The following is a 144,179-nucleotide window of genomic DNA, read 5'->3' as shown; positions in this document are numbered from 1 at the left end:
TCAGGTGAATATTGATTGTGGTGTATGATGTCTATAAATAAGAAAGGTACAAGAAACACTAGAATCAAAGTAAAGACCTTTTATGTAGCTGCCTTCAAATCTTCAATTAGCTACCAATAGTATTCATAGGTGCTCATTTTGGCAGCACATATACTAAAATTGGAACAAATAATACTCATGGCAACAACAACAAAAACTCACATAAATTGTAAGGTTAACTTTTAAAATTTTAAGGTGTTGTAGGCTCACTGATTGGAAGGTTATAACATGCATAGACATGGTAAATTAAGGTCTATGAAGTTTTTGTGCTTTGTGTATCATTAAAAAACACACACAAATTAAGAAGTGATTCAAATTTGTATGTAAATGTATATATTTAAATGTTCACTGACTTAATCATTCAAATTTTTATAACTAGTATTTATCTTCACAGGTTTCAAATGTTCTTTTTAGTCTCAGTAGACAAAACATTTACTGTACAATATAAAGTCTGCAAAATGTCAAAAAAGAAAAAGGAGAATCAGTGAATTAAGATCAGATTTAAACAGCCAGTTACAAAAAGCGAATACTGTCCTGCTGGGTAATGAATTGATTTCCTTATTTATACTTTACCCAATCAAGAAGATAGCAAAATAGTGTTTTGAAATTCAGGGAAATAAAATCAATCTCTGAACCATCCTCAGAAATATAAGCAATTCTATTGTAAGTACATTTTAAACTGTGAAAATGAGATTTGGTTGCTGGCACCATGTGCATGGTTAATTTGCCTTCCGGCTCATCCTTGCTCTCACAGACTTCACCTACCGGCCAAATTGTAAGAAATATTGAGAAAAATATTAAATGAGTTTCAAAATTATTCAGTGGTACATCTGAGATAAGGTACATTAGTGCTATAGAATATTGTCTTTAAAAGAGTCACAAGCCATTATGGTTTGGGTATGAAATGTCTTCCATGTGTGTTGAATACGTGGTCTCCAGCAGGTGGCTCTATCGTGGGAGGTGGTGGAAACTTCAAGAGGTGGAACCTATTGGAGGAAGTAGTAGATTATACTTGGTTCCAGTCCTTTTTCTCTCTCTGCTCCCTGTCCATCATGAGGGGAAGAACATCCTTCATCACGCTCCTGCCGCCCTGATGTTCTGCTTCCCCGTGTGCATAAAATCGATGGATCCAAGTACTACAAATGGAAATCTCTCAAACCTTGGGCTAAAATAAATCCTCTTTTCAGTTGTTTTGTAGGTATTTTGTCACAGTGACACCAAAGTCTAACTAATATGTAGGCTCGAAGAGAAACAGAGTATTTGGAGCTCTAAGGCTCTTCCTGAGGCAGGAGCTTCCACTTCATGGAAGGATCAAGTTCCTCATCCAAATCATCCAGCTCCTGCTCCTTGGAGAGCTCCAGGAAGACCTGTAACAGTAGAAAAATAACAAGAGGAACAAAAGAATGCTTCTATAGATAGAAAGAGGAAATGGTATGTGTATTGTACACCTATATTCCACAGGTGGTATAACAATCACTGACCCACCTGCTCCAGGGTGGACTGTGAAAGGCTGTACTCCTCCAAGTTGAAGCTCTGTTTAACTGTGTAAGGATGAATATACAGAATATAAATTAAAAGTTCATATACTTTTTACTTAGGTAATGTTACCAAGTAATGTACAAAAAGTATATATGAGTAGATTTTAAATATAAGGTAACAAATATTCTTGGATTAAATATTGGAAAATAAATATACCATATTGCCACATAATAGCATAGAAATACTGTCCAATTTCCTCAGAGTTTTGTTAGAGGCACCAGAAGACAATATAAGAAAACAGTATAAGAGGTTCCAGAACACCAACGCAGGATAAACTAAGACAGAGTTCTGTCTGTACTGCAAAATGACCTGTGCCCCCTACATCTGCCCTCATTCCTTTCTATCTACAGAGGCTGATATTAAAAGATGTCTCCTGGTGAATTCTAACAATGAAAATACCAGCAGGGAGGACAGAGGAGAGGGACGGTCACAGCACTTACTCTTTTTCTTCTTCTCTGACATCAAATGTGTCCCTTCATTGAAGGCCATTATTTCTCTCAAGGTGATAAATTCTACATGACTTCCTATATCTGTCTTTTTGGACCTAATGGTGATGATAGTTTTGTTGGTTTTAACCTCAGGATATTGCACTGCAACTGTACTCTGTCAGGAGGCCCTGATGCTACATTATATTGCTAAAGATGAAACCAACCTTGCTGCCATGTTATTTCTTCTCCCTTTACCTTTCACTCCACCCAGAGAGTTCCAGGAAATCAGCATAGGAGGGAAGTAGAATAAGAGGTAAAACTGACCATCCCATGTTTCTAGCTGTAGATCTCCATATTGGAGGCAAGTCTGACCAGGGAGAGGCCTGTGATGCCAGAGTTTTGCTGAGTATGCATTACCCAAATGTGATCTTGTGGTATGAAAGAATGAATCTATATAACAGGACAAAAGATCAGTCATGGAACGTGTGTATTGTTTGCACAGTACTGGGGCTAGCTCATTTGAGGAATGTATTGCAGCTGAGAATATAATAGTACCTAGTGACACTTGGAGAAAATGAATGCTATCTACGTTTTCACATTTTGTACTTTGTGTTGTCTTCACATAATGGGGTAGGAAATTGTCATAAAAAGTGTTTTTTCCCTCCTAAATGAGCATGACAATTTTAGTAAATTAAGCAGAATGGAAGGAATTTGGGGTAAAGAACATTGTTGAAAGCAGAAACATTAGAAGGCTTTTAAATAAAGGTTCTTTTGTACTCTAGGAAGGCAACCTTCCAGGAACATCAGTCTCTCTGCTACTAACCCATTACAAAATACTTCTTGTTTATCACAGCCCACTGTGGGAATACTTCCCAATGAAATGATGCAATTCTGGCCAAAATGATCAGTATAGAAAATAGATCAAGATGAATAAAGAAAACTTATCTGGGTGGTTCTTAATGCAATGAAGGCAGGTGGCAAGTTAGAAGGTGCAACTCAAGAGTACTCATGGGAGAGTGTGCAACACATGGTGTTTTTCACACTAACATGACAGGTAAAAACCAACTCCATATGTTAGATCAATGGCATATGCCAAAACCAAAATCCAAGGGCCTACAAAAGAGTCATGGATTAGCTCAGCAGAACAGAAAGAGGAACTCCCTCATCGGCAGCTAATGCTATCCAAGAATACCTCAAGACAAAACAAGTTTGTATGTTTTTCTTTCTATAAATGTGTGGTTACTCCAGTTTCAAGACTCAGTAATCTCTTTCCTCCAGAGTCTTGTTCAGTTAGGGCAAGTTTCTCTACCTCAGCACACATGATATTTTGGTCAAATCACTTGTTCTTGTGGGGAATGGGCTTTGCATTATAAGATATTTAGAATCATCCATGGCCTTGACTCTCAAAATGTCAGTTGTTCCCTGTTGTCCTACCTCTATTTGTCAAAGCCAAATATATCCCCACACATTGCCAAATCACCCCTTATTAAAACAACTGGATTATAAATCTTAGTGACTTATTTATGATGAAATATCACAATTCTATGTTTGTATATTTTTTAATGCTATTTTGACTTTGTCTCAGAGACTTCCTCTAAACAGTCACTTACCTATCTCCAGTTTGAAGAAAGCCTGTGATAAAGGTCATACATCTTCAACAGACAACTTATTGGCCATCAGGGAGGAGTACCTGTGAAGAAGTGAGAGTGAGACTCATCTCGAGGTTTCAAGGTCACAACCTGGGATGGGTGCTGGTCTGAAAAGGAGCAACAGTCTTGTCCACAATTTGTTTAAATAGTCACATCTATATGGTCTTGGAAATAACCCCAGCATAAATGCTCTTTGATCAATAAGAAGTCAATCCACTAAGAGAAGGCCTGGGAGACAAGGAAGGAAATAGACAGCACCTATGCCTTAAGAAGGCAGCAAACAAAATTACATATCTTTCTCCTCACTGAGAAGAGAAAAACTTTTAAGCAAAAGAGAACTAGGTTCAACTCCAGGCTCCACCACTAGTTATTTGGTATTACTTAACCTACTTACACTTAAAATGCTGTTACCTATACTAATGAAAATGTTGGAACACCATTCACCGAACTTTAATGGATGCCTGGTACTGAGGCATGGGCTTTATTCAGGGTTCTCCTTTAGTAGGAGATGGTTTAATGCCCTAGACAGGGCTACTGAGGTTATCTAAGCACATGTGTAGAATAGAACCTGGTACATTATATGGTCCTTATAAATGGTAATTCCTTTAACAGTCAGCCTCCAGGCTGGGCACAGTGGCTCATGCCTGCAATCCCAGCTACTTGAGAGGCAGAGATCAGGATTGTGGTTTGAGGCAGCTCAAGCAAAAAAGCAAGTGAGACCCTATCTCAACAAAAACAACAAAAGAAAAACAAACAACAGAAACACACCTGGATGTAGTGGCACACACTTGCAAACTCCAGCTATGCAGGAAGCATAGCCCAAGATGACTCCGGCATAAATATGAGCCCCTATCCCAAAAACACCTAAATCAAAAAAGGGCTGGGGTGTGGCTCAAGTGGTGGAGCACCCGCACAGGCTCTGGTTCAAACCTAGTACCACCAAAAACAAAAGTGTCAGCCTCCAGATCAGCACTTTGTTGTCTTATTTTTCTTCTGTGGTGGTTCTTGGAACTCTTTTTCTAGTAATTAAAATACTGGCAATTAGCACAAAGCTAAAAAATAAATGAAAGAATAAAGCTTTTATTTCTCATGCTTTTTTTTAATAGAAAAGCCAACCGGAGACCAAGATAAAACAAAACACTCATGTTTACCTTTCCTGCCGAGCAGCCTGGGGGAAAAGTCTCAGAATTTCCTCATGGAGGGGCTCTACCTGTGCGAGGGTCTTCACCTTCATTTCCAGCAGGTATTCTTTGCCGAATTTGCTTTTTAGATGTTGGATAGAGCCGATACACCTGGAGGCAGGAGGAGGATGAAGTAAAGCAAGGCAAGCAGGGAAATCTATTGCCTTTGCTGTCATCTGGAGGCCAAGAGCAGGGCTGAGAAGGGCTGGGAGCAGCCTCTCCGGCTCTTCAGAGTGGTAATAACAGAGCAGGTAACCTGGGGGCCAAGTGCAGGCCTGGATGGGGACTCACCTCAGCCTTCCAGACACCATGATGGCCACCCGATTGCACACGGCCTCAGACTCTGCCATGTAGTGGGTGGTCAGGAGGGCGCCCCGCTCTGTGTTTCTGATGGTGGCCTGGATTGCCTGTCTAGAGATACATCAAAGGGACATGATAACTAAAGGGAACACTCAAGGTATTGTGGAATTTTTTGTAAAAAAGAAATTTCCTTTATCACACATATGAAACAAAAAGTGGACTCACACTAGAGCAAAGATGGGATTTTTGTAGGAATGACAGGTGTGGAAATAAGTGTTAGAGCATGTAATTTAGAAAATGGCTTGCGATGAACATAGAGGATGTTAGTGGGCAAAAAGGCTGTTTTTATAAAAATGCTCTTACCAGAGCATTTATGAGAAGACAGAGGGAAGAAAGACAGAAAATGAGAATCATTAAAATATGTGATAATTATAACATATATTATAAAGGTACAAAATGACAGATTGTAAAATTTCCAAAAATAATTAAGTATTATATTAAGGACTTGGGATGCTTACTTTACCCTCAATAAGAATTGTGTGCTAAGTGATGTTGCAGAAAGATTTAAAGCTCCAACAATTAATTTGATAACATATGCCCCATGCATACCCAGAAGACCTAAGTCGAAAACAAAATTCTTAGAATGTACATTAGGTTGGAAGAATACAGCTTTTTCTCTTTAATGAGAACTGTTGGTTGAGATATGAAATTGGTATTTTTTCTTAGTGTTGCTTTTCTTGATGATGGATAAATATCTTTCTGTTTTTAAGCCAAAACCAAAATGATTTTGAAGGTCAGTTGCTACAGGATTCAAAAATCCCCATAGGGTTTGCCCTTGATATCTCCTCACCACATTTGCTGCTGCCCTTCAGGGTCCATCCTGGTGGATGGCTCATCCAGAAGCACCACTGACGGGTTCCCCAGGATGCTCAGCATGAAGCACAGCTGGAATGAGAGGGACAGACTGTGGGGCACCGGTCTGAGGGGTGCACAGAGCCACATGGAGCCCTGGCCGTACCTTTCTCTTTACTCCCTCAGACAGGGTCTTCACGGGGGCCTTCAGCTGGTCCTGCAGCTTGAGCACGTCCACCAGCCTGGAGGAAACACAGTGAGTCAATCTTTATTATGTAAGAGCAGTGGGGAATGCATGTGGGAGAATAATCAAGTCAAAACACATGCTATCATGGAGAGTTTTTTAAGTCGAGTGGCCATAACTTTGAAACCACCTAGGATACTCCTATGGTGTAGCTGTGGTTCTAGATGATGAAGCCTTCCCCACAAGCAAGGGTCATGAGTTAGAAGCGCTATTCTTTAACGGTCTGTGAACATCATTAGTATTACACACACCCAGCAGGGAGTGGTGTGACATCTTCAGTTACCGTGTAATGGTGACTGAGGCATCCTTTTTCTTCAGCCCTTTCAGAGCAGCATAAGCTTCCAGGTGTTCCCTCACAGTCAGGATGGGCCACAGCACATTTTCCTGAGGGCAGTACCCCAGGAACCCAAGTGTGCCCCCCTTGCTGCTCCCTTTCAAAATCACCTACACAAAAAGAAGTTCCTTCTCAGATTCTGTTCAAAATTGTATGTATGTGCGTGAGTTTATACTTCAGTGATGATCTCTTTATGCCATGGGTGCTAAGGCTATAAGAGCAAGGAAGTAACCACTTAGCTCTAGGAAAAAGATGATAAGATACTCAATAACTTAAAAGACAAATATGGCACATAGATATTTCCCCCACAAAATAGTTTACAAGTTCTTACTAATTGTACCATCATGGTTAAATTTAAGGCTGCTTATTTGGTTGTGCATCACTTGACTTCAGTCATTGACCCAAAAAGAAATACTTGCCACAGGTTCTATTTCCCCAGTGACAAACAGTTACATAGGAGTTATCTCACAAGAAGGCACTGGTTCTCAGTCAGAGGCCCATCTCCTCCTAGCATATACTTAGCAATGTCTAGAGATATATTTGGTTGTCACAAGTTGTGTGTGTATCTGTGGTAGGAAGGGCATGAGACTGGCAGGTAGTGGGTGGACAGCAAGGATGCTAATAAGGAAAATTGTCTGACCCAAAACATCACTAGTTACAAAGTTGAGGAATCCTACACTGAAGAATAAATATAAGGCACTTTAGCACTATGTCTGGTACATAGGAAACAATAAATTTATGATAGCATTTATTATTATTGTGAGCTAGGCACCATGCTGTATAAGAACTTTAATTGCTAATGTGTACTCAGTGCTTGATCCTTACAGAAACCCTGTGTGTTAGTTATATCATTCTTGTTTTTACCTGTGTGAAAACAAACACATGCATGGATTAAGAAACGTGCACAAAGTCACAGAAGGTAAACCTGAGACCTGAAACTGGGATCTAGCTTTAGGATTTAAGACCTTGACTTTCATGCTATCTTGTTTCTCTCCAGCACAAAAAAAGAGAGAGTCTCCAATAGATTTCATTTTAGAAACAGAAAATGCACAAGTAAACACATAAGTGCACCAATTAAGCCTCTGTTCAATGCTTTTAAGGAAAGAAGTTTGCCTAAGAACAATATGGAGGATTTAATAAAGGAAACAGCATAGTCAGGAAGAGGCCTTTGGGAGAGGTATGCTTTAAAGCGAGGGTAAGGAGGTAACCAAGCAGATGACATGTACTCTATCCACAGGGTGATCAAACCCAAAGGTCCTACAGTAACTCTGGTCCATCTTGTGAGGGATGGAGGGTGTGAAAAACAGTCAACAGAGCACACATCATGTCCTTTGCAGCCATGGTAAAAAGATTTTGATCAAATATAAGTGAGAATTTATAATCAAGAGAGTGACACAACTTCAGCTACATCTTTTAATGGTTGCTCTAACTGCTGTGTGAAGCAATAGTGCAAAAGCAAACACAATTTAGGAGACATCTGTAGCCGTCAACACCACCCTGTGAGCTTTCTTGCTCAAAACTCCTCTGACTTTATTTAACCTCATGTCAAATGTCAATGGTATTTTCCCTCCAGAGTTGTAACCTTTGGTAGACCACCTTTCACCCAATTGAGCCTAGAAAAGTGTAATTGATATATTATTCTGGCTTTTTCCTTGCGATTAAGGTAATTGTTAATTTTTTTCTTATCTGTGATGCCTGTTGCCTTAATAAATCCTAGATCTTTTGCCACTAGCCCAGCCTCACTGTTGAGCTTCAAGAACTTCACTGTATCCACAGTTACATCTTCTCCTGCTAATTTTAATGGTGCCAGTCATATGTTATGTCCATTGGATTAGGTTGTGTGTCAATAACGATAAGAAATTTTATCTATTGTGCACGATCTCGGTGAAGACCTATGCAGTTCTGCTGGCTAATGGATTCTTATTCCATAAATCACACATACTCTTTTGGAGGTACTAGGGATTGAACTCAGGGGCTCTCATTTGTTAGGCAGTAACTCTGCCACTCGAGCCACACCCCTCGTCCTTTGGCTTTTCATCTTGTTTTTGTGATAATGGCTCATGCTTTTGCTCTGGTCAGATTTAAACTGTGATCCTTTTCCCCGGCAATCACACATACTCTTTAATTGCAGCGTGAAAGTAGAGAATAGTTGTTCAATATACAGATTCATGACTTCAACCACATTAGTGGAACTTGTCATTCTGACAGGTTCCTAGTGTGATGCTGGATGAGACAATTCATTTTAACCATCTTTGGGGATAAACAAGGCAAAAAAAAAAAAAAAACCAAAGATCTCTCATCTCAAGGAATATATATTTCCATTCATGTCCCTAGTCATTATTCAAGAAAGGGCATAGAGTAGATAGGACAAGTCCTTCTCAATAACTGTTTGTGGAATTAAGAAGAAAAAAATTAACTAATCCTCTTCATTCAATGCGTAAGTCACACTGACTGATTAGGGTCATCTAGATATTTTAAGGTTACCATCAATATTCATTATAAAATGTTCATTCAAGGCAGTGCTAATGGCCTTATCTCTGGGTGTTTTACTGACCTGCCCTGCAGTGGGTTTTGTCTCTCCAGTTATCATCTTAATTGTTGTGCTTTTACCAGCTCCATTGTGTCCTAACAGCCCTATAACTTCACCTGAAAGAAATAGAAATGGGCAGAAATATGCAAGTAATGACAACAAAAACAAAAGGAATACCATTTAAGGACTTTGTATCGAGCACTATATGTAGTGTGCTACATACATTGTTTCACTTATTCTACACACACACACACACACACACACACACACACACCACACACACACACCACACAGTGTTGTTACTAGCGGTGAGGAAGCTGAGAGTTAATAAGCATAATTAACTTGCTAAGGTAAATTTTCTAGGGTAAATCAATAAGAGACTGAGCTGGAATTTGAAATAAATTTCAATTCTTTTCTTTGTTTGATAGTCCTAGGACTTCAAGGTAGGGTCTTGTACTTGCTAGGCAGGAGCTCTTACACATGAGTCATCCTCCTCATTCTTTTCACTTTATTTTTAATAAGGTCTTGCATTTATGCCTGGGGCAGCCTGAACCATGACTCGCCTATTTATATTTCTCACTTAGTTAGGATGACTACACACAGCTTTCTGTTGATTGAGATGGGGGTCTCACTAACTTTTTTCCATGTTGGCTTCAAATTGTGATTCTTCAGATCTTTGCCTCCCCAGTAGCTGGGATTACAGGTGTGAGTCCCTGCAGTCAGCCTAAATTTTAATTCTGAAGCTTGTTGCATTTAACCAACACTCAAATAGCATGCACTGCTTGCTAGACAACACCACTCTACCTCAGTCAGCTCCCATTCATCATGAAATTATGTTGCTGTAAAATCTGCACCAGAACTGAGGGTGTAGCTCAGTGGTGGGTTGTTTGCCTACCATGCATGAGGTAGATAGATGGAAAGATGTAGGTATATTTGAAAATAAAGTAAAATAAAATCTGTACCATCCTTTTTAACACAAAGACTGTCTCTTTTGTTGTTGCTGTTCTGTTTGTTTTAACAGAACAGATGTCATTGTTTTCCCATGCAAATAAAAACTGCTATAATTATAACTGAGGCTTGGACACAGGAAGGAGCAGCTTTTGCCTGGCCGCCTTTCATGTTCACCAATAGACAACACCAGATGCAGATACTCTAAATCCCTTAAAAAAAAAAAACCAATCTTCAGAGGTCAAGCTCACTCTACTAACACAACTGTTGTTTCCAACCTTTTTTAACACAGAAAGAGATGTTTCTTGTGGCAATTTTTTTCTTCCTTTTGGAAAAGCAATTTTTCTTCTTGCCAGCATATTCCTTCCGTAGACAGTTGACAGTGATGATTGGTTTCTGTAAAACCAAGTAAATAGATGCATGCCTTATTTCCACCTCTGACTGAGTGAGTGATCCTCAGTCTTTCCACAGAATCTTTCCCTATATAGAATCATGAACCAAACCACTCCCCTGCCCCTCCAGAAACTGATGTTTTCAAGAAAATTCTCTCAAACCTGTATTTCTGCAGGAAAAGATATTTGCATCATTGTATGGTTTGTGCTTTCACTTCCTCAGACAGACAATGAAGGTATTCATTGAATCAATAGATTTGTTAAGACACACACATACACATATGCACACAAGCACATAGATGCTTAAATGAGCTCTTTCTTCTGAATTACTTGGACTGAGGTTTACTTGGGTTTTGAAACTCACAAAATTTTACTTAGCTTTTCTAATGTTGACCTATATTTATCAAAATTATGAACCTGAAAAAGAAGTTAACAAGTTAATACATGTGTGTGCAAGAATATGTGTGTATCACAAGGGAGGGGTGAGGATAGGTAAGACACCTAAAAAATTAGCTCGCATTTGTTGCCCTTAACGCAGAGAAACTAAAGCAGATACCTTAAAAGCAACTGAGGCCAATAGGAGAAGGGAACCAGGAACTAGAGAAAAGGTTAGATCAAAAAGAATTAACCTAGAAGGTAACACACACGCACAGGAAATTAATGTGCGTCAACTCCCTGTATAGCTATCCTTATCTCAACCAGCAAAAACCCTTGTTCCTTCCTATTATAGCTTATACTCTCCTTCAACAAAATTAGAGATAAGGGCAAAATAGTTTCTGCTGGGTATGGAAGGGGTTGGGGGGAGAGGGAGGGGGTGGAGTGGGTGGTAAGGGAGGGGGTGGGGGCAGGGGGGAGAAATGACCCAAGCCTTGTATACACATATGAGTAATAAAACAATAAAAAAAAGAATGTGTGTGTATGAGTGTGTGTGGATGTGAATATATGTGAGTGTATGAGTGTGTGTGTTTCCTTTGTTCTCTTAGCTTTGAGGGCATTGCATCCCTACTGAAGTCAAGTAATGAACTACATGTGTAAGGATGAAAAAATCTCAAGTGTTTTACAAAAATTAAGATTAAGGTGTTGCTTATTTTATCTAATAGGCAAAATTATTTGATGAAGAATATTTTTGCAAGTTCTACCTCATCCATTTCTAAGACATTCACAGCATTTGCTGTTTGCATTCTTTCCCTCTGAATGTCTTCATCCTCTCCTTCAGGTTCTTCTGGGTTTGGAAAAACATCACTCTTTCTTGGAGAAATTCTAAAATCAAAACAGCATGATAATGACAGGCTTCCATTTGAAAGCTTGCAACAGAAAATGAATTCTATCTACACCGCTACCAATGTGGGGAACAATTAACTAGGACCATAGGGCAATCACCATTCTTCTATGACCTACCATCTGCCTTTCAGTTAGCCTAGTTTCTTTCCATCAGTGAGTCAAATAACACCACCTTTGCTCTTAACCCAAGTGTAATTCTTCTGTTGGTGATGTCTTTATTCAAATGAAGCAGAAGGACACACCCTCTGACAAAGGATTTTGAGGCAGGTGGCATGAGAAAAAGAATCTAGAAACTAATTTTGACTCATGTATTTTGTAAATTCTGAAGGTTTTATCAACAATATGCCTCAAAAATCCAGGACATTTGATGACGATCTTAATGTCTACTCAGTTACTAAACACTGTCACCTTTTGGAAGTCGTGTCAGAATCACTCTTTCCTCACTGCCAACAATCTTTCTTTCATCTCGCCACCATCAACTCCTGATGATTCATGTATGTTTCACTTGGTAGCCCCAAATTACTGTGATTAATTGCTTCCCTAAAATATGGCGTCATCTTGCCATTCTTTTAGCCTACCAACAATTTTAGAGTTGAGTCCACACAAAATATAAGACACCCCTGAGTCTTATTTCCCTCTTAAGTAATTTGTCAAACTTTCCCTATGCTTCCCTACTTCAAGATCCTTGGATATCTGACTTCAGTTTCATCTTCTGTTATCATCCAACACAAACCTTTAAGTTCTTTCCAACTGTTGTTTCACATCTACAAGAAAAGACTATGTATGTATCTCAACCTTTCTCTTATTTTTAACACTGTATTTAATTCCTGGATTGGCCACACTTATCCAATTGTTTACCTATACCCGCCCATCTTTTTTTGAAGATTCTACATGTTGCATATAATTAATTTTCCTCAAGTATGCTAGTGAAATTGCAGCCTGACCTAATTTTCCAGTGTCTCATGTGTGCCAATGTGGTCTCACTCACTAGACTGTAAAACCATGAGTTATACCACTTTGTATACAATAAAAAACTATTATAATTTTGTATAAAGTATTTTTTGAATATGAATTATAATAATTTTGTATATTATAATAATTTTGTATGATAATTTTGAAATATAGTAATTTTATTTCATGCTCTGAGAACAATCCTGGAAAGCCCTTTTTACCTACTTGGTATACATTAAAATGTTTCCCAAGAATGAAGATTAAAACATGACATGACATTGTATTTGAATTTTCTTAACCTGAACACAGGATCCTTTCTCAGCAATTTCTTCCCAAAGTACTTCTCCAGACATCTCAGAACAAACAGGAAAATGAAAAAATGGAGGTAAGGCTGGGGAAAAAGAAAGATAATCAAAATTGGTATCATCACAAAGACAATGTCTTACATATTGGACTTGATTTCAGAAGGTTGATCATGTATAAAATTACATTTAATAACATTTTCAGTAGGCTACAAGAAAATCTGGCAGTGTTTCTACAAGAAACACTGTTATCCGTGTTTCTATTCTTTAGAGAGAGCATATCATACAGCTAGGAGTAGTAAGTTGACACCAGTACTCTACTAATGCCATTTAGAGTCTCAGCTTTGTGCTTTGCATTGGGTGATCACTACCATACAGCATGATAGTGTATTATGAGCAAACATGAATGTGGCTTTAAATTGAAAATGGTGAAAGATGGAGTGAAATTCTATGAAACACAGACTTATATATCCACACTGGAACATTGTGCATAGTGTCAGTGGTTCAGATTGAAAATCCATTGTATGTGACTGTGTGAGTGTGTGTTGCTTCAGATGCCCAAAATGGCCAAACATTTTTTCAATTTGTTGCAATTCAAAGAAACCCAAACCATACAAAGCTTCTATCCCCTCAAGTGAGTTGTTAAAAAAAAACTTACTATAAGCAAAGCCAGAAATACTACTTGAGATTCTGAAGCTCCTAAGTAATCCATGGCATCAGGAGAAATCTGTAAAATGAGAAAGTATGTTTAAGTGAACCATCTTCTGAATGTGAACTTACCTCACTTAAGATACATTCATGCCTCCCTTCCCCCAGGGGGTTGAACTCAGGGCTTCCCTTGTGAGGCAGGACTCTACTGCTTGACCCACATCTCTATCTCCAATTCATGTCCCTTAAATGGTTTTATCATTCTTCCTGATTCTCCCTTTGTTTGGGAAAAAGTCAATTTCTAATTGTGACTATGACCTCATTTCCAATGTGTCTCAGTGAACTGTCAACTTGGAATTGTCTACAGGCCAAGGCCCTTTAGATATCGTATCGCTGTGCATTAGAGGTGCTGGAAGGACCCACTGAAACCGAGCTAGTCTGTCTCCCCTCTCCTCACTTGTCTTTCTCTTCTCATTCGTGTGCCTTCCTTCTATTCTATCCCTAAGAACCCTAAAAGCATGATATTCTCCTTGTTCTCTCAATCCACTTTTAAGAACCAAAGACAAATTCTTCACCTGGACTTTACATGTACACATATAAATTTATTTTTCCAACAGCCCCCAATAAAGGTATTTCATTTCATTATGAATAAAAGGAAAAGAGGTTAATTTCATTTCCTCAGGTATGTTTATCAACTCTTTTTTCTAAGTAATTTTAAGTCCTTTGTGTAAATTTTTAACCTTCATAGTCATCCACCTTCTAACAAAGGTGATATATGATTTACTACAACCATGACTGATACTGTTTTCCTAAGTGTCTCAGCTGCCCACTTCTGATAATTGCATCCCATATAAAATGAACTTCGTGCTCCTTGATTTCTGCCCTTTCTACAATCAAAATTTTTAGCTTCCTTACTCTACTGTCTTTTCTCCACAATTTGGAGTCAGTGAAACTCCAACCCACCAATGTCTTTTCCCTCTCATGTCCTTACTTTTTTGTTCCCAGTTTAGAATCCTTAGTCATTGACAGAACTGATGCTCCCCTATCTTTTCTTTGTCACACAAATTGGGCAAATTTCCAACCCTGATTGAATTTCATTCTCTACGTGCCACAAACTGCATCTGAAAAGCAGACCATACAAGAAAAACTCTAAATTGCTGATTTCACTTGAAAAAAGGGGGTAGAGTGTCTTTTAGTAGATCTATCAATCCCATGACCCACTTCCTAAAATATTTTTTTGTATCTTCTGTTCTCAAAATCTCAACACCCCCCACACTCTTGGCCACCTCATTCTCAGTTGGTGACTTTGCTTATTATTTCCCTAAGAAAATATAGTTCTTCAAAGAATGAAATGTTATCATTCGCTGGTAAATGGATGGAATTGGAGAACATCATTCTGAGTGAGGTTAGCCTGGCCCAAAAGACCAAAAATCGTATGTTCTCTCTCATATGTGGACATTAGATCAAGGGCAAACACAACAAGGGGATTGGACTATGAGCACATGATAAAAGCGAGAGCACACAAGGGAGGGGTGAGGATAGGTAAGACACCTAAAAAACTAGCTAGCATTTGTTGCCCTTAACGCAGAGAAACTAAAGCAGATACCTTAAAGCAACTGAGGCCAATAGGAAAAGGGGAACAGGTACTAGAGAAAAGGTGAGATCAAAAAGAATTAACCTAGAAGGTAACACCCACGCACAGGAAATCAATGTGAGTCAATGCCCTGTATAGCTATCCTTATCTCAGCCAGCAAAAACCCTTGTTCCTTCCTATTATTGCTTATACTCTCTCTACAACAAAATTAGAAATAAGGGCAAAATAGTTTCTGCTGGGTATTGAGGGCGGGGAGAGGGAGGGGGCGGAGTGGGTGGTAAGGGAGGGGGTGGGGGCAGGGGGGAGAAATGAACCAAGCCTTGTATGCACATATGAATAATAAAAGAAAAATGAAAAAAAAAAAGAGGAAATTAAAAAGTTCCTGGAAGTCAATGAAAATGAAAACACAACCTACAAAAAAAAAAAAAAAAGAAAAGAAAATACAGTTCTTCAAAAGATGCATCTTGTACCACGAAAGTCACCAAAGTCATTGAACTACTTTCTTCTATCTTCATACACACTGGCATTATCTTATTGAACACATGGAAGGTTCCTGCTTTTATGGGCAACAACCCTCCACTTGTGCACTGCTTGTTGTTGGCTTTCTTTCAGCTGCTCAGGAGCTTTACTCCTTAGGTCGCCCTTATCTATCTTTTCTATCACAGATTTCTCTTGTGTAGCTCATATAAGCACAGTATCATCCTTAGAACAAACAAAAATATCTACCCTCTGCTTTCATCTACTTTTCCATCTTTCTGCTATCCTAAAGCAAAACTCCTAGAAATACTGGCCTATATTCATTGTAACTACTCTCCACTTCACATTCTCTACTAAGGTCACTAGACATTTGTGTTGACACTTTCATTGAAATTAACCTTGCTAATTTCACCCATGCCCTTCATGTCCCTAAATCCAATAGTCTCTTTTTTAGTTAGCATCATTTCTGGACCTCTCAGCAGCATTTGATGATTTCATCACCCTCCTTCCTTCTTGAAACATTCTTTGGTGCCATCTGGCACACACGTTTATAAGCTGATATTTAATATTTAGAAGAGTTTCTGCAGAGATTATGATGCACAAAAAAGCCACAATCTTTATATCTTTCTGACTTGTTCAAGCTGATTTGTTGACTCCTCGTCTTCCCAATCTCTAAATTTTGGAGTTCTAGGTCAAGGCCTTGACCCTGTTTTCATTTCTATGTATTCTTATAATCTTGGTTATATTATCCAATTTTATGGATTTTAATACCATCAATAAACTGATTAATCTTAAGTATTTATAATTGTCTCAATCTCTTCCATACAATGACACATTGAGTATATATCCAACTGGCTGCTTAACATTTCTCTTCATGTAGCTATTAGGAACTTTAAATCTAATATGTCAAAAATATATCAGAAGATGGGATCTAGTCAGCCTCACAGCAGGGTTCCAGGAAGAGAGAATTATCATGAGAACTATAAAATGCTACTACCATGCAGTTGCCTTTAACTTTCATGAATGAAGGCAGAGCTTCCTTTTCCACAAGAACACATCCCTTCCCTATAGTAAGAGAATAATTTTCTGGAAACAAATACTTCAAACTTTGCACAGCTACAGGTTGACTCCACCTACACTTTTTGCAATATTCAAAGCTTTCTCTAATGGGCACACATTTGATCATACTCAAACCAGACTGAAATGACTTACCTCAGAAAAAATTAATAGTGAGCCAATCAGTGTGAAGGGCGGTATTAATATAGTACACAAAAAGAGCCCTAGAAATCTATATTCATTTAAATCTGTAGCAACTATTGAGAAGATGGTAACCTAAAATAAAAGCAGAGATTAGTGTCACTAAAGCTTAACAACCTGAATTGTAGGATGTTTTCTGAGAGCTTAGGAATTTATTTCATTATTGTTCTTAGGTTCAATTTTTATCTGCTATTGCCACCATATTTTTTTGTGACATAGGGTTATGTTAAAATTCTATTGCACTGAATATGAATGCTTTAATAGACAGAGTAGTGCTTCTCAAAGTTGATGTGCATACAAATCAGGTGGGGTTTTTGCTAAAATCCAGAGTTTGATGAAAGAGCCCTTTGTTATGTGTTTCTCTACGTTTTTCTTTCTTTTCATTTCAACATAGGTTATGGATATCTTTTTAGGTGTTAATGTACTAGTTATTCATTGTCATAATGGAATTATATGTCTTTGAATAGATATGCAAGAGTTCACATTTTTGCCTTCAGAATACATTTTGTTTTCAATTTTTCTGGTCCTATTAATTATGGTCTACATTAATTCTTTGTTGACACTTTTAGTTTCAAAGGAGATATTCTAAAATAATGTGATTGCAGATTGAAATTTATACACATTTAAAGTTTCTACTGCTACTAGCATTATTTTTTAAAAAGATTTCAACTGTCTGTTCCCTTAATAGCCATAAATCAGAGTGCACATTATATCATAACTCATGTAGGATGCTATGATTAATTATGGTAGGGAAGCCTGCCCTATTTCTGATGCTAGGTAAATAATGTATCTTCCTATCATCTAGTATGATATTTGCCATTGGTTTTTAGTAATCAGTTTTGGAAAATGTATGTTTTCTTACCCTGTGGGGTTTTGTTTAGTTTGATAGCTGCTAATATTGGGCCACATCCTGGAATCAATCATTGTTGATGGCTTATTATTGTCATTATTATTTTAATACACCTTTGTGCTTGTTTTTCTTTTCATTAGAGAATTATCCTTTATTTTTCTAAGTGAATGTATCAAGGTTTTCTATTTTTACAGGAGGGTAGAACAGGTTCTGTCTGGAACCAGAGTGTTGGGGGAAGATGTGGGGAAAGGGTGTAGCAGGTAAACATGGTGCAAATACTGTGTACATCAGTTGGAAGGTGAAGGATATAAGGAACAGGTGAAGGAGGATGAATGTAGTGTAAATATTATGTACTCATGTATGAAAATGGAAAAAAATGAGACCTGTTAAAATGTTTCAGGAATGGGGGAAGGGGAATAAAGGAGAATGATGGAGGGAGTGAATTCAAGTATGATGTATTTGATATATTGTAAGAACTTTTGTAAATGCCGCAATGTACTCCAGCATGAAAATAGAAAAATATATTTTTCATTTTTCCATTATTTTTCTCAGGTTTTATTAAAGTTTATGCTTGTTTTACAAAAGGAGTCATTCAACTTTGTGAATGTTTTCTATTTAAATGCTTAAATGTATTTTAGCTATTTTTCCCAAAGTTGTTTCATGCACACTTTGTAGGAGGCATCACTCTTGTGTATTTTGTGGCTTGGGACAAACTTGTAATAACATGGATGTATGTTAACAAACATGTATTTATGTATCATGGAAAGTAGTTTCACTTCTCTAAAATCCCTCCATCCTCACTTGTTCATCTTCTTTTCCCACCTACTGTTGGAAACCACTGATTTTCTTACTGTCCCCATAGTTTTCTTTCTCCAGAATGTCACGTAGTTGGAATCACATCTTTTCAAGTCACCTTCTTTCACCTGGAATATGCATTAAGTTTCGTCTGTGCCTTTTCATGACTTGATAACTCATTTCTTTTTATTGCTAAATACAATTCTAATGTTTGGGTGTACCATAGTTTATTTATCCATTCAGCATCTTGGATGTCTTTCTTACTTCTATGTTTTGGCAAGTTTGAATAACAGTGCCAGTTGCCACAAATATCTGTTTGTGGCGTTTGTGTGGACTGTGATAGTCAAAGAACTCCTAAGGGTTTCGTTTATTGAATTCAGGTTTGATTGTTCCTAATCTTTCCTAGGACTGTAACTTGGGTAAATGTCATTTATCCTCAGACCTGGGAAAAACTGACAGAGAATTATGGAAGATAAAGCTGAGAGTGACTTTAATTTTTCTCTTTTATGGTTGATTTCCATTTACTTCTAGGGTAATTTTACTTTGATATTTCATATCTAAATGAGTATTGACCATTGTATAGAATTCTTTCAGAATTTAGGGGAGATTTTCTTTTATTATAGCTTTATATACAGATTTAATAGAATCACTTCATTAGATGTACACATATATCTAATATATGCACTGCATGAAAAACATAGATTATTCTTTCGATGGATTGGCTTTGTCTTTGTATCTATTTTTGCTTTTATTAATTTACTTATTTTTGATAATTCATGGAGATTATCTTAATCCTTCATGCCTTGTTAAAAATTCACTATTCTGTGTTCATGTAGTCCAGAAATTTCATCTCTTTACCTTGGAGATGTCTAATATATTCAGCTCTGTCCAGATCTTTGTTAAGGTAGTTTTGATTTCTTCTGTAACACTTTCTTTCCTTGCTAGTTACTGCTTATCTTTCCCTCTGAGTAGTATTTTGATATAGAATAATGCTTTCTATCAATGCCTTTGGAGCCTGGGGGCATGGATGGATGGATGGATCAGTGTACTCAGCTTCTGCCTGACATAGCCTCACGGCTTTCTTCTGTGAATCACATGCCTGTTCTGCATCAGCTTTCATTTTACCCTGTAGGCAATGCATCTCAATGTCAGGGTGCAGGCACATTGTTAGAATTTGGACTGTACCCTAATTCAGTTCAAAACTGAACCAAAATGCATTCAAGAAACTTCATGGCAGCATTACTCGTAGCAATCCAAAATAGGAAACCACTTGAATATATGCCAACAATGAATAAATATGTTGCAACATATTCATTAGTACAATACTATAGTGATGGAAAAAAATGGACTACTATGATAGTTATTAGACACAATAGCACGTTGACTCTAAATGACATCATTGATTAAGAGCAGATAGTGAATAACGCCTTCTATATGATTCAATTTTATTAAGGTCAGAAACTGACTAATTTATGGAATTACAACTAAGGGTAAAGATTTTTATAAGGAGAGAGTACAGTTGGGGACATGGGACCTAATGGATCCTTCTAAGGTCTGAATAATGTTTCATTTCTTGGTATGTCTGGTGGGTTTATGAAAGTGCTTGTTTCAAGATTCTCACTGTGTTACAGTACATGTACTTTTCTAAGTGCAGGCTATAATTTTCAATTAAATTTGTTTTTAAAGATTACTTTGGTTATTATATAGAGAATAGCATAGAGGAGGAAAAAGTAGAAACAGAAAGACCCGCCACAGATCTCTGATGAAAGCGTAGGTAATGGATACAACAGTGAAGATGGGACAAATTAAGAGTCTGAAGGACAGGCATCTAGATTGAATGAAGAAACAGGATGCTTCCAGATTTTTGGAAGACTCAAACTGAGTGGATTCTGCAACAGTGATATAATCTATTGAGAGATGCAGAGGAATAGGACTGAGGAGATGTTTATATTTCAGATACGGGACTACTGAAGTCTTCTTTAAATATTCAAGTGACACTGTAGGAGTAGAGGTCTCTAGCTCAGGGGAGTATCCACCTCTGACATGTTTGAGAGTCACATTTATAGATGGCATACACTCACACATACAGTATACTTTGTATATGTCTATGATTATCTTAGAACAATTAGAATTTTCTAGAGAGAAATATTAATGTGTACTTCCCCTTAGTACAAAGATTAAATATGTGCTACAAATTTGCTCAAAATGGTTTGTAAATAAAACAATAGGCACTATGTGAATACTTACAATTAAGAAGAAAAATGACCAAATGCCACTGTTTTTTCTGACGTTGCGAAAAATGAATGAAATCACGTATGTCAAGAAAACAAGGGATGATATATTACCCAATACTACACAGGTTCTGAAAATAGAAACACTTAGGTTGCACAAGGTACACACTATTTAAGAAAGCACTCATATGTATTACTCAGCTTTCCAAAACTACGGAACAGATAACTCAAATTTTTTGGTTTAGGACTAGTACTATTACTCCATTCCTGAAAAGTGAGTCTACTAAAACTTAATCTTAAAACTTAAAGATTTCTTAATCTTTACCGCTTACCTGAATTAACAGGTTTTGAATGATAAATACGATTTCCTCTGGGCTAAAAACATAATCCATTATTTGCATTAGAAGGAGAATCAAAAAGTACAGGGGAATATCCACCACTGCCTGTCCAAACCAGTAAGCAGAAGGGTAGAGGCCAGAAATCCACAGCTGAGAATGAACTTTTTTCTGATAAAGAAACAACAGAATCATCAGAAGGTCAAAAAGTTGAGTATTGGGAAATAGTAAAGAGTCAAAATTCTTTTTTTCTATATCCCTTTTATAATTATTATGGCGCTACCAGCTTGCCACACCCCTACTTCATAGGCATTAATAACACAGAAAACTCAGACAGAAAGAATGACCCAATTCTCCCTCAGGGTATTGGCTAGGTATTAAGCATTGTTAAATATGGTTAAAAATGTATGTTAATGATAGGTCTTTATTGTAAGCACCTTTTCTTTTCAATTGGGATAAATATTCATTTTTATTCATAGTGACCAATAATACTGTTTGTCAGAGAAACATGTACGCCCAAGAACAAAACTAATTAAATTACAAGTTTGAGTGTCCTGCACACTGTTCCACTCAGGGAACCGAGTCTGCCTGTCATAGAATTATTCCCCATATGTAATGAATTTCATTGGAAAAGACATTCATTTTTACTTATAGTGTCCTATAATGCTGTTTGTCTGAGAAACATGTAACTCAAATAACAAAACCAACTAAATTACAAGTTTGATACTCCTGAACAGTGTTCCTCTTTGGGAACTGAATCTGGATATCACAGGATTACTCCCCATCTATCACAGTTTTCAGTTGGGAGAAACACTCATTTTTACTCATAGTGGCTTGTAATTCTGTTTTTCAGGCAAACATGTGACTCAAATTAAAAAAATCAACTAAGTTACAAGTTTGAGTCCTGAACAAGTTCCACATTGGTAACTGAGTATGCCTTTCATAGAAGTACTCCTGATATATAACAAATTTCCCTTACGAGAAGCATTCATTTTGGCTCAAATGGCCTAAAATGTGTAAGCACCCTTTTAAGTTTACTTTTCTTTCAAGTAAGCCACGCTGGTGGAGGCCAGTTGAATTGACTTTTTGATTGATGGCTGTCAATCAGACCATTGTGTCTGGCTGCTTTGAGCAGGGGGGCTCAAAGAGCAGCCCCCTCTTTTAGCAACTGGCCAGCTACTTTGACCACTTTGCCAATGCCTTTAGATAACTACTTATTGCTCCAGGTATAAGGAGTGCTGCAACCTGGGATATTGGGACACAACTCCTGCTTATCTAAGTAGCAGTTGGGAAGCACTTTGGGCAGAGAGAACAGGAGAGGAGGCCCTACAGCAGGAAGAGTTGACGCTTTGAGGAAATAGAAAAGAACTAGGTGTGGCTGGAGTACAGTTGCCAAAGTGATAGTGGCATCAGATTGAAGTAGAAATATACACCTGGATTAAAATCACCATGGATTTTGAGGTTAGGGCAAGGATTTTGTTGTTCCTCAGTACAATGACAAACTCCTGATGGAATTCAGGCAGAGAAAGCTGATGGAAAACAGCTAGGTTTGTGTCTATAATGTATTACTCTGTCACAGTGTGTGGAAAATGGAGGAGATGTAAGTCCCCTAGTGAATGGATAGGGAGGCTGTTGTAAGCAGGAGAGGTGGTGGCTTTGACTAGGGTGTTACAGTATAGTTGGAGGAAACCACCATAAACTTGTTATAGATATGAGAGAGAGAAAGACAAACACACACACACACACACAGAGATTGATTTAATTTTTAATTATAGGTCTAAAATTTTGAGCAAATGTATATACATATATATATATACATTGGGACAGACTTATACTAAAAAATCACTCATTGTTTATCTGATATTGAAGTTCAACTTGGCATATGTAATTTTATTTATTTAATCTGACAACCCTAGCAGGAATACTTCCTGGGTTTCTGTCAAGGGTAAGAGAATGCAAGTTGATCCATTATTCAACAATGGAATAGGTAGAATTAAAAGAAAAGAATTACTAGCAGGGAGAAGACAGTTAACAAAGAAGAAAAGATTCATATAACAAGTTTCATGCAGATTTCCTAAATAAGCTCACACAGCATGATGGGAGATCTATTTTAGACTGAGAAAACAGGGTCTCAGTTGAAAATATTTTTGTGTGGAGATCTGAGTGACAAGAAGCCAGCTATACAAAGAAGAGAGGGAAAGAACATTCCAGCCAGAAAGGTCCAGTGACGCTAACATGTATGAGAACCAGAAGGAAGGGTAGAGTAGGTAGAGGGGAGTCAACCATGAGGAAAGGCAGAGAAACAGAAAAGAGATAGATGAGGCAGCCTCTTCCAGACAATGTAAACAGTTTAGATTTAATTGTAGATAAAAAGAGAAGTGTCTAGAGGTTCTAACCAGAGACTATTGTCTTATTTAAACTTCTGAAAGCTCACTCTGATGGTGCAAAAGGAATTAATTGAAAATAAGGAAACAAATGGATGTGATGTACTCCAGGCAAGGAATGATAACTTAACCGGGATGAAAATAGTGATGAGAACAATGGGATGGATTCATCACAGCTGAATTAGAAGGTAAAGGAATTGTTGATGGATTAGATTCAGGATACAAAAGACAGAGAAACAGAGATAACTCCAAACTTTCATATAGAGTGACTGTAGACAATAGCACCCTTTACTGAGATGGGAAAGTTGAGAGATGAGCAGATCTGGCCAAGAAAATAAAAGGTTTTCTTTTGCTCATATTTGAAATATTTACTACTCATCTCTGTGGGAATATCAAATAGTCTGTTGTACATATGGAAGAGGAAAATTCTGGAAATAGCTGAAAAGAGGTCCAGAAGTAAACCCTGGACACTTGGGCGTCAGACACTAACACTTACTGGCAAGTTATTATATGCCAAGTATTGTTCTAAGTGATACATAAGTACTATTTCACCATGTCCTCATAGAAACCTATTTCAAGTAGATGTAACCATTATGTGTTTTACAAGTGATAAACTGAGTCAGAGTGTGAATAAGCAACTTTCAAAATTTATATAGCTTGAGAATGGAAGAGCCAAAAATTGAACCCAGGGAGTTTGATCTTTAAAAATCCGTGCAAAAGATTGAGAATACAAATAATAGAAAAAAATGGTGAATGACATAAAGGAAGAATAGAATTTTATATTTTGCATGGGAGAAGTTGTCAAATATGGGGATAGTTTAAGAGCAGAATAAGTAAAAATTAATTCAAGCCCATCAAAGACATCTCCTGTCCATCTTTGTGACAAGGTTCACTGTCACAAAGCCAGTGCCAGATAATGATGTCAAGGACACGAAGACAGGGGAAAACACAGGTGCTCGATGTACCACGGAAAGGTAGAAGGGACTCTGCCACAAGCTTCTTGAATTTTATATGAAAGCAGGATAGGAGCAGGCAGGCATCAATGAAACATTATATCAAACGAAGCCAGGGAACAGTCACAGCACTGCATGGGCACATTTTGCCAAATATCCTCAACTTCTTGGTACAGGTGCTAATGGTCCACAACAATGATCTTAGCTGGGACTTTTCTAACCCCAAAGGTTAGCCAGATGCCTCATTTACATCTCATTATGGCACGTGAAATCCCACTTTGGCTCTGAGGACACCTCATTAGGTAAACCACTCCCTAGTCCCCAATTCTTGGAAATGTCCTCCCATTTCTTAGAAGTCTCCACAATTATGTACGTGCACGAAGACCAAGAGCTTGGTGAATGTGGCTGCTTTTTTGGGGTGTCCTCCCTCATCTTACCTAGACGGTATAATACTGCATTGCATTTGCCTCTGCTTTAGTAAGTCTCACTCTGTTAAAACTCCTCTGTGTGTTCACCCAAAATTCTTTCTTTGGTGAGACCAAGAGACTACCATTCATCTCCACTGTCAAAAATATTACAAAAATGAAGCTTAAAATAGACAATATTTTTTCAACAATAAGACAAAGTGCTGTGGTCAGTTGGTGAGGGATGTTTAACTGAGTAATTTTCCACCAAGTTGAAAGTTGAAGCCGTCATTGAGAAAAGGAGATATGATTGTCAGTCAATAAATGTCTATGAATAAAATCTTAAGTGGCACACAGTAAAAAATTATCAGTCTCCACTAGTTGTGATATTTCCAAAGGTGCTTTTCCTGAGGTCTCACACATTTGTTTAAGAAAAATAGCATTTACTTCATATTTTGATAAGGTAGTTTGAAATGCTTGATTATTCATTGTGTAGTATATAGCATACAAATTAGATGAACCACCTGCAGGTAAACCTATGGTCGTAAACCTCACAGGAGAGCTCTCTGGACATTACAAATATCTGAGGACTTTGCCAACTCTTCTTACTTTGTAGTCACCGATGCAGCTCATTGCAATGTAAGGAGTGAAATAGGCAGCCACTGGTATCCAGAAGAACGCATTGCTTGGGTAACTGTGTTCATAAGACAAATGCTCCTGAAATGATCAGAACATGCTTAGCAGGTGGAAATAGGGCATCTGGCTCATTTGTACTGTCTTCATCAGTCAAATCAACGAATTGGGCTAACCACTATAAGCCCTTCCCAAGGTCCTGTTTGCAATTTTTACCCAAATTCATTTTTCAATCCTTTGTTGCAGGAAGAGGGGTATTTGAACACGTATCCTCACTCATGAAGAAGCAAATTCAACCAGATTATATGAATTGGCTAAGGACTCACAGTTAATAACTTATGAAATAAGCATGCAACTTCTAGTCTCTGACTTTATGATTACAGCATTACATATATGATTACTCATGTTGAGGTTGATGTTGTAAAGGAAAATAGAGATTGTAGACATCAGTAGAAGGGCTATTTTGCTACTCTCAGAAATTAGTGGCAAAGCAATTTAGTTCAGCATTTATGAAGAGTCTTTCCCCCGGCTCAGCCTAAGGTAAAAGGAGCAAAATCATATTGCTTCTAAGCTCTGGCAGATAGAAATCAATGAACAGGTGAATTTTAAAAAATAAGAGTGATGGGGCTGGAGAAAAATAGTCTACAAACTCTATGTAAAGGCATTGAAATTTATCTTAATAAAAAACCTGTACAGATTAAAGAGGACCTTGAGTTTTGCTACATCACTTGCCTTACCCCAGTGTAAGATGTATTACCATGAGTTTTGAGGTCTCCTTACATGTCTCTTCTCTGTCCCTCTAAGATCTTACATTACATAAAACAGCTTGAGTAAAATGTATATGAGAAGGTGAGGAGGCCCTGAAGGTGGGAGAAAGGATATCCCAGGGCTACATCACCCACCTCCTGTATTTGCCTTTGGATTCCATCATTGATTTTCCTGATGGGGATGGGTGAAAACAATTAGTATCAATATTCAGTCCCTTTACTCATGACCTGGTCATTACTAGTATACTATACCATGCTAGGTTATACCCACCCACAGTCAACATTTGGGCGGGGCTCAGTCTGAGGGAGACCCACAGGAAGATACTTAATTATCCTCTGGGGGCTTGGTCAAGTGAGGACTCATCCGTAGTGGCTGGTTGGGAGCACTGTAGGACATTCTGATAGATGTTAAAAGTCTCGAGTGGAAATGGAAGCAAGGTCTGATCTACAATGAGCAGTGTGCTTTAAGATGGAGGGGAATGGACTTGCAGAATTGTAGGAAAAGCCAGCATATATGTGGGAAACCAGCAGTGGCAATTCAAAGAGAGAATTTATCTCCATGTAAAATCAAGGTCATCAGGGTGAGTGATTACTAAATATTTTGTAGCTTCAAACACCTATTAATTATTTACTTTTGTTGTTGTAGCTGTTTTATTTTTTCTTTTTGAGACAAAGTCTCACTATGTAGCTAGGCTGGCCTTGAACTCACAATATTCCTTGTGAGTGCTGGGATTATAGACATGTATCACCATGCCCACCAATACATCATTTTTAAAGGCAGGGACTCAAGTCACTTGCTCAATTTTGGGAACAACTTATTCTGTATTATCCAGATAATTGATTGGTCTACCTGAATATGATAGCTAATGAAACACATTGGTAAACCTCTACATACTGTAATTTCCTTAGTTACACAATTAATAATAATAATAATAATAATAACTATCTCAAAGTTTTTGTAGGACATTTAAATATGTTATTAAGAGTAAACCACATGGCAAATACTCATTTTTCCCTAGAGGAGACAATAATAATAATAATGTTACAATATGCTTTCAGATGACATGAAGAAGTGTTTGATAGCTCCCATAGCTCTTTCTGAAGAAACAAAGGTTAAAGCAGGGGTAGAATTACTGAACCACCTGGATGGTGGCCACATCAAGCAGTAAACAACACAGACTAGAGAGAGTGACAGCATGCATACTTCTCTGCAGCTGCCCAGTGAAAGTGCTTTGCAAACTTGAGTGTGTCCTCCTCTGTCAGAGGGACTGGGCTGAAGTCAAACACTAACCCAAGAGAACCAGGGGTCACCTGGGCTGCAGTAGAGGCAGCAATGGCAGATGTAGCAAAAGAGCAAGACTGTCTTCCCAGCACTGCTTCTATAAGAAAACAGCCATATTCCCACCCTTCCTTTCTGCCTCCAGCAGTTACAGCACTGTTTTCTGAAGGGAAAAGAAATGCAGTTTGTTTAGAACCAGGCCACTCTCCCCTTTCTACTCCTAGGTGTTAGACTGTAAAGGAAAACAAAGAGCAAATCACACCTTCCCCATTCATGTCCCTTTGGCCACAGAATGACCTTGCAGTGCTTGAATTTGGTAGATAATTGAACTTTTGGATTGAGGTGAAATAATTCTTAAAAACAGAAAGTGATCAAAACCTATAGAATATACTCAGAGTGTCATTTTTAAAAGAAAAAGGGAAATTTCACATAGCAAGATGAAAGAGGTGACTTGAAGACATAGATTTGCACACTCCCTTCCCTGAGCCTAGATATTCCAACTCAGAGGATCTGAACAGGCCTGGAAAATTGCTTTTTAAACAAAAGATGTGAACATTGGATATTTGATATCATTAAGAAAGTATTTTTAGATGTGATAAAAGCCTTATAGTATGGAAAAGGTTCTTTAGCATACAAAATATTTATACTGTATAAAACATCTTATATGGTAAAATATTTAAAGATGAAATGACATAGTACCTGGATTTGCTTCAAAATAATCTTGTTGATAATGGTTGAGGCAGGCTTAAAGCCTCCTTAGGTGATATGCTCTCTTAAGTGTATGTTTGAAACTGTACATGATAAAAAAAAAAAATCTCCTCATAAAACAAGAAAGACCTGCCTAGAAAGTGGGAGACCCTGAGTTCAAGCATCAGTACTGCCCAAAGAGAGAGAGAGAGAGAGAGAGAGAAAAGAAACCAGAACTGATCCTATGATCCGAGTTGTAATTCTTCCAGTACCCTGGATGAATCTAGACAAAGCTGAACGTTCTCCAGTGGGGATTCTTGTGATGCATTCCCAAGGGAAAGAATGCCAACTGCAATACTGATGAGAGGTGCAGTCTGTTGAGAACCTACCGCTCTCTACGTTCATGTGCCTTTTCTCTTGTTCTTACAGTATCTTGGCCAAGTTGGTTTGATTATCACATGGCCTCATTTACTTCAGAAAAAAAAACTGGTGGTGCTGGAGCTTTATCTCAGTCCCACACTTGCTTAGGCAGGTGCTTTACCACTTGAGCCACACCTCCAACTCCAGAAGAAATTTTTGTGGTCTGCATTTTTTGTGAATTGGTGAACTGAGGGCTACAGAAGTCATTCACTAAGGCTGCATAGTCTGACCTTTATCACTTTGGCTCTTTCAACTATATGCCATTAGCTAGAGTCACAAAAGGTGACAGATCTAAGGCCAAAACAAAAAAAAATCACAGTTTTTTCCAAATTAATTGTATTTTCTGTTGCTCCATTTACCCTAAGCCATCTACATAAGGTTATGATATTTTATAATCATTGATAAATAGTGTGTTTATAGCTGGTGATTTATATATCAAACATAATTAAGATTAGGTTCATAAAAATTCATATTACTTCCACCTTTCAAAGACTTTCCTGAAAACTCTGATGGCTGATTATAAGTGAAATAAAATTATACTTACTTCAAAAAACATGCTTCTGTCGGTCTGAATGCGTTCTGAAGAATTAAAAATTCCAAGGAGCCCGTTGCTAATGACATCCATGAGGACAGGAAAGCAATTCAGCCTTTTGGTGTTACATGCTATTGAAAATCTGTGACTCTAAAATACAACAAATATTTCTAGTTTCTCAGAAAGCAAATGCAAAAGTTAGCGAATGAATGGTAGGAAAAATCATTCAAATTATGGATAATATAGTAAGGCCAAACCACAACTTAATTAATTAATTAATCACTACTGCCAGTGGTATTTCATGCATTCTTAGTATATTTAAAAAGGAATCTAAGAGGGCTGGTGGAGCAGCTCAAATGGTAACGCATCTACCTAGCAAGCACAAGGCCCTGAGTTCAAACCCCATGACCACCACAATAAAGGAATCTAGGATTTTGGTTTCTACCAATCATCAGCTATGTGCCTAAAATCTCACAAAATAAAATACGTCAAGTGATTCTTGGCAGCACTGTGAAACTCCATAATGTAACTTCACTTAAACATGGCCATAGACTTGATTTCCAAATGGACTGTGTTTGTTTTACAAATAATGGAGGAGTAGATGCTAGGAAAGCAGAAAGCCAGTAGGCAGTTGTAATGATAGTATGTTTTTATAAATACTGAGTTTCCATGTAAAATCTTTTTTTAAAAAAGATCTTTTTAAAAGATTCACACTTACCATGTGATCATTTCTCCCTCAAAGAAAAATATAAATAAATTATCTAGATTGCCCAAAGTATAGGAAAGCATTGATAATGCATTTTTGTAATTGGAAATAAATCAAGTGTATTGCATCTAACCTAATTCCTGAAGTGGTGTTTATTGGTATTGAAGGTGCCATTTTGTGTGTGTGTGTGTGTGTGTGTGTGTGTGTATGTGCTACTGGGGCTTGAACTCAGGGCCTTTATCTTGAGCCACTCCAACAGCCCTATTTTTAAATAGGGTCTCCCAAACTATTTGCCTGGTTGGCTTCAAACTAAGATCCTCCTGATCTCTGCCTCTTGAGTAGTTAGGATTACAGGCATGAGCCACCAGCACCTGGCTGAAGGTGCCATTTTTAAAAACTGTTTTTCTGGGCATAATAGAAACTAACTCAATTAAGGACTAGCTTGATTAAAGGTATTTTCTTTCCTTCCTTTCTTCTTCTTCTTCTTCTTCTTCTTCTTCTTCTTTCTTTTCTTCTCTCTCTCTCTCTCTCTCTCTCTCTCTCTCTCTCTCTCTCTCTCTCTCTCTCTCTCTCTCTCTCTCTCTCTCTCTCTCTCTCTCTCTCTCTCTCTCTCTCTCTCTCTCTCTCTCTCTCTCTCTCTCTCTCTCTCTCTCTCTCTCTCTCTCTCTCTCTCTCTCTCTCTCTCTCCTAGGCTCTTGCTGTGTAGCTCAGGCTGACCTTGAACTCACAGTCTTCCTGCCTCAGAGGTAATTTCTTAGTTTCTTTTAGGCTTGGAAATTATTCCTGAAAACTAAGTCTGGCAGGCTCTAAACAGTTAAGCTTACAATGCCTAACAGTGGTGATTTATACATTTAACTTTATTGCCTCATCCTTTCCTGCATGTCCACCATGAGGCTCTCTAACTCACATTCCTGTAGGGCCCAGAGTGATGTGAGTGTAGCAGTACAGAGATACAGCCAACTGTAGGATAAAGACCAAGTCTAAATTGGTCTAGCAACAAAGAGAATAAGATTCAAATTAACTATTGGAATGGGATCTAAATTGATTAGATTTAAATAAATTACTGTTAGAGGATTCAGGCAAATGATTGCAGCTCAGCTTCTGTGAAAACAGGCCTTTTATGTCAGGTGATTTGAATCACTCAGCTTGTGCATTCATAATCCATCTTTGGTGAAATGCAGCATGGAGTCCAGTATACCTTTCCATCACCTGACACAATGATTGCACCATTGTAGAATGGTTCATCTGTGCCATTTCTACTCCCAAAGGCATCCACTTCTAAAGCTATGTTCTGCCGTCTCAGTGAATGGATAAACTTATCGATGCTTGACCCTAGCATGAAGGTAAAGATCACAGGAAGAAAGAATTAATCCAAACAGAGCCAAGTACTATTAAAGAAAAGAAACTACAAAAAAGATGCTCTAAATACCATCACACAAAGCATTCCAAATTATGAACCGTCTCCAGATTTCCTTACAAAGCAGAATGGTGGCTATGGTTCTAAAATCCATTATCATATCATGGATATGATAAACTTTTTTCACCTAAGCCTAAAATTTACCATAATTTCTGTTAGTGTGAAAACACTAATTACTGGGCTGGGGGTATAGCTCAGTGCTAGAGAACTTGCATAACATTCTTAAGGGCGTGGGTTTAACTCCCAGCACTACAAAACAAAACAATACAAAAAAGAGTTACTAATTTGCGTTGTAATCCTTGAAGCTATTAATCTTCCATCATTTTATAAATTTGGAACAGATTTTTTTACAGAACCCAGCAATACACATACTTACAAAATGATACAGACAGACCTCAAACACCAGTCAACAACTCACCCTTCTAAATCTCCTTTGATTGCTTTGTACAGTAACCCTAGGGTTTAAGTAAACTTCAAAATGTGTTTCTAAAATAAACTCTTCCAATCTTACACATTTCATTTTTAAAATAATTTTTTTTCTTTGACTTCTGTTGTGTAAAACACACAGAATTTGTTTTTCTTTATGTTTTGTTTTCTTGGGACTCTCCCAACAAGAGCAGCACTTATGAGTCTCGTTTCAGCCCCATGTTCACCTGTTTTGTTGATGACCAGTAAATCAGTCAGAGGGTCTTGTGGTGGTTGTCCTGGCGAAAGGAAGTACATATTTGGAGACAGACCCCAAGTGTAACTTTTTTCATATAGCTCATAGAATAGATGTTCCAAAAGTTGAGGGAAAAAGCTAATCCCAAAAAGCAGTAACCTATGTGGAGGAAAATGTAAAAGAAAAAAAAAATCTATCACAGGTTTTTAGGTTCGAGTAGAGAACGAATGCACTAATAGAAATAAATAATCACTAAGTAACATTTGAATTATGCTTCTTCCTCCTTTTTTGTTCTTTTCAAAATGAGATGGTTTCTGTGTATCTATCTTTGATCTTTTTCTCTGTGTCTACTCCTGCTTTGTACACTTCATTTCTTAACTCTCTCCAATGCCCACATCTTTGCTCCATTTCAGAGGTGCATCTCTTCCTTTATCTGCACCACTACAACTTGGCATATCACCATACCCAGACCCTCTACACTCTGAACCTTTCTTCCATTCTGCTTCCCAAAACTATAAATTGCAACATTTTCTCTATCACTTGGGCGACAAAGCTCATATTGCATGTGTTTTTCTCCCTGAAGTCTCTTTTCCAAATAGCTGAAAATTCCTGTCTATGATATCACCATTCTTTCTTGCCTCCTAAACCTTCTCTTTTTCACTTTGGTTTCCCTTCTTACCACATTTTTTACTTCTTTTAATATTATCCTAAATGATAACTTCCATTTTCTATAGAAATGACTATTTCCAACAATTTTGTGTCATTGCCCAAATAAGCTTCTTAGCATTCTGTCCTGATTATATCAATCACCCATTCAAAATAAAAATAAAACTCTAATAGGTCCATAAAGTCTACTTGTATTTGGAGGAACTATATTTTTGCAGTGCTGGGGATGGAACCCAGGGTCTCACACATGCTAAACAAATCTCCTACCACCGAGCCAGACCTCCACTTCTTCTATATAATGATGTATTCTTACAATTACTTGTACTTTTTTGCACTCTGTCTTGCAATGAATGCAGAGTATAACAGCTCCTTAGATTCCTCTGGTATTGTTGTGCTTGGCCTAGATCTCCATCCTTCTTTCCCTCTTTAACTCAATAAGTTCCATTCTCCTATACAGAATTCAAGCTCTCCCTGAGTTCTTTGATGCCTCTACTTTGACATCACAACTTTCCTACTAAGTGTCATAGTGTACGTGTGTATTTTCTATCACACTTTTTGATAGATTCCTAATTGCTCTCATGGGAAGACCAGAGGTATAGTTTGGAAGTTGAATGTCCCCCAAAGGTTGATGTGTAAGAGACCTAGTTACCAGAGTAGCATCACAGGATTGTAAACACTTAGCACATGTTCTGTTCTTAGGTCACTGAGGACAGGACCTTGAAGGGGATTGGAATCTTAGTCTCCTATTCTTCCTCTCTGCTCCTTCACTCGTGATGGAGATGCTTTGCTCCATCATGCACTCCCACCATGATGTGACCTCATCACAGGAACAAAGCATGGGGCCACCTGAGCTTGGACTAGAACTTCCAGAACTGTGGGTCTTTTCCTTATAATTTAACTGCTTTTTGTATTTCTTTACAGTGATGGAAAGCTGCTTATATAAACATATACTTTGTTGCATTAAAGTAGTCATTAAGTATTTTGGATAAGTGTTCTTGGTGTAGAGCTGGGCTTATGCAAGAAGGTAGTATTCATTGATAAGGCTGAAGCTTCAAGGGCAAGTGTGAACCTTATAATGGTTTCCAGATGCAGTTGTGAAACTAAAGCAGAATGCACAGAGCCTCAGGACTGTAAAATTGAAATTCTACCTAATTTGTACAGTGCGTTAACTGCCACATTGACTTTGTCTTGAGTTTCTAGGCTGCTGTCTGCCCTATGGATTTCAAACTTGCCAGTCCCCACAATAGTGTTAGCCAATTCCTTAAAATGGATCTGTTCAAAAATATATGCATATATGCAAATATATGTGCATATATAAAAATATATAGTTATACATAAATAAAAATATAAAAATGTATAGATATATTTTATATATGCGCATGTATATGTATATATATATCCCATATACACATTCTATACGTGTATCTCCATATAGAAATATGAGGTATATATTCTATTGCTTCCACTTTTCTGAAAAGTGATGAGAGATTCAGTCTTAAGCATCTGGGGGAGAGGGAATTGGGTTTGGGGGATGACACCTAAGTGTTGACATCCATGTGCTTTTGAAAAATTGCTTTATCACATTGGTAAGATCGAAATTTGTGTTAAACTAAAAGAATCTCATCCTTTTTAGGTTCTGATTGAATACCCACATGAGCAATTTAAAAAATGCATAAAAGGTCAAATACAATTACTGGGATTTATTATATCTAGTTTTTAAAAGTTTTTCTCTCTTATATCTATTTTGGGTGTACAGACCAAAGAACTATGACACACTCAGATACTCACATGGCCAACAGGCTTTTTCTTTCATTCTTTAACTTTAGGAATCGCACTTTTGCTATTGCACAGAGCTGCTGCCTCCAGAGCACCATGCCGCTGACTGTGTTTCTTGTGCTGAGGGAGGACAACACTTGCTCCAGTGCAGCAAGGCTTGCATCACTTTGTAACTGTCCCTGAACTCCAATATCTACAACACAGCACCAGTCATCTAGCAGGTACCATTTTAATTTGCATTATTTACCTTAGCATTGACATATCTGTAAAAATTCTACAAAACAGTCATCCACGATTGGGTGCCAGTGACACATGTGCCTGTAATCCTAGCTACTTAAGAGGCTGAGATCAGGAGGATCACAGTTTGGGGCCAGCCCAGGCAAATAGTTGGAGAGATCCTATCTTCAAAATAACCAAAGCAAAATGGACTGGAGGTGTGGCTCAAGTGGTAGAGCACCTGCTTTGCAATTGTGTAAAACCTGAGTTCAAACCACAATCCCACCAAAATAATAACTAAATAACTAAATAAAGCAATCAATATAAATTCTACATTTCTCTATAGCATTCTATGCAGTCAATAGGATGTTGCATATTTGTTATCTGCTTCATTAAAACCTACTGTGGTACATTGCTGCATTCCACAGACATACATTTCTTCTCTGTTCTAGTCTTTCCTGAGGCCAGCACCAACAAAGACATAAAATCTCACTGTTCAAGATATTTTTCAAGGTAAAATAGGACCTGGGAAAATGAAATTCAAGTTTCTTTTCTTTTTTTTTTTTTTCACCTGACTCATCACTTTGATTTTCCTTCTAACTTCAGAAACACTTCACTTAAAGTTGTCATGGAAACACCATAATTCTCAATACCTTGGGTAGAATGTTTATCAAGATCCCTATAAAGGTCTAAAAGTAGATGAAAAAGTGGGTCAAAAGAATAAACATAATGAAATTGAAATGATTACATTTTTCAAAGAGAGAAACAGGCTGGTGATAGGCCAAATGCACTTTCATCAGAAATAAAACTGTGATGTAGACGTTTCTTTATTTCTGATGCAGACCTATGCACTGCATTAGTTTCCATGTCTTTGAGTATCAAAGTCTAATCTAAACATTTATTTTACTAGCTAGATATGGTGGTACATTCCTGTGATCCCAGCTACTCAGTATGTAGAGTCAGGAGAATTGTGTGGTTGAGGTCAGCCCTAACTAAGTTAACTAGTGAGACTGTGTCAAAAATAAAATACAAAGGGGGCATGGTTCATGTGGTAAAGTGCTTGCCTAGCATACATAGGGTCCTGGGTTTAATCCCCAGAATCATAAATAAATTTTTTAAAACTCTGTTCTTAAAAAACTTAATAGTCTTAAAAATGAGTATATCTTATTTAATGTGTTTTAAAATTTTTAATTCTGTCATATTATAGGGAGTATTTATTCTAAATTATGATTAAAGAATATTTTCTTGAGACTAAAGATTCATACTTTCATGTTAAGATTCTCAGGGAACTATAATAACATACAAAAGAACTACTAGTATTTATAGAAATATGCCATTGACAGTCTTTCCTAGTTTAAAAAATTAAAGGACAAAATATGTACTGTGTAACTTTGTGCTTATCCCCAAGTTCATGCTGTAGTCCTTTCTTTCTTTTCTTTCCCTCCTTCCTTCCTTCCTTCCTTTGTCTCTCTTTCTTTCTTCCTCTCTCTCTCTCTCTCTTAGTTCTTATGAGGGATTGACAGACTGTCCTTTTGAAAGTGTTTTTTTAAGATGTTGGGAACTAAAGCTTTTATCTTAAAATTATGTGTTGGTTAAAGAAAAATAGAGATGTAGTCATGATTTCAGGAATTCTAATGAGTTCTTAATCCACCTAAAGGATGTTCCTTTCTCAGTCTTTCTTGAAATCGCTCATCTCTTTTGGAATGCATTTAAATCTGATAAAACTTCTGTGTGGTCTTCATAAAGATTTCTGTTTTCACAGTGGTACACATCTCAAAGACATTGTGCATGCATCTGAAACTACCATCATTTTGGGGATTTGGAGTATATTTAGTCACTTTTAACATGTCCGACATGAGGATGGATCATACATGACCTTAGATGATTCTACTGTTCCTTTCCTCATGGTACATCCTAGTTAAGAGTATCTTAGACATGATGAAATGCTGTAGTTACTACACATTAGGATTATTCTAGGTACTTATTTATACGTAATACGTGTTATGCTTCTTTTTTTTTTATCCATGATTATGGCAGATATATTCATTCAAGCATGTAGCAAGGGCCCCTGGATTCTCCACTAAGAGTTGGTAAATTCTATGACTTTACAATAAGATCAATGCATTTTTATGGGCTATACTTTAAGAAGAAGTAATCTACCTCAAAACTTTTGGGAAATGAAGCAGCACACTGGAAGATGCAGGAGAAACGTGGTAAACACAGTAGCCCTTCAGATTTTTGTATCAGCAGCAAAGTTGTGAATTTTATGTTTAGTTGCATGCAGATCAGAATTATGTTCAGTAACTTAAATACCATTATATATACAGACTAGATACTGAATGTGAAGCCCCTTAGCTCTCCTTCAATAGTCTGCCACTGTTTTCACAAACCACTTCACTTCCTGACCTGACCGCTCTCTTCCATTCATTCCTCAGATTTCCCTAACAGTCCTAATTTTAGCTTGATGTTCTCCTACACCTCTTAATTGTGCATGTTGCAACTTGAAGCATATTTATGTGCCGTGGTTTACTCATAAGTGACGTGGATATTAGAAGTGACCTTAGGGTTGAGAATATTGAATAGTCAGTCACAGTGCCAGGTACCTTAGCAAGCATTAGAACCAGTTATCATTTTTATCAGCATTGTTATACCAAATCATTCTGTAATCTCTACATTTTATTACCTGGAAACTTGTTTGTCCTTTCAAAGGGCAAAACATAGACAAGTTTTTCTTCACTTTGTGCTGTTAATTTGCCATCGGGGATGTGTTGTTTAACCAGTGATGTTATATTTTCTGGATCACACATTTCATTCAGATGCAAACTAACATTTAAAAGAATACGATAAAGTTATTTTTATCCAACACTGCCTCACAAAACAACTTCCTAACAATGTAGAATGTGTTTGCTATTCATTATATTTACAAGACAAAATGTATAATTTGCTGAAAAAAAGACGATGTAACACTAGTAATAGAGTCCAAAGTGGTGAATCTGTACCACATGGCAGAGTTCAATAAGAAAACTCAAGGACTGTCATTTGGAAGAAATAGATTTCAGCCAGATCTTGCCTGGGGTGAAATAAAGGGAAATACCCAATTTTGTCTCTGTCAGAAAAGTCAACCTTGGCAGGGCACAGTGGCTCAAGCCTGTAATTCTAGCTACTTGAGAGGCAGACATCAGGAGGATCTTGGTTTGAGGGCAGCCCTGGAAAAAAGTTCCTGAGACCTCATCTCAACCAGTGGCTGAGCATAGTAGCACACACCACTCATGCAACCTACCTGGGAAAACTCTAATATGAGGATCACAGTCCAGGCTGGCCCAGGCATAAACAAGACTCTATCTCAAAAATAACCAATGCAAAAAGGGCTAAGGGAATGACTTAAGTGGTAGAGCACCTGCCTAGAAAGCTCAAGGCCCTAAGTTCAACCCCCAGTACTTACTGCAAAAAATAAATAAATCAAGATCCAACATTTGTAGTAATGTATGAGTTCTGCAAAAAATTGGACTTGAACATGGTAAGACAAAAAAGGGGGTAATTTATGCAGTCATTGAGAACATGGTTCTAACATGGTGCTAACACTGTCTCCAAAACTCAGGCAAGCTGTTTACCATCTCTGAGTATTGGTTTTCTCATCTGTGAGATTAAAAAAAAAATACACAACTCTCAAAATAACTTCTAAAGACAAAATAAAATAGTATATATGAGATAGCACATGGCCTTTCACAAAGTAAATCCTCAATACATATTAGATAAATTTATCTTTTTTGAGAAAAATGTATTCAAGTGAAAGCTGGTTGTTTTGATAAGACCATATAAAGTTCTACATGAAACGGTTAGATTTTAGAGACCCCATGGTTAGTCATCTCCACTGAAATGCATTAAGGTGACAGAGTGAGGCAAATGTCACAATTGACTGATGACAGAAACATACAAATCAATTTAAGTTATTCCATGTTTACAAGGTCCTGTGCCTATCATTATCAAAGATACCAAATCAGAAGAATACTTTAGGGATGACCCTTGCCCACAGGGGTTGTTACAGAATGATAATAAAAGCCAACATGTTATAGAAAAAGTGAGGCAGAAGGAAATTGTGTGAACTCAGTTAAGTACTTTGTGCCTTGTCAAGTGTTCACTCATTCAATATTTCTTAGCCTTAACTAAAAATTTGATATCATTACTGCTATTTTATAAGTGACATTATTACTGAGGATCAGAGAAGTTAATTATATTGCCTAAAGCAACAATTCAAATTAGTACATTTAGGGTCCCAGAAGAAGATGCTCATTAAGGAGAAAATATTCAGAAATAACCTTGAAGAATGGATAAGAGTTGGTCAGCGTTAAATGGGATGGAGGAGGACATAATAGACAGTTGTCTTCCCTCAAGTAGAAAGAAAATGCCTAACTATGGAATGTGACTGGAGGTCATCCTGTGGTTCCTTTTACTTGGCAGGTACTGATTCAGTTTGATTCAAATAAGCAATCATGATGAAATGGTAGATTTGAGTAAATTCCTGGGAAGGAAGCGATTCAAATTATTTTTAAGAAATATTAATATTTCAGGGGGAAGTACAGTCAGTGGTTCATACCACACCTATAATCTTGATCCAAAAAATCTTGGATCTTAAGAACAGGGTGAGACTGGTGGATTATTAAAATTTTCTGGCATGTGGTATTCTCACTTGTCAAGGAGGAAGAATAAAAGAATCTGCTTAGAGTTATTTGGAGGATTAAATATGATAATGTGAGTATTCTCTGTGTAACTATCAAGTCCCTAAAACGTAGCCAATACTTAATTAATTGATACATGGTGTTATACTGATAACAATTATTATCATGAAGAGAAGGAGACAGAAAAAAATGGTGGAGAAAATGAAAGTCAGGGAGAATAGAGAGGAGACTATTGGAATTGTCAAGATGAACAAAAATAAGCATTTGAAATATTGTTAAGAAAGGGATTTAAATATCAATAAATTTAGCAAGCAGCATACTATGAAACTATCTTCTAAACATTTTATTTAAAGCTAGATTAGCCACTCTTAGTTCTTATTATCCATAATCTCACATAATTTATATTCTATCTAATAAAGAACGGATGATTTAGTTCTGACACAGCTTTCTTGAAATGAATGTAGTAGTTATGCACATTCTTTGACTTATTGACATTGATAGCACCTGCCATGGCATTTTTAACATGTCTGCATCATTAAGAGCTGTACCTTAAATGGTAGCCAATGCCCCATTTCTTCTTCAGGAACAGAGAGGAGCCTGCACACTTCAGTCTCCAGTTGGATATAAACACTTTCCTATCTATTTAGGAAAAACCAAAAGATGAATTATATTAAGGAATTACTTCTTCACTGTTCACAAAAGAGTGAATCCATTAACAGATAATGTATTTTGGAAGCATGGAACACTAGAATGGACACTCTTTAATGATACCACTTTCTTTGTCATCCAACAACTACAATGATAAACTGTTTGATTTTTCTCTAGCTTATTTAGGAAAATTACCAATCATTTAAACCACTAACATCCATAGTAAATAAAACATAATATATTTTTGAGAATGTTCTGCTGTTTTGCATTGAAATCAGAATACTTCTGTGGAGCAAAATACTCTGGGATGCAGACACTCAAATGAGTAGGAGCAAAATTCCCCTGTCTGGGTCCATGGCAGCCACCAGTGAGACACAGCTGTGGATCTGTCTATTCAGAATATGTAAATGCCTCTACTTTCTTACTAGGATATAGGAAGAAAACAAAAATTACCAGCCAGGATGTCAGCCTCATCCATGAACTGGGTACTGAAGAGAATTACTCTGTTCGCTTTCCTCTCTTTCAGGAGGTTCCATATGTGGTGCCTTGAAAGGGGATCTAATCCAGCTGTCAGTTCATCCAATAGCAAAACCTGAGAGCAGGAAAAAACTTAAAATAACTTGTCCCTGTCAGGCAAGATTCCTCTATAAAGCACTATAGTTGTAAGTTGGGGAGAAATACCTTAGTACTTAATATTTCATTGTAAAAGTTTTCCTACATTTATCATTTGCAAATCATTTATCTAATACAATAGTTTCAGAGTCTCCAATCCAATTTCACCCAGTAGTCTTACTTTGATTTACCTGAGGATCTCCCAAAATGGCAATCCCAAAAGTTAGTTTCCTTTTTTTGTCCACCACTTAAATTTTGAGCAAGAATATCTTGAATATTTTCCATCACTAAGTCCCGTAAAACTCATTGTACCTGGCCAAACAAAAAATATTAGCCCAAAACTCAAGATATTTATTTTTTTAAGGCTATCATTTTTCTGTCTTTGAAAAGGGCCTTTTTGTCTAACCTTGAAGTGAATTGTGTACAAATAATTTAACACAAACATCTGTAACATTTTGTAGGTAAGCAATTTCATTTTCGTAGCTGCCTAACAGCTAACATGTTCACATACCTCTTGCTCCACTTCCTGTGGGAGAATCCCTTTTATCTTAGCAAACAGCTTGAGATTTTCTCTCACAGTGAGAAAGCCAAATTGTACATTGGATTGTGGACAAACTCCAGTGAACTTGCTGACAGTTTCAAAGTCAGCCATTTCTGAAAGGGTCTGATTATAGACGGTGACAGAACCTACAAGTAGAAGGTAAAGAGTTACCACTAGGACAAAGTGTCATATTGCTTTTAAGACACTTTAAAATGGAAATCAATGTATGTAAATTACTGGACTCTCTTAACCATATTTTACCTGTAAGCAATATACAATTGACTGACTAAAAATTTAATGTTCAAAATAACATCCCATCTAGCAGGAAGGCCAATTAGTAACTGAAAAATCTTAAAGCTATTTATAAATATTTAGAGCACAACATTTTCCTAAGTAAATACAATTATATAAGAACAGCTTACACTTTTTAAAAATATTTAGTTTTTTAAAGTGATACATAAAGATAAAAATTATACACATCACTGGGGTACAATATTTCAATACATGTATTCATTATGTAACATTTAAGGAAACTTCTAAAAATTTATTCTTAAGTGCATGATCCAACAAGTAGTTAATGAAACTATCGAAGCTAGCTAATAAAATGCACAGTTAACTCATTTGCCCTCTCACCTGATGTTGGGAGCGACAGCCCACTAAGAGTGTTTAACAGGGTGGTTTTCCCAGCTCCACTGTGACCGAGGAGGGCAGTGATCTGGCCTTCATATATGTCCAGTACCAGACCTGGCATGATTTCAAAGAAATTACACTCAGAATTACTCAACATGGTAACTTCACAGTCTCTGCAATTTTTATAATTTCTCATAGCATAAATATATTTGGCTACCATTATTCAAAATAAATTCAGTCTCGAAACTCTTCCTTTTAAAATTGTATCTGATGTTATACATATTTTATAACTATAGCATCATCAATGATAAGTCATCAATAATTATTTGGATAAAAGCATTTTTACCCTTATAGATAATATGCTGGCTATAATAAAGATAACTTTAGTGCAAGGTCATATGATGAGTTGAAAATAAAGAATTTTTCTAAATAATACAGTCTACTTTTAAAATTATTATATTTATTACATTTGCTTGGATGGAAACATAATTTGTTCAAATAAAAAAGAATCATGATATCCGGAATATCTTATTTTCAGCTCCTACCAAGGTGCTAAAATAGTGAGACATAGTCTGTAAAACAAATAACCAAGTTAAATATAACACTATTTTATTACCTCTCAAAGCTTCTATTTTTTCATGTTTTCCTGTATACTCTTTTTTAAAGTTTTTGATTCTGAAAAAAGAGGAAAATGTTTTGAGGAAATTGTGAAGAGTGTTAAGTCAAGTCTTTGAGGCAGGATGAAAATCTGGGGTAGGGGGGTCTTTCACTCTAGTTGACTGGAACAGAGGAAAGCTGGAAGTGAAATTGATGGGTAGGAGATGCTATGGTGGTGAAAAAAAAAAAAAAGCAGCACACCAAAACGAAAGATTAAGGCTTTGAGTCAAATTGTTCAGGATAAAGTTCCAGTTGTGTCATGTGCCAGCTCTGTTATAAATACTATGAACTCAAAACTCATTGAACTCATTCTTCTGCAAGAAAAGAAAATGACAACGTTATCACAAAGGGTTGATTTGTAGAGTAAGTAAGAGAATAGATGCAGAACACAAAATGCTTGGGACATAGTAAACCTCCAAAGAAGGAGAGAGAAGAAGACAACAGAAAAAAAAATGTAAGACAAAGACAGATTTTTAATGAGCTCACAGAAAATTATCTTAAACGAGTTGCAGTTCTACTAGAAACCAGACCCTGTGCATTTTATCTGCATTATTTTCTTATATTATCAAAACAAATTAGCAGGTGGTTTGTGTTAGTCTGCTCAGTCTGCTGTAACAAAATATCATAAACTGAGTGGCTTAAAGATTAGACATTAATTTCTCACAGTCCTGGAGGCTGGAAAGTCCACGATTAAGATGCTAGCTCACTTGGCTCCTGGTGAAGGCTCTTTCCTGATTTGCAGATGGCTGTCTTCTTGCCGTGTCTTCACTGGGTGAGCATTCATCTCCATGTCTCCTCTTGTAAATATACTAATCCCATCATGAAGACCCTTGCCCTCATGATTTCATTTAGCCCTGACTACTTCTCAAAGGCCTCATTGCTAAATGCCATCTGTTTAGGGGGTTAGGATTTTTGACACATGACTTTTTTTTATACAGGCTCACACTATGAGCTCAGGTTGGACTCAAACTCACCATCCTCCTGCCTCTGTCTCATATGAATTTTGAGAGGACACAGTTCAATTCATAGAATAGGTACAATCTAGTTAAATATGGAAGTAAAAACTGGAGAGGACAGGCATTGGGGTACCATAACACTAGATTGGGCAAATGGGGTTCAAATACTGTCTCTTCCTAAATGATGAGGTGTGGGGCAAGTTGCAGGACTTTTTCTCACCCCTCTATCACCATCATTTGTTTTTCAGGCAGTCATAAATATCAGTTGCTTTATTCCTTCATTCAATCAAAGCAATAGCAATGGTGGGTTTTTCCCTTAAGTTTTAATGGAATTTACCCTTAGTGTTTAGATAACAGATTCTAGATTTTAGATTAGGTAGAAGCTACACTGTGGTTGGTACAATAATGCATTTTAAATAACAGATTGTTCTTCTGCTTTCTATACTGAAAGTTGATGGTAAGTCCAGCTTGGACTCTCGGATGAAATGACCCAAGCTCTGAACTCTGCAAACTGGTGTTGGACACAGTGCAAGCCACAGCAATTAAGCAGGGCAGGCAGCGTTGGGTTCCCATGCTATAGACTGAACCTTCTGGACAGCCGTGTGGGACTGCCTACTTCCAATTCTTTTACTCCTTGATAGAGATACATTTTCTAGAGCATAGGGCTAATCTTTTGGTCTTCTTTTTTATTTTTGAGGCAAGGTCTTGATATATAGCTCAGACTAGCCACAACCTTCTGGTACTTCTGCTTCTGTTTCCCAAGTGCTGGGATTATAAGTGTGCACCATCACTTCAGGCTATAATCTTGTAACTTAGAATTCATCAACTTTCACCCCCTTTTCCTTTACTACTGAGCAAATCAAAACGCCTTCTTGCAGCATTCAAGGCTTTTTACTACTGCTCTGATAAAATGTGATTCCTTCTTAGACAACAGAAAGAACATAAAACTTAGTGTTCCAGCGTGGAAAGAGATCACAATCCTTGAAAAACATAGAACCAACTGATGAAGAATGATAAAATACTACTCTTTGTTGTCTGTTCATGTTAGACCTATACTTTAGAAATTACATAACTAGAGTTCAGAGTTAAAATAAATTAGTGGAAGAGGTAGATCAGAAAAAGGTTTTATTGGGATGGACAGCCCATGGAATAGTGGACAAAAATTGAGCAAAGATCTAGGATTTTAGGGATTTCTAGCTGTTTGGAAGCCAAAGCAGTAGCCACTGAACATAGCACGTGCATCTTTTCCCAGGGAAGGGATAACTGGTTCCAGTACTCCTAACTTCTCACCTTCCCTTCTCATCTCTCTGGAATGTCTCTTTCTTACATTCTGCCTCACCTGACATTTTGCCTTCATTGGATCAGCCAGAACTGAAGAGGGACCAAATGAATCACAGAGGAAGGGGATGAGAATAACCAGGGAGATGATAACATTGTGTATCACAGAGAGAGAGCAGAGGAAGAGAGAGCAAATCATGAGGAGGAAAATCACGAGAGACAATGGGGAAATGGAAGTGTGAAGATTATTTATCAACACTGGTTGCAACAGCATAAGATAGCGGTAAATATAAATGCTGAGTATGTGAGAACACAGAGTGCAGTAGGCTGGGGTAGGTGGTCACAGAGGGGCACAGAAGGCAATCTTTGTACATCAGTGTACAAAGATAGATAGATGATAGGTAGGTAGGTAGATAGATAGATAGATAGGTAGGTAGATAGATCAATTGGTCCCTGGTCTCTGGCCTTTTCTCCATTGTGGTTCCATGTGACTTGTTTGTTACCTCATGGCTTCTTTCCCGAGGAACTCAGGAGACACTGGTTCAAACGACTCATTGAATGAAGGATCAGAATCTACTTCATTCTCAAGGTCCACAGGAATCGCTCTTTGGTGTTGAAAGCAAAGAGAGGACTTCAGGAAGAACAAGGGAGAATGTCGATGTCCATACTTGTCTACATGGGCAGGAGGTAATTAAATGTTAGATCAGCCACCACTTCAAGGGTTACAATCACTCTAAGGCAGCTTGTCAATGCAAGTCCTTTGATATTAAACCTGGATCTACATTATCACCTTAAAAGATTACTGTTTTCATTTGCTTTTGGCATATACAGAACAAACTGGAACAAACACCTGAGATGTTATCATCTAATGTGATGTTTCTAATATGAGAAGAATGTAGCATTGCAAACTAAATGGAAAGTTCTTCAAAGCAGAGTGAGATGTTTCAGGAGGAATTTAAATCCAACATTAAGAACAACTTTGAAAAACTAAACTCTCCCAAAATTAATGAACCAATAAAGAAATGGGCAAGTGAACTTAACAGAACTTTCTCAAAAGAAGAAATTCAAATGGCCAAAAAACACATGAAAAAATGCACACCATCTCTAGCCATAAAGGAAATGCAAATCAAAACTACACTAAGATTCCACCTCACCCCTGTTAGAATAGCCATCATTAGCAACACCACAACAACAGGTGTTGGCGAGGATGCAGGGAAAAAGGAACCCTCTTACACTGCTGGTGGGAATGCAAACTAGTACAGCCACTCTGGAAAAAAATTTGGAGACTTCTTAAAAATCTAAACATTGATCTACCATTTGATCTAGCAATACCATTCTTGGGGATATACCCAAAAGAATGTGACACAGTTTACTCCAGAGGCACCTGCACACCCATGTTTATTGCAGCACTATTCACAATAGTCAAGTTATGGAAACAGCCAAGATGCCCCACTACTGACGAATGGATTAAGAAACTGTGGTATTTATACACAATGGAATTTTATGCAGCCATGAAGAAGAATGAAATCTTATCATTCACAAGTAAATGGATGGAACTGGAGAACATCATTCTGAGTGAGGTTAGCCAGTCCCAGAAGACCAAAAATCGTATGTTCTCCCTCATATGTGGACATTAGATCAAGGGCAAACACAACAAGGGGATTGGACTTTGATCATATGACAAGGCAAGTGCACACAAGGGAGGTATGAGGATAGGTAGGTAACCCATAATAAAAAAAAAAGATAGCATTTGATGTCTTCAATGCAAAGGACCTAATGCAGAAACTTTAACGCAACAAAGGCCAATAGGAGAAGGGGACCAGGAACTAGAGAAAAGGTTAGTTCAAGAAGAATCAATTTAGAAAGTAACACATATGTACATGGAAGCAATGCTAGGAATCTCCCTATACAGCTATCCTTACCTCAACTAGCAAAAACTCCTGGTCCTCCTTATTAATATTCATACTCTCTCTTCAACAAAATTAGAGATAAGGGCAAAACAGTTCCTGCTTGGAAGTGAGGGAATGGGGCGTAAGAGAGGGGGGTTGGGAGAAAAGGAGGGGGCGGGGGGTGGGGGTGGAGAAGGGGGGGAGTAATGACCCAATCATTGTATGCACATATGAGTAAAAGAAATAAAATTTAAAAAAAGAACAACTTTGAAGTCCATTTGGCCAACCAAATGATTATGTTCACCAGAGTTTCCCACTATGATGAAAAATAGAACTCTTGTCATTATGTGTCTTGTTTATCAAAACAGTAAGTGACTGATAAATATACAAGATAAGGTTTCCCAGAGATCCTGGAGGAGGCAATAAAATTAGGCTCAACTTTTTAAACAAAAGAAATGGAGAAAATAGGTATTCATGAAGAAGAAAAATGAAAGGCTTCTTTGTGGTGATTCTCACCACTACCACTAGAGCAACTCCTAGCTCCTTTTCTGTTCTATTCTTGCTAAGATTAATGATTAATGATGGAGAAAAGGGGAATAAGCTATGGAAGTTTTCACCAGACAGTAATGGTTACTAATTAAACCCATTTCTGAGTTTACTTTTATGCACTTTACAAGTTTGATTTCACCAACAATATGTTGTTACATTTTTTAAAAAAATTAAATAAAGAATAATATGAAGATTGGTTTTAAAGTATGTAAATGAATCCAAATTCAACTATCATGATGGTATCTGTCTCCCTGAATTATCTTTCTACTGGTACATAGAATTTTTTCAGACAATTGCAAATTTTTAGTAAATTATCAAAATCAATCATTTTTTCATTTTCATTCACCCTATTACACAGTTTTAGAAATTCAGACTCATCAGAGATTTCAGAATTAATCTGAGCAAAGCTCTGTGTGTAATATGAATCCCTTATATGACATCTGTGATATTCGGGGGCAGAAATCATATCATCCGCAGTTTAGAGTCCTAAATAGTAAGAAATGACCACTTCCTACTAAGCCAAAATCCATTCCAGGCTTCACCAGTCCTTTCGTGATTTTAATACTCTTTTAGGCAGAGGCCTGTGTACTATGACAGGTATTGTTTCCAATATGACTCTTCAAGTTATTGTTAAAAATGTCCCCTGGTCATGGTTGGCATAATTGCTCTGCTGCTACTCTTGACTGTTATTTACATGGAATTTTAGTTTTTAAAATAATGTTACTCAATAGTCTTCTGTGTCCCCTTCTTACATTAAGCATAAAGAAAGAACTTTTTTTTTACATGCTTGAATTAAATTCGGATAGAGCACACCTACTGTTTTCTCTGACAACAATTCAGGAATCCTGTCAAAATTGATGTCAAGGAGTTTTTCCTTGACATTTCTGGAATCACTTTTTCCTAGTGAACTTAAGCTAGCTGGGACTTCTCAGCACTTCCATCTTAATAGAGTCTACAAACTCTTTCTACCTTTTATAAAACCACACCCACGAAAATTTCAAACTCAGTAAGTCATAGCCAGTAAAATACAATTTTTTTCTTTTGAAAAGCCCTATGTTCATCTGTGGTGCCTTCTTTTACAATATCTCTTTTGATATCCATGTTTCCTCTAAAAAAAGTAATTTGCTAATATTTTCTTCAATTATTTACAATAATCTGCATTTTAAATATATGTTGATAATTTAAATAACTTCAGTTAGGTAACTGAACATCCTGTGGTTACCAACATGTATTACCTTGAAATCATTCCTATAATGTTCCATTTACTATAAAATTGGCTATACTTCATAAGTTAATAGAGCAATTATGTTGTCTTCAAATTTTTACTTTTCAAATTTATTTCATTTGTAGAAATTCTCTCATGAGAAATATATATGTAAAATTATAATATATACCCTACATATTATCATCCTGCTATCACCATACCTATTAAAACTTTTTATTCTCTTTTATTAAAGTACTTTGCATCTATTTTTAAATCTTTAAGCATTGCTATTTTTATACATTTCAATTTTTTTTACTGATCTTGGATAGGCTAAGTATTTTCTATTTTTAGGCCAGTAAAACTTTTCCATTAGCATTTATGGAAACTGAAGGTTATCAACTTTTAGTTTGCATAGATTAAGATAGTGACATAATTTTCTTTAACATGTAATATAATAAATTCTATTCCTGGAGTAAACTCTACTTGGTTATTATATAGTAATTACGTGAATCGTGGTTGGAATGGATTTGGTTTTGCTCATTGGGATTTTGCAACCATGTGCAAATGTGAGATCAATCAAAATATTTCTTTTCTTGCAGTATTTTTGCACTGTTTCTGCCTCCTTGTCTTTAGTACCTCAAAATAAAGTGGGATCTTTGGTGTAACTTCATTCTCCTGTGAAACTTCATCTCATCTTCTTTGAGATGTTGTCTGTCAGCATATGGAGTAATTTTGTGATCTCCTCCTCTCAGATTAGTTAAGGTTCAAACTCCAAGTATATCATAAATATCACAGCAATAATGATAATCCCCAACATTTCTTATTTCAGGAGTTCTTGAAAGCAGAGGGCCACTATCAAGCACCAGTTCTCTCAGAAACATGACAGATACACTATTTGAAAGGTCCTTTCCTTCTTCTCATCTCTTAATCTCTCCTCCTGCTCTTCCCTGACATTAATCTGGTATGAACCAGGAAGTAACAGAAGACTTTGTTGCAAGTACAACATTGTGCATTCATGATTACTATTGTCTAACAAGTGAGTTCTAAGGGAAAGTGCCTAAATAGATAGTCCCAAGATAAGCTTCAAAAACTAGCATTCTTCACTTAATTCTGATATCACCAACAGTATTATTACTCATAATCTCTCACAAGTGCTTCTTTTTTAAAAAGAAATGGGCTAAAGACTTATGGTAGGTACACGTCTTAGAAAATGATTCTATATACAAAGTTCAGTGTTATCAGACTTGTTTTACAAATTTTGAAAAGAAAATTCTAGATATTTTACATTCAATACATTGTAAAAGTTATTTTAAGTAAATGCAATTAATGACATTATGTGGAATTACAAGCATGCTACTACTTACTGGGCAAAATTTTGTCAAAATATAATGCCAATACCAAGTACAGTAGAGCATCCAAAACCAACGTGAAAAGCGTGGCTATGATTAGGTATGAGTCATTTGAAGAAACCAAATGAACATTAGAATTCACGTCATAGTCCAAATGTATAAGCTAAAAAAAAAGATAGATGCATAGAATTTCAAAAGGATTAACATAGTTTTAAGAATTATTATTGTCTCATTTCTGCTAGACACCAGAATTGCAAAGATGAATAAAACACAATTTGCATTTTTACAGAGCTGCTTTACTAGAATGCACAGCAATCAACTCATCTAACTACAAACCACAGGTGACAGCTCTCAAATCTCCTAAGAGGAAGTCAATACTCAAGGAAGGTGATGTCTGAGCTGGACCTAGCATAAGACATTGTCAGGATTTGGGTGGAGAAAAAGAAGGGTGTTCTGGAGAGGGGTCAACATTTCAGAGTACAACGGGAGTAGCATAATTTAGGAGTTGACCAGAAGACAAAATAATTTCTTATTAAGCTATAGTAAGATACAATGAGTTTACATGTAATCTAAACTTTCATTTAACATTTTAGAGTTATAATGTCACAACCAGAATTAACTTTTCTGAGAGGAAATTCAGTTTCATGTAGAAATGACCAATTTAAAATAAAAATGTACTTTTTTTCCCAAAATTCTTGGTTTTTAAATATTTGTGACAATATAAAGGTCATATTTCCTGAACTTAAATCAGACAAATATTCATTGGAACAACCAGTAAAAACTGAACAACACCAACCATCCAATATCACCCTAGATTTAATGACTTAAGAAATAAACAAGAAGGCTGAGAAAGAAAAATAAAAACTTCTCCTAAGCCTTAAGTATCTTTGCAAAAGTGGGATGGAAATTTTAATGCTTAATGTATGTTGCATGAATTATTGAAGGAACATTTTTCAGATGTTTTGAAAAGATACAGTAGTTTTCTTCACTCTTACCTGGGCCATTCCAGCAGTAAAGGCAAAGGGGCTAAGAAGACCTAAGATCCATTCCAAAATGGCAGGAAGATGTCTGTACATTGCAGTGAATCCCAGACTCCCCCAAAAAATGGTAAGAAGAAAGACAGACAAGCCAGTAAGGAAAGGTTTCTTTATCAACACACTCATCAGGAAAGCTAAAGTTATCTGAGAAAAGAAAAAAATATTCAGCTGGTACTTTGCTCTGAGAATCATCAGTAACATAATGGAAGGAATTTTATATTGCTTTTTTTTTTCATTTTTCTTTTATTATTCATATGTGCATACAAGGCTTGGTTCATTTCTCCCCCCTGCCCCCAGGAATTTTATATTGCTATGATTTGGGTAAGTATCTCCCGCAAAGGCCCATGTGTAGGGCTTGGTCTGTAGCCCATGGTATTACTGGAAGGAAGAGAAACCCTTAAGACATGGAATCTACCGGGAGATCTTCTGGTCACTGGGGACTCGCCCTTAAAGGAGATTGTGGAGTACCAGCCCCTTTCCTCTTTCTATCATTTTTTGCATCCTGGCATAAGGTGGGAAAATTTGATTTGCCATGCACTGCTGATATGAGTGCTGCCTAGCCACAGGCTCAAAAGTAACAGAGTCTACCAACCAGGGACTGAAACCTCCAAAACAACAAACTTTCCTTCTTTTTTTTTTTCTAAGTGCATTTTTTATAATGATGGAAAACTGATTAACACAACAAATGCTGCAAACATAGCCAAAATGGGGAAAAGAAAATCACTGACATAAGGTTAGGGGAAGAAGGATGGGAATCAGGGGGTAGAAATTCAACAACTTACCAAAGACAGGCCATAGAGAAGAAAGAGGGTGAAGACCACCACAAAACCCGTTAGGATGACAATATGGGCAGATTTGACAATACTTGCCATCAAAGTGGCCATAATAAGGACGAATCCAGCATACATCAAGCCCCAGGAGAGCCTAGGGGGGATAGACAGCATTGCTCCAGAGTTCTGGTAATTTGTCACTTTTATCATTCATTTATCAGCAAATGGATTGTGGAGTTTACCATGTATCAAGGATTAAAAGGATGCAATAGCTGGCAAATTAGAAAACTTTCTTGCCCCAAAGCTCATGTTCTCTAGAGAAAGGTAGATAATAAGCAGGTACACAGGTAAAATAGATACCTTATTGCAAAATAAGAGAGAATAAAGTGGGTGCTACAATGAGCGTAATTGGTTGAGGTTTCTAGGAAGAGCTTTTCAGGAACATCAATGATGGTTGTCGGGTCTGCACAACTGTCAGTAAAGTAATTATAGAAACAACATGGGCAAAAAATAGATGACAAAGCAGGGATTGAAAACTTTTTTTCAAAAGAGCCAGATCGTACGTAGTTTAGGCTTTGCAGGCTGTTTCGTGTCCTTCAGCCTGCCTTTGTAGCACAAAAGTGGTGATAGAAAAACCTGTAAATCATGTGTGGCTGTGTTCCAATAAAAATCTATTTTTAGACAATGAAATTTGAATTTCGATAAATTTCTATGTGCCACAAAAGTATTACTTTCTTTTTACTTTTCTCCCAGCATTTAGAATGAAAAGCTGGGCTGCAGGTGTGGCTCAAGTGGTAAGACATGTGCCTACCATACACATGGCCTTGAGTTCAAATCCCAGTACCACCAAAAAAAGTTATAGAATGGAAAGCCATTCCTAGTTTTCAGAATGTACAAAGGTAGGCCAGAGTTTGCCAACCCTTGACACAGATGGTTGTGTGCAGATACACACATAGCCACAGGACACAGATAGATGCAGATAGACAGATGGATATGAAGATGTGGTTTTAGCCATTAATAATGCCAAAGAAACATTAAGAAAGGTTCTATAAAGGAGAAAGAGAATAAACTTTCTAATCACATAGATTGGGTTCAAGTTTTCTCCGCTACATTGTAACTAGATAATCCTAAAGCATAATTACTTAATTTCTTTAAACTTTAGTTTCCTCTACTGGAAAAATAAGAGAATTAAATGAAATTAGGTTTTTTAATGGTTTAATATGGCAGCTGGATTATAATGGGGACACGGTGGACAGATGGTTTGCCCTTATTTAAAGTAAAAAACATCAACATGTTTTCAGAAGTCTGAATTTTAATGCTTAACTGGCATGATTCCTTTTCACAGTAGACTTTGTCCATCTGAAACAGCTCATCTGTCCACATTCTATAAATTCTCCATTGTTTCATTCGAATTCTATACAAATAAAATGTCACAGTCTTTCTTCATGGAAGGACAATTGCCCTCAGTTTTTAATCCTTCCTCATTAGATTAGAGGTTTTTTTTTTATCATGATAGTTACTTTTCTCTGCCTCTGTATATTTCCATCATCTTTTAAAATAGAGACAAAAATTTCCTTCAATGTTATGATACATCATTTTAATTCAAACAAGAGCAACAGGAAAATTCCCATTGTATAAAAAACCTGCAATCTCTTCTCTCTACTTTTCCACTTAGTACACTGCTTCTTTAAAAAATAAATTCAGCATAAATCAGTAACATTAAATATGTACAGTCTTCCTGTACTTGACAGTACTTAACTGTCTTTAAAGATTATTCAGTGTATGTCTAGAATTATTCATCTATTCTACACATCTTGTTTAACATTGAGAATATTATCACAATGTATAAAAGGCAAATTCAATATCCACAGCTTTGATTTCTGAACTTCACTACTGACACTTCACTACAACCAGTTTCTAAGTGATCACTTGGCTAAACTCATCAAAACATTTACTTGCAAACTGACTATCTGAACCACAGTTTCCTGACTTGTTCCCACTGTCCTGTCAGGCCATACTTCCCAATGCTCTATCAACTGATCATCTGATATTGAGTGCCTAATGTTTCTTATTTTTATTCATTTATTCACGTGTGTACATTGATTGGTTCATTTCTCCCCCTGTCCCCTGACCCCCACCCCCAATCTCTTCCCCTCCCCGCTTGCTTCCAGGCAAAACCTGTTCTGCGCTTTTCTCCAGTTCCATTGAAGAGTAGAAATAAGCAATAATGAGAAAGACATAGTGTTTTTGCTAGCTGAGATAAGGACAGCTCTACAGAGAGATTCCTAGCATTGCTTTCATGTACAAATGTGTTAGAACCTTGAGTATCACATAAAACACTTAACTACATTTTCTTCAATCTTCATGACCAATATGAAACAGACATTATTATTAAATGCTTTCTAAGAAAGAAAACTGGGATTTAAAGAGCTTAAGCCCAAGGTGTTAAGTACTAAGTTCTGAGTGGACATAGCCTCCCAGGCCTGGGTTCTCACCACTGTGCTGCACTGCTCCTGTCCACACTGAGGAAAGCCCAGTGCTCAGAAGCGTCAGAGATTCCTCTCCTCAGTGTCATACACGTGATGACTCATTCAACACGGGATCAAAGTCAACCACCTCATCTAACACCGTATCTGAAACACACATCTCATTGTACAGCGGAAACCTCAACTTCTTGTGCATTTGGGTTCACATGGTGACTAGTCACCAATAGTCACCCTCTGTGTTCTTGGTGTCCTGAGGACTGGTAGACATCTACAGGACCAGGCTTTCCTTAAGTCATAGAAATATAGAAAGTTCCAGTACTAAGCATCGATTCCATGACTTATCATGGCACTACTATATGAAAGCATCAAGTCTAAACACAATACTTTATAGGACTAGGGAGTCAAGACATATTTCCTATTTATTTATTTATGGTGCATCATAGATTTTAGACATGCAATTTACCAGAATGCAGACTCTCGAAGGCCCATCATTGTCATCAATGACTTAATGTACTGTCTTTCTTGTGTCACATTGACTGATACATAGTATATAAACGAAGAAAAAGAAATGATGCAGAAGAAAATGAAAAAATCAGTTGTAACTCCTCCTTGGGCAACAAAAGGCAATATCTTCATATTTATACCAGTCACTGACATTAGCTCCTCCATCACTGAGTGATTTGTTGTGATCTAAAGATATCAACAAACAGACAGTCAGCATTAATCAAACTGCAATCTCGGGCCTTTTCTCTGAATTCTAAGGATCCATGAACATTTTGTATTTAAACTCTGTAATAGTCCAGCTTTTGGCTTACCTCCTTAGAACATCTCTGCTCACCATCTTTACTGGAAAAAGTAAACACAAGTTCTACTTGTGTTTTAAGACTCACTGGAAAAACACTTCAGTGATAAATCTCCCCTGCTATTTCTTGTCAGAGTATTTTCTGCTTCCAAGTTTGGCTAGCACACCATTTAAAATCCTATGATAAACCCTAAACCTTTATCAAGACTGTATATTGGTATACAGTCTTCACTACTAGGATCTTTTGATAAAAGGTCTTGTTGTTTGCTTATTTTCTGATCCCCAGTTCTTTGCACAATGGTTTGGATATTAAAATTGTTTGGTATATTATGCTTATTGAACAAAGTGAATAAATGATAAAGTAGGAAAATCATTATCTTCATTCATCAAAATTTAATTTTTACACAATTAATTTCCTTTAACTTAATACTCACTTCAATGATGGCAGCATTAACAGCAGCTTGCAAGGCTACAAAGCCTTTCTCCCAGAACATTGAACCTTTCACATGTTTGTTTTTTGTCCATTACTTGACAATGAGCTTTAGGAAAATAAGAACACACTCATTATTATGATATAGGACAGTCTTGGTAAAAAGATAAATCAAAAGTACCAATGTTACAAAATGCATTCAAAATCCACAGTACTACAGAGCATGGTAAGAATTCTCAGTTGAGGTTTGTACAGCATGCACAGGAGGAAACACCAGAATTGCTTTGTTAATGTTTTAAGACAAGTTCTCAATGATTTTTCTAACAATTTCATAATTTTCTCAATTGCAGAATATTTTGTTTAATTTTCCTTTTCTGTTGTTTGTGCCAAAAAAAAAAACCCCTCCACTAAATTATCTTTAAATGTTTGGTAATTATTGAGCGAGTCTTTTCTTGAAGTTTTATTTAAGGGAGTAACAGAAGTAATGGTAAATATAAATTCTTAATGAAACAATGTACTTAAGAATAAAGGTTTTATTTTAATAAAGCTCAATCTCTTATGTTTAGAAAGTAACACAGGCTTGTGCATTCCATTTTACCTCACATGTGCCCCCTATAGCTAATGACATCATAGCCATCTATCTTTCTATCTACTAGCTGTCTATCATCGATCTATCTCATTTATCTATCTATCTAATCTGTCTATCATCTATCCACTTATCTATCTCTATCTTTCTATCTATTATCTATCTGTCATCTATCTACCTCATTTATCTATCATCTATCTTTCTATTTATCTATCCATCATCCATCTCTGTCTACCTATCATCTATCTATCTCATTTACCTATCTATCACTTATCTATAATCTATCTATCTCATTTATCTATCACCTATCTTTCTATTTACATCCATGTCTATCTATCTATCATCTATCTATGTATCTATCTATCATGTATCTAATTATCATCTATCTGTCTATCCATCTGTCTCATTTATCTATCTGTCATCTATCTTTCTATTTATCTATCATCCCTTTCTATCTAGATATCATCTATCTTTTTATCTACTATCTGTCATCCATCTCTATCAACTATCTATCATCTATCATCTGCCTATCTATCTATCTATCTATTATCCATCTGTACCTATCTATCTACCTATCATCTACCTACCTATCTAGCTATCTATCATCTCAGCAGCAAACACATGTATTTTTTCTTACCAGTAAAGTTACCTGAATGGTCTCTGTGCTCTTTCATCTTAGGGATTCTATGTCCCCAAGAAAATTTCAAATGATACGAGAACATATCATTAAAGATGATTCTCACTGCATCCATTGAATAATTTAAATCCAATTCATTCATGCTGTTTTCATCAGGCCATCCCATTATTGTTCTTCCTGCCATGTAATGAAAGGGAATAGCTAAGTAAGAAGATTTCTATGTGATCTAAAGACAGAATGCCAGATTTAATTAGAGGTGAGGTAGGGTATTTCTAATGCTCTAGATAAAACTGCCAACTGCTATATGGCAAATACTTTTATTGAAAACATATTACCCTTTTCTAAACAACTATTAACCAATATTTAAAGCACAATGAATTTGAAATAATATCAATACCAATCCATCCACTTAAAGTCATGTTCAGATGGACCTAACTAATGGCAAAATATGTACTATGTCTATTTGACAGTGGTGTCAATGTGGTCAAATTTCCACAAACAGCATACAATAGTTAAATTTGGATAGTGTTTTCTTGAGAGGGTGTTTGTCCTAAAACATATGAGATATTAAACCCAAGCCGTTTAGCCTACATAATTTGCACTCTGGATTTTGTTGAGTACACACTCCCAATGCATTCCAACATGCTTCCTTGCTCTGCATGTGTTGACTGCAAACCAGCAGCTGGATCCAGAGGCTCAATCAGATTCATGTCTAACCCTTGTTTGCTAGACCATAGGTGATAGTAAGTGTTTTTTCAGAAACTCATAATTTCTGATTGTCTCTCTTTTAAGATATTAGCAACCATTAATGCTCAGTGCCTAGATCCATTAACTTAATGGGGATTCCAAAATGCTAATGGTTTATTTCCTTTAATTCTTTTTTTCATAGAAAACATTTACAAAACAGTAATTTGCACTGTCTATTTCGTTATGCAATAGCTTGGTTCACATAGGACACGTGATTGTATTTCCCCTTTATTTATAAATTTTCTTAGTAAGAACTCATTTACAATCATCTTCTAATGTAAAGCAGTCAGTTATATTTTTTTAAATCTCCTTCCGAAAGCATGGACTTAAATAACTTCTTGATGAGTGTTGAATCACTGCACTGGCTGAAGCTTAACATTGGTTGCTGTGTCCTTTGGACATACCCATGAGTTCCTGATGACTTCCTAGCCCTCTGGAATGTCATAGCTCCTCGCAGTGTAAATTTACTATTCCAGACTTCTGATCCTCCTTTCTTCAATGCTGAGACTCCTGTCTTTCAGGGTCAGAGAGTAAGATAGCAAGACTCTTCCATATTTACTTATTTAGTCTATTCCACTTTACACATATAATAGCCTCATAACAGCATTCTAATTCTACACTACCAATATAACTACTAAAAATGGTTTCAATTGCTACTCTCAAATTGGCCATCTCTGCTTTCCCATGGACACTTATTATGTCCTGTGGGGGAATCTCCTCAGGCCTTTCAGATAACCCACTGCTTCCTTTGCTCTCTTACCATCCCCAGAGAGACATTTGATGCTGACATGTGGCGATCAGTGCTTCTTCCTCACTCACTTATATTCTGGTGTACAAGTAAACACGTTGTCACTGAGCTTTGTCATAAATATTGCCTGTGGGGTTTGAGCATTGCTATCTAATTTCTGTCTCAATTTTTATGTATTTGAAAAGATTAAAAAACTATGCTGGCATTGCCATCTAGATTTCCAGGATTTTCTCAAAAACATGCATTTAAATAATCCAGGACTATCTCATTTTGATATGTACTATAAAAGATAATAACCATTTTAGCACAGAATTTCTTACATGGGACACTAGTTAACACAGTAAGAAAACCTATTTAATATTGGAAAGGAAAATACATTAATGCTGTTAATAAACTAAAAACATCAACGTTTAACACAATCTATCAAGGAAATCCTAAAATGAATTTGTGTATTTTACAAATAAGGAGATTATCATGAACTGCCAGGAAACATACCTTTCAGGAATGGGGCTGAAGCTACCTTGTTCATTATGGTGTGGGCAGTTTGGGATTCAGGTGCAAATTCAATAACATAGTTAGAATCATTAAAATCACCTACATGACCCAGATCCATTGCAGGCATTTGAGGAGAGTCGTTAACTTGATGTAAATTGGAGGAGAATAGGTATGCAAACAGTACTAAAAGAAATGAACAAAACCATTCCTACATAGCAATGAGAGAAAAATAAAGCAAATCAATAGGTGTTCTACTACAACTGAAACTACTCAATCTGTTATACACTTTGCATTCCACTCATTCTCTTTGCTATTTTCAATGTCTTGATTTTTTTTGTTCTTTAATCTGTGCATCTTAAAATATGGACATAGTTCACTAAGATAGAGTTGTGACTTTGATTCCAATTATCATTGAGAACCTTAGTTTATCATTCTTTAATGTGAGATTGGATTGCTTCATGAGTGCCCTTAATGGCTTATATGATGTCAAATAGGTAGGAGGCCTGGAATAAATAAGTAACTTCTATCAATGAAGAGTGAGGTTGTATTTTTAGCTTTTGTTGCTTGCATGTGGAAGAAGATAGTCTCAAAATATTACTCACAGAAAGAATTTTTAAATGCTTTCTTACTGTGATCATATTCTGGAATTGGAAATGCAACTGCATTTGAATCCCAGTGCGAAGAACCCACTTTATTACTTTTGCTATAATTCTAAACAAAAGGCCTTTTCAAAAATCATATTTTTCACATAATTTTAGCTGTGTATTGATTTATGTCTAGGTTCACATTTATAAATCTCCATAATGACAAGGTAGATGCAATGTTTATTAACAAAAGCTAAAAGTTTGGAAGTAAAACAACTCTAGAGTTGATCTCAACCTTAACATTCATATTTATATAATTCTTGCTGCATGTAGAGAGCTTTGTATTCTCTATTCATTGGAAATCCACACATTCAGTACATATTTGCTGGCTAAGCACACACACACACACACACACACACACACACACAATGTTCATAAGATGACAATATACCAACTTTTATGAGTGATTTTTAAATTATTTATTGTTTTTGAATTTATTGACTGCTAAACAAAGCTTATCTAATCATTGTTATGAACAGAAAAAATACTATTTTAGTAGAGATAAAAATTCAAAATGTGATTTTCTTTTCCCATCCATAGTGTATTTACTTGGAAGCAATACAAGATTGTCATTTTCTATTTTTTTTTGATTGGCACATATATTTTTGTATATTTATGATATACAGTGTGATGTTTTGATTTGCATCTATATTGCATGGTGAATCGACTCGAGATAATTAACATGTTCTAACATGTTACTTTTACCACTTCTTTGAGGTAAGCATGTTCTTTTGATTGACGTTTAAACTTTGGGTTACTTTTGAATTCTGTATTACATTCTCCCTTTGTCTTTTACTTTGAGCCTGGACTTCATGCCTTCATGAGACTTGAGTGAACTCAGATGTTAATAATTATCTTTTCAGTATAAAGATATGGATTCATATTTCAGGGAACTTCTGAAAATGAGTTCCTTAAAAGACGTCTCCAGTAAGAAACATAATAATTACTCATCTTATTCGTAAAACAGAAAAAGTCTAGGATTTGGAGATCGAGAGCCTATTAATTAGAATATATATGAAACATTAAGTAATAAATATAAATGTTTGTGTTGCTAAGAAAATATTTTTCCTCTTGTAATTGTGAAAACAAGCACACTGAATCATACCAAGAAGGTCTCTCTTTTCATCCTCCACTTTTTAAGACAGTTCTTGCAGAGAAGAGCCCATGTTTGCTGACCCACACTTATGTGTCCTTTGTTCATTTTGACCTGTTTATTTTCAAAAGAGGAAGTAAAGGAAATGTGGAAGTTTGAAATAGAAAACACTGTGCAAGCAAACAAAAAAGCAATATTTTAACAGCTGTTTCCAATTGCATGCTTAGATAAGGGTGCCAAAAAACTGAAAAAAAATTAAAAGGAAAGAGAGAGAAAAGGAAAAGAAAGATGCTCAAACATAGTATTGAAAGTAGTAAAATTAAAATTAGGAAATAGCACTTTTCCTCATTAGACTGACACAATTTAGAGTTTAATGGTATCAAATATAGTTGTCCACAACTCTTGGCAGTTGAACTTTCTAACAGGGATAAAGGAACTTCATGTACTGCCAAAGTGGGTATAGACTCATTTATTTCAGCTAATTTGTTACTACTTAAACCTTCAATTAATTTTGCTCCTGGGTATGTATTCCAGGAAAATTCTCTAATGGATTCATGAGGGGATCTATACAAAGGTGCTCTTCATAATAAGGATTATTATGACATGTGTTGTAAAACAAGTTTTGACAGATATTTCCAAATATTGCTATGCAGGAACCAAGCACATTGAATTGGTATCTAATCTTAAAAACATGATGCCAATTAAAAAATAAGAATGAACAAAAGGGAAAAGGTTGAAATTTATATCACAATGTCACTAATATGAATTCACACCATATGCAATACACATTTTCCAAAAATATCCTGGAACTAAAGGATCGCTATGAAATACAACAGAAAGATTACCTTTGGCCGTTGGAAGTAGGAATAAAGGTCAGCTGTGAGACTGAAGTTAGAAGTTAAAGGAAATAAATAACCCAGACAGGATAGATGCTTTGTATGTCACAAACTCGAGCATGATTACAACTCAATCTTTTCTTGACTTTATATAATTGAAGTCCAAGAAGTCTTGAGACAAATACCAAAAAACAAAAACAAAACAAAACAAAAAACCCCACAAGTCCCATAGCATCAAATGCAAAGGTAAGTGGATGGAAAATGCAAAGAAATTCCACAGAATTTTCTGTTCCTCATTATGGCTAGATTTTCCAGCGATGTCGATGAATTCTCAATAATGCCATCAAGAAACTGTGACAGCTGGAAACCCTGAGTAATAACAAGTGACACCTTCAGTTAAGAAGTTCGTGCTTAGTATCTAAATGTGTTGAGTATATTGACCAAGTGATTCCGTGAATTAATATGAACATTTATGAATAAGAATATTGCATAATCTAATTGTCATGAGTTACTTATTTCTGACTGTTAAGACTAATTTTTTGCCCTACACATCTTATGCAAATAGCAGGAAGAAAACATACTCACCATTGTAGCACAAAACATCTGGTTAGCTTAAGTTGCTCTGAACAGGAAATTATGTGATTTAGAAATAATAAATTGGTCACAAAAAGCCAGTCAATTCCTAGTCAGATAGTATTCCTGCTATTCAGAGAATAAAATACATTGCACAACAAATCAGAAAATTCTCATATATTTAGTAGGATAAAACAAGGTCAATAAAGAATTTTCCTAAGTATTCAAGATGAAAATATTTTCAAGCCAGTTAAAAATGACCTCCCCCCAAAAAATCAGAAAATCTTGTATCTTACCATGTTTATAATTCCTCTGACACTAAAACTGAAAACAAATAATAAAGAATAAGTAATTCAAATAACTTTGGAGATACCTCATACCTGCAGAGAGGAAGCATAAAGTTACATTCTTTCCTGGTATCCAGGAGCCTATTCCATTATTTGTCCAAACATGCTTTAGTCATGGGATAAGTTGAAAAATCTTGGCTCTCCAAAACTTGTTCTTTAGCCATACAATAAAAAAATATTCAGATGATTTGAAAAATCGAAATGACTCACTAACAACTTACTATGTTTAATGATTTCCACCCAAATGTTTGGCATTTCTCTTGCTAGTCTAACTTTATATTTCCAAATGCAAATAGGTACAATTTGCAGTTTAACTTACTCTCAAGAAAGCTGAAGCAAAAATGTGCAAACAGTTCATCCCCGGGTCTCTGTGTCCTGGAGAAGAATTCACATTCCTTTTGGGTCACTACTACCTCATGGTTTTCATTTCATGTTTGTTGTGAATAGTTCTGTTTGAGAGACTGGTTTCCGAAGAGGATTATGGTCTCAGTTCAGATAGCCTGCCAAACCCTCTCTGCTCACATAGTGACTCCTGTTCTGGTTCCCATTTTTTTGTCTCCCACCAGCTCCTCAGCAGGCAATTCGTGGTTGCAGATGGTTGGCTGGACATATCCAAACATTAGGAACTCTCAAACCGAGGGGAATCTAGTCGTTCTCAATTTGCAAGTTTTCATATTAGGCTGTCACCAGAGAGTTGACCCTCAACAAGGTCTCTCAAACAAAGATAGGTAAAAAGCAAATTCAGGGAAGGCAGAACAAAGCAGAGGAGAAAAGAATTTTTATGATAGGTGCAAACATGCAAATTGGAGGAGAAAGTATCTCAAAAACATTCCACAGAAAGTAAACTCTGCATTTTCATCTGCATCTCAGCTGCATTTGCACGCATGCAAATAGCAGCATCTTTCTTGAGGTAAAAAATAGAATTTTTAGAGCAATGTCATATATGTACACATGTATTCCACAAGACTTGTTGTTTTTGCAATAGGTCCCCAGAAACAAACTACCCTTTCTGTAGGCAGCCACTGACTTTTAGGATGTCCTTCTTTGTTGTGTTGTTAGAGAAACATTTAGAACAGATAATAGCTACCATTTTTTTATTGTTTGAGTTGTTTGAGCATCTCCTGTGTGTAGAAGCCAAGGCATCACCCGTACTGAATATTGCTTCGATATTTATTTAATCGTATTTATTCTTTCACTAATTCTATGAGATCCAGAGATTTCTTAGCAAGCAATTTTGTAGCAGGACTGAACTCATTAACCACGAGACAACAACAAAAGATTTCTGATTGTTTTTGTTATGTCCACTGTCATCTGTAGAACGTGCAAATTAATCACATTTAGTAACATGGCTCATACTAGGTGCACAGAAAATATAGTTTAGGAAACTTCTTAGTTCCTAGAAGAACTTTGTGTCTCAGAGTTTGAGTTCTGGCTCTAGTTGACCGTACGTTCTGAGCTTTGTTCTTTTTGTTCCATATGTTGGCCAGTTCTTTCACATTTAACATGCTATGTAATCTCTGTGACATTGTAACAGAGCAAACTCACTCTCTTTGGCTTTACTTTCAACATTTTCTTGATTAAACTACATGAAACTACATTAAACTCTTCTAAATAACTTTTAAAACCAGCTTGCCAATTAAAAAAATAGTTCCCAATCCTTAGTACTTCCAAAAATAATAATTCCATAGGATTTCAAAAATGGAATGGCACCAATTTTGCAATAAATGTATTTCTTTAGCAACCAGGTTACTCACAGCTTCTACTGTGTGTGAAGTACACTTAAAAGTGTTTTTGTATTTTGCTTTTTTTAAGGGGAGTGGGTGCTAGGAATCAAATCCTCACATGTACTAGCAAATGTTCTCTCACTGAACTAAACCTCCATCCTCACAACATTAATCCACATGATAATCCTATAAACTAGGCACTTTTATAATCAATGCCACTGTACAGATGGGAAAAGTGAGGTCTAGAGTTGAAATAACTTTCCCAAATTCACACTGTTGATGAGTAGTAGGACCTGAGTAAATCTCTGGAGTGTGAGCTTAAATAATAAATGCTGTTCTGGCTGTCTCATTAATGCATGTGTCTGTTCATTCAATTACTCTCATGGAGATGTACACATTTTACAATTTTCTTTGCCTTTCGCTTCATTTATTTTGCAGCAATATTCTCCAGTGTCAGAAGCCTTATAAATTTCATGTGACATACTTGCATCAAGCTCAAATGTTCCTCTTGGGATCCTTGCTGGCTGTTTATATGTAGAATTCTTGTCACCCTGGGACCTGAGTGTGGTCCTTAACACTGTATGAAAAAGCAGAACTTGGATATATCCCCAAGAGTGGTATTGCTTTACACAATGGAATTTTATGCAGCCATGAAGAAGAACGAAATGTTATCATTCGCTGGTAAATGGATGGAATTGGAGAACATCATTCTGAGTGAGGTTAGCCTGGCTCAAAAAACCAAAAATCGTATGTTCTCCCTCATATGTGGACATTAGATCAAGGGCAAACACAACAAGGGGATTGGACTATGAGCACATGATAAAAGCGAGAGCACACAAGGGAGGGGTGAGGATAGGTAAGACACCTAAAAAACTAGCTAGCATTTGTTGCCCTTAACGCAGAGAAACTAAAGCAGATACCTTAAAGCAACTGAGGCCAATAGGAAAAGGGGAACAGGTACTAGAGAAAAGGTGAGATCAAAAAGAATTAACCTAGAAGGTAACACCCACGCACAGGAAATCGATGTGAGTCAATGCCCTGTATAGCTATCCTTATCTCAACCAGCAAAACCCCTTGTTCCTTCCTATTATTGCTTATACTCTCTCTACAACAAAATTAGAGATAAGGGCAAAATAGTTTCTGCTGGGTATTGGGGGGGGGGAGCGGGAGGGGGTGGAGTGGGTGGTAAGGGAGGGGGTGGGGGCAGGGGGGAGAAATGAACCAAGCCTTGTATGCACATATGAATAATAAAAGAAAAATGAAAAAAAAAAAAAAAAGAAAGAAAAAGCAGAACTTGATTTGCAAGGACAAAAGAACAATGCAGCCCAGCTGCGTGATAACAAGGGGTAAGAATGTCTGCTTCCCCCCCACCCCACCCCCGGGACATTCCTGTTCTTGCTTTTCCTCCTTCCTCAGATCCCGCCATGCTGGTTGCCTGTGGGTTTTGTCAGAAACCTTCCACAATTGTCTTTCGTTCTTAAAAATATAATAATGAATCTGACTTGGTCCTATTTTATGCATTTTGCCTCAAAACATTCTTTGTAAGATATATTCCTGCACCCCACTTTTTTTTCATTTGCATTTCTTAGGTACATTTTGACTAAATTCTATTATCTGCTTATAAGAAGCCTCTTTTTTAAAAAGCAGTATTGTATTTTTTCCTATACGTGGCCTGCAAATGTTTTTCTTGAGGTAGGAATGTAAGTACCTAGTACAGGCCATCCATTTCCTGCCATCACTTTGTTTTAGTTTTTTTAAACTTTCCTGTGGTTTTGCATTTTTTCTTTTCTACACTGACCTTGTTTTCTCTGTTCCTTTCTCTAAGTTCCTGTTTATCCCGCCTCTTATCTAGAAAGTTCTGGATATGAATTTTGTTCCACCATTAATTGCTCTTAAATGCTAACAAACATATTTGATCCTGTACTAATCTGACAATGAAAAAGCCCAGCCTATTTATCTATCCAGTTTTCTCTTCACCCTTCTTGCCCCTTAGAAGGTGTTTTGCGTGTTTGAAGTTGCAAGTTCTGCTCTACTCTTTCCTTACAGTGCAATGGTGGGCAAGGTCTTAGTCATCTGTGCGATCCAGAACATTTATCAAAACGAGAGTACTTTAGAATTTAGAAATTTAGGATTCAAGGTATGAGATGGATAGAAGGGAATAAGACATGTAAAATATTTAGCATAGTACCTAGCAATGAGAAATTGTTCAAAAAATTCTAACAACTAAATTTTCCAAAGCTTGTCAAAACTGGACATTGTAGGGACTTTATTGTTATCAATCTTATTGATTAAAAATATACCACCTTATCAACTTAACATACATTTCTTAGACTACTTGTAATATCAAGAATCATTTCATGTAATTTTTGGTCATTTATAAATTAATAAAGTTATAAAAACTTGTAAATCTTTTGGGTTATAAACAATGAAGGACAGAAATGTAACTAGGTCATGTTAATGAGGGGGCACTTGTGGGAGGGGAAGTTTAAATGAAGAGGGTAAAGGAGGGTGGATACGGTTGATATATTTTCTACATATATTTGAATATGGAATGATGAAACCTGTTAAAGTCATTTTAAGAAGGAGTTAGGGGAAGAGGGAGAATAATGGAGGGATGAGCCAAACTGGGGTATAGTGCATAAATAGAAATGTCACAGTGAAACTCCCCATGCAACTATTATATACTAGTAAAAACATTAAAAATAAATAACTAAATCTGTCCATTTCCTATATATATATATATATATATATATATATATACATATTTATATTATATATATATATAGTTTTGCTCTCGTTTCTAAGAGACCACGTCTCACCATGTTGCCTGACTGGCTCTGATTTCCTGGGCTCAAATAATCTTACTTCAGCTCCCCAGTAGGTGGACACACAGACTTGCCCCACTAAGCCCAGCTTCTTGTCAACATGTTTTGACTATAGAAAATATGTCCATTTTCTCTCTCTATATACATATAATATAGATAGATAGATAGATATAGATAGATACACATATAGATAGATATAGAGAGGCAAATATAGATATATATACAGATATTTACATATATATATATGTAAATTTGGTACTGTCATTCCATTGTGTTTTGGTTTTTATTTTTGGCTCTGACTGAACTGTCATATTCACTTTAAAAATTACATGTTATTGCCTCATATCTAGTTTTGTTGATAAAATGCTTATTTAACTTTGACATTAATTTAAGGTATTTTGTTTTTCTGACTATGATATTTCAGAGGTTTCTCTTTAACCACAAGGATGTGAAATATCACAACAATATATTCTGGTGTCAGTTTTGTTTTGTCCTGCCTGGCACTTTGTAGTCACTTACAATCAAAAAGCTTGAGTTTTTTTTTTTTTTTTTTACGTTCTGGGAAGTTTTCAGCTCATACTTTTGTTGAATATTGCTTCCCTTTTAATTTTCTTTCTTTCTTTCCTTTTTTGCTTGGGAGACAAGTGTACCTTTTATCTAGCTGCAATTGAGAAAACAGAAAGCAGTCCTTTTTCACACTGCATATGAGCAGTCTTTCTGACATGTTACTCTGACTCTCATTGCTGCCTCAACAGTATCCTGCTTCCTTTGAAAGTACACAGGCTGGTCCTGCTTTTCTCTCCACCCTCCCCTATCCTGCCTCCACCTCGTAGTTCCCATCATCCTTGGACATGACTATTTTTAAGTGAATGTCTCATATTCTCATTTGCTTCTCTTTGCTCTTCTCTAGTTAACATCCACCTCCACTGGCCTTCCCTGAATGACAATTATCTTCCTAACTCCCTCATGTCCTTGAGATTATGGCTCTGACTTCCATCCCCAGAAATGCTTCTTACCCTCATCCTGCATGGAGTCCATGCTGCTTCCAGGTGCTCCCATAGCACACCATGGTTAGCAGTATTCTAATGTCTATCTCATTTCATTTTAAACTAGTAATAGGTGGTGGAAACAAAATGCACTCAGGAAAATGGAAAAATGAGACCTAGGGGATGAATTCAACTATGATATATTGTAAGAGCTTTTGCAAATGTCACAATGTACCCCCAGTATAACAATAATACAATAAAAGTAATAATAATAAAAATAAACTAGTAATGCCCATCTGTCTCCAACCACATCTTGTAAACATTTAATGATCAAGAATCTTTACTGTGGCACTCCTCGTGGAGCCATGTGAGATGTTCAGTACATGTTTTCACTTTTAATTGTATAGTGATGAATGTGAAATAGGCAAGAGAAAAAAGTACCACTTATTTTTCTCTAGAAGCTTGGTTATGAAAGAATGTTTGGGTGGTAGCTAAAATGAGTTGTTTTGGTTAAGGGAGGGTGTTTTGGTTTTTTTTAAATGACATTTGGAAGGGGAAGTAAAGAAGGAAATGCTGAAAACACAGGGGAAGTCAAGTAACAGGCAGAGTTCCACTGTTTGGAAGGGCTGTGGATAAGAAGGGAGTAGCAGAAGCAAGATGAGAGTGTAGCCTTGAAAAGGAGAAAGAACAGTTTTGTTCCATCACAAGAAATAAAGCTGAGACAATGTTTAAATATGGCAATATGAAGTAAAGATTTCACAGTTAAGAGTATTTTGTGTGTGTGAGAAATATGGTGCAATTTTTTTTTTCACAGCCTGGTGTTTGAACTCAGTGCCTCACACTTAGTAGGCAGGTGTCCTTACCATTTGAGCCACTCCACAAGCTCTGTTTTGTGTTAGGCTTTTGTGAGATAGGGTCTCACAAACTATTTCCCTGGACTGGCTTTGAAACTCGATCCTCCTGATCTCCGCCTCCTGAGTAGTTAAGATTACAGAAATGAGCCACCTATGCCCAGCTATGGTGCAAATTTTAAGAGTAGTCCAACAACAGGTGAGCTACCAATTGAGGAGCATGTTAATACGCTAGAAATAAGCCTGGAGGAGAATGAAAGATTACCTTAGTCAAGCTAGGATCTCTCAAATCCTGCCAAAAGTCCTGCTGTATAGGTAGCACCAATTAAAGCAGAAGGAAAATTTGTGAAATTTGTCTCTGAATTGATAGCTCAAAACAACACATTTTAAAAAATCATTTATTACTGATTGAATACATTAGTGGATCAAGAAAGGCATCAGTAGCTACTGAAACTTAAAACAATGAAAGGTTTAAATACTTGACAAGAAAAACGCTTAAAATGAGCAAAGGATAAAATCATAGTTATTGAACATGCTGAATTAAACTGAATATACCAATTTCAACACAAACAGAAATGCAAAAAAAAGCACGTGAATTAGAGTTTCATGCTTTTGGTGTTTCATTATTTGTACTAATGGTAATGTGCTTGGTGCATAAATATAAGTTCTTACTTACATTCAACAGCTTTGAATTTATAAAAGAAAGTCATTGGGTCTACACAGCCTATCTATCTATCAAGCCTGAGGCTCCTAGAACATGTCATTACAAATTACAGCTAAGAGTTATAGAAGCTGCCCATAACTTACTGGTTTGAAAGAAATATTGCTGCCATTGAATTTCTTCTCAGCTTTTGCTGGAGTCCACATGTAAAAAGTGATATTTATTATGGAAGATGCCAATCCCTGCACAGAATGCATAAACAGAAACATAGGAAAATCTCAGCTCTTTCCCTTTCATATACCAGGAAATCCAGGCTTCATGCCACAACATTTTTGTCCATTAATACTTTCTGTCACATATTTTTTCAGATGTTTAACTGGATCAATACATGTTAGATTTTGTGTAAGGTTTTTTTTTCCTTCAGAGAAATTATTTATGCTCAGCCTTATTGTAAACATTCAGTGGAAACGTCAAACAAATGTATTCAGTTATCTAAAATATTGTTTGGAATACACAGTCATTACACTTCTGAAATCACTCTACAAGTATCTTTGCAAGTTTTCTAGTGTATATAAGTTTCAGAAGTTGAAGTATAGTACCAATCACTTTGCAATTTATAATTTTTACCAAAATAACAGCTATTTTATTGTTATTATCTTATTTTCAAGATTTTCATGAAGTTTCAAACAACACTGATATGAGTATTTTTTCAACAAAAACACAAATAAATGGATAAATAAGATATAACAAAAACAGAAATCAAATTCAAAGAAAAAATAAATATGCAGATGCCAGAAATAAAACAAGAAAACAAAGCTGAAAGAAGACTACTGTTTTAAGTCAGTAAATTTTGAAGTGGTTTGACAAAGGCTGATTAATAGGCCAGCAAAATATAATTAAATATAATTAGTTGTATAAGGATAAAATAGGCACATGCAAAAAAATCTTGAGCTTTCTCTTCTTTTGATATCTACAAAGGAACAAATAGTTGCTATCGTTGAAGTAGGAAAGCAAACCAAGAAGGAAGTAGTTGCATGGTGGAAACTAATAAGTATATTTATAAATTAAGTAAACATCTATACACAAAATGATGAAGATAATGACAAATTTTTGTGAGGGTGTGGTAAAGACAATGGGGAACTAACACATCACAAAGTAGCTATATGGGACGAGAAGCACAAACAAAGCTAAGTTCCCTAGAAATTTTATAGTCCAAGATGAGGGCTAAGGTACCAACTTTAGAAATGCACTATCCAATATGGTAGACACTAGCCCCAGGTGGGGATTTAAATTTAATTTTTAATTAATTAAAAAGCCATGATGTTTAAAATTCAATTCTTTCATCTTCATCATATAAACAATTTGGAAGTCATCATTTCTTTCCTTACAAGAAAAAGAAAGAAGTTTCTTAGACCCATAGAGACTGATATTCAGGGCAAACCACAACCCTGAAATCCATGGAAATAAAGTACATACAGAGAATCACAGCCAGCACCAGCTTAGCTGGAGAAGAAGTCACTAAAGCCATAAATTGCTAAGAATAAACAATTAGGCAGCTGTTTTTTGGTGTAAGTAGAGGATAGTAAAAGGCATAATTCTGGAAGAATTGATCTGCTTCTCAAGAAATGGCACCAAAGTAGGGGATGGGGAGCAGAGAAATACTCTGACCCCTTCTTCCACCCTCCATCTCTTGGGATTCTTTCCTATAAGAATAGTCAAACTCAATTGGAAGTCAGTCCATCAAGGAAGAGAATTGATGGTTCTCTACACAGTGGGCACCAGCCCCTTTTAGAAGGTACATTAAGGAAACAAAAGATGAAGCCAGCATAAGAGCTGTTTCCACTAGAGTTGGAGATAGCATGACTTTCTTTTTTTGCCATTTTTATACCTTTTTTTGCTTTAGTGTCTTTTCATACTCATCCATCTGCCTTTACACACAATTCTAATTTAAAAAAAAACACGTTAATAGCCTCAAAAACTACCATATTGTGACAGTTTTAGCAAACTGTGTTCAGTTTAATATTTTTAAGATATTCATACTACACCTGACATTATTCAGTATGTTGTAAACATTTCTTTTTGGTGGAGCTGGAGGTTTGAACTCAGGGCTTCATGCTTACAAAGCAGGTACTCTACTGCTTGAGCCACACCCCCAGCCCATTTTACTCTGGTTATTTTTTTCCTTTATTGTTGTGGTGGGTGGGGGTACATTATGGCATTTACACAGGTGCTTACAATGTATCAAATATATCATACATGAATTCACCTCAATCATTCTCCTTCATCTTCCCCCCCAACTCCGGATTCCTGGAGAAGTTTCAACAGGTATCACTTTTGCATTTACTTACATATGTACACATTTTTTGTACCATATTCACCTCAACACCTTCCCCCTCCCACTGGTGTCAGCCCTCCCCCGGGAAGGACCTGTTCTGCTCTCCTGTTTTCTGATTTTGTAGAAGACAAAAGAGGAAAAAATAAAACAAATGCTACAACATTTTTAGCTTGCGTAGGTAGCTACACAGGGAGTTTCCTTGTGATATTTCCCTGTATATATGTATTACAATCCCAACTGGTTTATCTCCTCTAATTTTCTTCATTCTCCCTTAATACCTTTCTTATGGTAGTTTCAGCTGGTTTAAGATTTCTATATTCATTCTTGTATAGAAAGTACATTAACCATATTCATGTTTCTTAGTTTCATTGTCCCTCCCGTGCATGAACTCCCCTTAGTGTGACCAGTGTTTCATAATATTGCTGTATTTGTTTTAGGTCTATAGTCCACATATGAGAGATAACGTGCAGCTTTTGGCCTTCTGAGCCTGGCTAACTTAACTTAAGATAATGTTCTCTAGTTCTATCCATTTACCTACGAATGACAAAACTGCACTCGTCTTTGTGGCCGAGTAAAATTCCATCGTATATAAATACCACATTTTCTTAACCCATTCATCAGTAGAGGGGTATCTTGGCTGTTTTCATAGCTTAGCTACTATGAATAGTGCTGAAATAAACATGGGTATACAGGTGCCATTGTTGTATGCTGACTCACAATCTTTTGGGTATATCCCTAGGAGTGGTATTGCTGGATCATATGGCAGGTCTATTTTTAGTTTTTAAGGAACTTCCATACTGTTTTCCATAGTTGTTGTACTACTTTGCATTCCCATCTCTGGTTATTTTGGAGATGGGGGTCTTGAGAACTATTTGCCCAGGCTGGCTTTGAACCATGATCCTCCCAATCTCAGCCTCACAAGTAGTTAGGATTATAGGCATGAGCCAGTGGTGTCTGGCTTTGTCATAAACATTTCTATATCTGTTTAAAAACTATAATTGATAAAGAATGCAAGTGAAAATTCATATTGTTACATGAAATGGTTATGTTGTGATGCTATAAATTTGAGCAAGATAGGAGAATTTATTGCTTGAGTATCAGAAATTAAACAAATTCAACTCTCATTATTATACTAATTTACTCTGAAAAGGCAGTAACTGAATAGATGGTAAACTATAGAGGATTTATTATATATTTTGAAAACTCTTCAGCTATAATTATGATATAAGTTGTTTCTTAGAATCTCAGATTTCAGATTTTCAGACCATGAGTATTAAATCTGTATATCTAAATTGTGCAGTTAAAATATTTAATTACAGGAAAAGCTTACAAAAGTGGTAAGAAAGAGATTCAAGCACAAAACTAAATATACAAAAAAAAAGTAAACATGTAAAGCTGCAACCTCACCATGAATCTGAGAGTAAACTGAAATAACTGAAGTAAATATGTATTTCCACTTTGGAAACTATGTATACTATATGGTTGCAGTTATGTAAAAATGTATCAAAGAAAGAACTAAATAGTTAAATTTTTGAATGGCAGAATTATAGTGATTATTTTATTCAATATTATTTAATTTCTATATTTTTTCCATTATACAAATATTCTTTAGTGAACATAAAAAGTATTTTAAGGTATATAACACATCACCAAAAAAGTGAAGCAGAAATTCTTCTTGGTCTTCAAAAAGTTTTCTGGTGATATACTGAATGAAAAGTTAATTTTTAAGGGAAAAACTAAAATAATAGGTAAAGTTGACATACAAAGACATGTCTCTACTATACATATATGTATATACACACATATAAGGGGGAAATGAACTTAAAACAGTAACAAATACACAGACAAGCATTGATGAGGAGATGAGGAAAATCATAGGAATTAAATACTAGTATTCAAAAATTTTTAAAGTTTAACAAATATTACTGTGATTCCCCATGTCTTCAAAAGGTATATTGAACTGCTTTTCTAATGAGTATGCTTGTTCATTTGTGAGTCCATGGGCCCCCTAATCCTTGTGGGTGTCAAAGTAATTTCTGGAAGGTTTTAGGGAGAGCCTTGGGTTGTACTTTCATAGAAAAGAAAATCCATACATTTGATACATTGTAAATCGGCAGGAAGTAGCCAGATGGCTTCTGGCTGTTGAATATACTCCTCAACTATTTCAGCAAGAGAATATTTCAGTAAATGGTATAACAATAGTATTTTTAAGACTTCTAAGTTTATAGTGTTGTTTCTACAATATCCACTGCCTGGATCTTTGAGTGACTTTACTTGTATTTTGTGTTGCCTTTATGAGATTTCTAAAACCCTGAAGTGTGAGTAATTTCAAAATTTATCCATTTATTGACTAAATATACAAAATATATGTGATGGTGATATTTAATGATCTTTTAAATTATACAAAGTAATGTTACATCAATATAAGTTTCTGGGACATGAACAAAGAATTATTCAGTCTGAGGTTTTAAGGTTCATCTGAATGAGGAAGGAGTTTCCATCTTATGGTCGTATCAACTTCATCATCAACATTTTCCAGCTCTTGCTCCTTAGAAAGCTCTAAGAATACCTAATTAGGAGACAAATGAGAGAGAAAAGGAAATACCAGATTGCTGATTGTCTTCAAATGAAAAGGAAAGGTGCATTTTACTTTCAAGTAAAATCTACACGGATGATACAAAGTCAAACAGATTGACTCACTTTTTCCAGTGTGCAGTGAGAGAGGTTATATTGTTCCAGGTTAAAGTTGTGTTTCACTAGAGAAAAAAAAGACTTGGAATAAATGCTTACACTTTATTACCAGGAACTTTTCAATCATATAAAGTAAAAACGCAAATTATTAATATAAATTGAAGACAAATTGAACTAGCAAATACTGGACAGAAGGATAAAACAGTTAACATAAATACATTCTAAATCCATCTTGATATTAGGGTTTCCTCATTATGTTTTGCTAATATGTATTGTGTTATTTAATGTACAAATCTTGGGGAAATTTATATGTTCTTTGAGGAACCATATCATTGAATTCAATATTCTTACATATGAGGACAAGTTCAATCCCATCTCATAGTCTTCAAAAGGACCCAGTACACCCTTCAGCAGATTCAACTGTCACACCATGTCTCTGATGGGCTTCCCTGCTAGGACATTTACATGAGTTGTCATTAGGTTCCATATCACATGTTCATGGTTTATCCTATATACCTCAGAAACTCCTTTGTGGGAGGCAGTCTCAGATAACAGGATTAGAACAGTAAACAGGCAATAGCCTTTATATTTTCATTTCAGTGGGAGAGATATGGGCATTAAATTCATAAGCACTTTAATATATAAGATAAATGCCAATACAGCTGTGAAGAAAAATAAAGCAGATAAAAAGAATGAGTATCTTTTTTTATAGGGTACTCAGGAAAGGCCATGATAATAAGGTGATCACTGAGCAGAAACTTAAAATAATGAATAAGCAGCCTGAGTATCTAGGAAAGAAAATTCAAGAAAGAAGGATTATCAAATACAAAGTCCTGAGACAGGGGCATTTGGCACCATTAAGGAAGAGTCAGGAAGATAGATATCTAGAGTGGAAGGAGAAAAGCAGAGATTTATACAATTGTTCAAGAAAGATAGGTCAGGCACTATTCTAGACATTTAATAAATTAACTCCTTTAATCCTTCCAACAATGCTGCCAAAAAGGCACTCATATTATCCTTCATTGCAGAGATGGATGACCCATGTAGACAAGGAGGGAATAGGTAATTTTGTCCCACATTTCCCACCTAATAGATGGCAGTGCTGGGATGAGAACCCAGTAAGATGCTCTGTTTTTTGCCACTTCACTGTGCTGAGAAATTACACAATGATGATCTACTTTGGGGAACAATCCAGTTGAAAGCAGATCAATGATGATGGAAGAGAGAATGGATAATTTCAAGCAGTAAGAGGAGTTATGCACAATCAGGGGATAATAGCATTAGTTATAATTCAAAGATATAGGAAGGCCAAACACACCATCACAGGCACAGGGAGGGTGATGGGTAAATGGAAGTTCTCTCTGTTGCTTTTATTTTATTAGTGAAATATAAACCAGGGACATGAGCTGATGGAAGTGGGTATGTAAGGAAAGAGAATGAATGAAGTAATAATTCAGGATACTTGGTGTGAATGGATTGCGCACACATAGGCAAAGCTGGCCACATTGGGTGGGGGGAGGCTTTCTGAGGTTAAGTCATATACTCACCGTCAGCAAAGCCAAGCTGGACATGAGTCTCTTTTTTCCAGAGGATTGAATTAACCATCATTATCTATTCTTTAAAAAATTATGCCCTGCAAGGCCTATTTTAAAAATATACTACACAATCATCTCCCATTAAATTATTATGCAAGTATGAACTAATCCTTCAAAAGTTTTCTTTAAATAAGGCCATTCTTACCTGCTTCTAATTTGTGAAAGGCCTTAGATAGAGGATAAACATCTTCTGTGGGCAGCTTATAGATCAAAAAGGAGGAGGACCTAGGAATAGGAAGATGTCATATTCAACACAGCATTCTGAAGGAAGAAGATGAGCACCAAAATAAATATGATATCAACAATTTCCTTTTTAAAATAAAACTGATACAAACTAAGATATTACTTAAATATGAAATTAAATCATTTACAATGGGAAAATTTTAAATACTTTTTGGTAACTGACTGTTGTAGATGATTCTAGTAATGATATTGCCTAAGAACTTACATGCTCAGTTTATGCAAACTGCTTACTTTCTGTAAACAGTTATTTTACACTATTCTATTTCATTAGTTCAAATTAGGTTGGAAACTAGCTTCAAATGAAAGTTGGGCCATGTCATCAGAAAGCTAAATTACAAAGAAAAATATGAGGTTGGGAGGGAGGACATAACTATAGAGGAAGGACACAGAAGACTTGAAGACCGATTTGGGGCACCTTGTTTCCCTGTACTAGTTCTGGCCATACAACATCATGCCCTATTTTCAGCTTATCCCTAAATAAGTTTGGTGCTCCCAGGTGGCCCCAAGGCCAGCCAGACTTCAAGGACTTTCTTTAGACCAGGATGGAGTTCATGCCTTGTCCAAGCCTTTGACAATCTATTACACTCACAATGTGCTAAAATGAAAATAGTAGTTTTTATGCCTTGTTTTTTTGATATCTTATCCCTCTAAGAAATTTTGAATTACTTCCTGCTCTACCTCCTTTCCCTTTTGCCAATAATGCACAGACACATATAAATAGACATAGACATATATGCATGCATGTGTGCACACACACATACATACATACACACATTCATTTGCATTCTCCAATCTGAAGTATGAAAATCCTATTAAAGGGAGACTCTATCTTGATTGCTATTTGTTTCCCATCAGAGTGGGGTAGAGACACAGCTTCCTGGGTAGTTCTCTAATCTCTTGTAATCTGGAGGAATCAACAAATCACTTTTTGAAGTTGCTAACTCTTGGTATGAAGTCAAATCATCATAGAGCAATGAGGAAGCCAGAGTCAGCAAAGCATAATCTCTTGCTGTAATCAAAAGCTCTTTTCACCTTTCCTGTTGTGCAGCCTGTGGAAAAAGCTTCAGAATCTCTGTGTGGACTAATGGCACTTCAGAAGGCTCCTTCACTTTTACTTCTAGGATGTACTCTTTGCCAAATTTTCTTTTCAGGTGTTCAATAGAGCCAATGCATCTAAGAGCAAGAAGGATAACATGCTGGAAATAATATTGTTCTTAATTTTTTATGTTATTCTTAAATTTCAAAGGTAGTAGAACGGGTATCAGTGACAAAGCCAAAAGAAAAGGCTCTAGTTGCTCACAGTGATTTACCCTTTCCACAGGGAAACTCATTTGGGTGTCAACTGCAGGCTCTGAAGAGACACTCACCTCAGCCTTCCAGACACCATGATGGCCACACGGTCACACAGAGCCTCAGCCTCAGCCAGGTTGTGGGTAGTCAGGACAACTCCCCTCTCTGTGTTTTTAACTGCTGCCTGGATGATCTGCCTGAAATCAGTTGAGAAATTAATAGCATTTAAAACAAAAAAGTACAGAACACAATAAAGAGAAATTGGGAAAAAATTCACAGATAAAATGTAGTTTATTAATCATACATAAACCCTAATTTTAAAATGCCAGGAAAACATCAGCATTGACTAATATTTGATACTATACGGAAAACAGTTTAATAGTTTAGATGTGCAAATGATATTGTAGCTAAGTTTTTTTAAAGTCTCTTTATATTTTGATGATACTAACAGAAATACATTTCTTTCAAAATAATTAGAGGATGGGAAAGGAAGTGGGTGGAGATTCAGATGAAATAAGGTGACTTCTAGTGATAATTGCTAAAACTAAATGATAGGTATAATGAATTCATAAATGATTCTTTCTAAATTTACATAAAATTCCCACAGCAAAGAGTTTTGTAAGTTGGAAAAATATTGAATAGTCACAAATATGAAACTAGATTGGAGATTTTATTAATCCAAAGAGTAATTTGCAGATAAGAAAACAGAAAGAAAAATACTATAAAATTTGATAAATACATTTGACGAATTTAGTAAAAGTGGAAAAGATAAATGGAGAAATTATGTCAGTAAGTTAACATCTTTAGGAAAACCAAGTAGAATAGGAAATGAAAACAGTTAAAACATTTCAATAAATAAAGGCAAATATAAGATACATTCCAAATTAAAATATCTAAAACTCCAACAAAATACTAATGTATTTTTAAATACATTAAATACATTTTAAAAAATCTAATTATTGCAGTAATATAAAGCAGGCTGGATCATTTACTTGTTAAATGTTTATTTAATATGAATAATCTCTGCTACCGTTTGGATCTTGAATGTTCCTTAAAGGCCCATGGTGGAACCCTTAAGAGGAGGGACCTAGTGGGATGTCTTTTTGTCATTAGGGGTATAATCTTGAAGGAGATTGTGGAACATTGGCTCCCTCCTTGCTCTCCTTGCCCCTGGCTTGTGAAATGACCAGTTTTGCTCTGCCATGATGTGTTGCCTCAACAAGGCCCAAAGCAAGTAGGTTCAACTGACCATGGACTGGAAATGCCAAACTGTGAGCCAAAACAAACCTTTCTCTTCACAGGTTGATTATTTCAGGTGTTTGTTACAGCAGTGGCAGATGTAATAACTAACACATCAATGCTCTGTTTCTGTGACAAAATACTTGAGAGAACTTAAAAGGTGGAAAAGTTTATTTGGGCTCATGATTTCAGAGGCTTAAGCCCACAGTTGGTTGATTCCATCACTTTGAACCTGTGACAAGCCAGAACACCATGATGGGAGTGTATGTTGAGGCAAAGCTGCTTACCTCATGGTGGCCAGGAAACAAGAGGAAAAAAAAGGAGGGGCCAGAGTCCCAATACCTCCTTCAAGGACATGTCTCTATATAACATAACTTCCTTATTTTAAGCCCTTCTTCCTAAAGGTTTTACCACCTGTCAATAGCATCACAGGTTGGAGACCAAGCCTTCAACACCGGGCTTTTGTGGGACATTCAATACTCAAACTATAGCAGCAGACTAACACAACATTCACTGCACCAGGAACCAGTGACTTGAGGAGGAGTGCAACTTTACATGGCGTTCATATCCATGGCTGTCAGGACCATAGTAATGCTCACCACATTTGCTGCTGCCCTGTTGGATCTACGCCTGTAGATGGCTCATCCAGAAGCAGGACAGGTGAATTTCCCAGGATACCCAGCACAAAACACAGCTGCAAAACACAGAAATGTCCATGTACTTTGATACTACCTCAGCCTGCAGAAGAGCACAACATACGGCATATACCTTTCTAGTGGTTCCTGCAGCCAAACTCTGCAATGGAACATTCAGCTGCTCATGCAGTTTGAAAGCATTCACTAACCTGAGGGAAAACAAGGTGAGGATATCAGGAAAATGCAAACACACAGAATTGTAACAGCACTGAAGGGAAGATTGGCAGTATTATTCTCAAAATTCTAAGTTATGATAAAAGAAAAAAATCTATTTTGGAGTATGACCTATTTTTCACCTCATAAAAAGTTTTAAAGAAAAACTAAATTCTAAATGAGACATTGAAAACAGATGGTTACTCCATTTCTACTTTTTTTATTAGAAAGCTGAAATGGATGGTGGTTATTCGTGATCAATCATTCACTTATTCCTTGTCAACTACTTTTTCCAATTACTTTTTTTAAGCTCCCTCATTCAGGGATGCAAGAAATCAGGTCTTGTCTCTGCTCTACCACCAACACTCTGAAAAGGTGGAAGTGCCTCTCTTCCCCATTCACAGGGCTTCTTCATGGATCATACAAACTCCCTGCTTCTTAACATAAAGGAACTGTAGGATCTGACTGCTGTACCATGAAATGACAATGGCAGCCTCCCCTTTTCTCAGCCCTTTCACAGCAGCATACACCTCCAGGTGTTCTTTCATTGTCAGCATGGGCCACAACACATTCTCCTGAGGACAGTATCCCAGGAACTTGACTGTGCCATTTTCCTGGTCACCTTTCAGTTCCACCTACAAAAGTAAAGGGTTTTAGAAACATACAAACAGCCTTTCCTCCAACTGCACGATAATCAAGAGACTGATGAATAGCCAATAAATACCTTGTCACTTCATATTTCTTATATAAAACAATATAATCTACTAATACAAAATTATAATCTTATGTGAAGGGGAAAAGACCTATTAGCTCAGGTGGTTCCTGAGAAGCTATTATGAAGAAAAGGTACTTGCCTTCTGGTGATATTTGAAGTCCTATTATAAACTTTTACATGTCCAGAAAAAATAAAGAGAGTGAAATAAATGTATACAAAGACCAAAAAGTATCATCTTACAAAGATATAATCTACAGTTTTCACGAGATTTCTGTTTTGGGAACAGAAACCATTTGTTTGCTTTTAATTACCTCTCCTGCTGCTGGTTTTGTGATCCCAGCTATCATCCTAATACAGGAACTTTTACCAGCACCATTGGGTCCTAGCAATCCCAAAATTTCACCTGAAGCAAAGAATCAGAATGTCAATATTGCAAGTGAAATATTGATTTATATTAACCTATTTCTTCAATGAAATCTGCAGTCTTGTGTACCCCCTCATAGTGTCATTTTAAAATTTATAATGTATATTGTAATCCATGCCACCAAAACATATTCTTTAATTCATGTAATTATGAATTTTATGTCAAGACATCTGTTTTTCCCTCTGATATCTTGTTTTTATTTGCCAGTACACTGAGTACATATGTAAACTATTTCTAAGCCTGGGAAGAAATTATTTTCTTCACCCCAAATTCAACCACCCATACCTACATCAAGATAACCTTTCATCTGAACTCATATAACCTGGCCCCTTTCCAAATTCATGAACAAACAGTAGCCAGTAAGCATTCTTTTCAAAATATAAAGGAGGATGCCACAAACCTGCTACAAACCTTCCAATGGCATTCCAGTACCTTAGTATAAAATATAAACATCTGGCTCTTTTGAAAATCATGTACCTAAAGCCTGGTGCTGGTGGCTGAGTTTGGGAGAATTATGGTTCGAGGCAGCCTGGGAAAAAGTTAGTAAGACCCCATCTCAACAAATAGCTGGGTGCAGTAGCCTCCCAAGCTATGTGGGAGGCTGAGATCAAGAGGATCATGGTTCCAGACGAGCCCAGGAAAATAAAGACCTCATGAGAAAAAAGCTGGGTCTGGTGCATGTGCCTGTTATCCCAGTGATGGCAGAAAGCATAAAATAGAAGAATCATAGTCCAGGTCACTGGGCAACAAGTGAAACAATGTGTCCAAAACAACCAGAGCACAAAAGGCTGGCAATGTGGCTCAAGCTGTAGAGTACCTGCCTAGCAAAGCACTGAGTTCAACCTAAAGGACCACCAAAAAAAAAATCTGTGCCTAATCTAGCCTTTTTTGTTTCATCACTTCCATTCACAGATGCACTCATTGGCCTTTTCCTTTGAGACTCAACCACTCCACATGTGTATGTCTGAGTTCCTGTCCTTGCTACTTCTCCCACCTGGATGTCCTTGTCTCTTAGTGTCCACATAGCTACCACCTTCTTGTCACCTGGATCTTGGCTTACATGTCACTGCTCAAATGAGGCCTTCCATGACCATAGTCAGACACAGCTCCAAGTAACTCATGTCATTTCACCTATTTCCGTGTTCTACATAGAACTTACATTAGTATAGGATCTGCTTTTAGACAAGCTATTTTTATTTCCAGACCCCTCCTAGGATGCAAAATCCATGAGGGCAGGAGCTTGCCTAGTTTTTTCATTATTGTATTTTTCAGAATCTAAAATCTTTCCCTGGTACCTTCAAAAACTATAGCTGGATGAATGAGTGAATGAAGTCTTTAGCAAATAAGATGATGCCTGTAGTGTAGATACTCAGTAAGTATCCTAAAAATAACAGTCCATTTAAAAAGAAATTACTCCAAACCTTTTTTAACACAGAAAGAAATATTTCTTGCTCCTATTTTCTTCTTCCTCTTTGAAAAGCAACTTTTCTTCTGACCTGCATACTCTTTATGTAGACAATTGGCAATTATGATGGGTTTCTGGAAGAGATAAGAACATGACTCCCCTCTTAAATTTTTAACCCAAAGTTCATATTTATATAAACTTGAGAAAGCAGCAAAGTTTCATGGATCATTGCCTTGCCAGAACAAAAGTGGATAAGCTCATGGAAACAGAAATTAAAGAAAAGAAAAGAATAATCCTTAAAGTCTTATCCTCCATTTAGCATTTTATAATAAATTTCACTTAAATTCTTCAACTCATGTGGTCTTGTTTGGTTTTAAAATTCTAGCTCTCACTATCAAAACTCACTTTTGTCAAAAGAATAATACCATTATGTTTTGTGCTCTTTTAGTTTCCAGTACACTCCAAGGAAGTGTCTGCATATTTAAGGATTAGAAATGCACCAAATTCCAAACTTTCAAAATTACAATCAGCAAGTCAAATTCTATTCTGGATCATTCTTGGATACTTCTAGTAGCATCTGTTTTATCCCTTGCTTTTTTACCTCCTGTAAGTCAGAAATTCTCAGGGCAGTTGATGTTCTTTTTCTTTCTGCTTGAACATCTTCATCTTCATCTACAGGTTTTTCTGGGTTTGGTCCAGCATTTTGACATTGGGGGGAAATTCTGCGGAGAAAATGAAATGTATTACATGTGGTTTTCTGATTGTCAAAAGTATGTTAAGAGTCAGTGTCCCTGTGATTTTACCATTGTCTTTTCTTTCCACAGATGACTGGTGATTATGACTGTCAACGTTGCTTTTGCTTTTGCAGAAACACTACCACTGCCCAGAATCCCTTTCTTGGTGTTGCTGTTGTGGTTCTAGCAAGTATCTCTGACCCTGCCAAGCTTATTAGCAAGTTACTACTACTTTCTCTTGAAAATTCAAGTCACTCACATTTTCTCTGCTTACTCAAAGTCCATCTTAATCACATCAGATATTTGGTTCAGCATCTATTTGTTTTTTACTCTTTCCATAGCCCCTGTACTTGTGAAATACTCTGAACTCTGCTGCTAAATCGATTCCAGCTCAACTCTTCTGTTCAAGGGCACGCAACATCTTAGATAGAAGAATGGCATGTTTGGGCCCTCATCACATTTCCCTTAACTGCTTAAAGGGAGAACTCTTTCAGAGAGTTCTATTTCTTGGCAGTAGATCAAAAATTCCCTGGTCACGATGCTGATCATGCTGCACATGCTGTTAATATAATCCATACTAAGAAGTTCATAGTGCAGCCACCACCTACAAATATGAAATACAATACTGAATATGAACATGAACTGAAATGTTATCCCAACCTGAAAACAGGATCCTTTTGTATTACTTTCTTTCCATATTTTAGTTCCATGCATCTTAGAATGAAAATGAACAGCAAAGCCTGAAAGAAAGGCTAGAAGCAAAGAAAAACAGTTTCATTTAAGTATAATTTCATAAATATAGTTTAAACATTTGAGTAAAAATGATTGTGCTAGTCTTCAGTTAAAACAATACTCAAGAGAGGTGTGGCTCAAGCAGTAGAGTACCTACTTTGCATGCATGAAGACCTGAGTTCAAACCCCAGTATACTACCAAAAAAAAAAAAAATAAAGCTAGCTATACAGTGACAATCCAACTTAGTTGAATCTGTCTACTTTGTTCTTCCCACAACCTACATTCAGTCTGTCGGTTAATTCTGCCTGCTCCATCTTCAAAATTATCCAAAATCTACCAGGCAAACATGACTTGCTTATCCTGACCAGAGGATTGCTCCCCTCAAGTGATAACAGTGACAACTTCTCTGGAAGTTTCTACTCCAAACTATAACTGAGATAATAACCAGCCAGGCCACAGTGTGACTGGGACAGTTTAACTATGCCTATCTCTTTTTCCCTATCCTAATTCTTTTTCTATTTAAACCCAAAGCTCATGTTTGTATCCGGAAGATGACAGAAGATGAGCTGAAATGCCTACTTTGCCTGTTCCCATGATTGCTCTTGCCACATAAATCTTTTTCTGCCCATCATAATTATCATCTCTTTATTTGGTGGCTGGACCTGACATTGCTGAACTCCTGGAGTTTGGCCTGGGGTCTAACATTCCAATTTCATTTCCACCAGTATATAAGGTCTATAGAGGCAGGTCTTCTGTCTATGTTTGCTTTTATCCCTAGAAAGGTAGTGACACATAGTATTTAAAGGTAGTGGCTTTCTTCAGCTTGAATATGCCAATATAATATTTTTCCTTTGATTCTTAGTATTCAGTTCTTGTCTTTTTATCTATAACTCAAAAAACTTAATCCTTATTGCATCAAATTTAGAGTAAGTTCAGAAAACAAGACAAACAAACAAAAATTAATTTTATATTGAATTCTGGATTTTTACATGCATAGAAAAGTAATTCTGGTCCCTGTAGCAGATGAGCAGATGATGGCACACTCTTGCTATGTGGGTAGTTGGCTACATGGTTACTGGAGTGCACCCAGCCTCAAGCTTTCTATAAGTGCCTGTACCTACAAAGAGAGGTCAGGGATAATCTGGAAATTCTGAATGTCCATCATTGTGGTCTGTTTTTTTTTTAATTATTCATTTATTCACATGTGCATACATTGTTCGGGTCATTTCTCTCCTCTGCCCCCTGCCCCCACTCTTTCCCCCCCAACACCCTCACTTCCAGGCAGAACCTGTTCTGCCCTTATCTCTAATTTTGTTGAAGAGACAGCATATTAAGAAAGACAAAGCATTTTTGCTAGTTAAGGATAGCTATACAGAGAGATTCCTAGCATTGCTTTCATGTACCCATGTGTTACAACCCATGTTGATTCATCTCTAACTGATCTTTATGTTGATTCCTGATCCCCTTCTCATGTTAACCTCTGTTGCTTTAAGGTTTCTGTATTAGTTCCTCTGGAGTGGGGACATCAAACACTTTCATGTTTTGGGTTTTCTACCTATCCCTATACCTCCCATATGAGCTCTCCCCTTGTCATGTGACCCAAGTCTAACAACATTGCTGTATTTGCCCTAGATCTAAAGTTGTGGCCCGGTGGAGTAAGTAATCATCTGTGGAAGATCACAGCCATTTAAAGTCATTTAAGGAGGAAGAAATTGAGATGGCAGTTAGCTGATGGACCTGCATGATTTCAAACAAATATTCCAGATTTTTGTAGCAGCAAGGATTGGGTAATTCTTCTTTTTCTGCCAATCAAGATGCCACCAACACCCCTGGCACAGGGGCACATAATACTGACTGAGTCTCAAACTAACTTTTTAAAGTGCACCTCCAAACAACTGTTATACCCCCAGTCTTCACAGTTTATAGATATCACCAAGAGACTCCCTAAATATTTTGTAAATAACTAGTCTGGCATTGAATCAATGAATTTGTTGTTGCTAATTTATATCTCCTAGTCAGGAAACAGAGATAGCACATCAACCTAGCTAATGGCTAAGCCAGTCACAGCACAGTTATTGGGTCAAGGGAATGATAACAGGTGATTAAAATCCCCAAATAGCCACTCAACAACATAGGAGCACAGCACATCATACAAGCATGGGGAGAAGAAGGCCAGAAAATTCTATCCCCCAAAAGACCAAAAATTCAACAGAAGATTTACTGGGAAAGGAAGAAAATGAATACCCAGTTCCTGACCCCAACAAATGATGCTAATTATGACCAATGAGGCAAATGATGTTCATAAAAAAAACTCTCAAAGAGGAAATTCTGAATGACATCATTGAGATAGTCATGGAGAAGCTACAAGACATGGTTAAACAGAAAGTACAAGATGAACTCAAACAATATCAAGATACCACAAATAAAAAACTTGAGAAGACATAGAAACAATTAAATGAACTCAGAGAAGACTTCAACAAATTCCAAAGTGAAACAAAGGAGACTATAAAAAAAGAGATACATGGAATAAAGAAGACAACACAAGATATGAAAGAATAATTTACCAAAGGTATGGATTACCTCAGAAAAAAAGAATCAAACCAAAACCCTGGAAATAAAAAGTTCCTTAAATGAAATAAAAAATACAGAGGACAGTCACTCCAGCAGACTAGAACAACTGAAAGACAGAATCTCAGGGGTTGAGGACAAATAGATATTAAAGAAAAAAACAGAAGAACTCTTAGACAAAAGACTCAAAAGCTATGAAAGGAATATGCAAGAATCAGTGACTCCATCAAAAGACCAAACCTGCGAATCATGGGAATCAAAGAAGTAGAACAGGTGCAAGCCAAAGGGATATGTAATATATTCAATAAAAAATTAGTAGAAAACTTCCCAAATCTTGAGAAAGAGTTGTCCATTCAGGTACAGGAAACTTCCAGAACACCAAACAGACTTGACAAAAACAGAACCTCTCCACAGCATATTATCATTAAAACAACTAGCACAGAGAACAAAGAAAGAATATTGAAGGTTGTAATAACAGAAAAAACAAATAACATATAAAGGTAAACCCACCAAAATAGCATCAGACATCTCAAAAGAAACCTTAAATGCAAAAAGGGCATGGAATGAGGTATTTCAAGCACTAAAATGAAACAATTTCTGTCTTAGGATATTCTACCAGCAAAACTATAATTTGAAATTGATGGTGGAATAAAATTCTTCCATGATAAACAGAAGATTCTGAAAGGAATCATACACACAGAAGATGAAAACAAACATAATCATGAAAGGATGGGAAGTATCAAACCTCATAAGAACAGAGAAGTACTCAGAGAGTAGCACTGAATCAGTTGCACATACTCAAATCCTTAAACAATAAAAACAAGTAAATGGCAGGAATCACCACATACCTCTAAATACTAACATTGAAGATTAATGGACTCAACTCCCCCATCAAAAGACATCATTTGGCAAGTGGGTTAAAAAGGAATACCCAAAAATCTGTTGTGTACAAGAGACCCATCTTATTGACAGAAACAACCACTGGCTTAGGGTGAAAGGCTGGAAGACAATTTACCAAGCTAATGGCCTCCGAAAACAGGCAAGAGTAGCAATACTTGTATCAGATAAAGTGGATTTCAAACATAAATTTGCCAAAAGAGGTAAAGAAGGCCACTTCATACTAATAAAAGGAGCAATACATCAAGAGGAAACAACAATTATCAACTTATACACAGCACCCAATGTCAGTGCACCCAACTTCAATAAACATGCACTAAAGGACTTAAAACCACATATAGACCCCAACACAATGACAGTGGTAATGGGGGACTTTAATACCCCTCTATCTACAATAGTAAGTCATCCAGACAAAAAAAAATCAACAAAGAAATCCTAGAACTAAATGACACTATAGATGTAATGGAATTGACAGATGTATACAAAATATTCCATCCTGCAACAGCACAATATACATTCTTCTCAGCAGCAGCCCATGGAACTTTCTCCAAAATAGACCATTTTTCAGGGTACAAAGCAAGTCTAAACAAATATAAGAAAATGCAAATAACCCTTGCATACAATTGCATACAATTGCATCTAATTACAATGCAATAAAACTAGAACTCAATGACAAAAGCAGCAGTAGAAAATAAACAATTGGAGGCTCAACAATCAGTGGGTCATAGAAGAAATAAGGGAGGAAATAAAAAAGTTACTGGAATTTGATTAAAATGAAAACACAACCTATCAGAACCTATGGGATACAGCAAAGACAGTCCTAAGAGGAACGTTTATAGCCATGAGTGCATATATTAAAAACACAGAAAGATCTCAAATAAACAACCTAATACTACATCTCAAAGTCATAGAGAAAAAAGAATAAGCTAAACCCAAAACAAGCAGAAGGAGAGAAATACTAAGAATAAGGGCCAAATCAACAAAGTAGAGACTATACATATATAGTCTCTACTTTGTTGTATATATATATACACAAAGCATCAATGAAACAAAAAGTTGGCTCTTTGAAAAGAGAAACAAGATTGACAAACCCCTGGTAAACCTGACTAAAATGAGGAGGGAAACACCCAAATTAATAAAATCAAAAATGCAAAAGGGGAGATAACAACAAACACCAATGAAATCCAGGGAATAATCAGGGACTACTTGGAGAACCTATATTCAAATAAATTGGAAAATCTTGAAGAAATGGACACAATTCTAGATACATAAGACCATGCAAAACTGAACCTAGAGTTTATTAACCACCTAAACATATTTATAACATGCAATGAAATTGAAGCAGCAATAAAGTGTTTCCCCAAAAAGAAAAGTCCAGGATCTGATGGATTCTCCACTGAATTCTACCAGACCTTTAAAGAAAAACTAATACGAACACTCCTTAAACTTTTTTATGAAATAGAAAGGGAAGAACACTGCCTAACTCATTTTATGAATGTAGTATTATACTCATCCCAAAACCAGACAAGGACACATCCAAAAAAGAGAACTATAGGCCAATCTGCTTAATGAATATGGATGCAAAAATCCTCAATAAAATAATGGCAAACTGAGTCCACCAAAATATCAAAAAGATCATTTACCATGACCAAGCAGGCTACATCCCAGGGATGTAGGCATAGTTCAACATATGCAAATTATTAAATATAAAACAGCATATTAACAGAAGAAAAGACAAAAACCACCTGATCATCTCAATACATGCAGAAAAAGCCTTTGATAAAATTCAACACCATTTCATGATTTCATGATAAAAACTCTTGATGAAACTAGGAATAGAAGGAATGTGCCTCAATATAATAAAGGCTATATATGACAAACCTAGAGCCAACATCATACTTAATGGGGAATAACTGAAACCATTTTCCCTAAAGTCAGGAATGAGACAAGGGTGCCCACTCTCTCCACTCCTATCCAACATAGTCTTGGAATTCTTATCCAGAGCAATAAGGCAGGAAGAAGAAATAAAAGGAATACAAACAGGTAAAGAAGAAGTCAAAATATCCCTATTTGCAAATGACATGATATTATACTTAAAAGATCCAAAAACTCCACCAAAAAAACTCCTAGACACCATAAACAGCTTCAGCAATGTAGCAGGATACAAAAAGAACTAACAAAGTTCAGTAGCCTTTCTATACACAAACAATGAACAGGTTGAGAAAGAATACAGGAAAACAATTCCATTTATAATAGCCTCAAAATAATTAAATATCTAGGAATAACCTTAACAAAGTATGTAAATGTCATCTACAAGGAAAACTCGCTGAAGAAAGAAATCAAAGATTACAGAAGATGGCAAGATTTCCCATGCTCATGGATTGGCAAAATCACATATTAAAAATGGCTATACCACCAAAAGCAATCTACATGTTCAATGCAATTCCCATCAATGACATTCATCACATAGGTTGAAAAATCAACCTTAAAGTTCACTTGGAATCACAAAGACCATGGGTAGACAAGGCAATACTGAGAGAAAACAGCAACGGTGGAGGTTATCACGATACCTGATTTCAAACTATACCAGAGAGCCATAGCAATAAAAACAGCATGGTACTGGCACAAAAACAGACATGAAGACCAGTGGAACAGAATAGAGAACCCAGATATGAATCCATGCAGCTATGTCCACCTAATTTTTGACAAAGGTTCCACAAACATGATGTGAAAACTGGATATGTGCCTGTATTAAAAGTGAAACAAGATCCATGCCTGTCACCTTGTATAAGTATCAACTCAAAGTGGATTAAGGACCTTAATATCAGACCTGAAACCTTGAAGCTAGTACAGGAAAGATCAAGAAATACACTGGAAGTAACTGGCATAGGCAAGGACTTCCTCAATAGAACACAAGTGGCTCAACAACTAAGAGAAAGGAAGGACAAATGGGACTACATGAAATTAAATAGCTTCTGCACATCGAAAGAAATGGTTTCTAAATTGAAGAGGTCACCCACAGAGTGGAAGAACATCTCTGCTAGCTATGCATCAGACAAGGGACTGATAACCAGAATAAACAGGGAGCTCAAAAAACTAAACTCCCCCCAAATCAATGACCCAATAAATGGGCAACTGAACAGAACAGAAGTTTTTCAAAGGAAGAAGTCCAAATGGCCAAAAAACACATAAAAATGCTCAACATCCCTGGCCATAAAGGAAATGCAAATCAAAACCACACTAAGATCCCATCTTACTCCTGTTAGAATAGCTACCATTGAGAATAACACCAACAAACATTAGCGAGGATGCAGGGAGAAAGGAACCCTCATATACTGCTGGTGGGAATGTAAGCTAGTACAACCACTATGGAAAACAGTATGGAGGCTCTTTACAAAACTAGAAATAGAGCTGCCATACAATCCAGCAATACCACTCCTAGGGATATACCCAAAGGAATGTGATTCAGGTTACAACAAAGACACCTGCACACCCTTGTTAATTGCAGCAGTATTCACAATAGCTAAGCTATGGAAACAGCCAAGATGCCCCACTACTGATGAATGGATTAAGAAAATGTGGTATTTAAACCCAAAGGAATTTTACTCAGCCACAAAGAAGAATGAAATTTTGTCATTCATAGGTAAGTGGATGGAACTGGAGAACATCATCTTAAGTTAGCCAGACTCAGAAGGCCAAAAACTGCATGTTTTCTCTCAAATGTGGATTGTAAACCTAAAAAAAATGTAGCAATATTATGGGTCATGGATCCCACTAAGGGGAGGCTGTGCAAGGGTAAGGGAAGGAAACTAAAAACTTGAATATGATTGATGTGCTCACTGTACAGGAATGAATATAGAAATTTTAAACTGACCAGGGTCACCATGGGAAGTGGACTAGGGAGGAGTGAAGAGAATGGGAAGAAGTGAACCAAGTGGGGCTGTAATATGTATATGCATGGAAACAACCCAAGGAAACTCCCTGTGTAGTTATCTTTATCTCAAACTAGCAAAAACATCATGTTTCTTGTTTTATCTCTTACAATTTTTCTTCTACAAAATCATAGAACAGAAGGCAGAGGGGAGCGGGGGGGGGGGCGATTGGCACTGAGGTGGTGGGGTAAGGGTTAGGAGGATGAATATGGTGCAAACAATGTATACACATGTATGTAAATGCAAAAATGATACCTGTTGAAACTGTTCCAGGAATCAGGAGAGGGGAGATGGGGGACAGCAGTGGAAGGGGAAATTCAGGTATGATATATTTGATATATTATAAGGACCTTTATAAGTGCTACAATGAACCCACATCCAGATCAACAATAAAAAAAAAAAAACTCTAGGGTTTTAAATTATGTCTGAATGTAACTGCTTTATCTAAGGCTATATTTAAAACCCTTTCTGAAGACTCCGGTTCCAATTCTGCTTGATAGACACAGACCAACAGGTGAGCAAATAAGCAGCATGTGGTACTCCCACAGCCACCCCTGGGATAAACCAGCATAGCCCTCTGGACAGACTGACACCTGCTCTGCAAAAAAAAAAAACAAAAAAAACTGAATAATAAACAAAGAACTGAAAAGGACATGCAGCAGAGGGGGCGGGGTGCTCTGAGCGCACCAGAGAAGGGGCAAGGAACAAGTAGCTGCTCTCAACCCAAACTTTCAGTAAACAAAGCCTGCAAAAGTAGATGGCTGACAGAAGGCAGCTGATGAGATGCTGCCTGAAATAGGGCAGATAGCAGTTCACAAAGCTGTCTCCTGACCCAAACACCTGGCGAGACAATGACAAAGCTAATGCTTAAATGCCAACACCAGGACTAGATGCTAAAGGAGTAAAACCAGAACTACCAAGACTGAAACTTCATTATCCATGAACCTGGAATTTTTTTTCTTTTTTCTTTTTTCTCTTTCTCTCTAAGTGCTTGTTTTGTTCACTGTTGGTTAGTACACCATCTCTCCCTGTTGATATCTTTGGTTCTCTATTTTTTTCTTTCTTTTCTTTCTTTTTCTTCTTACTCTTTCTTTCTTGGTCTCATTGCTTTTACTATTGTAAGCTAGTTAATATGAAATTACACACGGAACAAGGACAGAAACAGCACCAAGTGGAATGATGGGAAGATGAAAAAGGGATGGAAATCATTCTCCCCCCAAAAATAAATTAGGAAAGGATTCAGAGGGAAATGAAGAAAATGGATACCCAGTTCCAGACCCCAACAAAACAAAGACAGACTATCCCAAGGAACCCAATGAAGCCCACAAGAATACCTTGAAAGAAGAAATCCTGCAAGAAATCACTGAGAATTTCATGGAGATATTACTAGACAAGGTCAACCAAAATGTACAGGAGGCACTCAAGAAATTTCAAGACAATAAAAATAAAGAATATGAGAAGACACAAAAACAAATAAGTGAACTCATAGGAGCCTTAAATAAAAACCAAAGTGAAACAGTGAACACCATAAATAGAGAGATAAGTGAATTAAGGACAAAAGTTGACAATATTAAAGAGGAAGTGAACCATGATATGGATAACCTCAGAAAAAAAAAAGTAACAGAAATATAAAACACAATGGAAGGCCACTCCAGCAGACTAGAACAAGCAGAAGACAGAATCTCAGAACTTGAAGATGAAATGGTAATTAAAGGAAAAACCAAAGAACTATTACTCAGACAACTTAAAACCCATGAAAGGAATATGCAAAAACTCACCAACTCCATCAAAAGACCAAACCTGAGAATCATGGGTATTGAAGAAGGAGCAGAGGTGGAAGCAAAAGGAATTTGTAATGTATTCAACAAAATAATAACAGAAAATTTCCCAAATCTATAGAAAACTATGCCCATTCAGGTACAGGAAGCCTTCAGGACACCAAACAGATGACCAAAATAGAACTACCCCATGACATATTATCATTAAAACAATAAGCACAGAGAATAGAGAAAGAATATTGAAGGCTGCAAGAGAGAAAAACAAATAACATACAAAGGTAAACCCATCAAAATCACAGCAGACTTCTCAACAGAAACATTAAAAGCAAGAAGAGCTTGGGGAGAGAATTCCAGGCACTGAATGAAAATAACTTCAACCCCAGGATACTCTACCCAGCAAAACTATCATTCAAAATAGATGGAGCAATAAAAGTCTTCCATGATAAGCAGAAACTAAAACAATACGTGACCACAAAGCCACCACTACAAAAGATTCTTCAAGGGATTCTGCACACAGAAAGTGAAACCCAAAATAACCATGAAAGGACAGGCTGCACAAAACTACAGGAAAATAAAAAGCTAGAAAGTAGAGAGTAACCTCAACTTAGGTACACACAATCAAATCTTCAAACAACTAAGACAACTAAATAACAGGAATCACCACATACCTACCAGTACTAACACTTAATGTTAACGGACTTAATTCACCCATCAAAAGGCACCACTTGATGAAATGGATTAAAAAGGAAGATCCAACAATTTGTTGGTTACAGGAGACCCATCTCACCGACAGAAATAAGCATAAGCTTAGGATGAAAGGCTGGAAGAAGATTTACCAAGCCAATGGCCCCCCAAAACAGGCAGGAGTAGCAATATTTATCTCTGACAATGTAGACTTCAAACCTACATTGATTAAACAAGATAAAGAAGGATGTTCCATACTAATAAAAGGGGAAATAAACCAAAAGGAAATAACAATTATTAACCTAGATGCACCCAATGCCAATGCACCCAATTTCATCAAACATACCCTGAAAGACCTAAAAGCATATATTAACTCCAACACAGTGGTTGTGGGAGACTTCAACACCCCACTATCATCAATAGATAGGTCATCCAAACAAAAAAACCAATAAAGAAATTAAAGAACTAAAATATACAATAGATAGAATGGATCTACTTGATGTCTACAGAACATTTCATCCAACTTCTACACAATATACATTCTTCACAGCAGCCCATGGAACCTTCTCCAAAATAGATCATATCCTAGGGCACAAATCAAGCCTCAGCAAATATAAGAAAACAGAAATTATACCATGAATTCTATCTGATCACAATGCAATAAAATTAGAACTCAACAACAAAAGTAAAGACAAAAAACATGCAAACAGCTGGAAACTGAATAACTCATTACTTAATTAATGGGTCATTGATGAATAAAACAGGAAATTAAAAAGTTCCTGGAAGTCAATGAAAATGAAAACACAACCTACTGAAATTTATGGGATACAGCAAAGGCAGTCCTGAGAGGAAAGTTTATAGCCATGAGTGCATATATTAAAAAGACTGAAAGACCCCAAATCAATGACCTAATGATACATCTCAAACTCCTAGAAAAACAAGAACAAGCAAATCCCAAAACAAACAGAAGGATTGAAATAATAAATATAAGAGCTGAAATCAATGAAATAGAAACCAAAAAAACCACACAAAGAATTAATGAAACAAAAAGTTGGTTCTTTGAAAAAATAAATAAGATTGACAGACCCCTGGCAAACCTGACTAAAATGAGGAGAGAATAAACCCAAATTAGTAGAATCAGGAATGCAAAAGGGGAGATAAAAACAAACACCATGGAAGTCCAGGAAATCATCAGAGACTACTTCGAGAACCTATATTCAAATACATTTGAAAATCTTAAAGAAATGGACAGATTTCTAGATACATATGATCATCCAAAACTGAACCAAGAGGAAATTAATCACCTGAATAGATCTATAACACAAAATTAAATTGAAGCAGCAATCAAGAGTCTCCTCAAAAAGAAAAGTCCAGGGCCTGATAGATTCTCTGCTGAATTCAGACATTTAAAGAAGAACTGATACCAACCCTCTTTAAACTGTTCCATGAAATAGAAAGGGAAGGAAAACTGCCTAACACATTTTATGAAGCCAGTATTACACGTAAACCAGGCAAAGATACCTCCAAAAAGGAGAACTATAGGCCAATCTCCTTAATGAATACTGATGCAAAAATCCTCAACAAAATATTGGCAAACCAAATTCAACAACACATCAAAAAGTTCATTCACCATGACCAAGTAGGCTTCATCCCAGGAATGCAGGGGTGGTTCAACCTACGAAAATCAATAAACATAATAAATGACATTAACAGAAGCAAAGACAAAAACCACTTGATCATCTCAATAGATGCAGAAAAAGCCTTCTACAAGATCCAACACCACTTCATGATAAAGCTCTAAGAAAACTAGGAATAGAAGGAAAGTACCTATGACAAACCTACAACCAGCATTATACTTAATGGAGAAAAACTGAAACCATTCCCTCTAAAATCAGGAACTAGACAAGGATGCCCACTATCTCCACTCCTATTCAACATAGTACTGGAATTCCTAGCCAGAGCAATTAGGCAAGAAGAAGGAATGAAAGGAATACAAATAGGTAAAGAAACTGTCAAAATATCCCTATTTGCAGACGATATGACCCTATACCTTAAAGACCCAAAAAAAATCTCTACCCAAAAACTCCTAGACACCATTAACAGCTACAGTAAGGTAGCTTTTCTATACACCAATAACGAACAAACTGAGAAAGAATATATGGAAACAATACCATTTATAATAGCCTCAAAAAAAATCAAATACCTAGGAGTAAACTTAACAAAGGATGTGAATGACCTCTACAAAGAGAACTACAAACCCCTGAAGAAGAGATCAAGGAAGACTACAGAAGGTGGCGATCTCCCATGCTCATGGATTGGTAGAATCAGCATAGTAAAAATGGCTATACTACCAAAAGCAATCTACATGTTTAATGCAATTCCCATCAAAATCCCAATGACATTCATCACAGAGATTGAAAAATGTACCCTAAAATTCATTTGGAAGTACAAAAGATGGCGAATAACCAAGGCAATACTCAGCAAAAAGAGCAATGCTGGAGGTATCATGATACCTGACTTCAAACTATCTTATAAATCAATAGCAATAAAAATAGCATGGTACCGGCACAAAAACAGACATTAAGACCAGTGGAACAGAATAGAGCACCCAGATATGAATCCACACGACTATGCCCACCTTATTTTTGACAAAGGTGCTAAAAATATACGAAGGAGAAAAGACAGCCTCTTCCACAAATGTTGTTGGGAAAAGTTATCTGTCTGCAATAAACTGAAACTAGATCCATGTTTATCACTCTGTACTAGTATCAACTCAAAATGGATCAAGGACCTTAATATCAGACCTGAAACTCTGAAGTTAGTATAGGAAAGAGCAGGGAATACACTGGAATACAAGAGGTATAGGCAAGGACTTCTTCAATAGAACTCTAGCACTCAGCAACTAAGAGAAAGTATAGACAAATGGGACTTCATAAAACTAAAAAGCTTCTGCACAGCAAAAGAAATGGTCTCTAAACTGAAGAGACCACCCACAGAGTGGGAGAAAGTATTTGCCAGCTATACATCAAAGGACTGATAATCAGAATATACAGGAAACTTAAGAAACTAAATGCTCCCAAAATCAATGAACCGATAAAGAAATGGGCAACTGAACTGAACAGAACTTTCTCAAAAGAAGAAATTCAAATGGCCAAAAACCACATGAAAGAATGTTCACCATCTCTAGCTATAAAGGAAATGCAAATCAAAACCACACTAAATTCCACCTCACCCCTGTTAGAATAGCCATCATCAAAAACACCACTAACAACAGGTGTTGGCGAGGATGTGGGGAAAAAGGAACCCTTTTACACTGCTGGTGGGAATGCAAACTAGTGCAACCACTCGGGAAAAAAATTTGGAGGCTTCTTAAAAATCTAAACATAGATCTGCCATATGATCCAGCAATCCCACTCCTGGGGATATACCCAAACAGAATGCAACACAGGTTACTCCAGAGGCACCTGCACACCCATGTTTATTGCTGCACTATTCACAATAGCCAAGTTATGGAAACAGCCAAGATGCTCCACTACTGATGAATGGATTCAGAAAATGTGGTATTTATACACAATGGAATCTTACTAGCCATGAAGAAGAATGAAATCTTATCATTCACAAGTAAATGGATGGAACTGGAGAACATCATTCTGAGCAAGGTTAGCCTGGCTCAGAAGACCAAAAATCATATGTTCTCCCTCATATGTGGTCTTTAGATCTAGGGCAAATACAGCAATGTGGTTAGACTTGGGTCACATGATAAGGGGAGAGCACACACAGGAGGTATGGGGATAGGTAAGAAACCCAAAACATGATAGTATTTGATGTCCCCACTGCAGAGGAACTAATCCAGAAACCTTAAAGTGACAGAGGTCAATATGAGAAGGGGATCAGGAACTAGTGCAAAGGTCAGGCAGAGAGGAATCAATTTGGGTTGTAACACATTTGTACATGGAAGCAATGCTAGGACTCTCTCTGTATAGCTATCCTTATCTCAACTAGCAAAATTGCTTTGTCTTTCTTATTATTGCTTATACTTTCCCTTCAACAAAATTAGAGATAAGGACAGAACAGATTCTGCCTGGAAGGGAGGGGGGTGGGGGGGAGTGGGAGGGGACAGGGTAGGGGGGAGAAATGGCCCAAACAATGTATGCACATATGAATAAACGAATAAAAAAATGACACAAACCACACTGTAACTAAAAAAGAAAAACCCTTTCTGAGTTGGCATACTTTAGACAAGATGAAATAGTTATATCAAATATCAAAATGATACAGGATGAAGTATAAAGGTCTCTTACTATTAGGCATACTAGAAAATCAGCTCCACTGATGTCAAATTTTATTTCTTCAAATTCTCTGTAGTGTTCTTGGGCTCTCTAAAAACACCAAAAGAGATAGCTACATGAAATTTTATTGGCTTTATGATATATATTTAAATAATATGAAATTTTATTAAACATTGACTGTTTTCTACATTGACCTCAGTTCCTCTGTGCACACTGGTGACAAGTTCCCTGCAGAGAAAGAGGGGATACTTCTACTCAATTCTTACTGTTCCTCAGTGAGCAGGTAGACTCTTTAAAAAAAAAGAAATCTCTTTTTTTAAACCCAAGCATTTGCTGGAAGTCAACTGAAAGCATAAAAAAAGGGGTGCTGGCATTATAAAAATTTTAGAGAGTTTAAATGTTTGCCTTAACTGTCCTACAAAAGACTATTTACAGGGTTCTATCTCACCAAAAAGATGACTATTTTCCCAATCTTATTAAATAATCCTTTCAATGTTATTCTTCCTTTTATCAATTGATTGATCCAGAAAGTAACTCATTCCTTCTAAATTAGTTGTGACAGGTGTAGATTAATGCATTTTCACCTTGCACATCTACTTGTATTTTAGAAGAAAACCCTTTAAGCAAAGGGTAAGTATACAATCAGGAATTCTAGCCACTGCTCAGCCAATGGAAAAATATTTTGGTAGAAAGTCTTCCCAGCTCCCCAAAAACATAATTAAGAAAGTGTGGCAGAGTGGATCAAGTGGTAGAGCACCTGCCTAGCAAGCTAGAGTTCTTGAGTTCAACCCCCAATAATAATTTAAAAAGAAAAAAAAGACAAAAGAACATGATTAAAGAAACCTTCTCCTTTGTTTAAAGCCATTTCACATAAGATGATGCAGATTCCCAAAAATTGTGCTATGGATTGAACTATCCTGACCTCATCATACACATCTCTCCACTTGAAGCACACTCAGTTTCTTTAAGGCTTTGTGGTCTTCTCTGCTTCAATGTCTTTGCTTCCTTCTGCAGAATATGCTGTATCACTCTCCCTCTAATTAATTCTTACTCATCCTTTAGGAATGTATTTAAACACCACTTCCCCAGAAGAATTCTCTTACTCCATGGTGTATCAGCTATGCTTCATAAATTCTCTCTTGGTACCTTGCCCTTCTCCTTTATAACCCTTAAGGTCCATTGTGCTGACTGGATTGAGGGTGATCTATCTTTGTCTCTACTAAACTGTATGGAAGGAATATCTGTGCTATCTTGCTTATCAGATGACCCCAACTCCTAGCACAGAGGCTAATACTGCATTAGATATTGCTGTATCAAATACAACAGTATTTGATGTACGCTTTTAATAGTTACATGAGACAATTCTCACAGTGGTTAATGAATACTCATTGAACTAGAGACCTTATTGCAATCTGGAATTAGACTTGAACAGCATTTAACAATGCCTATGTTTTGCAAAGTGCATAGGGCAAAGTTCTTTTTTTTAAAAAAACAAACCAGCTATTAAGGTTCAATTTTCATGTCATAAAATTTACCCGGTTTAAGTTTATTATTTCAGGATGTTTTCTAATTTGCTATGCAAGTATCACCACAGTTCAACTTTAATTTTAATCATTCCTAAGAAATCTCTCATGCCCATTTGCTGTCACTCTCCATCCCCATGAATCTACTTTCTACATATTCAATATTAAAGACACAGCTGATAACATTTCTTACCTCTAGCAAATAGATTAGGAACGCAACCAAGACAGATGGAGGAAATAATACCATGATGATAATTATTGAAATTCTGTTGAAGTAAATGATGAAAACCATGTTGAATGAGATCATCAAGATCTACAAGACAAGTCCAAACACTGCATCAGACACCCTCGGCCACAGATATTTGAGAAAACAGCTGAGATGTAGGTATTATTGTGTATATCGTAATTTCCCCATATGCCAATATGCCTACCTGCCTTTTCAGAGCAATAAGGGAGGAGCTTTATTTAGTAAGACTATGCATATTTAGCTTCCCAATAGAAAATTATTTTATTAACATGTATTAATTATACATAATATGTTCACTGTGACTTACCTTCCATCCTTTTCTTTATTTCCTTCCCTTCCCTCCCCTCCCCTCTGCTACCCTCCATTCTCCTTCCTGTTCCTTTTCGTGCTGGGGAATGAAAACAGAACCTGATGAATGCTAAGCACACACTCTCTACCACTGAGCTTTGCCTCCAGCAGTGTGATAGTTCCACACATGCTTACAGCACGTACAAATCAAATCCGGGTAATTAGCATTTTTCCTATACTTGTCATTTATGTTTAGAGCCTTTGAGTTTCTCTCTTAGAAAGCTTCATAAAAATATAATAATTTTTTGTGAACTATAGTCATCCTACTGTGATTTTTTTTTCTACCTAACTGTGTTTTGGTGTACATTCATCCAACCTCTCTATATCAGCACTCCCTCTCCCACTTTCCGAACTTCTAGTAATCACTACTGCACAGTCACACTGCCTTTTTTTAGTTTCCATATATGAGAAAGAACAGGTAGTATTTCTCTTCTTGTGTCTGGCTTATTTCACTCAACATCATGTCCTCCAGTTTCATCGATTTTGCCCATTTATTGATTGGATTATTTGTCCTTTGTGTATTTAAATTTTTGAGTTTTTTTATATATTCTGGATATTAATCCCCTATTAGATTACTATCTGGTAAAGATTTTTTCCCCTTCAGTATGCTATCTGTTTATTCTAGTAATCATTTCCTTTGCTGTGCAGGTTTTTAATTAGATGCAATTTCACTTATCAATTTTTTTTTTCACTTGTCAATTCTTGAGCTATTGGAGTCTTATTCAGAAAGTCAGTACCTGGGCCTATATCTTGGGAAGCATTTTTCCAGTTTTCCTCCAGTAGTTTCAAAGTTTTAAATCTAACACTGCATTCTTTGATCCAATTTTAATTGATTTTTGTACAGAATGACAGATAGGGATTTAGTGGTTTCTCTAGGACTTCATCATAAAGGGATGTTCAATTTTATCAATCTGTTGAAATGATCGTGTGATTTTTTTTCCTGGATTCTACTTATGTGATAGCGATATTTTTTCCTCCTTTCTTATCCATTAGACTAGGAAAGGATTGTGAATTCTGAGGGCATCAAACGGTAGTCTAGGAATCTGTGTGCTAATCCTTCACTATGGAGCACAACAGGCTTGGTCCTTCCTTATCAGATGAAGGTCTAAGATATTCATGAAGCACCATGTCCTTGAGGATACAGGATCCTATTGGACTCTAGAAATGAATTAACTATTGACCTTGGCTGCACTCAATAATGGAAAGACATTGCCCACACTATCCAAATGTATCCTAGGTCACACAGGACAAACGCACTAACTGTTAGTTTATGAGGTTTTCTGACACATGATCCCATGAGGAATGGGAAATTACCTCAGTCAGAAGAATAGCATGGTTTAAGTGCATACTAATTGCATGATAAAAGACAAACACACACAAACATTCCCCAATGCATATTAATAATGAAGTTATGAGTTATTTGCATCGGGCAAAATACAGTTACTACAAACTGCTTGACGTCTTTGTAATTTTGAAACTTGTTTAGCCTAGTAAAATCAGTGTGTATTGATGGGCACAAGTTTTGATTCAATATTATCAACAATGCTACTATCATACTTTTGACATAAGGAATGACATTAGACCTGGGTTGTCAAATTTATTCTGAGTCTGTCACTAAGTCTTGTGTGACCTTGATGAAGTTACTTAATTATTTTCTTCTATAAAGTTAGGTGAATTATAGTAGATGATCTTTGATCTTTTGATCTTTATTTTTTCAAGTCTGATATTACACCATTCTGTAACTAGGTATATATATATATATATATATAGAGAGAGAGAGAGAGAGAGAGAGAGAGAGAGAGATTGAGAGAGAGAGAGAGAGAGAGAATATCTGTGTGTGTGTGTATGTGTGTGCATATGTGAAATAGATACTTTGGGGTGGGATTCATTATGTCTAAATACAAAATTCATAATTCATATATGTTTTAGATACACTTTATAAATAAATGGATTTAAATGGTCCACTGGGAATGGTGAGTAAATTGTGCTATATACCTGCATTTGACTGCTACTCATCATATGAGGTCAGGTATGAAATTTTCCAATTGATGTTATCAAGTAGTTATTAAGTCAGCTCTCAAAAATTTTTGACTTTTGCATTTTAGATTTTTGGATTCAATCTGTATTATTAATTTTTCCCACTGTTCAAGGCAAAGGTGACTATATTTAACATTTCATTGAAAGTTTATAATAACTATCTCTCTATTGTCTATAGATGTGTGTACTTACCATATAGAAAGCAAATGACCAGAGGCTACTGTTTTTTCTCCTCTTGCAAAAAATAAATGATATCACATATGTGAAGAAGATAAGAGAAATTGCAAAACCAAGTGAAGTAACAATCTAAAAATAATACAAATAGTAGCATAGTCAAAAAATTAAATACTACCTGAGGGAAATTATAAATTACAAATTTTTGATTGTACATGTACTTTGCATGTTTTATGGTTTACAATGACATCATCACAATTACATAAAACAGTAACATTAAATTTATTTTTAGTTACTTTATAAAATTTGTCCTTTGTAATGTGTTACTTACTGTAGCAAGCACAATTCGACTTGTAAGGTCAATGTCCATTATCTTTGTTATGTAGAAGATTAAATACGTTGAAAGGAGAATTAAACTGTAGAGGTTAATATCCACTATTGCTTGCCCACACCAGTAAGCAGAAGGATAGAGGCCTGAAATCCATAGCTGGATATCAGCTTTCTTCTGATGAAAAAACACAGGATGTACATTGATGCAATTAAAATGAAAATCCCAAAGTAAAACACATTGAAAGAATTTTTAAGATAACTGTAATCCAATCTTCTGAAGCTATTTTTTATTATTTACTTATTTTTATTCATATGTGCATACAATGTTTGGGTCATTTCTCCCCCCTCCCCCCCCCTTACCCCCTCCCTGCCCCCTCCCTCTCCCCCTCACCCCCTCACTACCTGGCACAAACTATTTTGCCCTTATCTCTAATTTTGTTCTGAAGCTATTAAAAATAATTATACATGTACTCTTTAGGATCCTGAGGTCTATAATTCCAGTTCCATATAGTTGGTCATTTTTTTGAAAAGAGTATATTATTTAATTTGGTAGATAGGATTCACAATACCACTTTAATTCATGAATAATGAATAAAAAAGTAGACCTCATAATATCAAAGCAGTAAGTTCCTTCAAAAGAAGTGCCACTGTATGACCTGAAGGACATAGTAAATTCATTTGTCTATACATCTCTTTGGAGAGTTACTGGCTCAGGATGGTGAAAGCAGACTTATCTAAATCTGATTTTCATTTTCATCTGGATAATGAGCATAAATAAACACAAATATAAAATTTCCATCTCCAAAGCACAAGGAAAATCCAAGTCTTAAATTTGGTCTTCAATTTGAACATTAATGATTTCCTTCTTGTAGTTAGGAAATAATGCAATTAAAAGATGTATATTATTCTCCTTTGCAAATTTAGACTAATTTGAGTCACTTAAAAAAATTCATTTTATTTCCCTGTAACTTTGAAGTAAACAGTTGCTTTTTATTTATTTATTTTGAGACAGGGTCTCACTATATAGCTCCCACTGTCCTTGAATTCACAATGTAGCCCAGGTAGGCCTAGAAGTCTCGGAACTCCTGCCTCTGAGTGCTGTGATCACAGGTATAATCCTGCACAATCCCCATGTGTCAGCATGCCTGGTATATTTTGCATTTTTTAAAAAGCAAGTTTTCTGACTTTCTAGAAATAATGCTTAACTACATCATCTAAATGAAATATATATTTCAGTGTGAAAACATTTTGAACACAGCATTAAAAATACAATTATTGAAAGTCTTGTCTTACTTTATAATCACTGGTAGAAGTCATGGCAATGTAAGGAGAAATGCTGCACACAATAAAAAATAAGAAAAAGGAACCTTCTGGCAGCCCGATCCATATCATTACATGGTTCTGCAATATAAAAAGCACTTTAAGCTAGTGAACATTTTTAATGAAATATATGCTAACAATCATAGATAATACACTTTTTGAAATGCTGAAAAATCAAAGTATAGGTCTAGTTCAGCATCATGAATGTTGGAGAAATGATTTCTTATCACTTAATTTAGGCTTCAACTAAAAGGAAAAAGAGATGTCAAAAATAATTCAGAACCTGCTTTTTATTATATATCCTAAAGACCCGACAGCAGGGTTTAGTTTTTGGGTTTTTTTTGGGGGGGGTGTGTTTGGTGGGGGCCGGGGGGAACCTGGGTTTGAATCACACAACTTCCCTCTTGTGTGAATATAATTAACACTAACAAATTAAACACTTAAAATGGTCAAGGTAGTCAATTTTATGTTATATGTTTAATCATAATATAAGACGATAATAATTCAAGAGTTGTGACCTTTGGTTAACTGATAATTCAAGTTTGTGTAGCATGTCTTCCTTGAAGACCTTGGCAACTGCGAGGTCTTCTGTAGCACAAAGCTATAAAGGATATTTGATGCCACTAATCCCATCTTCAAGAAGATAAAATTCAAATCTCTACTCCCAAATGCATGCCTGCCTACAGCTGGGTCCAAGCAATGTACAGGACTATCTCACAGATATAATAATAAGAGAGAAAAGTAAACCTGTCTCACAACAATTATGCAATTCCCAAACTTTATTTAAAGTTTTAGAATCTATGTCTATAAGTTCCAATTTTTCTCCAGGTGGGAAAATGCTTAGATTTCTATGATGATGTGTACTACTGGAAGTTGGCCATCCCCAAGAGATAAATCACAGAGACTGGATCCATTTTGATCCTAATCAAAAAATGAAATGAAGACACTAAAGTGATGAGGAAGTAACAACTGTGCCTTCCTGCTGGTTCTATTCTTTTTCTTGTGGTGCTGGGGATCAAACTCAAGACCTTGTGTGTGCTAGGCAAGCACTCTATCTCTGATCTACATCCCCAGCCCTTGGTTTCACTTTCTGAAGAGTTCTGTTCAGATACCACTACCTTGAACCATCTTATGTTGATCCCAGAGTCAGTCATACTTCAATTCACAGATGCATATATCCAGCACTGACCTTTCAAGTATATTCCATCCCCATTTTCTCCATTGTCCTCAGAAAATCTGCACTTGCGTGTACTCCATGCACTACTGATTCAATGAAGCCAAAACTGAATTTGGCACCTTTGTCATAAAATGGGCTTCCCTTTAGACTTGTCCATTTGTAATCCTGCTTATTGCTCTTACAAATTTCTGATGTTGAAATAAGTTTTGAGAGGTCCTTCTTGGTATCAACCAGAAAACCATAATCCCCTTAAATACTTCAAATAGAAAGAAATTAATCGTGAAGTGGTTGCATGGATGACGATCATCCAACAAGGATGATGAAAAGTGAAGTCATTGTCATTCCCAGGCTGAAGGGACAAAAGAAGGAGGTGATGTAACTGGAACCCAGTGTGGCAGGTGTCTCTGTTCTTGTATCTCCCACCAGTGCTTCTTCTTGCCTAAACCGTCTACAGCCAGACCCAGAACATGCAGCCTCTGCATATTAGACACCCTTGCAACACAGAAGAACTCTGGGTAAGTGAAATAATGAATCAGAGAGAATACAGTTAGGACTGGCAAATTCTCCTTCATATTAGTCAATTTACTATCCATTTAGTCAGTGGAGATTTCACTGACAAATTATATTTAGTTTCTAAGAGTCTAAAGCAGGATCACAGATGCTCCAGATTTCCAATTCAGTGTTTCTTCTGTCTCTGTTTCTCTTTCTCTAATGCTTTTCTGTAATCAAGTATGTATCTACAACTTTTCAGAAAATTCCCTATGAAACGATAACCAACTATTTAAAAGTATGAAACCATGATTTCTGATAACTTAGCAAGAACAAAACATATTTTGTTAGATACAACTTGCTTAAAATATTAGGACACAATAATAATCTTCAGAATCAACTATCAATTATCAGTATTTAAAAGCTAAAGAGGACAAGTATAAGTTACTTATCAATTCCTGTTTTGCTTTTTCTTGGCATGATGGGGATTGAACTCAGGTCCTCACCCTTGATGGGAAGGTTCTCACCCTTGCCGGGAAGGTCCTCACCCTTGCTGGGAAGGTCCTCTACCACTTGATCTATGACTCCAGCCCTTTTTGGCTTTAGTTATTTTTTGGATATGGTCTCCTGCTTTTCCTAGGGCCAGCCCTGGACAGTGACTCTCCTCCCTATGTCTCTCATGTAGTTCAGATCACAGGAGAGCACCACCACTACCCAGCTTCTTTGTTGAGATGGTGTCTTGCTAACATTTTGCCTGGGCCATCCTTGAACCACAGTCTCCCAGTTTCTGCCTCCTGGGTAGTTGAGATACAGGTATAAGTCAACATGCTGGGCATCAAATTCTTAATTGCTCAGAATCAATATATCCTCTACTTACCAAAAAAAACTGACTTCTCTCAATTCGAATATGTTGTGTATAATTAAGCATATAAAGTAGCCCATTGCTGATGATATTCATCAGGACAGGAAAACAGTGTAGCCTCTTAGTGTTGCATACAACTGAAAATCTATAATCCTTAAAACAAACAAAAACAAATAAATAAGGTTAGCTCTAAATTCTTGAAAAACAGAGGAAAAGTTTCTATATAAAACAGTACCACACTCCACCTGAATTTTCTGAGCTTTAGTTTCCCCATCTATGAAAGAGGACACTAAAAAGGTTGTTACACGGTTTAAATGAGATTATATGTGTTAGGCTTTTGGACAGTGGATAGTACAGAATCAGCATCCCCTTCATTACAAGTTTTTACTAGTATTTATAATTTAATATCATTTTGCCCCTGTTCTGCTCTTGAGAAAATTTGTCAGTGGAGTTTAAAAGTTGCCCCAACAAAGAGACACAGTTAATGGTGTGCATACAAAGAAGGGTGATCATCTAGACAGCAGATAAACATGAAATTGGTAAGTTATTCATGGGTACACTTGCAATGAAGTCTTTTCAAGTTCCTAAGGCAATGTTTATACTTCATGTTTATAAAATGTTCATGTGTTCATCAAGAAGTTCAATGTTGCTCAAATATTGCCAGCAGTTCATATAGCAAGTATGTAAGATTTTAAAACGCAGTTGCCAAACTAAGTAGTTTCCTGATATTTGTACAATGTGATTACATTTTCATAATGTGTTTAGATTAGGTAGGACTGAGTTCAGTGTTATATCTTCAAAAGCTTCTGTTTTTATTTCCCTTGTAGAAAGAAATAAAGATATAGTTTCCTTTGACTTGGTCCTTACTTTTACTGGAATGCGGTTGTGTTGTCTGTTCCTTGATGAATTTCTATAGCTTGTATGCTTTACCCAAATTAAAACGTGTTCAATTAGTATATCTAGAATAATTTTCTCCCAGAATATTCTTGCAGATTTTGTAGTATTTAAGGTATTTTCTCAATATATGAAAACATCATTCAGGTAGCTAACTACAAAATAGGATTCCTTAATTTCATAATTACATTGGTTGATAATTATATGCTGTAATATTTTAACTGTCTGAACAATACAAATAAATTTCATTCCTTTCAAATATAAGAAAATTAGCTAATTCAAAACAAGGACAGAATGTTTTTCACAGAAAATGTAAACTTCACCGTTCTTTTTAATATGGAGTCAAAATGTTTTTCAGATTTAAATGGCTTATACCAGATTGGTTGACTTTCTCCAACTTTTCAGTTAAAATGTTGCACTTTCTTACCATGTGTAGGTGTGTGTGTGTGTTTTCATAAAAACAAAACTCAAGAGGCAAACATACCTTTTGTTTACCAGAAACTATGATAGCTCCATTATATGAGAGACCTTCAGTGCCATTTCTGTTTGCAAAGTCATCAACTTCCAAAAGTATATTTTGATGCTTCAATGATTGTATAAAATCTTCAATATTTGATTCTAATACAAAGTCAATAACAGAAAGCCATATAAAAGCAAGAAAATACATGTTACATGTTTTCTAATGAGCCCTATACAATATTATTTAAAGTTGATATCTATAGCCTATCTCATGAAGGCATGTTTCTATATGGACATTGGCTCATGAAACAGGAATTACTCAGTCCAATTTTCTATTCAGCAAATCTTATGGTATGATGCATTACCTTTATAATCATGTGTAATGTAAGTTAGCATGTGATAGTTAAAACAAGGTAATTCTACCTTAGACTTTTATTTAAAAATACAACTGAACTGGTAATTCATGGAGAGATAATTATTATATGAGAAGTATTTCACTTTGTCCAGTCTGGTGATAGTAGCCTCCTTTCCCCTTTATTCTTTGAAATAATGGATAATCAAATATTTAAGTACATATGGGTTATACATAAATATATTTCCTTCATTTTATGTTTGTACATCTGTTACTTACATGCATACTACATAAATACATTTCTCTTAGGAAATAGAAAATGAAAAGAGTGTCAAAATTTTTGGCATCAGATCAAAAATTTTTATATATCCCTAAAGTAGAAGGCAGAAAGGATTATTTGAGAGAGAAATAAAAGCTGAGAAAAACCCATAGCCTACTGCACACAGGAGCAAAAACTGCAAAGATAAAACAATTTTCAGAATATCACAACTAAGAGTAGATGAATGTAAGGAGGCAAAGTGGACTCTGAAGCACAGTCAGGGTCATTATCCAGTTAGCTATACCTGGAACAAGGTGACCAACAAAGCCCCTCTCCATGTTCTACCTAGAGCATCCATAGCAGCTGCTGTCTCTAGGGGAAGAGTCCAATTTTTAATTTGTATGAGAGACATTACCTGACAAGACCAGCAGGGCAAGACCTGCAGTAGTTCCAGACAACAATCAGGAAAAGAGACTGTAAAAAAGGAAAAGAAGAACTCTCTCTCTCTCCCTTCCTCTCCCTCTATCTCATTTAGCCTTTGAAATGGGAGTTCATACTGGGGGTGCGGACGGTGATCTCTGGAATTGGATAAAGAGAGCCAAAACTTCAGACAAATTACAATTCCCCCAACCCTAGATGGGATGGGACATACACATAGAAAATAAGCCTTCCATGTATCCCACTCCATATCAACATTAGACATAATAATGGAGGCTTACAAGCACCCATCTAAATAGGAATTCTCACATGAAAAACGAACATGCTACCAACAATCATCAGATTTTGAGAAAAGAGGAAGAAGACTATACAGAATCTCCAAACTTATATCACCAAATACCTGACAGTTGAAGAGAAGAAAAAAATAGGTTAAACGAGTGACTATAAGTATACTGTCCTCAGAGTGACTGGAAAGGAAAAACTATGAGACAATAATAACAAGCTGATAGGTAAAGAAAAAATTCTAGATCATGGACGTTAAAGTATAGTTAGCAAGATGTTCACTTTAAGGAAGCAGGGAATTCACTTTCCAAAAACCAAATGGAAAACAAGAACAAAAAACTGAAGTAAAAAGATCCTGTTTGCTAAAGAGAAAACATCTACAAGCCTGAATCTCAAATAGGTGTGAAATTGGGAAGGGCAAATAACTAATCAAAGGAGGGCTCACATTCTGAATTTTTTAAACATCTTAGGTAGAAACATAAAAGCTTCTCCTTCAAGTTAATTTAGTAGTTAGAAAACAACCAATTACCCTTTCTTCAAGATAACAAGTTAGGGAGCCTTTCTGAATCCTGCTGTTGCTTCATGGAGACATGAAGGAGGCATGTAGACATGCCATCTGTACATGTAATTCAGTGTGTATCATACTTACGATGTCAGTTAGGCTGCTGTTACAGAGAGATCTAAAAACAGAATGGCTGAGTCAAGACAGAAGTTGATTTCTCTCTCATTAAAGAACTTAGGGTTGTCAGGTAGACAGAGGCAGCTCTACAGAACCAGACAGTGTAGTGACCTAGGTTCTTTCTCTCTTATCCCCACCATGCCCATCATTTTCAAAATCAAAGCAAGTATGCACTGTTTCTCATAAATTGTTTTCTATAAATGCATGTTTTTCTTCTCTCTTATCTTATTTTCCCCAGTACATGTGATATTTAGCAATAAAAATAGTTTATTTCTGGATTTAATTTTGTTTTTCTGTTCACCTGTGTTATTGATGATCAATAGGCTGGTGCGGGGATCCTGAGGAAGTTGTCCAGGAGACAAGAAATACAATTCTGCCTTAAATTCCCAATCGGAATTTTGATGTAACATAGTATATATTATATGTTCCAAAGTCAAAGGGAATAATGCAATTCCAAATATCAACAGCCTAAATAGTAGAGAAAATTTTACCACATAAATCTATAGCAACTTTATTTCTTTAGTAAGAAATTCCACAACTATTTGTTGAGTGTCAAATCTATTCTATACAAAGTATGATTCTAGGGGCTAAGATTCTGAAAATTATATATCAGCATGCTACACAGGATGAAAATGAATTGCTATACAAACATCAGATTTTCAAACTATGAAAACTAAGCTTAATCAAGAGCTAACACGCAGGTATTCCTACTATCAGTAAAGTCAAATGCTACACTTACATGTCCTCTGGCAGGAATGCTGGGATTGTGTTCTACTTTTACCTTCTCTTTCTATTTGGGCCTCCTTTTAAAACTCATTATCTAACAAAATCCGAATGATCTCATACTTACAGAGTCAGAAGTACTTTTCTCCCTCGTTTTAACTTTAGGAAACGGAGCCGTGCTATTGCACAGACCTGCATTATCCAGAGGCCCATGTCACTCACAGCCTTTTGCAGTTCAGGAAAGGAAGGGTAAGCTGACTCCGTTCCATTTAGGCTTTCTGAGTTTCTTCTCAATTCTGATTGTTCAAAGTCTACACATGCATGCAAACACAATTATTAATACCATTCTGGGGGAGCACAGTTTTATTCTTCTTAAAAATATTTTTTAAAATTTTACATTTGATTTTATTTTTATAACTAGGTTCAAAGGAATTATTTAAATAACATTTTTCAATATTTATTAAGTTTATGCATTATTGCTGCCTTCAATATTTTCTTTCCATAGTAACTTTTTATAATTGTTGATGGTGATTGTATATTAGTATAAAAATGTGTTGGCATGTTTTTGGTTACAATGCAAACAATATAAGGAACATATAATAATGTCCAACTTTTATAAACTTAGTGAGATAATATACTAAATTCATACCAAAAGTAGAATTCAGAAAAAGGGTGATTTAGTTATGCACAGTCTTTGTAAACACAGTCTCAAATGTAACAATATTCTAAGAGATTTCAAAAAACATCTCTACAAGGATGGGTAGCCAATCACTGCTTAAACAACTACCACTATTGTAGCAAAAATACAGTATTGTAGGGGAAAGAGCCCTGAAAATGCCAGACCTATACAAGAATCCCCCTTATATGACCTCAGCCCTCATCTCCGTGATTAAGAACTTTCACAGCTTCAAAGTATCCAAGAAGCAGTGAGCATCTGGAAATAGGAGAAAACTGCTGGAATAGGAAGTAGATACTTTCCAAGGAGGAATTTAGTAGATTCCAAGAAGGGATTGTGTTTAGTCCTACTGATAATGTTAGAAATAGTAACAGCCAATCTCAAACAGAAGACCTCAAAGAATGAGTCACATTCCTTAGACTCATGCGTAAGAAAATATAAATACTATTTGATATGTGATCATTTGTAAATTTATTTATATAAGTTATACAGATTGTTATACCTTGTTTGATAGTTGATTCTCTGTCCAAGTTCATAAAGACTTCATTCAGGTTTGACATGGAGATGTCATAACTGATCATACCCTGGTCAGAATATGTATCCAGATCACTGAAGAGGTCTAAGATAACAGAAAGGAGGATATACATTTGAAAAACAACATCATTAACTAATCCTAGTAAATAAAAACTTATCTAAAAGGTACATAATACTGTTTAGGAAACATGTCTTTGGAATATCACAGTAATTAAAATAAAATTTTCATTAGCATGTTTTCATTCTAAAATGACTATGTCACACTTCTTTAAACTGTCATACTTCATCTTTTATTTTTATCTCACAAATTCCCTACAGGCCTCCCTGAGGAAATCTGAGCAATCAGAAACACCATCATCCCCTCATCTCCACTCTTACAATCGATGTATGCTGACTTCTGTCCATATTCTTCCTTCTGTGTGGATGGAACACTTGCAGCTGTTCTATAAGCCTACCCCTTTCACTTATGTTCTGAATTTCACCCCCTGTCAGCATTTCAAATACTTCCCAAAGTGGTCTTCTCTGTCTCCTCCATCATCAATTTCTTCTACAAATACTGGGTCATCCCAAACAACAGACAAAAATATTATAATACCCATTAAGCAAAGACAAATAGTAACAATAAAACATAATCGCATCCTCCCATCTCCCTCCACATACATGCATGACTCCAAAGATTTGCTGCCTTTAATTTGTCACATTTTACTCCTCATAACCCCCACAAGTTCAAATGCTATTTATATCCCTTCACAGAAATCGTATTTTTCCCCAGGTCACCAATAACTTCGTATTTTCAAATTCAATGAGCAAGTCTTTGTTTTAACTCGGTGACATTGAAAGTTCATTTGGCCTGTGGCTGTATCTCAGTGGTGGAACACTTCCCTAGCATGTCCACAGCCCTGGGTTTGAGCCTCATCATCACAAAGAAAAAAAGAGTTCACGAGTCTCACTTTCTAGAAACATTTTCTCCCTTGATTATGAACACATTGTCTTATTCTTCCTCTAACTGCATTCAGAAATTTATTCCCTTCTGTCTTCCCTCTGCTTTCCTCCAAAGTTTCAGCCCTAGACCTTCTCCTTCCATAAACAAATACAGCCCCTAATCCATCTATATGCTGAAGTTTCCCAAATTCAAATCTCATTTCTTCTTTGATTTCTAACGTTCTATATCCAACTATACACTTGACCATTTACCATTTCCACTGGAAATTCAAAAGGCATCTCCCAGATTAACATTCTCAAAATAGAGCATTGATTCCTCCTTCCCCATCTGTCCCAACTCTTCTACCCATTCTTCATAAGTACTACTGTTTTTCACCCAGTGCTCTAATCCAGACCATTAGAGCTCCCTCTTGACCCCTTTCACATTCCACATGTTTCCATCAGCCAGACCTTTCAGCTTTATTTCCAAATACACTTCAAAGACACTCAGTTCCATCTATCTTTACTGGAAGCATGGTAGCCCAGTCATCATCTCATCTTTCACTTGAGCCTCTGAAATGGCCCCACAGCGAGGATCCCAGTGTCTATTCTTGTTCTCCTATACCCAGAGTGAGTGTCTTTATCCAAAGAATGAAAATACAAATCTCATCAAATCAACTTCCTGTTCAATGTCTTTCAGTGCCTTCTCAATGCATTTAGGAGAGATCAGAGTCAATACCAAAGCTTCTAAGGCTCCATAAGAGTCATTCTCCATCTACCAATATAACCTTACCTACCCCTATTCACCATTCTGTGCTCTCACAACTACCCTCCATGCATGCCTTTTCTCCTCTACTTGAGGATGTTTGACCATTTTCTTCTTGTGGCCTTCTAGGACTGCTCTATCTAAACCCTAGCCTTACAACAGTCTTTACCTCATGTGGCTTTGTTTATATTTTTTGTCAAACAATATAGTAAATTGTATTTGTTCACTTTTCCTCACCTAGTTGAACATATGTTCCATAAGAGTGGTTTGAACTCAGGGCCTTGCACTTGCTAGGCAATCCCTATAACACTTGAGCCATGTGTCTAGCTCTTTTTGCTTTAGTTATTTTCACATAGGCCTAGACTGGCCTTGGATTGAGATCCTCCCACCTCCCTCCTGTGTAGCTGTGATTACTGGCTTACACTAACACAACCAGCTTATTATTTGAGACAAGGTCTGAGTAAGTTTTTGCCCAGGCTTGCCTTGAACCACCTGACAATTAGCTGGAATTATAGACAAGAGCCACTGCACCCATTCTTCATATGCTTAATTTAATGCTATTTTTCTAGTACTTGAAGCAATGTCTTTAATATAATGGATTTTCAATAAACATTTATTAGTTATCTTTTTCCTGGATGAGGATGTAAGCCTCTGGTGAAAACTTTCAAATGCCACTTTTAATACAGGAGAAGGGTGATGGGCCAGCATCATTACTGAGCAGAACTAAGTGAGGTTGTAGCAAGCACTGTGTTTTGCTATGACATGCATACAGCATTCAAGAAACCTGGAATCTCATGTCCGGGAATGGACCTAGGCATGCCATTAAGACTAGCAGAACCCTGGAGTCTGTGTAAAGAGCCTTCTATGAACTGGGACATAAATACCAGAGACTCTGACTAAGCAGTATACCTTACTGGCAGTACCAGTATATAACCACCTATCATCCTTGTCTGATCAGTAAAAGAAGCTGGGGCAGTTGTACATCATTGGGTGGGGCCTTAGTCCAAGAACAGAAAAACATAGTCAACTGATGCCATCTTCCAGGCTGGTACAAGGATAGAAAGCTGCCATACTTGGGAATGGGGCTAAAATCTGAATTCCTGAGTTTTTTGCTGAATGAGACTAAATCATCCAAAAGAGTTATTTAAACTGAGAGTATAGATAGTTAAACATTTAGTAAGTTAAATGTTTAAATAAAAGGAAACTACTTAAAACAGGAGATACTGGAATATATTTCCTCATTTGTAAGAAAAAGAAAATTATAACATCCATCTAATAGAACAGTTCTGAGTATTAAATGAGTTGATATATATATGTCAGAATAGTGCCTGACACATAATTTGCATTATACAAAGAGTTAGTGATTTTTTGGGTTACTTATTAAACAACTCCTATGTTGGTATTGCTACTGAGAAGGCTGACTAAACATGTTGAACACTTATAAAATAAATAAGCTGTTTCTCTCTGTGAAATAAATACACACATAATTAAATTAAAATACGAAAAGAAACCCATAATAGAAACCTTGATGCCCCACTTTTATCTCTTCTGTACTCACCTAAGCATAATAAATCTGCTTATTAAAAATATGTATATGCCTGAGATTCTTTTTTCTAGCCTTAGAAGTATGCTAAACTCATGTTCAGAGCAAGCCCAAGGGCCAGAAAGTTAATGTCCCTGAAAATGTCTCTAATCTAATGATGGACATAGAACAGGGAGCAAGCACTGCCTTTACCATGCCTCTAGTAGTACAACTCTGGGCACACTTCTTCCTTTATTTCTCTCAGTGCTTTTGTACTTCAATTGCCTATCAGAGTAATCTGCTCGATAATACAAACTTCCTGGCTTCCTTCCCTCCCTTTCTTACTCCTTCATTCCCAGATGGGATTCCAGGGGTTCAACTACCAAATAAATTCACTGCACTCAAGTCTTCACCTCAATTTCTGTTTCTCAGATAATTTAACCTAACACAACATTTGAATCCATTAAATAACAAAAGATTAATGTGAAGATATATGGTGGATGGACTTCATATACTTATATGAAATAGAACAAAGAAACCTCTTGCAATTGCTTTAAGATGGTGGGAATGATCTAACCAATGTACAATATAAACTGATTTGGAATTTTCACATGAATCCCTCCTGCACAAAGATTATATCCTAAAAAAAATAATAATAATGATGATGATGATGATGATGTGAACATTTGTTCTCAGATTTCCTTCCATTATAGTCATATGAAGATTACCTGGAAATTTATTTGTCCTTTCCAAAGGCAAAGTATACACAAGCTTTTCTTTGTTTTCTGTTTTTAATTTGGCATCAGGGATGTGATGATTAATGAAGGATGTAATTTGCTCTTGATCACATGTTTCATTCCTATATAAACTAATATTTAAAAGAAAAAAGAAGTAATTGTACTTTCTCCACTGCTACTACAAGAGAATTTTTAATTGAATAATTAGCCTTTGAGGCACTATTTCACTTGGCTTTATAAAACACAAAAAAATTAGTAAATAATTACAGTTTGAAAATCTTATCATCCATACATAGAAGATGGATAAACTCAGAATACCTGAAAATGCACAAATAAATATTCATAGTATTTAAAACTATGTACCATGTATGAAGATAAAAGATAGTAGAGACTTCTTAGGGAAAATTATTATTAAATCTGACAAGTGTAGCTATTAGAAATTATTAGGTAATACAGAAATGTGGTCCACATCCATGTTTTGTTTAGTCATAGTTTTGGTTTATTTCTTAAATCTCTTTCAGTCTATACATACAGCATCTTGTTGGACACAGTTCTCACAACTCTTTGCCTCCACATTTACTCCCTATTGGTACTGGCTTCTGAAAATATTTGCCTTTGAGCCTTCTGAAAGAATGAAAATATATTATACAATTATGTGGATCAGCTGAATAAAAAGCCTACCACCTTCACAGAAGTTTAGGCTGCATCTGGAAAAGTGGTACATTAAGTAGCCCCATGGTGAATAGACAGCCTCAGTTCATACTGTTGACACTTTGCTCATCCTTAGCATTAATGAATATACAAAGAGGCAAGACAATGGGCAAAGTGTCTAGAAAGCACTTATTGATCCAATACAGCAGAGGTAAAGCATGAAACCAGTTCTCTTTTATAATTGCCCACCTTTTTGTTGTACCAGTATTGAAAATGTATATATCTAGTCTTTTCCCAAGTTCTTTACCTTAAGTGATATCCAAGACCCCACTTTCTCTTCAAAAAAGCAGAAGAGCCTGCACATTTCAGTCTCCCACTGGACATGATCATTTTCCTATCTGAGAAAAAGAATCATGTCAGAAATGACATTAGCAGAGTCAGTTCTTCTCTCTTTAAAATACAGATGAGAAATAGAAACTCAGAATTCCAAAAAATTGTTCTAGTGGCATAACTACAAATACTACACATTTGAAATTTGACACATACATCGAAATAGATGTGTTCTGAGCTCATCAACACAAAGCTATTTCAGCACCCTCCAATCCTTCCCGAGAGAGAAAAAAAATCACAAATTACATATAAGTATATTTTTCATTCTGGATGCTAAAGAATGGGTAGATAATTTTCAAACAAATATTTATTAAAGAAGATGTGGACGTTAAAATGATGGATGATCTGAAAAAAATCACAATTTTCATTAGTGGTCACAGCCTTGCAAATGTAAAATCAGCAAGGAACTCCATAGTAGGAGCAGATTCTTGCCATCTGCTAGACTGCTATGGATAATAGGCATACCAAGGTAAGGAGCGCAAGGCTCTTACATCTAAAACTCCCAAATTTTTCATTGTGACACTGAGATTAAACCAACAATTACCAGCTAGCATGTCAGCCTCATCCACAAACTGGGTACTGAAGAGGATCACATGATTTGCTCTACGTTCCTTCAGGAAGCTCCACACTTGCTGCCTTGAAAATGGATCCAACCCAGCAGTTGGTTCATCCAAGAGCAAAACCTACAAAGGATGAAGATGAGAAAAATATGACTCTCTTCCAAGTTAACTATTTCCACATAATAGCATTGAAAATAATAAATAAAAGCCAATAAATAAATAAATATGCAATCATATCCAATGTACCTATTCATGGTTAAGCATATCAGGCTCTCTCTTGATACACTGCAATGGAAGCTCTACCACTTTTAGTAGTAAAGAATTTGACTTTTTATTGAGAATTTGCTGTCCTCCACATACATAATCTTACTTACTTGAGGATCTCCTAAAATGGCAATACCAAAGGTCAGCTTTCTTTTCTGTCCTTCACTTAAATATCCAGCAAGGTTATCCTGAATATTTTGCATGTCCAATTCCAATAAAATTTGTTGTACCTATACAAGAAAATATATAAAGCTTAAAATATAAACTTATTCATATTTATATAATATAACAGCTATAAAACAAATACTTTATAGGACTTCCTTGCCTATATTTTATTCATAATGAGGCAGATAAATCACTGAAGAAAATTATGTGGTCAAGATTTAATTTAGTAAATGTTCGTAGTTCAATGGATCCAAACATGCCCACCTACCTCTTGTTCCACTTCCTGTGGATGAATCCCTTTTATGTTAGCAAACAGGCTGAGGTTTTCCTTCACAGTGAGTGTGTCAAACTGAATATTATACTGAGGACAAACACCAGTTATCTTTCTGATTTCCTCCAAATCTTTCATTTCAGAGACATTTTTGTTATAGATGGTGACTGATCCTAAGAATAGAAGTTAGGAATAATTTAATGCTTGCAAGATCATATATTTTATTAACATTTGGGGCTCTTATTCAAGAAAATATTGGGATATATTCATAAGAATCTAAAATATGAGTTCATAATTTGTTAGCAACTACTAAATACTATTAATACATATTTATAGTAGTATACATTTCCTCTGAAATATCACACAATGGAATAAAGATGATTTTCAAGAAATTGGGGATGTAGGAACTATATTCAAAATCATATAGTTTTGGAAAACAACTTTTGATAAACATTATGTCTCTGAGGCCATAAAATTTAAAATATATGAGCATGTTCTCTTACCATATATCTTGCCTTTGAGAAATTTCTTTTTGCTTACCTTCTGTTGGAATAGTCAATCCATTAAGGATGTTTAGTAGTGAAGATTTGCCAGCTCCACTGTGACCCAGAATTGCTGTGATTTGACTTTCATATATGTCAAAGTGCAAGTCTGTTTTTAGTAAAATATACAGCATTACAAACAGAAGAGCATTAGACAGGGCTGGTCTTAAACAAAGGACAAGTCAATTAAGTTTCATGGGAAACTAAACAGGTGTTTAAATACATAATATTCAATACTTTCTTAATTGCCAAAAGAATACACGAAGAGATGTAAAAACTTAAGTAATGTAACTGATATCAGTGAAATCAGTGAAATACATATAGCAATTAAAATGATACTTTAATGATGCAGAATACAGTGACTAACAGAAGTCTAAAATGGATGAAAATAATCATAGAAATAAATATTAATAAAATTCATCAAAAAAGATGAATTATGTAATGAACAATATTGGGGAAACTAAAAAGCATATTAATAACTTTTATTTGTTGTTTTTAAATGGAAAATACACAGTGTTGTCAAGGGTCAGGAGAATGTGACACTGGCTATCCTGGAACTGACACTTATCATTGCAAAAATGAAACGTAGGCCTCAGTTTCCTCATCTGCAAAGTTAAGTGAATTATTGCTATAATTTTCATAAAATTTACGAGAAAAATCCATGTAAATCACTTAGAACAGCTCCCAGAACACACAAAGTCCTCCGTGAGCTTGCTGTTGTCATTAGTTAGTTATGTATTGCTGCTGTAATATTTTTAATTATGCATATTGAAATTTTCCCATTTTGGTAATAAAGTCAATGAAACAATAAAGTACTTTTCATTACCTTTCAATGCTTCCAATTTCCCAGACTTTCTTTTATATTCTTTTTTAACATTTCTGATTCTGAAATAATAAAGTATACTTACTTAGCCAACCAGTGATAAAAATACCCAGATTGTGAATAGACTAGTTAGAGCTACAGATGCAACTTTATGTGAAGTAAAGGACAGCATACCAAAACTATTCAGAAAAACAAGGGCTTGTTTTCAATTAATCATTTCCCACTGATCAAAAAAAAGCAGTCACTCTAGAAAGTGAAAATTAAGCTACCAACATTTTAGATAGAAAAGTAGAATGTTCTGTGATTATCCTCACTTTCTTTGCTAGTTTTAGAACACTAGAAATTCTTTCCCCATTGAGATTAGCTCATTCTCATGGAATCTTAAACTGTCACTTCCATCCCTTCAAGTTATGTTCATAATTAGACGTTTGTCACTTGCATCTTTCATAGTTTTCTAATAGATTCTCGGCACTGTAACTCTGCTGTAGATAATGATCAAAAGAGTTCCCACCTTACTTTACATAATTGTCCAAAAAATGTTAGTAATCTTGCCATTTTCTCTTTCTTACCTTTTATTTCCTCCTCACTTGCACTCTGGACCAGCCACTCTTGTGAACCTCTTCATTCTGAAATTATTTGTGGCTTCCTAATTACCAAATGCAACAGATGTTTTCTCTATCCTTGCTTATTGAATTATTAGTCACTATTGATGACTTTCTCTTTGTTGAAAATGTCTACATCCCACTTCACTGGTTTTCTTCCTTTTTATAAAATGTCCCTTTTATGTTTTCCAATAAGACCCTCTTCTTTCACCAGACTCATCTTTTTGGTGTTCCACAGGGTTCTCTCTCCTGCCTTCCTCTAAATCTGTTACTACCAAACTTAGTACACATTGGAATCCAAAGGGAATAGATGTCTGAGAACAACCCTCAAAGGTTTATATTAGACTCACATTAACTGATCTGGGGTAAAGACTGACAATTAGGACACAATCTAATGTGAAGCCATGCTTGAAAAGTAACTGCTCTCAAGCTGCACATCCTGAACAGACTCATTTCATTGCCACATAAACCCATCCCTCTACCATTTTGGGTCTTACTTAGCATTAAGGACATTCACCTATTTTCTTCTTAATTCTTATTCAGACTTGTCATTCATCTAACCAGTTATAATATGTTGTAAAATTTACCTCTAAAATCATTCTAGTCGTAGGCCTTTCTTCCCCACACTAATTATAATCATTCTTATTTACTCCCTTACCAAATTTTTTGTCTACTGCTTCCAATTTTTTTCTCTACCTCCAGGTTATTCCCTTAGAGAGTTCATGTTCCACAGGGAAAATAGGATAGTTTATCTTTTAAATTGTTTTATTCACTCTCAACATTCCTTAGAATTTCCTCATGAGCCTCATAAGGAAAGTCCAGGTTCCTTTGTACAACATGAAGCAGCCTCTCATGGTCTCTACAATGACATATTTCAGCACTCAATGCCTCACGTGTTATATGTCAATACCATCAAACCATCTGTCACATACTGCACAAGGCCTAAAGCTCTTTGTTTTTCTCTGCTAGATGAATAGATGTGCCACACACACATATGTATACATGCATATGCAACACATAGTCATAAAGTCACATACATGAACATGCATATACATAAGGCATCATTTCATCTAGCTTATTCTTATAAGGATGTTCCCTGCAGCATTGTTTATAAGAGAAAAAGGTTAGAAAACTTCACTTCCTTGTGATGGTTCCCTATTTATTCATTTTCCTTTGCTTCCTGACATCTCAATGATAGCCAGATGTTAAGAGAATAGATTCTAGAGCCAGACTGCCTGGATTTCAATCCCAGGTCCCAGTTATAAGTTGTGTGACACTGGGCAAAGGAATTAACCTTTCAGTATTTTAGGTTTCTCATTTGTAGTATGAGGAAAAGCTCCTGCTGTATATGTTTCTGGGAGAATTAAGTGCAGTCTGGTACATTGGTACACAGTAACCACTATACAAACATTTCCTAAGTAAATAAGTGGTTAATAGTTAAAGTTATAATTCTTTAACTTCATTGCAAACTTAGTAGAAAAATCTATAGGACTCTTTAAAACCCATAATACTTGGATTCAGATTCTCACCTTCTGAGGTACGGTGCAGAACATAGGTATTTTAAGTGCTTCTGTTACATCCAAATCCTATAACCACCCTATGAAGATGTTCCTTGTATTTTATAGCAGACACTGAGACTCAGAGAAACTCTGTCATTTTCCCCAGATTACCCATCAATTGAAAAAGAAGTGTGGTATTAGGATCTAAGAGGTTCTAATTATGAATTTCTTGCTTCCAATATACCACATAAGCTGGATGAAACTACAGAAGGAGGGGGTTCAGAAAATGAAAATTGCAAGTATAAAGGAGAGGTGGAACATAAGAAAAGCAGAAAGGCATACAGGATGGAGTATGACAGGTAACATTATATGGAGGTAATAATCAAAGGGAGTTTTCCTTTCAAGTAGTAGTTAGAAGAAATTCATGGCGATGGCAGTGGAACAGTTCAAAGTAATGTAAATTCACAAGTTTCTTCCCCTTAATATTTTCCTCAGGCTCACTTTGTTGCTGTTGGTTAGCAATTCGTAAGCCTTCACTCATGTATTAGTGTAACTATAAGTATGATTACCTGATGGCTTCTTTTCCTTGGAATTCAGGAGCTATGGGTTCAAAATAATCATCAGAGGGAGGGTCAGGATCCTCATCTTTCTCAAGAACCTTATTATTAATCCTTTGGTGTTGGGAACATGAGGAATTCAGAAAGAACAATGGAGAATAATGGCGCTCATTCCCATCTAATAATAATCAAGGCAATAAAATATCAGATTGGTAATATTAATACAATGAGCAAATAAGCCTGGCTCACAATTATATGCATGACTTTTTAGACATTTTCCTTCTAACTTCCTATTATTCAAGAGAAAATCTGATAATGAAATAATCCGTGAAAAGTCAAAGGAAATAATATTGAAAAAGTTAATATAGTATAATGTTCAACAACATATAAATCAAAGGTTTGAATAAAATGTGATCTAAAAGGTATTTATAAAAATGAATGAAACAAAATAATTGCTAAAACATCACTTTAATATAGCACAAAAATAATTATAGACATGCTTGTGAACTTAATAATTTGACCATCACACTAGAATGGAAGTTAATACTAAAGTTTATAACACATGGAGAAGTTATATTTTTCCAAGATAAATATGGTAACAGCTTAATTGTTTCCTCATTTAAAAAATGAATAGTCAAAAAAGCACCAAATGGACAATATATATACATGAAGAAATGCTCCACAGCTTAGCCATAAAGGAAATGCAAATCAAAGCCACACCAAGTGTCTATGTCAGTTCAGTCAATAAGACAATCATTGAAGAAACAAATAACAAATACTGGTGAGGATGCAGGGGTAAAGGAACTTATACTCTTACAGTAGAAATGATAATTAGTACAATCACTGTAGAAATCAGTGTGGAGGTTCCTCAAAAAACCAAAAATGTAACTACCATATGATCCTGCCATACCACTCCTGGCCATATACCAAAGAACATATGTTATCATACAATAGAGATACCATGTTTATTGCAGCACTATTTGAAATAACCAAGATGGGAAATCAGTATAGGTGACCAACAAGAGATGAATGGATAAAGAAAATGTGGTATATATACATGTGATGGAGCATTATTCAGCTATAAAAAGGAATGACATTATGTCATTTGCAGGAAAACGAATGGAACTAAAGATCATCATGTTAAGTGAAATAAATCATAAACGACACTCAGAATGACAAATATCACGTTTTCTCTCATATGTGAAATCTAGATCTAAAAATACTTGATGTAAAGCAGGGGATGCAGTAGGGAGGGGGCAACAGCAGGAGGCAGAAGGGACAAGAAAGGGTGTGTCAGGGTGAATACAATCAAAGTTCATTGTATGTACATATGAAAATCATAATGAAACCCATAAAAATTGTGAAAAATAAACAGGTCAGGGGAATAAGAAAGAGTAATAAATAGAGCGAATGTGATCAAAGTGCATTATATGCAAGCATAAAATATCACAGTCATGGTCCTTACATTGTAAAATTGATACATACTAATAAAAATTAAAAAATTTTTAAAGGAAATAAAAATTAAAATGAGTAGTATTTGTTAATAATGGTCTTTGGATATAAACCATAAATAACAGAAGTACAGGAATATACATAAATACATAAGAACATATAATACAACATTAACTATAGCCTCAGAGGGAGGAGTACATAAAATGAAAGAATAAAATCATGCATTGTAAAAGCATTCTGATTCTCATCTGTGTGAAGAAATTCTGGGCTATGTGAACTTTTTTGGTTGTTTACAATATAGAGAAAGTTCAGTCACATAATTAATACACTTTATAAATATAAGCAATATGTCAAAAATATTAAGACTAAAAAATATACGTATTATGACTATTGAAGGTAAATGGATGCAATTAGAGGACATCATGCTAAGTGAAGTTATCCAGGATCAGAAACACAAAAGAGGCATGTTTTCTCTCACATGAGTAAGATAGATCCAAAGACAAACATAGACACAAAACAAGCATGATTGTATACAATTCAGAGGTAGAACATGCTTGTAACAGTGGAGCTACTCTATAGAACTCAGGAAAGAGGGAAAGAAAAGAGAATGATAGAGCATCAGTAATATCACATAACATAAGATGTGAAGGTAGAGGATATAAGGATGTGCACTAAAAGCTGTTGAAAAATGGGGTAGGAGGTAAAGGGATAAGGGAGAGTATTCAAAGGGATTGAACAGGCCAAAGTAAAGCACACCCATAGTGGGCATACATTGAGACATTCCTTCAAATGTCAACTCAAATATTAATTATGAAAACCAGGACAGTAAAGTAGGTGCAGTGTGTGTGGGGGGGTGGAGTACTAATGGGAGGGGAGAGGGTGAAGAAAGGTGATGATATATGGTTGATGGACTTCATATATCTATATGAAACAGAACTAAAAAACCTCTTGCAATTGCTTTAAGTAGGGTGGGGAGGGGGCTGAGAGGGAGAGATGATATAATATAAATAATGTACAATATAAGATTAATCAGAATTGTCAGTACAAATCTCCCCCCATACAATGAATATATGCTAATAAAAGTTTTTAGAATAAAAAATATTAAGACTAATGCTGATCCACTATTTATTAGGAAGTATTTCCATACTGCTATCCACACCGTAGTAAGAACAAATTCATTTCAGCTGGTTGTGATGCAAATCCTTATTATCACACTTTCAAAATATTTTCAGGGATACTTGAAAAATAACATAATTTAATTACTTATAATTGCATATTTTATAATTATCATTATATAATTATAATTTTTATTATATTAAAGTCAGCAAAAAATTGTTTCTACATAAAAATTTCTTTAGACTATTAAAACCATGAAGTAGAAAAAAATGATTCATTTGGTCTGAGATTAGAAATATTTCTTCTTTACTTGTGCAAACATATTTATATAACCTTAATGAAAACTCTCCAATGAAATCAATAACCATAAAGTTCAGAGAAAAAGCAACTTACTTACAGGGTAAGATTTTGTCAAAATATAATGCTAATAACAAGTAGAGAAGACCATCAAAAGACAAAATGGAAAATGTTGCTATCATTATATATGAGTCTCCTGAAGGATCAGGAAAAATCACACCATTCAAGTTATAATCCAGGCGAATAATCTGAAATTCAAACAAAAAAACCCCAAATGTTCAAATTCATAAATAAATTGTTTGGCATAGCAACAAGAATTACTAGTTTATTAACTATGTTTCTTAAGAAACTCTTCTTAGTTATTAGACAAATATATAAGTAAACAAAGGTATTAGTTAAAATATTTCTATTTTATAGTGACCAAAGGCATATTACAAGGAAACACTGATCTAAAAAATGCCATGTTCTAATATGGAATTTAAATTCACTCATTTACTTGTTTTCATTAAGTCATTGCAACATTACAGAGTATGTGATGCAACAAATTATGTGCAATTTTTAGAAAGAATATAAGAAACTATTTGAAATATCTAATAGGATATTGAGAGACTATATGTCTTTTAAAACTTATTACTGCAAATAAACATTTATAACTTTGCCATATAATAATAGCTACTATGTTCTAGGCACTATTTGAAGTGCCTTTTGTATTATCCCATTTAATCTTCACCATAAATCTCTAAAGGAAGCTTGTTATTTTTACTGCACTTTATATTTAATGAAACTGAGGCACAGCAAAGTTGAGTGGTTTCACTAGTCAAAGCCAAGATTCACATAATGAGCAGAGACAAAGCTGAAATCATAATTTAAGAAGTCTAGCTCCAAAGTCCAGTCCATCCTCAGACACACTATACAATTTCTCAATTTATATTAAACTGTTAAAGTTTCATGAAAACTTTTTTTGCTTTTTTTAATTCATTTATTCATATGTGCATACATTGTTTGGGCCATTTCTCCCCCCTGCCCCTCACCCCCTCCCTCTCCACCTGACCCCTCTGGCTTCCAGGCAGAACCTGTCTGCCCTTTTCTCCAATTTTGTTGAAGAGAAGACATAAGCAATAATAAGAAAGACATGGCATTTTTGCTAGTTGAGATAAGGATAGCTATACAGAGAGATTCCTAGCATTGCTTCCATGCACAAGTGTATTACAACCTGAATTGAATCATCTCTACCAGACCTCTTCACTACTTCCTGGTCACCTTCCCATATTGACCTCTGTCATTTTAAGGTTACTGTACTAGCTCCTCTGCAGTGGGGACATCAAATACTTTTAAGTTTTGGGTTTCCTACCTATCCCCATACCTCCTGTGTGTGCTCTCCCCTTAGCGTGTGATCCAAGTCTAATAATATTACTGCATTTGTTTTAGATCTAAAGTCTGCATATAAGGGAGAACATACAATTTTTGGCTTTCTGAGCCTGGCTAACTTCACTTAAGATGATGTTCTTCAGTTCTATCCATTTACTTGCGGAATGATAAGATTTCATTCTTCTTCGTGGCTGAGTAAAATTCCACTGTGTATAAATACCACATTTTCTTAGTCCATTCATCAGTACTGAGGCATCTTCACTGTTTCCATAACTTGGCTATTGTGAATAGTGCTGCAATAAACATGGGTGTGCAGGTGCCTCTGGAGTAACCTGTGTTGCATTCCTTTGGGTTTATCCCTAGGAGTGGATTGCTGGATCATATGGCAGATCTAAGTTTAGTTTTTTAAGAAGCCTCCATATTGTTTCCAGAGTGGTTGCACTAGCTTGCATTCCCATCAGCAGTGTATAAGGGTTCCTTTTTCCCCATATCCTCACCAACATTTGTTGTTGGTGGTGTTTTTGATGATAGCCATTCTAACAGGGATGAGATGGAATCTTAGTGTGGTTTTGATTTGCATTTCCTTTACAGCCAGAGATGGTGAGCATTTTTTCATGTGTTTTTTGGCAATTTGAATTTCTTCTTTTGAAAAAGTTCTGTTTGGTTCAGTTGTCCATTTCTTTATTGGTTCATTGATTTTGAGGGGAATGCAAGACTGGTCAACATTTGAAAATCAATCAACTTGTTAATCAATTCAACATACAACAGATAGAAAAGGAAAATGATATGATTAAGTTTCTAAATGCAGTAAAAATATTTGAGAAAATTCAGTAACTACTCATAATAAAGAAAATTTCTTCACAAACTAAGAAATCCTTCTTAATCTGATTAATTAGATCATAAAGACCAGCACAAAGCATCATGCTTTCTTTTTAATAGTAAGATGTTTAAAGATTTTCCTTTGCTTGCATTTCTATTCAGTGTTTGTTGTGCTAGATGTCCTGATTTGTGCGGTAAGGCAGGAAAAATAAACAAAAGACATAAGCACTACAATAGGAACGAGAGAAATCATCATTACTTACAGATCACACAATACCTAATTCTAAAATAAAACTCAGAAAAATATTTAATGTTTAATAACATAACAAGAATACTATATACTTAATATAAGTAGCATTCTTGATATATATGTGTGTATGTAACAACATCAGATATAGTGTTATAGATTTAGTAATATAATTTAACATGCAAGAATGCTGGATGCAACATTAATGTGTAGAAACCAGTCATATCTCTCACATTAATAATAAATATTTAGAAATAACAATTTAAATATCAAAAACTTAGTGTACACAATAATTTCTTTAGTTGATACAGAAGCATTCTGCATAAAAGGAAAACTTGACAAACTGAACTTTATCAAAATTAAGAACCTCCAATCATAAATATTATCATTAAGATAAAAAATTAAGAAATTTTAAAAGTTAGTAACAGATAACTTTGAAATGTCTGATATCCAGCATGTACCATGAATGCTTGCAAAGTAATAAGAAAAATATATAGAAACTCAGTAGGAAAATAAGGGAAAGATCTGGATTAATAACCACAATAATAAATCACTGCAAAGCTGACTGAATGGCTAAAACTAGGCAAACTGACAATACCAAATGCTGGTGAGCATTTAGAAAATCTAGAATACTGAAACATCACTGGTGTAACAATAAACTCATGCAGCCTCTTTGGAAAAATATTTGGTGGCAGCTACTAAGATTAAGGTTTGTGTATGCTAACAGGGCCCCACTATTCAATTCCTATATATATACCAAACAGAATATGTACAGTAGGAAACATGTACATGAATATTTGTAACAGCTTTATTAAAACTTGTCAAAAACTGAAAACTCTTTTCATTTATGGATAAGAAAATTGATAGTCACACAGTAGAAAACTACACAACACTGGACTACAAGCTACACACAAAAGTCTGAATGATACCTAAAAACATAATGTTAAGTGAAAAAAGGACAAATTTTCAAAAACACATTTTATGTAATATCACTTATTTAAAGTTAAAAATAGACAAAACTAAAAAAATTTATTTATAAACGTAAATGTAGCTGATAGTGAAAAACAAGGAAGTAATTGTCATAAAACACATTTAGTTGGATGGAGTATTTAGAGATGCTTCAGAGTGGATGCAACATTCTGTTTCTTAATTTGGTTCCTGGGTACTTTGATTTGTTTTATAATTATTTATTAAGCTGTATATTTATGTTTTGAAAGTTTTTCATATTTGAGTCATAGTTTATAAAATAAAATGTTTTTAGCTTTACACAGCAATTTTAATAAATTAGCAGTATGCTTCATTATATAAATGAAAATAAGAGAAAATATTTTATATAGAACAAAACTAGAATACCTCAAAATGAAAATACATCTGAGAGGTAAAATTCTGAGAAATTTTTTTATTTAAATTTACTTATGAGATGACAAGATTTGTACAATGTAATAGCAGCTGTATAGTAGAAAACTTGCTAAGAATAAAATCTCTTGGTTTAAGGTAGTGTTGACTAAAGGGTTTTGAAGTACCAATACTTTTGAAAGTTCAACAATAACCAAATTAACTATGCTTTTACCTGAGTCATTCCAGAAGTAAAGGCAAAGGGGCTACAAATACTCAAAATCCACTCCAGAGATGAAGGAAGTTGTCTGTAAAATGCAGTGAATCCCATACACCCCCAAAAAAGGGTAAGGAGAAACACAAGCAAATTGGTGAGGACGGCCTTCTGTAGCAAAACACTCATCAGGAATGCTAAAGCTATCTGAAAGAGAGAAGACATTTAGCTGTTGTATGTATTCAGTTCATTGAGAATCTATTCTAGTACACTAACATGAGGCTCTGTATATCACAAAGATATTTATCAGTAAGACAGTGATGTAAGTATGAAGGTATAATGATTCTCTTCTTGCTCAACCCTTTTTAAATAAGAACCTTTAAAGAAACTGGAAGATCTGAAAACAAGGTAGAAATACAGACTTGGAAAAACTGGATGAAGCAAAATTAATGTACTAAACAGGGCATCTATTCATATAACCTCTGAAAACATCTTAGAATGTGGGGAAATCAGAGGCTGTTCAGAGAAGGGTGAGAACAGTGAATTGAAGGAAGAAGAGCTATTTTGGATGGCTTCAATGTGATCAGGACCTTTACAGGGAGAATGATAGGTCCATCCCTCAAGAACATACTGAATAATCATCTAGAAAAGTCTGGGAGGAGGAGCCAAGATGGACTATTAGAAGTACCTTTGCAAGACTGCCAGAGAGGTGTCAAAGAGACAAAAAAAGAAACTATATTCCAAGGAGTGAAGGGAAGGAATAATTCTGGGTCAGTAGAGAAGTAAGGGGAAATCCTCAACAGCATTAGAATAAAAAAGACAGCGCTACAAAAAGAGCAAAGCAATTCCCAACTTCAACTCTGGCTCCCCATGGGAAGCAGGGAACCTCGCCCGAAAGCATAAGGCAAGCAGCCAGAAAATTCAAACAATCCCAATAATAACAGCAGAAAGGCAGTCCTAAATGCAAGAGAAACTCATAGTTCTTACATTCTTTAAATCCAGTTTGAGGATTTAGTCTAAAAGTGACTTCTCTGCTACAAAGGTACTTACTCTGGACTTTATCCAACCATGAGAACTCAAACTCTCTCAACAGCTCTAACTTATCTTAGGGAGTCATGGTTCCCGCCAGAAGACTTGGGCTTATGAACACATCACAGAGTGGGAAACAACTTCCATCCAGAAATGCTGCAACTTCATGACCACTGGCTATCATGGCCATAAGCCTGAGATTCACCTGTGCTTGTGCCATGGAAATTGATGAGGATCTCCTTCCCAGAACACAGGTTCAAGAGTGCAGCCACCAGTACAAAACCCTGGTTTTACCCAAGTCTGTAAACCCAGATCTGCACCAGTGCCTTCACTTTCTCAGCATGATCTGTGGGAGAGCTCATAACACCCCAACCTTGGGACAGTGGACAACATTGTTGCAAGGTCCTTGTTTCACCCATTGACCATTGGGAAGGCTCCTGACAAAACGCCACAGTTACACAAACCCAGCAAGCAGAGACCGCAACCCTTACCAATACCTGCACATGACTGGTGGGATCTAGGGAATTCAGATCTAGCTATCCCACAACTCTGGGACTGCATTTGCAGGTTCAAAGAGCCTCTGCAGCATTCAAGCTTTTCCCTGGGGACAAGGAGAAGGGCCCATCTGTGTTCTTTACCTTCAGGACTTCACTTCATAAGACTGAATTCATGTCATACCAGATGAGCAGACATCAATAAAAGGACACAAGAATGAAACATGGCACTTCCAAAGAAGAACAAAAATTCTCTAGAAATAGATCTCAATTTAAAGGAAAACTATGAGGTGCCTGAAAAATAATTTAAAATAATGATTCCAAAGAAACTATGTGAGATGCAGGAGAATGCAGATAAACAACACAAAGAATTGAGAAATTCACCAAAGAGACAGAAAGTTTAAAAAATAACCAATTAGTAGAGGTATGAATTTCAATTGATGAAATAAAAAATACAATTGAAAGCTTCCACAGCAAATTAGATCAAGCAGAAGAAAGGATTTTAATACTTGAAACCAGTTCAACAAATTAACAGTCAAATGTAAAGCAATAAAAACAATTAAAAAGAATGAAGGAAGCCTATGAGACCTGAGGGACGTTGTTAAGTGACCAAATACATGCAGAGCAGGAATTCCAGAACATGAAGAAAAGGGAAAAGTTATTGAAAACCTATCTCACAAAATAATAGGTGAAAGCTACCCAAATTATCAAAGAGATGTGAATATTCAGATTTAAAAAGTTCAAAAGACATACTGGCTAGGTTGCACCAAAACAGACATTCACTAAGGAATATTGTAGTCAAAGTGTCACAGGTACAAGGTAATGAGAGAATCCCCAAATAGCAAGACTAACGTGTTGAGTCATATGTAAAAGAGGGCACACCAGACTTACAGCACAAACCTTACATGGCAGTAGAAAATGGGAAGATATATTAATACTGAAATTAAAAAACCTGCCAACCAAGAATACTATGCCCACCAAAATTATCCTTTGAAACTGAAAGAAAAATAAACGTCTTTCCCAGATAAGCAGGAATTCATCACTACCAGACCAACCCTATAAGAAATACTTCTGTAATGAAAGAATGATGACTACAAACATCAAAATACATGCAAGTACAATCCTGAGTAGAACAGATACACAAAAGAGAAGGAAGAGAATTAAAACTTAGCATGTCAGAAAACTACCAAATCACAAAATAAATAATAAAAGAGGCAGAGAGGGACAAAAAATATGCAAAGCAAGAATACAATTAAAAATGACAGAAAGGTGTTAACAACCTTGAATGTAAATGGATTAAACTCACCAATTACAAGGCATACACTGGTTGAATGAATTTAAATAAATTAAGACCCAATTATATTCTGCCTTCAAGAAACCTACCTCACTGCTAAAAGTAAAGAGTGGGAAAAAGATATATCAGATACATAGGAACCCTAAACAGGGCAGGTGCTGTGGTGGTACATTCCTACAATCCCAGTATTTAGGAGGGAAAGACAGGATGATTGCTGTTTGAGGCCAGCCTGAGCCTGGGAGGGGGCAGGGGACAGGGGAAGAAATGGCCCAAACAATGTATGCACATGTGAATAAATTAATAAAAAAAGTCGAGTATTTCTAGAATCAAAATCGTTTTGGATGCATAATTTCATTCATTTGGGCCTTCATAAAAAAGGGAGATCCTATCTTTCTTGGTTTGACATCATTTTCTCACATCCATAGAAATTTTCTCAAGCAAACACACATGACACAGAATAAGTGATTTACTAACCTACCAGGGCACTAATAATTTGCCACATGTAGCTAAGACCTAAGTAGAAAAAAATGGTAATGAATGTATGAACTTACCAAAGAGAAGCCAAATAAGAAAAAGAGTGTAAATATGACGAGGAAGCCGGTCATGACTATGATTTCACTGGATGTTATGACAGTCGCAATGAATATGGAAATAATGAAGATGAAACCAGCATAGATTAAGCACCAGGAGAGCCTAAGTAAACACAAAAAGTTATTTAAATTATTTTAACTTTATTAAGAAATATCTTACATGTACAAATCACCTGAAGTATATCATGTTTACCCTCATATCTTAATAACTATAATATTGATAAATATGTCAGAAGCCTGCTCTGCACACTTAATGCAACCACAATTCTCTACTTTTTTCCCAGTCTGATACCTGCTTTTCTAAATGGGCTATTTAAAATACCCATGCATTTTGATTGCCTTTGTCATACATAGGTGATAAATACTGAATGCTGGTATAGCCACCAACCAATGGGATAGGATGGTACAACCAGTAAAATGACTGTAAACAATGGCCTGGCCTTGTTGGTGCCCACAGGTTAGGTATCAGCTCTGAATGCTTGCACTTAGTATGAACACGGTACAAAGTGCATCACATTGCAGGCATTCTTCTATAACTTGCCTTTATTAGTCAATGTTAACAGTGTTATAGACTGCTGTATAATATTTCATTGTATGGGCACACCCTCAAGGTCTGCTGCTCATGGACATATAGATTATTTCCAATGTTTTTCTGCTATTGCATTGCCAAGAACATTATTATATTTGGGGAGAAAATGCATAAGAACATCTCTAAGGTGAAAATGCTAAATTAAATGTTGTTTTGCAGATTTATTTATTACCAAGGGGTACTGATTATTGAACTGGCAGAAAACATAACAGTTGCTAGCCATGCAAGTAATCTATAAGCATCAAGTGTTTGCTAATTCTAAAGGATCTCTGCCAGCAACACCTCTATTCTCCTTAGTGGAAGAAAATAGAAATTACTTAATTCCATCAGGGATGTCACATTCTTCTTATTCCAATTCATGATTTCTTTACTTAAACTGATATAAATTATGGTAACCTTTGTATTTTCACACTGTCTTCCTTTAGATGTGGTCTGTTCAAATTTGTATGAAGTATTTATTAAGAAACAGTATTCAATCTAACAAGACTATAATGTACATAAATCCAAGCTTCTCATTTCATTAATAAGAAAGCGATAATCCCTCTTATTAGTTCCTGAGTTTATCTAAGGTCATAAAAGAAATCATTAATAAGGCACAGATGAAACTATAGGCCTTCTCTTTCTTTCTTCAGAGCTTTTTTTTTCTTCTTAAAATTGGGTAATTTTAAATAAGAGTTTAATAGATGAAAAATTCTTCAAACATGTTAACACTGGAAACTGGGATTGGTACATCCCAACAACATTTTTATGCTGTGTCTACTGCTTATTTGACTTTTAAATTTTTTTCATGCTATTATAATGTTTAAGCCTGTGCTAGAAACATCTGCATTCTTTAAAAACATTACGCATTCTGCAAAATTCAGTTCCTGAATGTAAAAGGGAACTGCTTTAAGTAGGAATTTAAAAAAATCATAGTGTAGGAGAATTAGGAGTTAAAGAGCTTAGAACATTACACAGAAAAAGGAACCAGCTGCATGTGTAGAGCTGGGGAGCAGATGTTAGTAAACTTACAAAATCCTTCTGGCTAAGGCATCATACTCAAAGAATAAATGCTGATTACATTTCACATTTACAACATTAGTAAAAGAAAGGTCATAAAATTTATTTCCAAAAGACACCCAGCACTTAATAGAAATGTTTGAGAAATTTTTTTCTTCAAGGATACATACTAAGAATCATCCTGAAAATGAATCCATGTCCAAAAATTATAGCTTTTTGACTTGAATATGGAATTGACCAGTGCAGGACTGGACTTGGGTGACTGCAGGCAATCTGTCCTACAGGACTTGTGCTTGGCTGAAAGGAGGTCCCTTCTACATGGGTTCCTTCTCACTTCCCTCCTAACAGACTCTGTGGGTGGCTCTAAATCCATTTCTTTGTATTTCCAAATGTCCCATTGCAAAAAATTCTTCTCTCTTTGTTTTTTTTTAACTTGAGTTTCCTTTTTCTATTTCACAATTCATATATATTAGACTTAAATTATCTCTTAGTAAAATATATTTTACAGAAAAGTAAAAATTTCCTAAACCATAATTGTATTTTAAGGAAGGCATGGCTTGCAAAGGACTATCCAACAAATAATTATTCATCCATTCCTGGTAGTTCCATGTGCATAGAGGGATTTTTGTTTAGGTTTTTTGTTTGTTTATTTGAGACAGGGTCTCTCTATATAGCCCAGTATGGCCTCAAACTCATCATTCTCTTGCTTCTGATTCTCTAGTGCTGAAATTATGGTTGTGCAGCACCATACACACAGACGAGTATTTTCTTGATATGAGGGATATACAGAGAAATGTCTCTCAAGATTCAATATCAGAAAAGTATTATGTTTCTTTTGAGGTAAAATAAGCAGATTATTTTTCCTTTTCATAAGTACTGTACATTTTTGTCACTGGTAGTCTTACAGGATTCTGTTTGGCTTCTTGAGAGTTTAGGCTTTATATGACTTGCATTTCTATCTATTAATCTCACTGCTAGTATTTCTGTAGGTTTTTGTTACTATGCAATCATTTGCTTTTACTATGGTACATATGCATAAATAGGCACACAGATAGATATACACATGTGTTTATATAAATATACATACATATATATTTCAAAATCATTTTAAATTATTTGTGGATTGGGGCAAGATTCAAATACGTTTTTTCATGGTAACTTATCTGCTATATCCTGGACATATTACTGAGACTATCTCATTTGACCCTTCCCTAAAATATTTACTTGCTCCAAAATGCATATGCTTGGTGGTCAAGCCATTACAGTACTAAACTTTCTTCAACATGAGGAAGCTTTGAGAACCAGCTGATGACTGGGCAGAGCTGCACTCAGGTCACTTCAGTTAGAGTCCCAGCTCTGGCACACGCCATCTACCTGACACTGGACAACTCTGTTATTCTCTTTCACCTTTACTTTCTGTGTTTACAAACTGGATGACAGTGCCTGGGTCATAGGGTTAGGAAAAGTAAAAGCTGACTAACAGGAAAGGTGTTCAGTAAATTAGAATCACTACTTCCCATGGCAAAATTTAACAAAGACTGAGTCAAGAAGTCAGAACAAAAGAACAAGTAGCTTGTGTATCAATGTTAATCCATGGTATTCTGAAAAGCTAATATGATTTTCACTGCTTCTTGATTTCTGCTTATTAATTTTCACTATTGAATTACTCACTTACCAGAATGCTGAATCTTGCAGACCCATCATTTTCATCAAATCCTTGGACTTCTTTCTTTCTTTTGTAATATCAAGTGATACAAAATACATAATTGGGGAGAAATAAAGCAAGCAGACTAAAATAAATATTTCATTTTGGAGAAAGTCTTTAGAAATAAAAGGCAATGTCTTCATATTTATAGCAGTAACTGACATCAGCTCCTCCATCACAGAATGATTTGTTGTGATCTAAAGAATATGTAAGCAAACATAAACCATTATTTAAAGGATACAAATTGGTGCAATCTGAGTAAGCACTGTACATTGTACGAATGTCTATTTCCTGGTTTTAATACTGTACTATACTTATGTAAGATTACCATTAGATGATTACCATTCTATGCATTATTTTTTGCAATTCATATGACCATTTCAAATTAAGAGTTTATAATTAGTGTGTTCCTTTGTCTAAATTCCTTTTTCATTTTATAAACGTTTCTATCACTGCCATGATTTGAATGTGTTGAAACTTTAACTCCATGTGGAGATATTAAAGGCATGGCTTTTGAGGGAGTGACAAAATCATGAGGGTATCATCCTCATGAATGAATAGTGCCTTAGGAAAGGCTGGATGGAACTAGCTGAGGCCCTTTTATCCCTTCCATCCCTTCTGTCATGCAAAGACACCTAGTTAGGGCCATATGTCAGGAATGGGCCTTTGTGGGATTTTGAACCTTCAGGTGCTTCCCAGCCTCCAGAACAATGAGGAATGACTTTCTACTCTTTACAAATCACTTAATCTGAGGGATTTGGTTACAGCAGCACAAATAGAGGAAAACAGTCCTCTTTCATCAAAATCTTGATGCCTGTGCAATTAGCATCATTAAGCATTAGAACTTTTCAATTGAGCACTTACTTCTATAATAGCAGAGTTAATGAGCGTTTGTAAAGTCACAAATCCTCTATTCCAGTATCTGGACAATATGCACGAAAAGTCATCATATGTTTCCCAGCAATGAGCTGTAAGCACAAGAAAAAGCACAACAGGATGAGGAAGTTGAGAAACAAGAAACAAGAATCTCTTAAGAGAAAGCATTCTACAGGAGACTCCACCAATCAGAATGTTTAATCACACAGACAAAAGAAGCAAATGAATGTTCTTAATAAGGTAATTTTAAAGTTAGGTGTAATGCACACTTGCAACCCCAGCACTGACACATACTAGACTAGTGGCAATTAGCAGTCTAGGAGCATAAAGAACAATGCCTTAGAGCTTTCACATCTAAGTGCCCCTCCCCCACCATGTTCTGCTCCAAGGAAGGCTCAGGACTTTCCCTAAACTGAATGTAGCATGTGTGTAAGAGGAAATCTTTGCTCCAAAGTAAACTTTGATTGATTATCATAGTAAAATTAACTGAATTCTAGATAGAGACTGAAGATGCTAATGAGATGCAATGTATGAAGAAATGTGACTGACAAGCTACTGTGCAGGCATTGCCTGTCCTCCACACGTTATGCCCAGGGCTGCACTCCTGGCTGAGGGAGGAACAAAGAAAGGGGGACACCACCTGCCTGCACTGAGGGAGACTGTGGGGACTTTCTTTCCAACCTCTCATATGGCTTCCCTTATGTTACAACATAAGAACAGGGCCAAAGTAAAGTATACCCACAGCGGGCATACATTGAGGTACCCCTTTAACATCAACTCAAATATTAATAATGAAAAACAGATAGGTACAGTGTGGGGGGGTACTAGTGGGAGGGAGGATGAATGAAGGAGATTAAGGCAATGGTATGTGGTAGATGGACTTCATACACCTATATGAAACAGAAATAAGAAACCTCTTGCAATTGCTTTAAGTGGGGCAGGGAGGGGATTGAGGGAGAGAGACAATAGAGGCAATGTAATTAATGTACAATATAAGTCTAATCAGAATTGTCACTGTGAATCCCCTACCCCTGTATAATGAATATATCCTAATAAAAAATTATTTTAAAAATTCACTGACCAGAAATAAAAGCTTTTACTGCTGTGTTTGAGTGTCTCTGGCTAATTCTTCTCTTGTAGGTTACAGGGTCCCACAGGACAGGTCTGTAACAATTTTATTCTTAAAGACCACAGAATATATAGGAAGTCTTAGAAAATAAAAAGATGAAAGCAAACAGTGCCCACCATACTGGAGTCCATGCTATGTCTTAAAATGCCAAACACATTCTAGCCTTGCCATTTTCTTTGTACTCAAATCCCTCCAGATGGATACACAGCTTACTCCTTCTCTTTATCCAGAATTCCTCTCATCATAGAGGCCTTTTTCTGGCCACTATAAATAAAATATCTGAAATAGCTTTTCCTATCATTAGCTTCTCATTTTGTCTTATATTACTTTGCTGGGTGTATCATTTTTCTTCAATCGCCTGGCCCTGACTAGAATTATTCCTGTGAGCAGGCTCTGTTACCTTGGTGTACTTCAATCTGCAGGACTACGACCAGTGCAGATCTTGTAGTAGACACCCAGGTCAGAACTGACCCCAATTAGTCACATCAATTCTACTTCTTGGAGGGTTCTCTAACCTCTCTGGGAGGTTCATTCTATCCTGGAATCCTGTGCAACTCATTCTCTAGCTATATCAGGAGTACTCTCTTAATCTTGGAAACCTAATCACATTGATTAAAGTATCTCAATGGCTATCCAATGGCATAGGTTTAGAAGATACCACAAGATCTCACCCTTAAGTAACTTCACCTTCATTCTCCCATTACAATCCTTTCCTTCTCATGCTTCACCTCAGTCCCTTCCCATCAGCCTTTCTTCTATCTGAAACATAATGCCTCTAGTTATGCAAATTTGCTACCCATCTGGTCTTAGTCAACTCCTTATCCTGCCATTTATTAGGAATCCCTAGTCTAAATCCTCATAAGTACCTTCCCTTGTACATGTCATTAATTATTAATTTCTGGTTTTCCTACTAAACAGGAATGCCATCTGACATTAGGACTCATCAGATTTGATCACTCTTGAAGCCTTTGAAACATACCTTCAAGCTCAATGGATGTATGCTGAATCACTGTACAATGTTTGAGAGTCAACCTCTGATAGGAATGCACTATTTGCCTTGTAATAAGTTAAAAAATGAAATGCCATTCTATTTTCTCATGTGCCATTGAAAACATGTGTTGCTCATATACTTTCTTTCCTTATGTTGAAAACATGAAAATTCTCATAGTGATATATTATATGGAAAGTTACCTGAAAACTCTTCTTCCAAAAATGGAGCTGCATAGCCTAGAAAAAATCTTAACTTGTAAGAGAAACTGTCTTTAAAGATGATTCCCACAGCATATGGCAAATTCTCCAGAAGTATCTTATCCATGTATGTTGTATTTGGTACCCCAATGATTTTTGTTCCTGTGCATTATAAGGTTAAGTTAGATGTGGAAAACTGTTATAGTCTTGTTAAAACAAAATATGATATTTGACTATGTCATCATATTTTTTTTGAGATATATATTATCTTTTTATTAGACATACTATTTTTATTAGACATATATCACTACCCATTTAAATGAAACTTGAACCAAAATGCACAATGAGAATTTTTATTTAATATTTTTAGATTCCAGGAAACATGCATGATAATTAAGTGTTTCCTTTTAATAATGACAGGTATCAGCACAAGATTTTGGTACATTGAAAACATGCTGGGGGGATTAGTAGGCATAAGAGAATGAGGACACAAAATATAGAAGTAATTGTTGTAGCTACTACACATCTGAGGATTTCAGATTTCAGATTAACTGATGCAAAAACAATTTATATGACCTTCACCTTATGAAGGAAGCAATATAATAAAATAATTCTAATAGCCAGAAATTTCACTGGTTGGAAATTGAGTATGAAAGAGTACACTATATCCAGCTTGCCATGAATAAAATATGCATTTTGTTTCATCTTGGTTGCATAATGACCTAATTTAAAATGAAGACCTTTAAATATGTTTACATATTATACTATATGCTGAAAGGATAATCTAGATTATTCATCCTACTTTATAACTATGGAGTCATGAAATTATTGTTCAATAATCATGACCTAATTTTTATTTAGATTTTTCCTGAATTATAAATCTTAATTAGTGTATTTCCATATTAAAAACACACACACTCACCAATGGCTATATTTCTCCTAGTCACTATTCTGTGAATCTGAAATTATAAATCCGTTGTTTCATTATATTCCAATAGAAATGTGGTCCCTGCTAAACTGAGTCTCTATCAAGCAGAAAAGTTTTAAAAGACTAATTGTTGTACTGGACACCAGTGGCTCATGATTGTGATTCAAGCTCAGCCTGGACAAATAGTTTGTGAGATGCTATCTCCAAAATAACCAGAACAAAATAATAGACTGGAGGTGTGGCTCAAGTGGTAGATCACTTGCTTTGCAAGCATGAACCCCTGAGTTCAAACACAGTCCTACCCACTCTCCCAAAAAACCCCAAAGAATTAGAAAAAGGTTAAATGTTGCAACAGAAAATAAACTAACCAAACTGCATGCCATACTTACATTTGTTTGCATAATATATAACTGTTACTTCAAATTAACATGTATACATCTAAGCAAAAATAAATACTAATAACAGCAACTCTTATCATTAATGCCATTAATGCACTTACCTTTCATAAAGGGAGCAGCTGCTGTTTTATTCATTATTTGTTGGGTTATATTAGAGACTGGTGTGTATACAATCATTGTAGAAGACATATTAAATTTATCTACCCGTCCCAGATCCTGAGGAGGCTTTTCATGAAAATGAATATTTTCTCCAAAATATGAAAACAAACTCAAATATACTCCTACCAGTACTGGGATGCCCCATTCCTGCAAAATATTTTTTAAAAGACAATAATGAATTCTGATCATTTTTTACTTCAAGTCAGTAAACATCAAAGAACTATGGGAGATAATTCCAATTTCATCATATACTTAGCTTCTCTTTGCTCTCTACACTTCAGAGCATGAAGAAACCAATGAAAGATAAATACGGAGTTAATAGCCACACAAATCATTCTTGATGCTAGAAGTAAATTTTTGCATTAAACCAAGAACTACTTCAGAAGCCATCTAGAAACTAATAAGATGCAAAACAAGATAGAAAATTTCTATATGCCCAGAAAGCCAATTCTAGAGTCTATAGGCACAGCATGTTCCAGATAGGCTCCATGGTGGCAAATAGCAATGGTTTAGCAGTTGTCTCATCCTTGTATTCAAAACTAAAGGAAATAAGAAGAAACTGAGTGGTAGAGACTCTCATTTGGATCACCAATACTAATAATCTCTGCTAGACTACATTTAGTCTTCAAAATTAAGTGGAACTAAATGATGGAGTTCTGACCAGGCAGATATGTGCCACTTCCAGGCCTAGTTGCTGATCCCTCACATAACTTTCTACACTCTCTCTGTCTCAGTAGTTCATTTTTCTGATCTTCTGGCCCAATGCAGAGGATTCACCAGAGGTCACCAAGGCCTAAATTGGCCAGGGTCCTTACATGAAGACACCTAGATCCCTAAATGACTGGAGAAGATTCCACATTGCCAGCCCACTTTTCTACTACCAATCTTTAGACTATGAAAATATCGAAAGTTAATCTTTTTATGTTGAGCCCCTGAGACCTGTGCTAGTCACCTGTACTTAACCCATAACCTAGTGGTTGGGTTAGGTTAGTGTCATAATTCTCGATTATTAGTATTGGTGATTTCTACATAATCGCTGTATAGAAAATTAATAGCTTTGAATATAAGACCAAAAATTAAAATTCCTCAATCTATGCTAGGCAAAATATTTATTATTTCTTGTCTCTCAATGTATATGTGGTAACTTTAACATTTGCTACAATTTACATACAATTACATTTTCATTTGATCTCTTTTTAAAATATGCCTAGTACTTTCAGTCTTCACATTCCACATTATTGCTCAGAGACTATTATGCCTCTCAGTTGAACAAATTCAACTAGAGAATCAATAAGTCCAGTCTTCCTGATTAAAATATAACATTTGAAATCATTAGGCAATGAAAGAGGAGGGCTAACTGTGGAAAGAGGCAAACAGTCAGACATACCAATAAGCTCTCTCTCTTCATTCTCCATTTTTTAAGAAAATTCTTGCGCAGAAGTGCTTGAGTTTGCTGATACACACTTATCTGTTTTATTCTCATTTCACCTATCATTAAATGAACAAAGAATACATAACCCAGGAAAAACAAATACAATAAGAAAAATGTTTATACTTTTGAGTAAAATATTCACTACTTTTAAGAACTGTTTAAAATGTATATAAAATATTATTGCAATAATTCATACCTAATTTCACCTCAAATATACCCTTTATGCTATCTGGGGGAGTGGATGGTGCTGGGTAGGTACAGTGATTATTACTATACTTTTATACTGAGTGTTACAACAGAAAAACTATCATTAGTGTTCAGAACCTATGAGATAATGTCATATTTTTTGCCTTATGTAAGCAGAATCCAACAATGTGAATAGTGTAATTAAATTATTTCTCATTCTACTAATAGTTATTTCTTGTTCCTTGTATTTTAATGCAAATAGCAGAGATAATCAAATTAACACCAAAACTCTGATTACTTAAATTCATCTAAACCACAAGTTATGTTCATTAGATAAAACCCCAATAAAATATTTTATTGTAGTATTTGCCTTCGGATTGAAGTGAATCACTATTAACAAAAGAATTAGGTTGTGGGATAACAATACAGACTCAAATTACTTGAAGCTTGATTCTAAAACACAAGAATAAAACATTTCTCTCAATTTTCTGAATTCAGAAATCCCTAAATAACTCAGGAAACAAACCACAAAATAAAATTTTTTAAAGGAAAGGAAGAAAGATGTTATATTGGAAAGTAACTTTGCCCAAATGTTTTCAAGTAAACAGAAGACATTTTCCAGTACGTATTATCTCTAAATTTAAAGATTCTTTTAAATGTACATATAAAAATATCCCAGCAATTCTCCCTCAGCTAGTACAGAAGAAAATTTCACCATTTTCCTCCATTCTATTGCTATAGCTATACAAGAAAAGTTGGATGGGAAAAATTTAGTCACTAAATCTTCAACATAAAGCATATAAGTATTTAAAAACACCTAACAGATTAATTTTAGCAGTGTTCACCCACGTATTTGGCATAATACAAAGAAAACAGAGCTTTACTTACTGTCAGGAAAATTAGAAAAAGTACTCTGGAAACACAATCAAGCACAGTTCTCTTTTTTGTCTAGTGCAATGATTAAAACTTTATCACTGCTTCTTCATTTATTCCTTAAATAGGTGGCTACTCCCAGCAGTTCTTACTCACTGATTTCTGAAAAAGGGTGTAGTCAAGTCAAGCTGCACATGACGAACTTGTGTTTTCTGTGTCCTTTTTTCCCCCTAATTCTGCAGGGAAGTGACTGTTCTGTGATTGGTGGGAATAAAACAAACTCAATGTTTCTTCATTTGGCCTTTCAACTCCAGGGATAAGGGAGGAAATGGGAAATATGGAAAATGCTACTAGTCCATCAGACATGATGAGATCAAGATGGAAGAAAGGGCAAGAAGAGCAAAAGTAATAATTAAGCAAGCAAAGCACTTAAATTTGAGAAATATTAATTTATGTTTTTTTCATTACTGATGGCTAAATGGAACTATCAATCATAAACTTGGTGAATTCAGACTAAGTGGGGAGAGTATGCTAGAGCTGAAAATTTTCTTTTCTTTTCTTTCTTTTTCCTAATAAAGCTAAGCAATCCACAGACTACCTTAGAAATACTCCTGGAATGGACCAACGAAGAGTTAGCGACAAATTCCTTTCTCCTGGTCTGTTCATAATGGATGCAGGATTTGATAAGATATATGAACAAAATAAAATAAAGTGGGTTGCCTTTAACAAAAAGACATTAAAAGGGGCTGGAATGTAGCTCGGTGGTACAGCGCTTGCCTAGGGCCTGGATTCAATCCCAGCACCAAAAAAAAAAAAAAAGACCTCTCCCCAAAAAGACATTAAAAGATTCAGGTACACTTTTATGTATGAATGCTAGAAAGAACTGAATTGTATTCAGTTCTCATTTCAAAGTCTATCTCTCTGAAAACAATTACAAACTTTTCTTGACCTGCCACAATAAATGGCAAAACAGGAAACCAAAGTCCATGAATTGGGAAATCTCAAATATTTGACATGGCTCCCAATCCACAGATGTTAATAATCATAAAGCAGAGATGTTCTAGAGTACAGGGAAGAATTTTAAAACAACAGTCAAAGCAATGATATTATACATGTGTGTATATGTATATGTGAAAATGTTTGTGTGTGTGTGTGTGTGTGTGTGTGTATGTGTGTGTATCCTTGGCAATTTATTCTCTTTTTAAAAAGAGTCAGTAGTGAAATATTACATGTGTTTTATACTGAAAATTGGCAGAAAACAAAGGTAACAGAAGAAGTCATGGGGGATGGGAAAAGATCACAAACATAAAATTTTTGTAACAATAATGCAACAAAATTTAGTTTCTTTTAAGTCACCTAGAGTATAGTGTAGGTGTCTATTAAAATTTTTTGTTATAGTTGTTTCATACCCTTTATACTCTTTTAGAATTGTTCTTACTCTGCCTTTCTAATCTATTATAATTCATAGCTATAATATCAGTAACTGCTTAGATTAAATATATTTTTACTAGTTTCTTGTATGTGTTTTGCCTTCCTCTTTCTTGACCTTATTCTGACTTATTTTCATCTGGGGAGATCATTTTCCTTATTTATTTGATTATTTATTCAGCTGTGCTAGAGATGGGACCCAGCACCTAATACCTGGTAAGCAAGTACCCTACCACTGAGTTACATCGTGGCCCTGTTTTCTTCATTTAAATGTAAAGATTTCCCCATAGGTGATGACTTAACATGATGAGGAAGTCTAACCTCCAGCTGAAGAACACTGAAATGGTGGATAAAAACATAACCCACAGTAGGAACTCCAATATCTAACTAAACTTTTTAAAAGAAGATACTGAAATGAAAGTACCAAACAATGAAAGAAGAAACATGTATTCTCAGGTGCTACAAGTGAAAAGGGAGACTAAAATTTCCCTTGAACTATGAATGGCATTTCAATTGCTGCCCAAAGATGTATTGGACTGAGACCTAAGCCTCAGGTATTAATGCCTCTGTGGCCTGGACTTGATCCTCGACAGGTCAAGAAGCTGGAATTCATATCTCTGCATGAATCCAGAAGCT

At 35.9% G+C, this 144,179-nt stretch overlaps 2 protein-coding genes across 6 annotated transcripts; both read right to left on the bottom strand.

Moving 5' to 3' along the window:
* Nucleotides 1-64: 64 nt before the first annotated feature.
* Abca9 (ATP binding cassette subfamily A member 9) lies at nucleotides 65-64,416 on the bottom strand. Its single transcript, XM_074045264.1, is given in 40 exon segments — nucleotides 65-1,406; nucleotides 1,525-1,580; nucleotides 3,617-3,696; nucleotides 4,807-4,947; nucleotides 5,128-5,247; nucleotides 5,987-6,081; nucleotides 6,155-6,230; nucleotides 6,516-6,676; nucleotides 9,121-9,212; nucleotides 10,323-10,440; nucleotides 11,576-11,696; nucleotides 12,968-13,059; nucleotides 13,629-13,697; nucleotides 16,902-17,021; nucleotides 21,155-21,328; nucleotides 25,508-25,615; nucleotides 29,229-29,366; nucleotides 31,121-31,254; nucleotides 31,993-32,159; nucleotides 34,455-34,635; nucleotides 37,342-37,481; nucleotides 39,883-39,973; nucleotides 40,436-40,574; nucleotides 40,786-40,830; nucleotides 40,832-40,906; nucleotides 41,106-41,281; nucleotides 41,769-41,879; nucleotides 42,382-42,440; nucleotides 45,160-45,328; nucleotides 49,663-49,810; nucleotides 50,643-50,828; nucleotides 51,467-51,608; nucleotides 54,404-54,630; nucleotides 55,177-55,242; nucleotides 55,244-55,281; nucleotides 56,408-56,572; nucleotides 58,386-58,593; nucleotides 60,135-60,236; nucleotides 61,544-61,855; nucleotides 62,198-64,416. Coding segments are annotated over 39 exon segments (4,647 nt in total). The 5' UTR covers nucleotides 61,562-61,855; nucleotides 62,198-64,416; the 3' UTR covers nucleotides 65-1,307.
* A 9,210-nt stretch (nucleotides 64,417-73,626) lies between these two features.
* Abca6 (ATP binding cassette subfamily A member 6) lies at nucleotides 73,627-142,342 on the bottom strand. Of its 5 annotated transcripts, none has more exons than XM_074045261.1 (39): nucleotides 142,127-142,342; nucleotides 141,012-141,112; nucleotides 139,567-139,771; nucleotides 138,143-138,301; nucleotides 135,811-135,914; nucleotides 134,917-135,143; nucleotides 131,615-131,756; nucleotides 128,268-128,453; nucleotides 124,364-124,511; nucleotides 121,411-121,576; nucleotides 118,744-118,802; nucleotides 117,916-118,026; nucleotides 117,373-117,548; nucleotides 117,050-117,169; nucleotides 116,660-116,798; nucleotides 116,033-116,123; nucleotides 115,066-115,205; nucleotides 111,097-111,213; nucleotides 110,046-110,229; nucleotides 109,497-109,663; nucleotides 107,211-107,344; nucleotides 105,848-105,985; nucleotides 103,278-103,385; nucleotides 101,986-102,159; nucleotides 101,673-101,786; nucleotides 99,042-99,161; nucleotides 97,338-97,415; nucleotides 83,105-83,196; nucleotides 82,312-82,432; nucleotides 81,727-81,844; nucleotides 80,193-80,284; nucleotides 79,641-79,801; nucleotides 79,087-79,162; nucleotides 78,918-79,012; nucleotides 77,157-77,276; nucleotides 76,822-76,962; nucleotides 75,692-75,771; nucleotides 73,961-74,016; nucleotides 73,627-73,829 (listed from the first exon to the last, which is right to left on the bottom strand). In XM_074045261.1, the coding sequence occupies exons 2-39, from the start codon at nucleotides 141,105-141,107 to the stop codon at nucleotides 73,728-73,730; spliced, it is 4,857 nt and encodes a 1,618-aa protein (XP_073901362.1). In that variant the 5' UTR covers nucleotides 141,108-141,112; nucleotides 142,127-142,342; the 3' UTR covers nucleotides 73,627-73,727. The 5 variants fall into 5 exon arrangements, 4 of the variants coding, with proteins under 4 accessions (XP_073901362.1, XP_073901361.1, XP_073901363.1 ...); XM_074045260.1 differs by having other exon boundaries at nucleotides 142,131-142,341; XM_074045262.1 differs by lacking the exon at nucleotides 138,143-138,301 and having other exon boundaries at nucleotides 142,131-142,342.
* Nucleotides 142,343-144,179: the final 1,837 nt, after the last annotated feature.

The sequence above is a fragment of the Castor canadensis genome, chromosome 11, assembly GCF_047511655.1.
Source record: "Castor canadensis chromosome 11, mCasCan1.hap1v2, whole genome shotgun sequence".
NCBI classification, from domain to species: domain Eukaryota; kingdom Metazoa; phylum Chordata; class Mammalia; order Rodentia; family Castoridae; genus Castor; species Castor canadensis.
This window is presented reverse-complemented; position numbering and strand designations above follow the sequence as displayed.

Excerpts from the sequence above, each read along its gene's own strand:
- Abca6 (XM_074045261.1), bottom strand. The coding sequence starts at position 141,107 with ATGAGAATAAAACAGATAAGTGTGTATCAGCAAACTCAAGCACTTCTG. Across the intron at positions 107,345-109,496 it reads ATTGATCATCAATAACACAG|AATCAAATATTGAAGATTTT; the intron begins GTGAACAGAAAA and ends ACTTTGTATTAG. Across the intron at positions 83,197-97,337 it reads ATTTTCTAGTATGCCTAATA|CCTTTCTTTCAGGCTTTGCT; the intron begins GTAAGAGACCTT and ends CTTTGCTTCTAG.